The sequence below is a fragment of the Lissotriton vulgaris genome, chromosome 5, assembly GCF_964263255.1.
Source record: "Lissotriton vulgaris chromosome 5, aLisVul1.2, whole genome shotgun sequence".
Taxonomy (NCBI): domain Eukaryota; kingdom Metazoa; phylum Chordata; class Amphibia; order Caudata; family Salamandridae; genus Lissotriton; species Lissotriton vulgaris.
Window position 1 is genome coordinate 251,112,490 of NC_141693.1, and position 144,179 is coordinate 251,256,668.

Below are 144,179 nucleotides of genomic sequence, written 5' to 3' on the forward strand. Positions count from 1 at the left end.
ACCTAATAGACATGGAGTCCCCCCCGGAACCCCCTCCGGGTCCTCCACGCCAACAGACTCAAACCACACTTCATACGTTCGGAACTCAGCCTACTGATGGCAACAGATAGTGGGGCTGAAGTAGACTCCGAGCCTCTCCCTGACCTACTGAGGACCCGTGAGAAGGATGGCTCGGTGGACGGGGTCCGACTCTCCGATGCCTTGACCCCGGAACAACGCCAGGACTGTCGGGCTCTCCTGCTGCAATTTGCAAACCTGTTCTCCCTCACCCTGGGGGTCACCCCCTGGTGCCTCCACGACGTGGACACTGGGGATAGTCCCCCTATCCGACACAGGGCGTACCGAGTACCGGATCGGATGCGCGCCTGCATCCAGGACGAAGTCTCTAAAATGCTCGCACTCGGAGTCATCGAGCCCTCCGACAGCCCCTGGGCCAGCCCAGTCGTACTGGTCCCCAAAGCTGCCGCCCCGGGCACCACCCCCGAGCTCCGTTTCTGTGTGGACTATCGGGGCCTGAACGCTGTCACCCGAACCGACGCTCACCCCATCCCCCGGGCAGATGAACTGGTTGACCGTATGGGGGCTGCCTGAGCATCTTCGATCTGACAGCGGGCTACTGGCAGATCGGCCTCACCCCCAGAGCCCAAGAACGATCCGCTTTCTCTACCCCGGATGGCCACTACCAATTCAAAGTGATGCCATTCGGCATGAAAAACGCTCCAGCCACTTTTCAACGACTCGTGAACCAGGTATTGGCGGGCCTCGAAGAGTTCAGCGCCGCCTACCTGGACGATATCGCTGTATACAGCCGTCACTGGGCAGACCACCTTCACCACCTCCGAGAAGTCCTGCACGCCCTCCAACAGGCCGGCCTTACCATCAAGGCCAGCAAATGCCAGATTGGCCAGGGGTCCGTGACCTACCTCGGACACCAAGTGGGGGAGCGGTCTGGTGGCCCCCCTCCAGCTCAAGATCGCTGCCATCCAGTCCTGGCAGCCACCCGTCACCCAAACCGAGGTCCGAGCCTTCTTGGGACTCACCGGGTACTACCGACGGTTTGTGAGAGACTATGGCAGCATTGTGGGGCCCCTCACAGAACTCACATCCAAGAAAAGCCCCAAAACAGTCAACTGGACCCCGGACTGTCAAGCGGCCTTCGAGAAGCTGAAGGCCGCCATGTGCACCGCCCCTGTGCTCCAGGCCCCCGACTACAGCCGGGAATTCATCGTCCAGACGGACGCCTCAGATCATGGCATTGGGGCAGTCCTCTCCCAACTCAACGCCGAGGGAATCGACCAGCCAGTGGCCTTCATCAGCCGACGCCTGCTAGCTCGAGAACAGCGCTGGAGCACCATCGAGCGGTAGGCCTTCGCAGTAGTGTGGGCCCTCAAGAAGCTCCGGCCCTACCTCTTCGGTACCCATTTCCGGGTACAAACAGATCATAGACCCCTGCAATGGTTGATGCAGATGCGGGGGGAGAACCCAAAACTGTTGCGATGGTCCATCTCCCTGCAGGGGATGGACTTCACTGTGGAGCATCGTCCAGGCCAGGACCACGCCAACGCGGACGGCCTGTCACGCTTTTTCCGCCTCGACGAGGAGAGTACCCAAGAGGATGAGTGACTCTCCCCGCCTTCACCTGGGGGGATGCATGTTGGACAGGCCTCGTGAAGGGCCCGCTCCCTCCCCGCATGACAGGACCCGGACACCGGCTCTCCCGGTGTCACCAGAAGAACTACCCCGGCGACCCACAGAAGCAACCTGCAACCCGTCCCCCACAGGACGCCTGCTCCCGAACATCCCCGCATCGGCTGACCCGGGCCATCGTCAGCACCATTGCCCGGGCCCAGCCGCCATCTTGGACACTGCACCACGAGGCCGCGTGGCCTCAGCTCGACCCCAACCCTGGGCCTGGCCAGGCCCCGACATCGAGGCACCACCATCTACTCAGGAGGTGAAGAGACCACTTGGCAGGTCAATGGGAGAGAGAAGTGTCGATGGCTCTCCCCCGCCAGGTGCCGATCGCCCCCAGCCTCCCCGTGCGCTGGCTCCACCCCCCTGCTGGGTGTCTGGACTCCCTCATCCCGGACCTCCTGACCTCCCAGCGCGAGGGTCCGGACATCAAAGGAGGCCAGACCTATAACTGGGGCAGCTCCAGGGCAGGAAGGCAGTTGTATCCTGGAGTCGAGAGACACCTAGAAGAACTCATCCTTGACGGACTGCTGGCGCTGCCGCAGCCCTGCCTTGTGAACCATCGTCCTGCCTGCTGGCGCTGCCGCGGCCCTCTGCAACCTACATCCTCGTCGGGACCTGCTGGCGCTGCCGCGGCCCTCTGCAACCTACATCCTCGTCGGGACCTGCTGGCGCTGCCGCGGCCCATCCTTGTGTGAACCATCGCCCTCGCCGGCTGGCGCTGCCGCGGCCCTTCTCAAGTGAGACTTATCATCCGAGCCTGCTGGCGCTGCCGCGGCCCGACCTCCCAGAACTACCAGCTCGAGGATTGTGAGCTATTCTTCGTACTACCTCAGTACCGGACCGGTACCAAGACTGTCCCGCTACCCTTTCCCCCTCAGAGACTAGAATTGAGAGGACCCTCGTTTCCCGATCTCACTGTATCGCTGATAACTTTACTTCAAGAATCGTATATAAAGAGTGTTAACCTTATCCTTGTGTGGTGTCCATCTGTGAGGGGGAAGTTACTTGTCTGTACGATCGCTGGAGACGGCCCTTTCCGGAGGCCTCTCCCCTTGTCCTCGGCCGACCCTCCAGGTCCCCGTCTAACATGACACATGACTAAAAAACAGATCAACGTTTGTGCCTGCTTTAGGCCAACTACCACCGAAAGTAAGAGTGTTCGAGCAGGCGGTTTTGAGGGATGTGAAACGGATGGAAACTCGGAATGGTGATAAACCCTTCTTTAACCTGTCAAAAGCTGAGACACAAGCACTACAAAATGTAAGGGATGATTCCACGATAGTTATCAAGCCCGCCGATAAAGGCGGGGCGATCGTGATTCAGGATGGGCACACCTATAACACTGAGTGTCTTTGCGTATTGAATGACAGAAGGAACTATGCTGTCTTGAATGAGGACCCTACTGAAGATCTGAGGGAAGAGACTGGTTCCCTTGTGGAAGAGGCCATCAACAATGGCTGGATTATTCAGAAGGAGGCGGCGTTTCTCTGTAACCGATGACCTACGGTGCCTTACTTTTACACTTTACCGAAAGTGCATAAACCTACCAGTCCACCACCTGGTCATCAGATTGTTTCCGGGACAAACTCTATTCTGGAACCTGTGTCCAAAGTTTGTGACAGTTATTTGCTTCCTTTGGTACAAAATATGCTATCCTACCTTAAGGGTACCCGAGAGGTGCTTAGTTTGATTAAGGATTTGGATTTCGATCTGAGTAGTAACCTAACGATTGGACTCGATATAGAGTTACTGTACACCAATATCCCCCAAACAGAGACCCTGAGGGTGATAGAAAACATACTCTTCTCAGAGGAGTGGGAATACCAAACTCCTAGGGCATTCATTCTCTGCCTCCTAGAAATGGCCCTTACCAAAAACATCTTTAAATATGAGGACAATTTTTATCTACAAATCCATGGAACCTCCATAGGGAGTTCTTGTGCACCAAGTCTTGCCTGTCTTTATGTATCGCAGTTTGAAGAGGAGAACATTTACTTGCCGGTCAATCCATATTCTGACCAGGTAAGTGTTTGGCACAGGTATATGACAATGTCTTCATCATCTGGAGAGGTGATTCAACCTCGGCGGAGGCCTTCCTCGGATGGTTAAATCAAAGGAATCCTTTCCTTTTCTTTACAGGCACTATGACGAATTCATCTTTGCCGTTCTTGGATTTGAATATCAGAGCGGATAACCGGGGCCTGATCAGTAGTGTTTATCATAAACCTACTGACAGGAACAACCTGTTATCTTTTAAGAGTTTCCATCCGCGCTCCCTGAGGGAGAGCCTTCCGTATGGACAGTTCCTGAGTTTACGCAGGAACTGTTCCACCCTAACGCACTACAAAAAGGAGGCCGACACATTGAGAGACAAGCTCAGAAACAGGAATTACCTGGGCATGTCATCAAGAAAGCTCAGAAACGAGACAAAAACTGTTGTAGAGATGCTCTTTTGGAAACAAACGAAAAAGAATCAGTAGATAGGAGTATCTGTATGACAACATACAATACGGCATCAAATTGTATAAAAAGAATAGTGCAAAAGAACTTGCGTATCCTCAATTCTAATGGATTAGACCAACCAGTCCCTCTCTTCTCTTTCAAAAAAAGTGCCAGTATCAAAGATACAATTGTGAACCCTCGCCCGAGGACCCCTAACAATCGCACAACTGAACATGAACAACAATGGCATTTACCACCGGTCATGGCCACTATGCGTTTGGATACTGCAGGGCTTGTCCTACATCACTAAATGGTAAAAGTATAGATATTGGGTTGAGTCGTCCCTGGGAATAGAGGAAACATACGACATGTAAAACTGACAATGCCATTTACTTTCTAAAATGCCCGTACAATATGCAATATGTGGGGATGACAACCTGCAAGGTAAAAACGTGCATATTAGAACATATGTGTAATATACGCTGTGGCAATACTAACACCAAATTGACAGCACATTTTAAAGAGGTGGGACATTCAGAACAAGATTTGAGGTGGACAGTGATAGACAGACCTTTTATTCCACCAAATGTCACGGATGTTTCACATTTTTTATTGTTGAGGGAACAATGTTGGGTGGATAGACTGAAGAGCAGTGCAAGGGGTCTTAATGACTGTATCACCTGGTTCCAACTTTATGGAGTGATAAACAACTAAGGAAGCAGCATTAGGCATCTGGTCTGGTTGATGAGACTATTGTTCTCTCGCCCTGGTACATTGGTCAAATGAGAGAATACAAATGACGTCCATTATAATCTGGCATTCGGGCATTCTGATTTTCTGTCAATTCCACCTGTGTAGATGGGGTTGCTCTCCTGGCTACACTTTAGATGCAGGTTAGTCCTACTTATGAAGAATGACAGTCGCAACTATTGGGCTTAATATGAGACTGGGGATTTGCAGTAGACATTCTGGAGTGAATTGTTACTTGTAGTTTACAGATTTAAATAACCTATGCTCCTAGTAAAGATTATTGGGCATATGCATCAAAATTTGGTAAAACGAGTCCTTATTTGCGAAAAATAAGGAATCGCAAATAAGAACTTGCATTCCGCGATGCATCAACAGATTCGGTATTTAATACCGAATCGCTAAAAATCAGTAAAATATAGCGATAGCGAGAGTTCAAAATAAAGAATAGCAAATACCGAATCGGTATTTGCGATTTCGGTATTAGCGAATTCGCAAAAAAGGTTGCGTTGGAAGCAGGTTGATGACATCACAACCAGGAAGTCTCCCAGCCCATGCTTCATTCAGGGCCCTGAGGAGCTCAGAGGAGGAGGCAGAGCACAGGAGCTGAGGAGAGAAACAGTGATACCACAAACCAGCTATTCCACTGCATTCCTGGATGGAGAAGGATGCACCCCAGAACAAGGACACTCCCAGAAAGAGGAAGAGGAAGTTTTCTGACAAAGAACTTGAACTTCTAATCGAGAGGGTGAGCAGCAAACATGACAGGCTGTTTGGCAAGCTGTCCCTAAAGGTGCCTGAGGCGGAGAAGCGCAAGATCTGGCTGCGCATCAAGGAGAGGGTAAATGCTGTAGGAGTCACCCACCGCAGCATAGACAACCTGAAAAAGAAGTGGTATGACCTCAGGAAAAGGGCGAAGGAGAGGATTGCAGAGAGGGTGAAGAATGCATCTGACACAGGAGGGGGAACATCCAACGTCACACCCAACACAGCCCTCGAGGACCTTGTTGAGGGTACCATTGAGCCTGAAGCAGTTGTAGGGGTCATCCATTCGGACACTTCCGGAGCTGCGGCAGGAGAACAAGGTAAGATGCATGTCAGTGCAGATATACAGCGTGTTGTCTACCCCTGCCCATTCCCCCAGGCCAATCACAGTGCACATGTAGTAGTGCCTAACGCATATACCCTCACCAAAGTGTTGCATCATGGTAGTTGTAGTCATATCATCAAAGTGTGCATGTATGATCCCTAATGTTAATGGAATGAGACCAGCAGCGCAGGGTCAATAGTCAGTCCAAATATGTCATTTATGTAGTTGAAAGTATGCAACACATATACATCCAGACAAAATAATAACAATGCACTGTTTCACACACAGATGCATCACCCCTGGATTCAGATGAAGGCGGACGCCTCATAATCTCAGAAACCCCAGCAGGGACTTGTGCAGAGACTCCGCAGGGACGTCACCCCACGACACCACCAACACCATCACCACCACCACCACCACCGCCACCAGCGCGGACAACACCATCACCACCAAGCCGCAGGGCAAATGTCCCCTCCCTGCAGGTGATGGAGACGGGGCAGAGGCCAGCAGCCACAAATGTTCCACTGCAGTCAGTTGTCAGGTTTTTCAGGTTTCAAGTCTTTATTTCGATTTGATAAATCATAAAAGACACATTGTAACACACTTTAAAAGATATAAGATATAAGTTATTTAAAGAAGAATTTAAAAGGATATTAAACATCTTAGATAAGAAACCTGATACGGTCATGAGAATTGACAATTACATTATAAACAATAACATTTAATAGAACACCATTCCATATATAAAGTGCAAGAAGTGCAGTCGTATGTTTTACAGTAGAAAAGGTGTGCAGCCTTATGGATGGGTATTAGAGGGCTCTATTAAACTTGTCAGATGTTTTGACCTAATAATCCAAGCCCACCCCAGATATTTGGCTAGACTCACTACAAACACCTCAGAGGTGTTAGTCTTTAGTGCCCAAATGGCCTCTGCAGATTTTCTAAAAGGTAGACGCTGGAACAGCGGTTTAGCCATTTGGTTCGCGGCGCCAGGTAGCTAGGGCAGGCAAATAGAAAGTGGCCCTCTGATTCCTTCTGCCCCGAGCAACCTTTGCAGAGATCTGAAACACCAGTGGACCATTTATTTATAAAGGTGTTCAACGGCAAAGCTCCTACCCAGAACTGGTGGTAGAGTTTCTTGTCCAGCGGTTTAGTGATAACGTCCCAGTAAAGCTCACGGGACGGGTCCAACTTAAAGGTGAGGAACCTACCCGTGAGGCTGGTAGAGCTGGAGACTGAAACTCGTATTTTACGGAGCGAAGCCCAATACAATGCTTTAAACTCTTGTTTAGAGGGAAAGGCACTAGTTGAGGGAGCTATCCAAAGTTGTTCTAACCCCATATCCACCAAGATGGTTTTTACTGCTTGGAGCCAAGGAATTTTCCCAGAACCTCCAATTAACCTGACTTCTGCTAATTCTTTAGCAAATAGGGACAGGTCAGGGGAGGTCCATAATCGCCTCCAAAAGGCCACCAATCTGAATCTGGCCATCTCATAGATCGGAGGACATCCCAGATCCAAGCAAAGAGGAATGGATGGAGACGACTGTGGTAGGCCTACCAAGTTCCGTAGGAACTTGCATTGGGTTTTAAACAGATTTAAGAGGTCCATGTGACCCCAGAGATCTGCGCCATATAAGATTGCAGTGCTAATTTTGGCGTCTATAGATCTTGAGAGCTGGGGTAACCCGCTTGATGATGGATCTCTTTTGCTCCTTTATTAAACAGCCAGTTAGCCGTGCAAGCTTGAGATGTTGTGCACCGACTTGATCTTTCCATCTCAGACGGCTGTCTAGGGTAACGCCCAGGTAAGTCATAGTCTCAACTTGCTCTAGGTTGACTCCACTCAAGCTTACAAAGCTCCGGACAGGGTGGTTTCTCGTAAAAACCATGAACTTCGTTTTGCCCACATTCACCGTAAGATTGTTTATGGCACAGAACTCCTCAAAGCGGTCCAGCGCCCGCTGTAACCCGCTACACGTTCTAGAGAGGAGTAAGGTGTCATCGGCAAAGATGAGCATTGGGAACCTTGTCCCGGCCAGCATTGGGGCATCAGTGGGGGTATCCGAGAAAAATTTCACCACTTGATCAATGAACAAGAAGAAGAGTGTTGGTGCCAGGACACACCCCTGACGGTCACCTCTAGTTACGGGAAATGATTCCGTCACTTGTCCCTGGCCTCCCCACCTCACCCTCGCATAATTATCCTCGTGGAATTTAATTATTAGGTCAAGTAGCTCCGTTGGTATTCCCAGATCTCTCATAACTCCCCACAATTTGTCCCTTGGCACAAGATCGAAGGCAGACTTCAGATCGATAAATGCTGCAAAGATGGTACCACCACCGAGCAAGACCACTTTCCAGTAGATCAGACAAAGTCTGAACACCTGGTCGATGGTGCTTATGCCCGATCTGAAGCCCGCCTGCATTGGAGATAATATGCCCTCAGATTCGATCCAGCCCTGAACCCTGCCCAGGACCATACGCGCAATGATTTTTTGTATGGAGTCGATGAGACTAATCGGGCGGTAGTTCCCCGGGTTAGACCTGTCGCCTTTTTTAAATATTGGTATTATCTCGGCCCCCTTCCAAGATTTTGGGATTCTTGCTCCTTTAGCTAATGAGTTAGCAATCTTGGTTATATAGGGCAGCCACAAGGCGGGGTTTGCTTTGAACAGATCAGCGGGGATGAGGTCCATACCAGGTGCTTTCCCTCGCAAGGTCAAGCCTAGTGCGAGCTCAACCTCTGTTTCTGAAAAGATTAGTTTCTCCCTGTAGTTATGTAATGAGGGTGCCTCTCCCAAGGTTTGTAGGGGTTTAGGGTTTTCAACACTGAATTGGGCTGAATAAAAGGTTACCCACTCTTCTGGAGGTACGTGGTTTGCGGGGGTGCGCGAATCAGAATCCTTCCCCCACTTGACTAGATCCCAAAACTTTGTCGGATTGTTCGAGGTGGAAGCATCCAAAAGATCCGACCAGTACTTGTCCTCCCACTCCCGTTTGGCTTCCCACTGTATTTTCCTGTATCGCAGCCTAGCTGCTTTAACTGTACCCATATCTCGGGATTTAATTGCTTTAATAAGATGTGTATGGGCCTCCCTGCATTTTTTGTTATACCATTTCTGGTGGTGGGGGTTAACTTTAGTGGCACCTTTCCGGCATGGGAGAGAGAGTAGAGACTTTAACTGGTCGAAACCGCGAATATGGAGATTAATAACATTTTTAGCCATTTCCGGACTACCCCCCAGCAAATCATTTTTCAACATTTCATTAAACACATTTTTGACCACAGTGTTAACATTATCCCGTAAGGTTTCGTCCTCCGCAATCCTGGACCATTTTAACCTCCTCCTATCGTTAGTTAACAAGACATCCCCTGTCCGTGAAGTGCTAGGCTCCTCCAGTCTCTTTATGCCTTGCAATTTTAGTTGGAGTGACAGAGGGTTATGGTCACTTTCTGGGCGCAGTATTACTTCCATGTCCACTAGTAGGGGCCAATATTCCAACTTTAACAAAATATAGTCAATACGGCTTCGCCTTAGGCCGTTATCAAAGGTACAATTGGCTCCTTTATCCGATCTTGTGCGGCTGTTGCTAGCCCGAAATCCCCGATTTAAGCAAAGAGCCATCCAGTTCACTGCCGCCTCGGTCGCATTGACAGGTTTATCAACCATCAGGTCAGGGATATCCCAAGCAGCGTCCTCAGCTGAACCCCAACTGTCCCCTAAGTCATACAGTGGCTCAAAGGTACAGTTTAAATCACCTGCTAAGAGGATGACATTTCCACTACCCATTTCAGCAAGCTTATGGTCTAATACATTCAACAAGGAAGGGCTGCGGCCGCCAGGTAGACCTCGAGCGTATATATTAAACATGATCAGATCCCGATGTCTGGCCTTGCTCAACTTGATTATAAGAAGATCTGGGTTCTGTACAGGTAGCTCTATGGGGTGGAATCCCAATGACTGCTTTACCCAGATCAGTAAACCCCCTGATGCACACCCTTTGCCCCCTCTGATCACAGGTTTGAAGAAATTAACATAGCCCAACCTGAAGGTTGGATCGGGTGCCCAGGTTTCCTGGAGTAGGATGATGTCAAATTTGTCCACAAACTCCAACCAGTCTTCGGAGAGCATGCGAGCCTTAATCCCAGCAATATTCCAGGATAGTATGTTTAGATTTTCTGAGGCAGAAACCACAGGGGGGGGTAACAGAACTGGAGCTGCAGGAAATACCTGTTCACCCCCACTACCCCTCCTATTCTCCATGATCCTAAAGTTATCCGTGGAGTCCCCACACTTCGTAGCCTCTGTTTCATCTTTGGGTGCTAATATAATGGTCTCCGTTGTGGCTAAGTCCCCCATAATTTCATCTATATTATGCATAGATTGTGGGGTCTCCCTATTCCACCTCACCGACTGATGGCCAGCAATTTCAACAGGGATGGTCAAACAGGATGATATGTGATGTCAATCTATGGCCTCAAGATCAGATAGGGGACCAAAGTGGTTGAAGAGAAATGGACGTTGCTGGGCTTGAGGTGTCATTTCCAAAGGATATCTCCTAGCTGGGGGTTGTCCAAAAATGGGGCTTGGTCGAATAAAACTTTGTCTATGTGGGTAGAAATATGATAGGCCCAATGTTTGGACGTCCCCCTGTCTAGCAAACCTAGCTTCTCTTCGAATAGTGTCCACCACCCATGGATCCTTAAACGAAATTAGGATACAATCTCCCTCCAGATCCTTGGTGCCATGACCCACCCAGTCTACTCTCCTTACAAAAAGTATTTCAGTTGGTGAGGAAGGGGGTACGGGTCGGTTTTTATTTAGCAAAAGATCACCTTGTTACGAAGGTCCCCATACGACTCCTTGCTACCGGGTTTTAAAGGAGCAACACCAGTTAATACTATTGTATAACGTGTTGCCTCCATGGGGAGATCAGCGCGTGGGGTAGTATACCTAGTGTGTTTCTCCACCCTTGGGTTAGTATTACTGCGCTGGCTAGCTATATCTCTGTGAGATGGATGTCGGGAGGGAATGGGACTGGGTTTTACCTGTGGGGGTGGCCTAGTGCTTTGGGGTCTAACAAAGTTATGTTTGTCAGTAGCCTTCGTCTTAGAGGCATGTGGTAGGGAGCTCTCGGTTGTCTTGGTAGATGTGGTTTTTGGCTTCCCCCCCCCTGTAGGCCTATTGGTATCTGCCCCTGTTGATTTGATGTTAGTGGCGTTACTAGTGGGAATCTTGTTTGCACTTGATGTCTTTGGGGCTATCTGTGTGTTAATGGCTCCCACAAAACTGGTGCCGGTTAGTTTTTGTAACATGGCCAGGTTTGTATTCACTACAGCCTCCAGTGTGTCTATTTTTGAGGTCATTAACCTAGTCCGTTCCAAGACGGGTAATAGAAGAGTTTTAATCATAGCCTCCATTTTTACTAACAAAATCTCATCACTATTAAGGCACATTGGACAGGGGTTGGAAGAGCCCAAAGAGGTGAGAGAAGGGCACAAGACATTAGGAAATACAGAGGGAGTGTGTGTATCTAAGGGATGCCCAGCGACCTGGCTTTCATTATCTGCTGTATCTTTTATTTTTGGCATCTTACATTCTCTCCCCCCCCCGAAAGGCTCGAATCTTGCTTTCTCTTTCTAGATGTTATGTCAGTACTTGGGGGATCTGTAGCAACAACGATATTAGGGGCATTAAGAGGTGAGTGACTGGATTTCCGACTAGGTTCAGATTCCACACTAACCTGCGATCCATCCCCCATACTAACTTGGGAGTCGTCTAGGTTGTATGCATCTTCATCCAGTAAACGAACAGGAGGACTCTCCCCCACGCTATCTAGATGAACAATTGCCTCGGTGGTAATGGAGTGTATACAATTGAATGCTGCGTGTGCTACGGGGCTGGTGGTAGTAGCTAGTCCGCCCAGCGAGGAGCGCTTACCGCTAACGAGATCGAGCGAGAGTCTTTTTTCCACCATCGCAATTTCTTTTTCCAATATCCCCGTGGCTCGTGTAATGAAAGCGTCCAGCGGGCCCGAAACAACTCCCTTGGTTGTTTGGATTTGGACTGTGCGTTCTTTGCCTGATCTTAGGGGCATGGTAGGATCTAGGTTGGACCAGCTACAACAACGTGGGTACTACCTTACTGATCCCTGAAATATTTGGGTGGTTTATTGAGCCTCACGGTCAATTAATATTTCTTGTGTCCATACCCACAATACCAAGGGGTTTTAACACTATGTAGTCCGCCTACCTTAGGTGCATCTAAAACGGCCAGGGGGGGTGGGCCCGGGCCGTACTCTGCCGTACTCGAACGGCCTCAAACGGCCCGCTCTTAGCCCGGTCTTCGCCCCGAGCTGCGTCCCGCGCTGCGGGAAGGTGTTCCTATATGTAGTGAGTGAGTGTTATGGGCGGTGGGCGGGCCAACAGGGAGAGCGGACCGGAAGCTGTCACTCGGTCACGCAGGGACTCCTGGGTAATGGAGTCCCTGCAACGCTCGCAGCCCTGCTGCAGCCCTCAGCCCAAGTCCTGCTCAGTTCTGCTCCCAGTAAAGTTCAAAACTTCAGCCCCACTCGGATATCAGCGATGCGGCACCCGCGGAGCGGGTGCGGCAAGGTCCTGGTGCAGGTCAAGGTGTGCTCGTGATGAAGTAAGCGCCTCCAGACAAATGCGCTTCGTTAAGGAATGGTGTCCCAAGGATGCAGGGGAGACAGGAGTTTAAAAAGCCCTCCAGTGGGCGGTGGGTGGTCCAACAGGGAGAGCGGACCGGAAGCTGTCACTCGGTCACGCAGGGACTCCTGGGTAATGGAGTCCCTGCAACGCTCGCAGCCCTGCTGCAGCCCTCAGCCCAAGTCCTGCTCAGTTCTGCTCCCAGTAAAGTTCAAAACTTCAGCCCCACTCGGATATCAGCGATGCGGCACCCGCGGAGCGGAGCGGGTGCGGCGAGGTCCTGGTGCAGGTCAAGGTGTGCTCGTGATGAAGTAAGCGCCTCCAGACAAATGCGCTTCGTTAAGGAATGGTGTCCCCAGTCAGTTGTCACTCCGCCAGCTTAAACACCAGCACGTGTCCGAGTCCGACAGCAGGGCAGGCCCCTGGGAAGAGCTGCAGAGAGATCTGAGGAGCCAACACACGCCTATGGTGTGGTTGAGTCACGGATGCTGTGGGTTCAGCGCCTGCAGTGGAGACACATGGGTGCTATCAACATCAACATGGCAAAATTGGCAAACAAAATGGGCACCATGACAGACGCTGTGCGTGAGATGACCACAGCCGTTGCTGAGGGTAACAGAGACATAAAACTGGGCCTACAGGATCTCACACGTGCCGTCATTGCAGGGCAACAGAGCGAGCGCAGGAGGCATCGCCAGAACTTGCTCCGTTCCAATGCCTCCATTAGGGCCATCACAAACCTCTGCAACAGCACAGCTGTACTGTTACGGAGATCTGTGTCCCTGCAGGTCGACCTGGGCCATTACTGTGGAGATGTGGCAAAGGCCTTGGGCCAAGTGACTACTGCAGTGGAGCATCTGCGTCTGGGACTTTTAGTGCCAGCAGTTTGGGAGTGGAGGAGGGGAGTGAGGCTGCATCAAGCGTCAGCAGCGTTTCTGTGCCGGAGGCCAGCGAGAGGAGGCGCAGTTCGTGCAGCTCCACAGCCACTATGCACATTGTGGTGATGTGGAGGAGTCACGTGACAGGAGGCTGGGGGTACGTGGGAGGCGCAAATAGCCATGCTCCATAGGGTCCTTGGCCATGGTGATGTAACCATGGGCCACCTACACTACTACAAGATACTCCCGTGATGACAATGGACATCTATCCTCACCTATGTTTTTAGTCTGCGTCATGTAGACATTTCATTTACTTTCATCTGACAAGTGCTCATGTGCATTAAACATTTGCACACCAGATTATGTTATGATGGCTCATTCTTACCTGTCTCAGAAGTGATGTTGTGTGATGTATGTCCCCCACCTTTGACCTTCAGCTGTGTTAGGCACGTGTGCCCATTGGTGTTGGGGTGGGGGGGGGGGGGGTTGCTGTGCACGAATGTCGTCATCTCTGTCGACCTCTATTGGTATCTCTGGCAATGTTGTGCAGCATGGCACACACCGCTATTATCCGGCAGCAGGTCACGGGTCATACTGCAAGGCACCTCCTGTCTTGTGTAGGATCCGGAAGCGACTCTTGAGGATGCCAAGGGGTTGCTCTACCACATTCCTGGTACTGATATGTGCTGCGTTGTAGCGCTGCTCCTGAGGTGTTGCTGGGTTGAGGTAGGTAGTGAGGAGATACTCACGCAAGGCGTAGGCACTGTCACCTGCAGGGTGGAGAGCAAAGGGTTAGCAGCATGAATACAATTACATGTGTGAGGATGGAGTTAATGATGAGGCATTAGTATGTACCTAGTAGGTGTCCCTCTCCAAATTCACAGTTGTGCAGACAACTGTGGATGCCACTGTGTCGGAATATGTATGCGTCGTGTGTGCTTCCAGGAAATTGTGCTACAATGTCCGTTATGATGTGCTTGGCATTGCACACGACCTGCACATTAATGGAGTGATATGACTTCCGGTTGCGGAAGATGTATTCGTTGGCTTAGGGGGGACAGATGGGGACATGCGTGCAGTCAACGCATCCTATCACATGGGGAAATTGTGCCACCTGGTAGAAGTCCCGTTTGGTGCGGTTCAACTGCTGTGGGGTTGTGGGGAAGGTGATGTGGTTATGAATCAATGCCAGCATGGCATCTAGGAATTTGTGGAAGAAGCGTGAAAGTGCACTTTGTGACACGCCTCCGGCTTCTGCTATGACCCCCTGGAAGCTTCCAGACACCAGCAGGTGCAGGCTCCATAGGACCTGGACGTGGGCAGGGATGGGGTTGGTCCTACGGGTCTGGTACTGCTGTAGTGGTTTCAGGTCAGCAATGAGGCGCATGATCATTGACCGATTCAGTCTGTACTTGTCATAGATTAGTTCCTCTGTCCGGCCCAGCAATGTGATGCGCAGCCTGAAAACTCTGTCCTGGATCCTCCTTCTGCGATGTGCAGCACCGTTGATTCTCATCCTCCTAACAAGCACGTAGAGGGCAGCCATTTTGAAAAACATACAGGGTCTCCAGAGGCATATTTGAAGGGTTTCTGCTTGTATACACCTGTCTGTTTTTTTTTATTCCTTCCACCAACTTTACCTCCTGGTTCAGATTCCCTTTATTTTGCTCATGCAAAATAGCGATTTGGTGCATTTTCGTTATTCGGTGCATATCGTTGCGACTAGCTAATTTCCGATTCGGTAATTTACCGTGGAGTTATTTTGCGATTCTTTATTTTTTTCGGATTTGGGGGTGATGCATTGGTATTTCAGGTTTTGTGTTCGGTAACGGCCTGTTTTACCGATTCGCTGTTTTACCAGGAGCTATTTTGTTTGATGCATCTGCCAGATACTATTAAAACGCATACTTTAAGCAAGCACCCACATCTAATTTTACACATTCATTCATACAGGCTAAATAAAATTACTATACTTTCAGTATACCAATTTCTCTTTCTCCTTTCCTGTTCACTGTATTTTTAGTTAATGTTCTCATCTAAGCTCCCTTCTATTTTCCCTTCTAGTATAGTCTCTAGCAGGTACACATTTTCTTTCATCTTACATACACTCACAATGTCTTATCTAAATATACTTTTATATACTACAACCTAATTAACATACATGTAAAAGCTCTTTGCTGCTCTCTCTGTTTTATTTCTATGTCTGGTAACATCAGTTTTCATTCCAAATCTCCAGTCAAATCTCCTGCAAACCACCTCCTCTGCATAGTAAAGCATGTACAATTGGGTAGCCCTCGCAATGTGCTCTTACATATGCTGCTCTACTTAACAAATTACAGCATTCCTTTTATCTTTCTTTCTTGCTATACCACTTTTAAATGGTCAGTATTTCTTTAACCCTTTTCATGCTTCCTGCGAAAAAGCCCAATTTAGTTGTTTTTTTTCCCCGCGAATCTGTGTATCACCCAGAACACTCAGCGCGGCCCCCTGATGTAACTTCGCGGCGTGGTTTGCATATTTACATGGGGGGCTGCCCTGAGCACTGCGGCGGCTCAGCAGATATCGCGAGTGACCATAAAAACATTTTTTTTCTACCCCAGTACAAATGCTTGTCCTTCATATTTAACCTATCTAAGGAGTCCGGGAAGCTCTCACCTGACTCCTTCAATTACTATGCAAGCAACATTTCGGCCCCGGGGATAATTTCCCGACATATAAAATGGTGGCTGTAACTTTTCTGTGAAGGTGCGGCCAGCCCATCAGAACCCCGCTTTAGCATGTGAACCTGCATATTCACCCCGGGTGGATCAGTTGAGGGTCTGTGCCCCAGGATATGCAAATTTGGATTTTGTTCTCTAAAACTACTGAATATATTTACACCGAATCACAAAAAGCATGCTTTGTGGACCAAGAGCTAGCTTTCTACCACATTTGGTGTAATTCCGTTCAGCAGTTCGGCCTATTGTCGTGTTCAGAATCCCAATGAAAATGAATATGGGGAAAATGTGTTTAGGGACTACCCCTTTTTCTCGGCCTCACTTGACAGATCATCCGGAAACTTTCAAGACAGCAGCTGATGTGAGCGTCATATTAGTTTTTATAATTTTGTGAAGAATCATCAACCAACGGCAAAGAAATTGGCAAAACAAGAAATGCTTTTCCTATAGAAACATTCTCCTAGCTATAACTACGTACTGGTGGCCGCCAGTAGGTAACATACATATATATATATATATATATATATATATATATATATATATATATATTTTTTTTTTTTTTTTTTTTTTTTTTTTTGGGGTAGTAAGGGAATTTTTAGGGTTTAGGTGGGTATGGGTTTTTTGGTTTAGAGCTGGTATGGGTTTTTGTGTGGCAAGGGAATTTTTAGGATTTAGGGTGGGTATGGGTTTTTGGTTGGTAAGGGAATTTTCAAGGTTTAGGATGGGTACGGGTTTTTGAGTGGCAAGGGTCATTTTAGGGTTTAGGGTGAGTATGGGTTTTTTGGGGGTGAGGGAAATTTTAGGGTGGCAGGGAATTTCTTTGGGCTCAGGGGTTGTGGGTTAATAGGGTAATATATATATATACTATTTATTTAAAATGTATATATATAAATATATAAATTTTAAACGTACTTGTTGCTTTTCTAGAATGCATATGCCATTACCACGGATGTCTTAACCACAACAATGTAAGTGTTTACAAGTAAGTATCAACCCATTACACCCCCTGTCACATATGGTCACTTGGGTTAATATGGGTTGGATGGTAATATTTTACTTTGTTAAGCTTGGACAAGCATCATTGCCACTTTAATATACTAGGTCTTAGGATAGTCAATCAGGCTGCTGCGGCTTTTGGGATGTTCAATTATGCACTTTAAGATACATTTGCACTTTAGCAGAGCTACCTCTATGGTACCTCTATAGTGGTGTGTTTTTTTATGTTTTAGACTAGGTAACTGTCTAAGCTCTTACATACGGCTTCTTGGGAGCCTCCTGGTTGGATGTCCACATGGTACGGGGGAATGGCAGCATCCTAGTTTGTTAAGCACTGATAAGCTTTATTGGCACTTTATCATACCAGCTGCAGGTTATATAACTAGGTTGCCATGGCTATTGGTTTGTTCAGTTATGTGCTTTAGGTGTTAGTTCCCAGATGAAAGAAGACATTGCATGGATAATTTGTAAAGGTTGTAGCAGTAAGTTATTTACTTTATTTCGGGTAACATAAACCATAAAAGCAGTACATACATTAATTATAAAAACATTTAAATAAGCAAAATACGACACACAATACATTTAAAAGACTGCACAAAACATATAAGGAGCAAGTTTCCGTTGAGACATTTGCAATAGTAGCTGGGAAAATAAATCCTTTATTATAAAAATAGCTATAAAAAACTCTACTGCATGCCCGTTCTCCTCCCTGCCAGCTTAGTGTGCAAATTATCTAGGCCCATGTTTAAAACCTAGAGATGGCAAAAAACAATGTATTCCATAGTGTCACTTCTAAGGATTCTGCTCGCTACCTAAAAATGAGATGTACCTAGTAGCTTACAAACAGGAATGTTCCACCTCCTTCGGGGTACAGGGTAAATTGGGCAAAAAAACAGCTGATGTTCATCTGTTTCTGGCATAGTCAGATAAAATGGGCAATTGGAGGATGTAGATCCTTTCTTGTCACATTTGCTGGTGAAGGAGAGCAGAGGCAAAGTGCCAAATCTTAACATCATATGCAAGGTTATGTTGGTGCGTGGAACGGGATTTGGATCCCGTGGGGGCAGGACTTTCACATATCGTAAATTTTTTATAGAACAAGGCAGCTAGTGGTTTGGCCTATAGATCGGTGAACAACTTCCGGTCGGCCATTTCTGCAGGACACACTCACATTGACGGTAAACCGGTGGGTATGCACCCTTTGGTATGCAAACTCCTCAAGGGCATACGGGTAGCAAATCCTCCCAAGCCCAAGTATTCTGGGCTATGGGACGTTTCATTGGTCATCAAGCTCCTCGATAGTTGGCCTGCAAACGACTCGCTTTCCAGAAAACAGTTATCTGCGAAACTGGCCATGCTATTATGTTTGTCAGCTTGCAGAAGATCGTCGGATGTACGCGCCTTGGACGTTACAGGTAGAGTATTTACTCCGGAAGGAGTTTCTTTTACCATTACAGGTCGTACAAAGACCCTGTCTAGATGGGTTGATTATAATGCTTTCCCTACCAATTCCAAATTATGTGTGGTCCAATGCTTAAAAGCTTACAAGGAGTGTACTCGTTCTTTGAGACCGGTTGGTGTCACGCAACTTTTGATTGCTGTTCAAAAGCCATTTAAACCTGTGTCCTCCGCTACTATTGCAAGATGGCTTAAGTTTATCATGAAGGGGGCTGGTGTTGATGTTCAACTGTTTGGGGCGCACTCTGTACGTGGTGCCATGGCCTCGAGGTCGTATTTATTGGGAGTTAACATTCAGGATATCATGCATTGTGCTGATTGGTCGTCTGAATCGACATTTAAACAGTTTTATTATAAGCCGGTGGGAGATATTACATCTGTTGTTGTTGATACAGCGTTAAACTAGCATAATCTGAAGCCTCCGGCCCTGTAATAGAATTAAAAATTAGCTAGCATTTGCGCCAAGAATTTTCAATTCTATTACGGACACAGAGGCGAGGATTATCCCACCCGGCTATGTTCAAATGTATGATCATGCTTACCCACCCGTTTTGATATGCTTACGGCAGTTTTATACAGGAATTACGGGTTGTTATATTTTTCCTTTTCCTATAGGCAAAGACAAGAAGTCCGAATGAAGAATCTTCCGTTGAAGAATGAAGTTGGAACGGTGTTTCCTGTTATTCCCTGTTGGAGAATATTATAGACTTTTGGTTGTTGGACTTATTCTGCAAGTTCGTGCAAAGAAAGAGGACGCTGGAAATGTTACCAGGACTCTTATAGGGCTCATGGAGGCGTGGCTAAGGCTAAGCATCATGGCCTTTGTAGTTTATTTTTACTAAACTGTATGTTTATTGGCTGCTGTGAAAATTACAGTAAAGAAAGAGAAGCATAATCCTCGCCTCCCTGTCCTTAATATAATTGAAAATTCTTGGTGCGAATGCTAGCTAATTTTTGATCCTGGAGTACTTATGAGATCAATGATGCCGTAAAAATGATGCACTTGAAAATGAGGTTGACTCTATGTCGATTGTCATTGAAAGCACAGCTGGTGAGGAATAAAGAAAACTGTAAAAACGTACATGCTCGTAGCCTATATAAAGCCCCATGAGGTCTTCACAGGAGGGGAGAGGCACTTATAGTCAAACACTATGGAAAAAGGAGAAGATTCTGATTATAAATGCGTAAAAATGAAGAAACTGAGTGAAAAGAAGAAGGGATGGATAATCACCTCCTAGGGGCTGCTCTTTGTCCAGGGATTCTGCTATGCCTTACTTACTTTGTCAAAGCTGCTCCCTCACCCATGACCTGCCTGCCTGTAGCTCCGATGAACACTGTCTGAAAAGAAAGCAGCCAGTAAAATACCTGATCACTTCCTGATTGCCTAGCGTGTGTGTGTCAGCGCTAGACAGCCATTTTTTGAAGGTCGGCATTCTAGTGCACGTATTCAAGCTCCAGACATTTGGAAACCACCGGTGAAAGAATCAGGAAGTAGTGTCTCTGCAGGCAGCCATCTTTTTAAGTTAGCGGTCTAGCACTGACATACATGCGCTAGGCAATCAGGAAGTGATCGGATATTCCACTGGTAAAAGAATCAGGAAGTAGTGCCTCTGCAGGCGGCCATTTGTTTAAGTTAGCGGTCTAGCGCTGACACACATGTGCTAGGTAATCTGGAAGTGATCGGATAATAAGAGGTGTCACTGGCTGGTTTCCCATGAAGGGTTCATGGGCAGGCTTCTGAGGAGTTTATGAGTTGTGTGGCAAAGTACAGTGGAAAGGAAGGTGTGGCAAGGAAGAGGCTACAGTAAAATACAAAAAAAAATCCACATACTTAAAGGTTTCTTTTTATCTCATTTCAAGTGTACATTTCTTGGTTTGGATTTTACAGAAATGCCAGAACATGGATTTTATGCTGCAGAAATAGCTTGATTACAAAATACAAGACAGCATAGTATATTAGTTACTATGTTTGAGGGTTATTTGTTAATCAGATTTTTTTTGTTCTTATATTTCTTTTATTGATTTTTGCAATTAAACAACAAACCAAATCATTAACACTCCCCCATCCCCCTAGTTCCCAGATCCAGAAAGAGAAGCATGCCGCCACAAACATATTTCGCTGTTAGCCAGTGCATTGTATCTAGGCTGTGTGAGTAAACTGTTGACAATACATATAGAGGCATTAATATTCAGTCATAGTATACCTCTGTAAACCCCCATAAATATTGATATATCAATCATCTCCAGGACCAACCTCATGTTCTGCAACTGGCTCCTCAAGTTGCTGGTGTAGACGAACCTCCACCAAGTCCCATTCCATTCTGCCCCCTTGATCAGCCCTGCTACACACCTATCTATGTCTCACCCAGCATTCCGCTCGTACCCATCTCGCTAAGTCCCACAACCATTTATTCCTCATAGGTGGTTGATTGGTCATCCAACTTAGCATTATACATTTCTTCGCCATAGTCAAGCCAGCTCTAATACCTTCTCTGCACATTTAGGGGCCTATTTACAAGACCCTATTGCCACCACAACATCACTTTTAAAGACGTTTTGGTGGCGATATGGGCTTTGCCTTATTTACAAGGCAGTGTTAAGCCACTTGAAGTGGCTTCATGCTGCCTTGTAAATAAGGTACAGTTTCACGCTATACTTAGTTGACATCTCTCCTTCAGGAAACAACTCAAGACCTGGCTGTTCGAGCAGTAGCGACCCCAATACCCCCCCCCCCCCCTCAGCGCCTTGAGACTCCTGCGATTGAGTAGCGCGCTATACACATTTTGTTGATTGATTGATTGAAAGGGGAGGCAATGGGTGTTGCTGTAAGCATTCCACAGGAACACCCATTGATTTTGACGCTGCCCCATTTTTACAAGGGTGGTGTAAATATGGGGCAGTGTCAAAATTAAGACCAGGGAAAACCTTGTCTTATGTTATGTTATGATATACAGACTTATGTAGCACACATTTACCCATAGGGGTCTTGGCGCCTGCTGAACATAAACATACTGAGCCGGGAGATTACTAGTTGTTAAATAGCCATGTCTTAAGTTCTTTTTTGAAGGTAAGGAGGGTGGGCATGGCCCTAAGATGTAGTGGAAGAGAGTTCCACAGCCTGGCTGTGCTATTAGTGAAGCTCCGTCCTCCCAAGTTCACTTTTCTGACTCTTGTGGTTGTAATCAGTCTAGCACTAGCTGACCGAAGATGTACGTTTGGAGCATGCCAATTAAAAGCCTTCCATAAAAATTCTCAACCTTCTCTATGGAAGGCCTTTTGGGGAGCAAAGAGTGCTTTAAATGAAATTCGCTGTCGTACCGGGAGCCAGTGTAGTTCCCGAATGCCTGAAGATACTGACTGATATTTGGGAATGTCCACAATCAGTCTGGCTGCTGCATTTTGTACCACCTGGAGATTCCTAAGTAGTTTTTCCTGGAGGTTCATATACAAGTTGTTACGATAATCTAGCTTTGACATGACTAGTGCCGGGACCACAGATTTCCTGGTGTTTCTGGGGATAAAAGGGAACATTTTCCTTAAGGTTTTGATGGTATAGAATGAAGAGGCCACTACCTCAGACACCTGGGCCTCATATCTGTCGGGCCACCAGGCAGGAGACCATGCGGGGGAGAGATTACCAAATAGTATATCCTCAATTTTACTTGAGTTCAACTTTAGGCAATGTCTGCTCATCCAGCTGCTCAGGGCAGTCATACAGTCATGTAATCTTAAAGAGTAGTTGACATCATTGTCCACAGCTGATACAACAAATTGGGTGTCATTAGTATAGGATGTTGGTTTTAGATTAAAACTTTTGATGAAAGAAGCGACTTCCGAGACATAGATATTAAATAGCGTTGAGCTTAATGAGGAGACTTGGGGAGCCCCACATGGTAGAGTGAAAGGTGAAGATTTAAACTGACCAAGATTCAGACTTTGGGGTCTCTACGATAGAAATTATGTTAATAAGGCAGGAGCTTTACCTTTGACTCTTGTGGCGTTCAGAAAGATGACCAATAACCCTTGGTCCAAGGTGTCGAACATTGCGGATAGGTCCAATAGAATAAGAGCTGCTGACCCTCCGCTATCTAGTGCCATTCTTATTTCTTCAGGGGGTTTTATCAGTGCAGTCTCCATACTATTGTTCGCTCTAAACTCAAATTGACTCTGGTCTAAAAGCTGATTTTCGAGAATAAAGTTAGATAGCTCTGCATTGATTATTTTTTCAACCATTTTTGTGGGCAGGGGAAGTCTCGAGATAGGACGATAGTTGGCAGGATCCTTAGTATCAAGAGTTGGTTTTTTGATAAGAGGAAGAATGCAGGCTTGTTTCTAAATGGTAGGAAATGTCCCTTGAAGAAACATTTGATTAAACACTGAGGAAAGATGAGAGGCAATAGGCTGAATTGCAAGCTTTAAAATCTTAGGGGGACATGGGTCATCTGGAGACGCAGATTTAGCATCTTAGAGAAGAGAGGCTACTTGGTTGGGAGAGGTCGGGGTAAAATCTGTGAGTGGAGAGTAGTCAGTCACTTCCTGGTCGTTTACATCCGTAATGTCATTAGATTTATCAACTGGGTCAAAGATTGGGTTGACCTTATTTCTAAAAGTACAGGCAAGTGTGTCACAGAGTCCCTGATTAATCGTGATTGAGTTGTTTTTTGTAACTGAAGTAAGCTTCGTTATAACCTGGAACAGTTCTTTATTGGAGGTGACAGCATTTTCAATTAAGTAGGTGTAATAAGGACTTTTCGTTGATGACCATCATTTTATATTTAGCAAAGGTAACTTTATATCATTGTTTTTCGGATTTCTCCTAATGTTTACGCCAGATCCTCTCTTGCCTCCTGCAGGCTGTTTTTCAAGTCTTAATGCCTTGGAGAACCAGGGAGCCGAAGGTTCTCCTCTGTACGTGGCTGAGATAGTGGGAACGAGTTTTGCAAAAGTAGATTCAAGCCATGAGGTGTAACTCATTGCTGAGGAGTTAACATCCATGCAGAGGTCTGGTTGGCTCTGTGCCAAATGGAGTGTTAGAACTGTAGAATCTATTTTATGCCATGGTCTGCTGGAAACCTTATTTGCCGACTTAGTAACAGTCTGACAGGATAGAGGTAAATTATATTCAAAGATTATTGTTTGGTTTTCAGACCAGGCTAGTGAGTGAGTTTTAAGATTGGTGATGGCAGGATTATTAGAGAAAAGTCCATCCAGAGTGTGACCAGCTTAATGCATGGGGTCATTTACCAATTGTTTGAGACCTATTTCAGATGTCACCTCTAGGGGGGATAGCGTGTCTTTATCAGTAGATGATTCTAAATGAAAATGTACACCTCCAAATGTTGTACAATGGTTAGATTGGAGATCTAGTTCTAGCAGCGAATGAAGGTTAGCCAAGAATTTATTTTTGGGGCTGGGTGGTCGATAAATTAGCATTACAGTGAAAGTCTCTTGATTAAAAATTGTCAATTTAAGAAGAAAAGCCTCACAGTCCATGGTGGGGATCTCTGAGCAGTGGGTATTTATCGCACGGCGGTGAATTAAAGCAAGACCTCCACTTCTTTTTAATGGTCTGTCCAACCTAAAAAGTTCAAAGTCACGGCTACAGCAAAGTCTGGATCAGTTGCCTCCCCACCCCAAGTTTCTGTTATAAAAAGTGCATCTAACTTAGCATTAGTAATGAATGGTATAAAAGATCTCCGCCAAAGAGCCTCTCATAGGGAGCCCGTCAGGTATTGCGTCGCCGACCTGACGAGGAGCAGCCCATATGGTGAAGCATGACACCTTGCCGGGTGTATGAGGGCCCTATATTTCAAGAGGAGGAATCCTCATCCTCCTACACTTCATGACCACATAAAACAAATTTTCTCTTGTATCGATATTAGGAACAGCATACCTTCTTGTATCTTCATAACCCCTGTGTACACATATAACGTATCAACTTCAAACGTGTATTATGGGTCACCCTTATTAATGAGATTTTGTATATCACGTTATAAATGTAGCATATGAAAATACATTATAGAAACTACATAAATAAATGCTAGAAATATAAAACAAAACGAAAATAAACATCTAATAGCAATTTTTACCTACAAACATACATGAATGTAAATTCACTACAAATGTCAGAGGTAGCGGAAATGACATCACACCCCACCTTTGATCCAATGGCATCATAGGAAGTGACATCATGTGATCTTTGACACTGAATCCTTTCAAGAGGTGATCTCACACGAAATTGATCATAAATCCATTACCATAATTGACACTGAGATATTAGGAACCCCTCATGCACACAATAATATAACATAACAGTAACTAACAGAAAATTGTCTATTTTCTATACCACTTCTATAGTAAACAGGGAGATAAAATTTTAGGAATATTGCACATTTCTCTATTTGACTTGCTGAAAAAGTATGAGTTTGATTGAGGAAGAAATAGTGGGAACCTAAATTATACTACAAGCTGTCAGGATTTAGTGGTTCCTCAAGTGTATACTCTTAATAGCCCAAGAACGTAATGTAATGAGAAATTACAGGGAGACGCATACAAAATAGGGGCTTCTCCACTTGTAGTAATTGATGTAGACCATAGCTTGAATGTAAATTATGTTATTACCTTTACTTATTCCTTATCAAAATCAATAAATGTTTGTTATGACCACTTGTACGGAATTTTCACCCATGCCAAGCACAAAGGTGAGGTTTTTATTCAAACACATCTTACATGATTTTTACAGTAATTATAAATCCGAAAAATGTTGTTTGAATTGTATGTCATTCATACTTTTATCAGGAGTGATGTGCACTGCTGATTGTATTTATTTAACTTAACCAAATGTTTAATGTTCCAGGTCGCAGTTGGAGCCGTAGAAAGCAAACAGTGCACATAAGCACACTGTTCACCTTCTGTTATTGGCATTTCCTTAGCAATCACTGAAGCAAGGGGTCCTAAAAGCAGTGGCAGGGGTCCCAAGGGGCAAACATGTGCAACCCCTAGTGAGCCCCCCAAATGACATCCATGCAAACATATTGGCTGGCACTTAAATACACCATCCAGATCGTGTTCCCAGATATGGTGCTTTTGCAAATAGACTAGTAATTTAAAACAACCCTACTGCAGCTGGGAAGTGAGTTTGGCTAGATCTGGGAATTTGTAATAGGTCACAGTTATAAAGTTTGATACTTCTGCATACAATTAGATTTTTCAGTCGACATTTCCTGTGTCTCTTTTGGTACCGGCACCACTGAAGTCTCTTTTTTCACATTAAACGAATATGAAAAATGTTGATGGCGGTGGTGGGGATCGAGTGAGGTGTTAAAAGCAGAGTGAATTGACTCAATTGTCGTATGACATAGAAGCCAGGGATTTGGGGGATCGTGGAAGGTGTGGTGTGGGTCAGTGGACGGTGAGGAGGCATGGGGTTCAAGCAAGGCAGTTAGGAATGGACTGTGATTAGCTTTGTAAATTAGAGTTATGGATTATTATTACTCATGAGGTGATAGTGCATTTCTCAGATACAGCATTGCATGGGTTAAGGATATTTCAGACTGTGATCTGAATTCTGAGCAGGTTAAAATGCAAGTGACAAGATAATTCCAGTCTTGATCATAGTAAGGAATGCCTGCCAAAATTGTTTAAAAAAATTCCAGAGGGTAACATAGTCTCTAAACTAAAGCATCAACTTCTTAATATTTGTCACCAACATAAATTGACTGCGATATGTCTGTTTTATTAGTTTATACTCCTAATCTCTCTTTCTCCACCCACTATCTGCCACATTGGGAAAAATAGGGGTCTATGCATGAACTAAACGACTGGAACAATGGTGCTTTCAGTCAAAAGCTCCCTGTCATGACTTAATACTTAAAGAATTAAATTCAAAGTAATTTTCACCATTTTCCACTGAAATCATGGCAGACACCTTCGCACAGCGCCTAGACACCCTTGGGCATTTGTGCGCTATACAAATTTCACAATCAAATCAAGAAGCGGTGTGCATTGCCATTCTTTGTCAGACAGTATACGGTAGGGGTACTTTTCTGGCTCATCTTGTCACTGTCCGTTTGCCTCCACCGGGGCTCAATCACCAGGCTGCTGCTTGTCACTCGCACTCCATACCATCCTTTCCAGTACCTGGAGTCTTTTCCACCATGCTGGAATTTGATGTATCGCACACCAGGACCATAGCTCTGGAACGTGTGGGTCATCTGCAAATCAAGCAGTGGGAAATGATCAAGTGAGAACGAGTTGAAGAAGTAAACCAAGGACTCTGATATATGTATTTAACCGGATTACTTAAATCTGTTTCTGATGTTCATTAAACCTGCATGTTCTGGGGCCCTTGCATGTTGTGAGTGGGCTCTTATAGACGAGAGAATTAAGGCAATAGGAAAGGATGAGCACAAAATGTGGAATAACCTTTTATTCTTTAATGTTTGACTGTCCAATATTGGTCCACGAGTGCTCAACAATTCCAGATTTTCAGGATCATGACCTACTATTTAATTAATTAGAATATAGATTAATTGCAAGCCAATATATATCAGGTGGATGGTCTGGAAAAAAAATAACTTGGCAAACGCAAGCTTAGACCAACACCAGATGCCTCATAATTTGGAGAAACAACTATAAATATACATTTTAACAGGACATCAGATTTGCTTGACCTAAAGCATTGTGGTCTGAAAAATAAAACGTGTTGATATTTTTTAATTCAAATGAGTGATTAGGTTTAGTTCTTTAAAATCATTACAAATACAAAACATATAGGGGCATATTTACAATTACTGGCGCATCCCTGCAAATTAGCAGGCATACGCCAGTAATTGTGTGCCATGTCTCCGCCACCCATGATGCGCCGCATTTACAATGCAGTGCACCATGGGGCAAATACGGCACAGATGCGTCACGCATCTGTGCCGTAAAGATATCACATTGCTGGAGTTGCGTCGCATGCGCGACGCAGCTTCAGCAATGCTCAGGGGGCCCATTCTACTAATGCTGCGTCAAGCCTTATGCCTGCTTCAAGCAGGTGCAGGGTTTTGACGTAGCATTGGCCTAAAAGTGACTGAGTGAAATCTTGTAGATTTCACTCAGCCATTTTTAGGAGGCGTCCCTGCGCCGGAACGCCCCCCCCCCCTCCCCTGCACCAGAACGCCTCCTTAAGGCGCAAGGCTTCACAACGTGACGCATCTCCCAGATGCGTCACGTTGTAAATAGCCCGCACCATGGCGCATCCTTTGCGCCGCCGCTGCGTCACAAAAGTGACGCAACGGCAGCGCAAAAGAGGCGCAAGGGGCTTGTAAATCTGCCCCATAAAGGTTAAAAACTGCATCTGTCTCAATGACTTATGGAGGCTGCCGTGGTACATCTGAATCAACACAATAAATAACAGAAGATGTATAATAAAGGAAAGGATTGACATGATTAGTCATGGTTTTTTTAATGTAATGCTGTGATGGCACTGGAATGAAGAAGGATCTAATGCTGACCACTTTGTTGGTTGTACATGTTTAACTTCATATGTTTTGTATTTGTAATGCTTACATATGACCATGCCACAAACGTATTCATTAAAATATCTTCATTGGTGAGGATCCACAAACACAGCTGGGCACATGGAACATGCTTTTTTTCTGAAATGTTGACCTTTCTATTGGCCAATGTATTCATGTAGTTGTGCAATTACTTATTTAAATAGCTTTAAAATAAGCATATAACCTTTCAATGCATCTCGCACTCAGTTTACCCGTTTTTAACAAATTTCACCTCACCATAGTTCTTTGACCCCCGAAAGAGAAATACATCAGTTAACTTGTCTGCTAACACCTTCCTTTAGCTGAAGAACCATTGGAGTATGAACATGAGCAAACTCGGAGACCGATTGTTAGGCCCAATCTCTATCATTCACAGGTTTCCTCTGGGTTGAAACTGTGCCCTAGTCTCTGTCAAGAATTAGATGATGTCTCCAATCAGAATACACAACGTATCCACAACTATGCACATTATCCGATTTAGTATGTTTTCCTAGCAACACAGCTATAAGTTCAGCTGGGGCTTGCTTGAGAGCTCCGAACCAATATAAGGATTAGATAATATCAAGTATATGTACTCAATATGTACTCAAATATGTTTAGAGAGCAACATATGCAGATTTTCCAAAGTCACTGCTGTAACAAATATATTGTGCACCACACTTTAAGTCCAAGTACCAATTATCTCATACATTTTTTGTGTGCTTAGATGTGCAAACACAAGCTAAGCCCATGGTTTTTATAAACATATCAAACACAAGGCGATGATGGACTGAGCGCTGAACTTTTCAGACACTCACCCCCAGTCATAGATCTAGGTTGAATCCATCATCATTCTTTTACAAACATATGCCTGGCACAATGCTGAGTACTTTCCCTGCTGCTTCGAGGTAGACAAGGCTACCAGTTGAAAGTTGCAGAAACAAGAATCATCGGGTGAATCAAGAAACTGACATTGAGGAGGATTTGATTATATTGCTACTTTCACAAAGGAAAATGTTGCTGAATACATTTATTCACAATTATAAACAATAATCAAAAGCTAAACTCAGCAACAATTAAGCCTAATATTCAGTTCATGTGGGCTAAATATCAAGCTGTTTAGGTTTCCAAACACTAGGTGTATTAAGAACTCATTATGACATTATGAGGCGTTTGTACGCGAAAGCATGAATAGATACCCTGTAAAATAAAGAGAAGCACAATTTTATCACAAAAAATTCAGAGAGTACCTTAGGAACCAACAAATGTTTGGGACTAGGGAGTTTAGATACATACCATAGGCCAAATCCTAGAAGAAACTTTGATGCTAGCAGACACTCTTGACCATAACTGACTTCTGAGGACCCAGCACTGAATTGTCCATCATAAAACCAGACCTGCACTGCATGAAAAATGTGTTATAAAGCAACAAATGTCCTGTGGGACTAAATTCATTGGGGAACCGCGTGTGTCTATCTAAAGTATCCGATCCAATTGTTCATATAAATTCTGATTCACTAATGAAAACACTAAGTCATTAATACAGTTCACTCTATTTTCTGTTTAAACAATTTCTTATTCAGCCGTATCCAGAGCAAGGTGCGAAACATACACTGTGATCATAGTGCAGATGACTTAGTGCTCAATTTGTGACCATATTTACAAAACGTATCTACCAAGGCACTTTATAAGCCGGAATGATTGAACGTTAACTTACGATAATTTGATACAGAGATAGTGTTTCATTATGTCTACAATATCTCGTGGCAATATATAGCCATTAAGAAACCAAAAGGGTGGGTTGTCCACATATCAACCTGGAATGACTATCAGGATCTCCTAAGGACATTGTCACCTGACCAACACACCACCTTGTCCGTGAGTGCCAGGGTACTTCCTGAATGCATCACCTGAAAGTCCAAAAGGCTAAGCCATATACTCTTGACTTCTGGTTCTCAGGATGCCTTCCATGCTCTGGCAGAGAGGTGTGTGCGACAAGTCAAATCGTCTGTGTATTTACCGAACATCTCCTCTATCCAACACCAACGCCACTACAGCTCAGAAAGTCATCATATGGAAAAAGTAAATTTAAGTCACAAACCTATGTCATGAAATGGATGCTGTGTAGTGTTGACTTTACATAAGCAATATTATATCAGTATCATATATATATATATATATTCACTGAAAAAACCATAGGTTTCAGGGACGTTATACTTACAAATTAGCATTTAAAAAACCTTTGAAATTCACTGAAAAAACCATAGGTTTCAGGGACGTTATAGTTAGTAGGACATTTCACTCATACAAAACCATTGTAATACCGCCCTTATAGTTAGTTGAGCTAACTATAACTCGCGCCCCCGCAATACGGTAAGTATTTGTATTCTTGCATTTGTATTTTTTATCTACTGTTCATTAACGCTCTTTTCGCAAGCTCCACTCCCCCCATCTCCCTTTATTCCTTCTGCTTCCCTTAGTTTCCCGCTGTCTCCTCCTGAGGCCACGCCCGTGCCTTGCAGACACCGCCACCAAATAGCCCTCCACACCTCGTAGATCAGCGGCGGACGGACCTGCCGTCCGCCGCTGGTCCCACCGCAATCCTATGCCATCCTAATCTGGCGGTGGGTGTTTTCTGTGGCCGCGGCGGTGAATCCGCATCCTCCGGGCCGGCGGTGGCTTCCGCCAGACCGGAGGATGCGGATTCACCGCCGTCCTAATGAGGCCCTATGTTTGTATTTGTTCTCGACCTACTCATTATAAAATTCAAACTAGGAATGTAGATGTGTTTTTAAAAATTGAAAAGGAAAACAATGATAAATAGAAAGAATTTGCTGCTTATCTGTTTGTGGAAGGTCATTTTGAGTTACGTACTGTACAATGTATTTGTAAATATTTTTACAATAAATTAGAAGAAAACAAAATGCCAGCTAGAGCTGTCCATAATGACTTCAAATTAGTTGCTATACCTCCTAAACTTACAGATTTAAATACAAAAGAGGACAACCTTATACAATCTGTGCATCCTTTTCAGGCTATAATTCGTATGCAGCCTAAAACAGGTAAGCTGCCTTCAACAGATCAACAAAGAGGTTTAAAAGGAAGAGTTGTGTATTTAACTTTAGATTTTAAATAACATTTTGAAATGTTTGTGTAGAAAGAGAAGATACTGAACCTGTAGTCATTCTTGTTAATGGTGTTCCCACAAATAGTCGGAAAATATGGCAAGAGTTAGTACATGTCACGAAAGTCCAAAAGGCTGTGAGAAGTTGGCCTGATATATGATGTTTCCAATTCTGGAACCACCTTGTATCAGTCCAAACAACCCTTATGATGATCGGTTGTAAGTCAACCTTATAGACCAGTTATCCTAGTGGTAACGTGGACAAAGCAGTCTTAGGCTAAACTCTGAAAGGCATGTGAAGCCAGCTGTATTACCATACACAACCCCCTTGAATACCAAATGAAAGGACACCACACAGATATATATTGAAAATATATATATATTTATTAACTACAAATATCCCCTGAACTCTTTATGAGCACAGAAGCACAAGCGTTAAACAAAACACATTTTAAAATACACAAAAGTTGCACAATATGGATGAGCCCTAGGGGCCACCTAAACCATATACTAAGAAAGTGGTATAAGAGATACCAATCGATAGGGAAACAGGCCTAGGGCCTTGGGAATTGCTGGAGCTGTTCGGGACTAGCAGTGACTAAGTCGGGAAAGGCCCGCGGGACTCGGGTGCAGTGTTTAAAGTGCACGCACTCACCAATACAAAGTCTATGGTGCGTAAAAGTTAGAAAGTTAGCTAGTTCGGAACCTTCCGAGTGACCTAGAAAGCTGAAACTTGAGACACAGGCCCTAGAGGTGTGTACCAGTGTAGGAACACCGGCGTTGCTGATTTACCTCACCCACAGGAAGCGGGTGCATAGGGTCGAAGTAGTGTCAGATTTCGTCACGCTGGTCGATGGTGCTTGGAGCTGAAGATGCTGCAGGTGGCTCAATGTGAAGAGTTCCGGTGGATCCAAGGGTGGATCTGAAGATGTGAAGACCTGAAAGCAGAGGGGACAATGTTCAAATTCACTAGCCAGGGACTACCGTGGATCCAGATTGGAACCAGGCGATGTCGGGTGCAAACAGGCGTTGAGGTGTAGCTTCTCTCTGCAGCCACGTGGACACCGGGGGTCGAGGACATCCAGGAGTCGGTCACGAGCTGTCCCACGTAGGCTTCTCACTGTTGGCAGTGTCGACAACTTGTTTGAAGCAAACAGGCCTTGGCTAATGCAGGCCACGCAGGAGTCGAAAAAGGCTTGTTACTCGGACCAGCAATGTCAGAGTGGGTGCTCCTTTTTACAGGAGCTAGGGCAAGTCTGGAGCAACCAGACCCGCAGTGTAGTTCTTCGGTTTCGTTGCCAAGATGGCCGCTGACTACGTGGCTAGTGGCCGGGATGGCGCTTTGAGTGGCACAATGCAAAAGGGCAATGAGGTTGAGTGCGCTACTGGGGTGTTAGCGCATCCCTGTGGTGGGCACACTTATGTGGTACTGTGTGATACAACAACACAGTAGATTCCGAAAAATGTTCAAATAAAGTTCCAGAATTTTCAGAGTTTTCAAAATTTAATTAAACTTTTTCATCTGTATGTCTCATATTTTCTTCATATGAAATGAATTAACAATCGTTGTTATCATCATTAGGCATGAAAAAAGCTCCAATGCATTTCGGACTGGAACGTCCTTTTTCAAGGAGCGCTGCAACAAAGGATATACGGAAACCCAATCAATGTAAGGGCATTAAAACAACAAATAAACAGCAGGGTAACTGTACATGGATACATGGATCCGTGAAAACAACCTCATGCGCCCTTGTGACAGAGACGAGAAAATGGTTTAATAAAGAAAAAGTCACCCGTTTGTGAATTGGTAAATAGGATGGGAGTGATGTCCGTGCTCCGGACTGGAGGAGAATTCAAAGTGACAAACGCTGGTGCTCGATAACGTGATTACCGGTCTTTAACAAACATGCGGAGTTCAGCGTTCAAAAGTTAAACAGAGTAAAACGAAGTAATAGGCGGCTCATAGAAGCATGCGCGGTTAGAATGAACGGCAAGAATAAGACAGACAGGACTTACTGGGTGAGACACGGGTTAGGAAGCATGACGCTCCGGTTCAGGTTGTAACAGCCTTCGCGGAGTTGAAGTGGAGTTTAACATAACAGGAAGCGAGGTAGTGAAAATAGAAGAGGGGTTAATATGAAAGGTGTGCAAAACGTGGCCATCTTGGAATGGTGCTGTGGTTGAAAACAAGTGGGATAAACAAGAAAGTGTAACCATGCAATTACTACATGCAAACAGCAAAACGGGATGCGGTGCATCAAGGTATGCCCAGCAGGGCATTTATAAATAGCAACTTAGTTCTGTACGGTCATTAAGACCGAAAGGTTTCTGGGATTGTAATCTGTACATCCATGACGTTTCTCTTTGAAGAAGAGTTTTATTATTGTCTCTCCCTTCGGTCTTGGGGACGATCTCCAACACCAGGTATTTGAGCTGTGCCACGTTGTGGTTGGCTTCATTGAAGTGGATGGCGATATTGGATTTGGTGTTTTTGGTTCTGATATTAGACTTGTGTTTGTTAAGTCTTATCTTGATTTTTCGACTGGTTTTTCCCACATAGGTTTTACCACATGGGCACTTTAGGAGATAGATCACATTTGCAGAATCGCATGTGGCGTCAACGTTGAGCTTGATGTTGAACCCTCTCATGGGGTGACTAACAGTGTTCCCTTTGATCACATTATTGCAGTTACTGCAGTGGTGGCACAGTCTTGTGCCAGTGTGATGTATTGCGGTAGATTCAGTGGCACTTCTTGAGAGGATCTCTTTAAAGTTCATTGGTCTGGTGTATGCAAAAATGGGGGGATCTTTAAATAGTTCACCAAAATCAGGTTCAGAAGAAAGTATACGCCAGTGTTTTAAAATAATCCTTTTGTATTTATTACTAGAGGTGGAGTACCTCGAAACCAGTACCATTCTCTCATTTTCGGTTTTTGGTTTATTCTGCAACGCTTCCGTGCGAGGGATTGTTGAAGTTCGATCAATGGCTTCCTTCAGGATTATTTCTGGGTAACCTCTCTCCCGGAATCTAGATGCCATAGACAAGACTTGGTTTGTTCTGATGTCGGGGTCAGACACGATCCTGGTGACTCTTAACATCTGGCTGTAGGGTAGGTGTCTCTTTAAAGAGTTTTGATGAAAGCTGCTAAAGAGCAAAGCATTGTTGCGGTCAGTGCTTTTCCGAAAGAGATCTGTCTGTATTCCCTGAGGGGTTAGTTTGATGAGCACGTCCAAAAACGCAATTTCATGACAGTTGACATTCCATGTAAAGTTGATTCGATCATCCTTAGAATTGAGTTCAGTAAGAGCTAATTCCAGGCTCTCTTCGGTATTCTTCCAAATGAAAAGCAAATCGTCAATGTAACGAACATAAAGTTTAAGGTTATCCGTCCAGGTGTTGGACTGATAGATGTGGTTGTGTTCGAAATTTCCCATGTACAGGTTGGCGTAGGTCGGCGCCGCACAATTGCCAATGGCCATCCCGGACAATTGCAAGTACCATTTCTCCTCAAATTTAAAATAACTATGGTATAAGGTGTATATCATTAATTCAAGGATGAAAGGTTTCAGGGAATCGTCAATTTCTGATTGGAGCAAAGCTTGTTCCACGGCGTTGATACCTCCTTCATGAGGGATAGAAGTGTATAAACTTCTTACATCTGCTGTGCATAAGATAAGTTTCTCATTATCAAGAAGTTGTAGATTTGACAGTTTGTTCAATAGTTCCGTAGTGTCCTTAATGTGACTGGGTAAATTCGAGACCATGGGCTGAAGGTAGCGATCAATGAATTTTCCGGTCGGTTCGTGTATTGAACCTCTGGTGGATACGATCGGACGGAACGGAGGGTCCGTCACATTTTTGTGAATTTTGGGCAGCATGGTGATAGAAGGGCTGCGGGGATGCTCTGTAGTAAGATATCTTTTAGTTCTGTCATCAATAATTCCATCAGTTGTGGCTTTCTCAATTATGAGGAGGAGCTCCCTTTTAAACTCATTGGTCCATGTACAGTTACCCTGCTGTTTATTTGTTGTTTTAATGCCCTTACATTGATTGGGTTTCCGTATATCCTTTGTTGCAGCGCTCCTTGAAAAAGGACGTTCCAGTCCGAAATGCATTGGAGCTTTTTTCATGCCTAATGATGATAACAACGATTGTTAATTCATTTCATATGAAGAAAATATGAGACATACAGATGAAAAAGTTTAATTAAATTTTGAAAACTCTGAAAATTCTGGAACTTTATTTGAACATTTTTCAGAATCTACTGTGTTGTTGTATCACACAATACCACATAAGTGTGCCCACCACAGGGATGCGCTTACACCCCAGTAGCGCACTCAACCTTATTATTCTATTGGACTCGAACAGTTGCGTCACCTGTAAGGAGCACCTTAAATTGATTAACTCTCTTTACCTGTTCTACAAACCTTCAATTTCACCACAAGCTGTGCGCCGTGCTTAACTTCCTTTGCTTACAATGCAAAAGGGCCCCACGCCGATCGTGGAGATGCTGGGGGGCTGATCTTCGGTGCAAGGGCTTCTCGGTGGTGGGGGTTCTCAGTCCCCAAAGCACAACGTCGAGGGTGCCTCTGATGCTGCACAGTCAGCTCTTCGGGTGTCTTCCAAGATGTCCGGTCCCACGTCTCTCGGTGCCTCCACGGGTCCCTTCTTTGCAGGGACTGTGGATCGGGCTGTGATCATTATCTTGAATCCAGTGGCCAAGTGAGCAAGGGACTCACGTCTGAGCATACCCTGCCAACTTAGGGCGAACAAAGCGATACAAAAGGGGATGATGGACGGAGCGTTTGAGCAAATCAAACACTCACCCCCAGTCAACTGATCTGGGTTTAATCCATCACCATTCTTTAGCTCACTCAGCCACCCCAGTTCAGACATGGCCATATGCAAATCAGTCTGACCCTGTGCCTCATGGGAACAGTCCAGCCCGAACTGCCAAGCCATGTCTTCCCTGGACCGGAAACAAGCATTCTGGGACCGGTTTTGGATTCATAATCCTCATCAGCCAGGCTATCTTGAATCCAGTGGCCAAGTGAGCAAGGGACTCACGTCTGAGCATACCCTGCCAACTTAGGGCGAACAAAGCGATACAAAAGGGGATGATGGACGGAGCGTTTAAGCAAATCAAACACTCACCCCCAGTCAACTGATCTGGGTTTAATCCATCACCATTCTTTAGCTCACTCAGCCACCCCAGTTCAGACATGGCCATATGCAAATCAGTCTGACCCTGTGCCTCATGGGAACAGTCCAGCCCGAACTGCCAAGCCATGTCTTCCCTGGATCAGAAACAGACTGATCCAGGCATCTCAGCTGCTGAAGTGTGAGAGTCTCAGCTGACTTACTCGCACCATTTATTAGTCCCACAAGCTGACTCTGAGACCTGCGCAATAATCTCACATACAAAGTTGTCTGCTAGTACTGTGAGAAACTAGCTTTTAAACTAACCCTGGATCTTTTGAGATGTAAACCGAAAAGATATTAAGGGGACCAGAAACCCACAGTTGTTCCGAGTCTGGGCCCGGGCAGCGACCTCTCCAGGGCAGAACTTGTGAGCTACAGCAAGTTCTGTAACACGGCGGCTCCACTAACTGCAAGCAGCTGCCCAAAGGAAATATTTGCAGTTTGTACAATACAAATAATTTAACACATACTGACTCTGGTGGCTGCACTGAACCCCTCTGTCTCACTTACTGCAACTTCACAACAGGTTTCTTCCTTTCTTGCTTGCAATCTGCTATTCACGCAGACCGCAAAGCCGCGCGTTCCTCAATACTTCCCGGACGCTTCCTATCAGCAGGAAGTGACGTCCCCTGCGCCGCAATTAGCAACAACCTGTCTGGTCATTAGATATACTACCTTGAATCTCATGACGGCAGGCTGCCATTCAGCCACACTATGGGGAATCTGAGCTGAATCCATGGTACGTCTGGCATGTAGTTGTTATTACTTTAGCTCTACAAAAGAAAATGCCCGTCTTTTTCCACTATTAGAGTGGCGTCAGGACATGGGGTAGGAAGCACGGGGAGGCGAACGGAAGTTGGAGAGTGGGGGGAGGTGCTTGTTCAAGAAGGCTGAGTCTGCCCTGGGGGCTGCGCTGTTTTTCGAGCACGAGGGGCGTGTTTACAGCTGGGGAGAATGATGTTCAATCATCAGCCTTACGTAGGAGCATCAGCAGGAACTGCTCCACTGTGTGCTCTCAGGCAGTCCCTCCCCAGAGAGGCTGAATGGGCCTCGTAATGAAGCATGCTGCATTCAATTTGAAATATTTTATGGCGTTCACCGGGAAGACCCAAGTAAGTCAACATTGAGTTTAGACCCGGCCCTGAGAAATAAGTGCCGGTGCTAAGCACCGGAAAGCACTGGCACAAATTAAGCACTGCCTCTGGGCGGTGGGAGTGGATAGTGTGCAGCAGCCTGAGCGCAAAGACACCTCCGATCAGTGGGAGTAGATGGGGTGCAGTAGTCTTATTGCGCATTGGCAAACAGAGAATTACGCATGTGCAGTTGTATGTACTCTGCAATTACTAATTCAATACTATCTTTCAGATCACTAAACTTGAGGGTGCACTATGTCCCGGCACGTGGTTGGACACAACGGTGGCACAAAGGTGAGCTACGAAGATTTTATCCAGTGTCAACACTCCCTCTCCATCTGTTCCTTCCTCTCTCACACACTTTCTCTCTTTCACTGTCTCTTCCTCTTTCTCTCATTCTTTCTCTCTCAATTTAGTAGTAGTAAAGTTAGGAGTCCTAACTTTACTACTACTAAATTGAGAAAAATCCCAAATTTTAAGATTTTCGGTATTCACAGAAGGCATTTAGGAGTCCTAAAGTTAGTAGTCTTAACTTTACTACTACTAAATTGAGAAAAATCGTAATTTTAGGACTTTCGGTATTCACAGAAGGCATTTAGGAGTCCTAAAGTTCGGAGTCCTAACTTTACTACACGGCTGTACATAGTTTTATTTGTTGTTGTTTTGTTTTAATAAAATGTTTTATATGTAAATCCATACATGACTAAGATTATTATTTGTCCAACCTCACAAGCATCTTCTTAATATTAATTCACAGAGGAACACATCCGGGCCCAAGAAGTTTGTTGGGGGTATGCTGGTGATGTGGGAAGAGGGTACGTTTCCTCCTAATGTGGGGAGACGCAGCGTGAAAGGGGTATCTCTCACAGAAAGACCACCTGTATATAGCTCGCAGATGTAGAGGCACAGCAGCGTACTAGCTCGCAAAGGTAGAGAGCTGTGTGCCGACGGACTGGCTTCTAAAGGCATAGCTGGGAAGTGGTGATGTTGGGCAGAGGGAGCATGAAAGGGTTATCTTCCTACTGGTGTCCAGGAGTGGAAGTCGTGCTGCCTGGGGCTCACCTGTTTCTCCTTTATTGTTAATAAATCTTAAACCTTCACTGTGTCCATATCATCATACAGAGCTCCGGTATATTAAATTGCCCCCGGGATCTTTCTTTTATATTTCACTCAATGTGAGGCACAAGGTGGCTGCTAAAACTTCCTGCTTTGAAGTGTTAGCAGCCAATCAGAGGACACTTCCTGCTTTGAAGTGTTAGCAGCCAATCAGAGGCAAGCTCGTGCTCGGTAGTTAGACACCGGCCAGGTAAATATATAATTTTTTCCTATAATATCTCTAAAACTACTGAACGGATTTACTACATTTCTTCAAAAGTGCGCTTTCTAGACCAAGACCTTTCTCCCTGCCAAAGTTGCCGTAATTCCGTTCAGCAGTTTAACCGGTAGCCTTGTCTAAAGTTTCCTATGGAAAATGCATTGAGAAAACACGTTTTGGGATCCCCTTTTTTCTCACCTCCCCCTTGCCCAATCACCCCTAAACTTTCAAGGTAGGAGCTGATCAAAAAAAGAGAAGCTTTTTGGAAAATTTCGTAAACATTCGTCAAACGACGCCAAAGTTATAAGCACATGGAGGGCTCCAGGAGAGGGGCCGCACAACACCCCTCCCAACATGAGTGAAGCTCCGGGAGTGTGGGGACCCCAGCGGGCCCCCGCAGCCAAAGCGAGCCCCCGCTATTTTTATTTTTAATTGCCCAGAGACCTAGCCCACCCCGGGGTCTCATTAAAATAAAACACAGGAACCCGTGACCCCAGCGCGCATTGCACCAATTTTTATTTCTTCATAAAAATGCTTTCTTTGGCTCTTGGGGTCCTTCTGAGACCCCCTAAGCATGCCTAGCGGGTCAGGGTGTTTCTACCCTACCCCCTTCTCTTGTTTTATACCTTTGTTTCCCTGTTTCCTGGTGACTCGCTTCTACCGAGTCACAAGATGGCTGCCTACACTTCCTGGTTTTGAGTGTTGGCTGCCAATCACAGTGAAGCTCGTGCACGGGACTTAGGCTCTGCCCAGATTTTGAAACTTTTATTTTTCAAATTTCTCATCAACTACTGAACGGATTTAGACTGTTTTAAAAAAGGTCGCTTTCTGATCCAAGCCCTACCTTTTTGCCAAATTTGGGGTAATTCCGTTCAGTAGTTTCGGCTGTAGCCTTGCACAAACTTTCCTACGGGAAATTGATTTTTTCACTCTAATTTTTTCAATTTCTCTAAAACTACGGAACGGATTTACACCATTTAAAAAAAAGGTCGCTTTCTGAACCAAGCTCTACATTTCTGCCAAATTTGGGGTAATTCCGTTCAGCAGTTCAGGCTGTAGCTCGTCGCAAAATTTCCTATGGAAATTAACATGGGTGAAACGCGTTTTGGGACCCCCCTTTTTTCTCAGCCCCTGCTTGACAAATCTGACTTGGATAGACTTTTTTTGGGAAGAATTTTGCAAAGATTTGTCAAACGACGCCTCAGTTATTAGCAAATCAAAAAATGCTTTTCCTATGGCAACTAGGTTGTAACTATAACTACCTACTGGTGACCGGATGCTGGATGACATCTTTACAGGATGATGTCATCACTGATGTCAGATGAGATGTCATCACTGATGTCATCAGTGATGTCACTGACCATGTCATGAGTGATGTAATAATAATATGTGAGGTCATAAGCAGTGCATTGCGGAGGCGCGAGTTATAATTAACTCGTGTAACTATAACGGCTGAATTTCTCTGGTTTTGTATGAGCAAAATCTGACCCTAACTATAACGTCCCTGTAACCTTTGTTTTTTAGTGAATTTCTAAGGTTTTTTAAATTCTATTTGCTAACTATAACATCCCTGTAACCTTTGTTTTTTTATTTTAGTGAATATATATATACACACACACAAACATACATGCTACAGAGAGGTATAGTGCTACATTATGTCAGAATAATGCATGGGCAGAGTAGGACAGAGGTTTATTGTGAGAGTTCTCAAGATGTTTCAATACTAAGATAAAGTATGCTTCACTGGAGAATAGAGGTAAATTCTGAGAGCTCTTTGATTGCGCTACACTAGACCATGAGTACAACTAGTAAAAAATGATTCAAAATGATGTTCGCCATACTGCCAGATCTTTGGGAGAGATGCCAGACTGCCAGGTGATCTCTGTATTTTGTTTCTGGCCAAGATGGAGAATTGCCAAGATGTGCATCTGAAATATATCCAGCAATATAACTTATTCCAATAGCTGGATAAATTCCAGATGCAAGTCTGGACAATCCCAGTCAGGGCCGAACCTAAAACACAGATCAACTGATAGTTTAGAATACCTCCCAAAAAGCAATTATTTTGTAGAATGTCCTATAGATTCAGTGTTTATTTATGGTCAGCCATAATAGCAACACGGAGATAGGGTTTCAGTTTCCTGCTAGGGACACGGAAGCAAAAAACAAAATTTAAGAGAAATAGAACTCTGACCCTTACATAGCAGACAGTATAAAGTTCTTCAACGAAACCACATATTTCCACATAGCAGAGGACATTGAGTAACCATCTGTTTCTCTTGGTAAAAAAGAAGCCATCTCTGATAGGAGACAGCATCTCAAATGATTGGTGGGAAGAAAACGGTGCTAAATCCTAAAAAAGAAAGCAACCTAGAGAAAGAGTAGAACTTGGAAAGAAATGGAAAAATTACATTTTAGGGATTACAAAAGAACCTTGATCAGTTTTTATGGCTAGTCCTTTCCCTAAATCAAAAATATTTCATATTCCACTTCAGTGTCATTCAAAAGACAATCCGGACATACTGGCAGAGACACAGTTAGGCAACCATCAGTTCAACTTGGTGCCCAATTATAGCAACTCTAGTTTGTCTAATGAGTATGGGACAAGTTTGTTCAATCCAGGAAGAAACTTCCTGCTCCGACAAACAAGCAGGGAGATGAAGACCATAACTGAGTTATGAAGTATCAGGAATCCAACGTAAAGTATCAAGGTGGTGTCCCAAAGGTTGTATGACTTGGATTGGAATGAATAGAATTTAAATTGAAATTGAAACTTTGGAAACTGAAAATTGAGATGTGGCACATATGGTAATATTTGTTTACTCCTTTCAAATCAGGCACCTGTGGTTTCCATAAGACAGGAAATTGTAATGTGAAACAGTAATGGGACTCCTGACACTGAAGGCTCACAAGAAATTAAGAGAGCAATGCGCTTAAATATGTAAACCGCATATTATGAAAATTGAACAGGACATCTTTTTCCCTAAATAAGTCACTGAATGCTTTCAAATATCTTTGATTCCTAAGTGCAACAACTAGGTTTCCTAAAATGTGGTTGTCAAAAACGTGAAGCAGGGTTGGCCCAATGTCAACAGAAAGGTACTGTAAAAACATCATGGGAGAACAAGGGGTTTGAGAGAGAAAGACACAAGCTAGACTTCAGTTTGCAGAGGCATCCACAAGAACCAAATTACGAAGGACTGAGGCTGGCCAGAAGTAGTGGAGAACCGAACTATGAAAGTTAGGCACAAGTTCTAGACTGCTAACCTATGTGTGTACTCTCTTCTGGGTTAAGTACATCGCTTACCGGACAATGTAGGAAGCAGGAGTATTTCAGCTCAGAGTTAGCTTGCTGAAGTTGCCTGACAACGTTCTATATTGGTCGCAAGAAGTGGTCAAAGTGGGCGGAATCGGAGGCACAATCTGCCCATGTTTTTTAAAGTTAAGAATAACAGTTCCTTTCTGTGAAAAGATAACTGCCCCAGGCCGGTTCATTCAGAGAGCTGAAATGCTTCAGCTGCAGTGTAACGCAAGGAGTCTCCTGTGCTGTGAAACCGAAGGCGGACAGCTAAACAAGCCTTCTTGTCAGGGTGCCTGCGGCTCTCCGGTTACTGACCCAGACCTCTGCAGTGCATTAACTAATAGAGATTTTATAAAGTATGATAGAGCATTTTACACTGATTAACTTAACTTGCCTTTATTTTACATGTAATGATTTGTTATTTTATATGTACATAGCTGAAGGTGAAAGACCAACATTTTTTACAGAATATTATTTTTTTAGCCACGCCTTTGACCCCACCCCTACGCTTACTTACCCCACCCCCATTGTGCACAGCATCACAGTTCCCTTACTTTTTTTAATGCACTTCAGGGACACCTTCATGCACAAAATCAATCAATTCAGGCCATTTATTCAGCACACATAGAACAAGCATTTGCAATGCAATAGGTCTTGCATTTGCGAGACTTTGATCTATTGACATTGTAAATGGCAATGCCTTTTATTTATGTTTTGGTTTTTAAAACATAAATAAAAGGCATTGTCATTTACAATGCCAATAGCTTAAACTCTCGCAAAAGCAAGACCTATTGCATAGCAAATGCTTCAAATCAAATCAAATCAAGAATATTTATTTAGAGCACATATTACCCGGAAGTCTCATGGTGCTTGCAGAATGCTCAGGAGTTGGTTTGGACAAGGAGAGTCAGTTAATTGTCAAACAGCCATGTTTTTAGCTCCCAGCGAAAACGATTGTGGTCAGAGATAATACGTAAGTGTAGAGGCCGTTTATTCCAAAGAGCGGGAGCGAAAAGGAAAAAGATCTTCCTTCCTTTCTTATGGCACGAATTTTGAGGGATGTTAGAAGAGATTTGTTGCTGGATCTCAGAGCCCTGCAAGGCAGGTACCAACTGAGCTTCTTTTTCCAGTAATTACGACCACTGCCGGACATGTTCTTATGCGTTAGGCGGAGAATCTTGAAACAAGTCCACTTCCTAACAGGAAGCCAGTGAAGAAGTCTCAAAGATAGGTTTTTTAACAGCGCACACCCCAAAGATGCGCGTTTGATGGTGCGGTCATATGTGATTACACAAATGATGCTTGGTGAAAAAAAAGTGCGCAGGATCACACACATTGGTGAAGCAGGGAAGCCGGGATTAATCTCAGATTTTTGAATTTCACACTGCAATTAAGTCATTTGTCATTTATATTGTGGTTTCACTTCAATACAAGACCATAACAAATAATGTAAAACGTTGTTCTAATTAGCAGTATTAGTATCTATACATCGCTGCCTCAGCAGGAATAATAAATGTTAAAAAGCAGACAATAGTAGCAGAAATCGTCTCCTACACTTTTAAACAGCATTAGGCACACAGCTCGGTAAAGGTAAACCAAATGAGTACGTATTCAGTTTACACCCGAAACGCAAGTCATTAGCAGCGAATGCAGATGCTACAAATGTGGCCTTGCGTGCAGGACTTCTAATCAATTTATTCTGTTTTCAAATAAAGTGTTTCGGCCCATGGCCATCAGTAGATATTAACTGAGTGAGTTCACCGATCTCCCTTCTCGACTCTGTGGTCAAGGTTGTGGGTGGGGTGTTGCTGGAAAGGTTATCCTCCTGGGCTGTAGAGAATGAGATCACCTCCGATATACAATATTGGTCTCGCCCAGGGCGTTCCACCTTGGCCCAATGCCTCAATTTGTACATGATCCTGGGGAAGTATACAATCGCCCACCAAGGTACGATCTACATGGCCTTCATGGATCTTTCCTCCGCTTTTGACTGTGTCAATTGGAGGAAACTGTGCCAATCCATGAGGGCCATGGGGGTGGAGGGAAAATTTGGTTGACTTCCTGGAGGATCTGCATAGGGACACCAAGGCTAACATCAGATACGCCCAGGACCTCCGTGTATCTAAGGATTTTAAAATTGAGAGGGGGATTCGTCAGGGATGTATCCTGGCCCCTTTTTAACTTAATTTATATATCAATGACTTGGATGAAACTCTGGTAAAAACAGGGGTCGATTTCCCATATGTGGGGCGACGTGGTTTGCCCGTTCTGCTATATGTGGACGATGCGTTCCTCATCGCTAGGAAGGCAAGGGGACTTCAGACCCTGCTTGACACCTTTCGGAGCTTTATGGATGCCCGTGACCTGGCTATTAATAATTCGAAATCTTACATTATGCAGGCCGGGATCCGATCGAGGAAGCAGTACTCTTTTAAAGTGGGTAATGAGAAAGCACCAATGCCCTCGATATTCTCTTACCTAGGTGTTTTAATAGATGATCGCTTGAATTGAGGGTACCTTATCCAGAGGAAAAAGGGGGAGGGCATGAGGGTGAATGCTGCAATTTTCAACTTTGCCGCAGAGATGGGTCAGAGCCCAATTGCGGCAATGTTGAAAATATATCAGGCCAAAAGTGTTGCTATAGCCAGTTATGGGAGTGAAATCTGGGGCTATTCAGCAACTGATGCTCTGCAGGTGGCGGAGATTTTTTTTCAAACGTCTACTAGGAGTGACCAGGGGAACATCAAATTTGGAGGTACATGAAGAATTGGGGTTGCCTTTTATATATGATACCTTGGCCATGCGCCCCTTGTTGTTCTGGCTTAACTGTTGGTCAAATAAAGATTTAGCTCTTAACCATCAGATTTTAAGAGAATATATGAGCCTTGATCACATGTTACGCATTCCATAGTTGAAATATATCACGGGCTGTTTTGAAGAGCTGGGCGGCAAGACCTTTTTTTAAAGCCTGATTCTATTACTTTGAAGGATGTGGAATTTGTTAAGAAATCCTTTATTACCCTACAAAAGCTTGGCAGAGATAATTTAGAAATTGAGAAATCTAGCGTTCGTAAATATGTGATGCTTAAAATATTCCCATCCTTAGAGCCTTATCTTTTGTGGCCATTGACAACCCATGAGCGTTTTTTATTGACCAGGTTTTGACTGGACTACTTCCATCAGCTACTTGCTGTCCCAAAAGGGAGTTGTAGAGGCCAGGTGAGTGTCTCCTCAGGATTTGCTACACTTCATTTTTTTGTAAATTTTATGAATTCCCTCGCAGATATTTTTTAACACCTCTCTTAAAGATTAATTTTATCCAGGTCCGCCCAGCTCTTTTTTATTTACAACTGCTGAAACCAGAATGCTTACCTTTTATATTAGGCTTTTTGAAATCCTCCCTGAGATCTAGGATTTGTATGGAGAGTTAGTAAACTCTTAACGTTGGTAGGCACCCCTCATCACCACCCATGAAGATGAATCTCTGGCCAGCGGGCGTTTGTATTCCTCTCTCTATTATTCTTGTATTAGACTATATATTTTTAAGGGGCTATATCCCTCTCTTTTTGTGTCATGAATTGTATGTTTTAAATTGCTACATGTAATTGTGCAACTTTTATGGTTTTATTTTTAAAACCGAATAAAGTATTTTGAAATTGAAATTGAAATTACGTGGCCTTGTAAATATGCCAGGGCACACTGCGCCATCAGAACGTCAAAAAGTGATGTTTCAGCAGTGCAAAAGTGCTCCTAAAAGAGGCCCCATGACTCTTAATGCATGGTGTGATGAGGAGAAGCAATTGTTCATCTTCTGACCAGGAAATCTGAGTAGAGAGTTTTGCTCTGACTGGAGAATGAGGAGTGCAGTCTGGAGAAAAACACAAAATATTTGGAAAACACTGAGCAGAAGCTTCAAAGTTGCTGTTTGAAATTAAAGGCAGATTGTTTGAAGTACAGAGATCAAATACTAAAACTGTCACCTCCTGTTAAATGGGGGCAAGTGATGTTTGATGCCATTGAGGTTCAGTGTATAAAGGCCTCCGGACAGCTAAGTATTTTGCTCACATGCGCTGCACTGAAATGCTACATAAATGTGACAGGGAATCAACAGAAATGATCTTCACCCCAAAGCTGTCAACAGCTAAAGCCACTAGAGCTTTATTATCACCAGATTTTACCCATGTACACACATGGTAATATACAAAAATCTGGACCATTTTTTCTTAGGCCTGAAGTACATATATATGTTATAGATGGATTGTGCAAAGTAAGTGAAAGTAGATTTACAAATAGACATTTAAACGACATTTAAAATATAGAGCCATTTACTAGAATGTTCTTGTCTCTAAACTACATTTTTAATTTTGCATTGCTGGGGGTGTAGATAATGTCCACAACTCTACACGTGAACAGGGCTTGGGAACAACTAGTGTTATTGTGACTGGTTGGCGGGCCATAGTGAGAGGTAAAGCTTGATTCCTATCTAGACACAAAGAGACTGTTTTCCTTTTTTATGAGGTCTTTGAGTGAATTATGTTCGAAAAGTCGGATGTGTCTGTTCATTCCTTCTATGTGACAGGCAGGTAGAGTGGAGACATTACGGAATTAAATACCTCTAAAGATACCGCATACATTTCACCTTGGCAGCATAAGCCATTTGTTTGCAGGAGTTGGGTTGAGGCTGTGTAGAGCTGCTCTAGACAGTTGGAAGGGCCTCATTCACTGTCCCCTTCTATGACTTAAACAGATAAGCACCATAAACATTTGCACCTGCCTTAGAACAACAAGTGGGCTTAAAACTACCCTAAATCTGGTAGCAAATGAGGCAAAAAAGGAATTTACTCATGCTCAAAAGAAATACAGAGAAATTCACTTAAGGCTTTTCCGAACACTGCTTCACGCAAGGAGCAACAAAGAATATTAAGGTGGCCTGTGGTGGCAGAGGGAGAGCCCATCCATTGTTTTGGGAAAACTGAAGGACTAAATGATTAGGATAAGCTACTGTCTTAAGGGGTGTGTTGGACTTGGCCCTTTTTGGCTAAAGTTCCCTAAACTTTTTTCCTTCCCACTAGACCATTTTTCTGACATGGTGTTGCCAACTTAGATGCTTTGGGCACTTTGCCACTGGTGTCAAAGAGCACGTGCTCCCTGTATAAAGTGTAAGGGTAATTGGTTGTCCATAGTTGGTATGTTTGTCTTACTAGAAAAGTCCCTAGTAAAGTGCACTATGTGTGCCAGGGCAGGTAATGCAAATGCTACTAGTGGGCCTGCAGCATAAATTGTGCCACCCACACAAGTAGCCCAAAAAAGAGAACACAGGCCTGCCACTGCAGTGCCTGCGCGCAGTTTGTTAAACTTCCTTGTTGTCCTGACAAGTGCACCCACTTGCCAGGCCTTACTCTTCCCTTTCTATGCACATCAGGCACCCCTATGGTAGGCCTAAGGTGTTCCTTGGCAGGGTGCAGTGTCTGTGAAAGGTAGGACATGTACTGAAGTGTGTACCATGTCCTAACAGTGAAATATTCTCCATTTCGTTTTTCACTGTTGAAAGGCCCCCTTGCCCACAGGACAGAACGGGGAGGCTGTGTAATAGGTTTCCAGCCTATCTTCCCATAAGCGTAAGATGGAGAGGTGAAGTTTAGTGTGCCTAAACTCACAATTTAATAACACATCTTTTTGTGAATGTCGTTTTTGCATTGTGTGTTTAGAAACCACACTTTTAGAAGTGGCTGTTTTTTTGTGTTCTAACAATTCTGTGTGTCTCTGCCTGGTTGTAGATTGACTGTCTGGATTTGAAAGCAATAGGATCTGGGGAATGTCTTGCCCCAGGGGAGGAGGTTAGGCAGCAACAGGCTGACTTGCATTTGGAGTGTAGGCAGGGGGAAGAGTAGCCACTGGAGGTGAAGAATTATGAAACTCATGTGAAGTCCATTTGTGGTGTTACCATTGGGTTACTGAGAGCATGGTTGTAAATACTTTACACATTTGCCTTGGAGAGATGCCTGGCTGCTCGTGCCAAGTTACTGAGGGTGTGAGCAGAGGCTATCTGAGAAGGTGTCCTTCCTTTCCCTGACTTAGAAGCAAGGGTCTCTATATGGACTAAGGTACCTACCTCAACCAACTAGAGACAACTAGTTCTAACAGGATGATTATGAGTTGGCGGCCCATAGGACCGGCAAACCCATGGTGGTGTGGTGGCTACTGCCACACTGGTGGTGCGACCACCCTATTTTGAGTTTAGCTGTCAGACCGCCACAGGCACGCTGCAACCAACGGGAACCACCGTTTCCCGGCAGTGTTGCAGCGGTGTGAGGCAGAAATTTGCTGGTGGTGGTGGTGCAACACTGCCAAGCATATTACGAGTTTCCTCGCTGCTAGCCTTTTCATGGCGGTGAGCTTGCCATGAATATATCAGGTACAAAGAATGGCGGATTTGCTATTGTGACCCGCACATCAACATTAGTTCTCATTAGTCACATTCAGTATCAATGTCAATTCAATTTCACACACAATGAACAATATAGAGTGCAGCTTTGTCGTTAGATGCACATCCACCTAGGGCATCAACTGTCACCACCTGCCCCAACCGCAATCCAGGCCGTAGGTCACCACAAAACAAATAAAACACCAGTGCACATCCAAGATAGTCACTTTTATCGCTTTCGATATTATTGCGTTTTACTGTTAGTCCATGTCCTCGGTCAGAAGCAACTTCCAAAAACCATAAGGTGTAGAAAATTCAAGCTTTTATTTTTCAAATGATATGATCCACAGTCGACGCGTGTTTCGGCCCGTTCGGGCTTTCTCAAGGCTTTTTATGGTGTCATCTCATATACCAGTTTCTGTATTCAAGTGGGGTTTGTGAAAACCACTGGTATATCTTTTTATCCAATTTATCTTGGCCTGCAAACTTGTGGTATTATCAAATAGTTCCATTATCCTTTTCGAACACATATTGTAGTGAATCAATCTTCCCGATAATAGTATTGTTATGGAGCCATGATAAGTTCCAATTTAACCTCAAAATTAACAGAGGTCCGTACTCAACGCCGTCCCTGCAATCTGGCGGGATTGTTAATTTTGAGTTTAAATTGGAACTTATCATGGCTCCATAACAATACTATTATCGGGGAGCTTGCCATGAAAAGGCTGGTGGTGAGGGATCTAAGGGGGCCCTACATGGCCCAGGGCCTCAGGGCCATGCGGATGCATGCATGGGGGCACATGGTGTGCCTCCCTCTCTTCATGCATGCCCAGTTCTTGCACGGCATGGACCTAACAGTCATTGCCATGCAGGAACGTGCTTTGATATTCCCATTGCAGTGGCTTTTTAATAGGCACTGCGGTGGGAACACCAAAGGACCGCCCACCAGACAAAGATGTAACTTGCAGTCTGGCAGGCGGGCGGTGTTGAGCTTTGGTGGTTTCGCATCGGGCAGCGGCATGCCACCCAATCCCACACTGCCAAACTCAGAATCAGGCCCTAAGTGTTATTTTATACTCATATAACTCCTATGTTATTTGTGTAATTACAATTTCCAGCCTGATGACAGTGGATTTTCAAGCGTATAAACCCATGGAAAATCCAATATAGGATGATTGTGGTTTACACATGCCACATTCTGAAAATTGACTCATTTCTGTACAGTCTATGAGAAAGACATTAAGTGCAAGACAACTAGGTCGGTTCAAGAAACATATCATACCTTTATCCACTTGGCATCACTCCACTGTTCAATGATCACTGGCTCTGGTTGGAGCTCCTGCAGAACAGTGTGATCATCTGAGAGCAACTGTACACATAGTTGGTACTTGCACCCGCAGTCATGTCTAGCAGCATACCTGAGTGGTCACAACATTATAGTTAACAAAGCATCACAAATAAACTAAAGTGAGGTCACAGTGTAACATACTGCCTGCAGAGAGGTCTACAAGACTGCTCCAGTGAGAAGAAGTTTAATCTTTAATGTCCATTCACCTGCAGTGATCTTGGCTGTCAGTCACACTAGTGCGGGTATTAAAATTATTACTATGATATCATTGCTTTGGAAAATGGTACTCTAATGAACCCTTCAATCAAATTTATTTTACATGAAATAGCAGCTTCACTTCAGGAACCATCAACATACTATATCAGAATTTAAAAATACAATTTATAGCAATAAAAAAAATACAATGCAATTATGAAAAGCCAATGTGAAGTAATAACACATCTGATTTGCATCCAGATGAAATCTGATGGGAAAAAGACCTAGATTGTAAACACTCTAGAAAGTTGCCATCTTCTGGTGATTGCAAGCCAATGGGTATGTATGAACACATGCATGCACACACTCCCACGCAAACGCACATATACACATGCCCAGCACCTCCAGTATCCTAAGGATGTAAGTCAAGAGGCAAGACAGTGAGCAAGTGTTGCCTATAGATCAAAGAACTTAGGGGCATATCAACAACGAGTGGCGATAATTATCGCCCAGCGTGCCTAGCGCTGATTTCCTGAACGCCGGCTTTCGCTGAATTAAATCGCTGAGTTAGCGTGTTATCATCAATGCATAACTCAAGGGAAAAGCACCTTAACGCCACTTAAACGAAGATAAGCGAGCAGCGTTAAGTGTTCAGCCCACTGATATGGGAGTGTGGATGTAAACATACAATCCTCCTCTCATAGGGAATACTGCTAAGTCCGAATTTCAGCAGACGTTAGATTAGGCGATAATGGGAGTTTAGCGCGATTCACATTATCGCAATGCAGATCTGTGGCTTCCTTGTAAATATGGAGAAGCTGATTATGGGAGGTATCCACATGTATTTAGTTGAGGAACGCCTACTTTGCATTCCATAAGAGATGTGATGCGAGGCGTATTCAAAACGGCGGCTTTCACACGGAAACACACATTAGCGTGTGCTTGATGATAGGGCGATTTTTTAATTCGCCACTTTTCGGCCAAAATTGGACGCTAAAGTGGCGAAATCGGGCTTGATAATATGCCCTGTGGTGACAAAGTGAGCCAGCACATCCACAAGGGCCACAAGAAATAGGAAACTGATCATGAGCTTCACACAGGAACCCAGTCTTAACAGGACCCTGCACTCAGTGGCGTAGCTTGGTCAGTAAGATGGGGGCGGGGGAAGACCTTCAGATTTCCTCACAATCACGCTGGCTTATAACATTAAAATGCATTATACAACAAGCATGAGAGTGGATTAAGGGGCAGCGGAAAAGGAGAGGAATGCAGATTATTATAAGAGTACAAAGAGAGAGAAACACAATATTTTTTAAAAGAATCTACATTTTTTAGGAATTTCAAAACAGAGATGAGAGAGAGAGTACGTGTTTTTGTCAGTGTGTGCATACAAAAATCCCAGATGGAATCCGACAGATACCTTACCATACCCGACTGAAAGCACCCGTACCCAACTATGCCTCAGAAAATAAATTTATTAGGAGGGTGTAACACTGCAAACAGCTTCCCTAAAGCTATTCCTTTCCCTGCCCTTTACTTTTTCCAATAAAAGCTCTACCACTCACCATTCCAAAAGTGTCCTGGCACTCATCAGTCTGATGGAGGCCAAGGCACTCAGTAGTCCCAAGTCAAGAGTCCTTAAACTGCTCTCACTCACAAGCATTCCTGGCACTCACCAGTCTGATGGAGGCCAAGGCACTCAGTAGTCCCAAGTCAAGAGTCCTTAAACTGCTCTCACTCACAAGGATTCCACGCACTCACCAGTCTGATGGAGGCCAAGGCACTCAGTAGTCCCAAGTCAAGAGTCCTCAAACTGCTCTCACTCACAAGGATTCCTGGCACTCATCAGTCTGATGGAGGCCAAGGCACTCAGTAGTCCCAAGTCAAGAGTCCTTAAACTGCTCTCACTCACAAGGATTCCTGGCACTCACCAGTCTGATGGAGGCCAAGGCACTCAGTAGTCCCAAGTCAAGAGTCCTCAAACTGCTCTCACTCACAAGGATTCCACGCACTCACCAGTCTGATGGAGGCCAAGGCACTCAGTAGTCCCAAGTCAAGAGTCCTCAAACTGCTCTCACTCACAAGGATTCCTGGCACTCACCAGTCTGATGGAGGCCAAGGAACTCAGTAGTCCCAAGTCAAGAGTCCTCAAACTGCTCTCACTCACAAGGATTCCTGGCACTCACCAGTCTGATGGAGGCCAAGGCACTCAGTAGTCCCAAGTCAAGAGTCCTCAAACTGCTCTCACTCACAAGGATTCCTGGCACTCACCAGTCTGATGGAGGCCAAGGCACTCAGTAGTCCCAAGTCAAGAGTCCTTAAAGGCTCCCAATCACAAGGATGAACGAGGGCCATCCGCTTCAGCCCTACAAAGCTTCTCCCACTCACCAGTCTGTCACTACGATGTCTGGTTGCACCTCGTTCATCAGCTGCTCCCAGTATCCTTCTTTCCTCAGATCAATGAGCTGGGACTTCAGGCAGTACCTAAAGGGGAATGTGATAGAGGTGAGACAATGTCCCACTCCTGCTCCTGGACACACTCAAAAACACAACCAACGCAGGCAGGGATGCCCACGTCACTACAATCACCTTGTACGTTACCAAAAGATGGGACACAAAATAAAATAAACAATATGCAGCTTTCCATGCTTCACAAAATAATAGATAATACATTATGATGTGCCAATTTATTTCATAATAAAGCACAATTTATAACAGATTAATACAGCCGGTAGTGAAAGGTTATTGAGAAAGAATTTCGTGTTCGTGTAAATCAGGTATTCCTATTAGTGTAAGGGGACTGGTGCTCCTGGCAATCAAGTTTGAGTTGTGATTGAAAGAAAAAGCATATTTTACCAAGTTTATGGGAAGATAAACACACGTTTGTTAAAGACACAAGTTTGTCTCATGCAAAACACTTTTCATGCCAACTCACCAACAGAAGCAGTGGAGAAGTGTGGCTCAATGATTAGAGCGGCAGACCCTGATGCAGAGATCTAGCCGGGGACCAGTGTTCAATTCCACGCCTTGGCGGGTCTTGTGCTCAAAAATTCCACGGACCTGATAATTCTCGCCTCGGTGCCTATTCCAATCATGGAGTCCCACTCTGCAACTCTGGGCAATAGCTTGCTTAATCTCCACAACGGACCCACAACGCTAAGGATGCCTGGCCTTCACCTTGGGGGTGCCCAGGAGTGGATGCCTCACAGGGAAAGCCAGGATGGGTTCCACAGCGGTATTCGTACAAGCGCCTTGAGACCCTTGCGGGTGAGTAGTGCGCTATACAAGTATCAATTTACAATTTATCACAAATAATTCGATCACTTTTTTTGCACTGAAATAAACTGTAAGGTCAACAAATGCAGAATACTCAGGATGTCTTTTTTGGCGCTGCAAACAGCAGACACTCTGTATTTTGCATGAGAAGTCACTTTGCATATAAGGGCATCATCCATCTACTGGGGATCAGTGCTGCGTGGCATTCACTATTCATGGAGCCATTGGCCACCTTCAATTGTCAAAGTGTTCTCAATCACCAAATTAAAGCAAAAATTCAAGAAATGTTAGGTAGAGGCTTTCAAGACAAGTTATCTTAATGTATTTTCTCTCTTCCCCCTCCCTTTTCTTATTTTTCCATTTAATATAATTTGTTTATTTAATGATGACTGTAAACGCCTGGTGGCTGAAAGCAACTAATAAACTTGACGGGGCAGGAGAATATTAGTGTCCATGTCTTTAATAAAACAATAAATTTCTTCCCACAATTTGTGAAAAATCTGAAGTTTGAGGGAAAGACATGTAAAAATGCAAATTCAAAGCCTGGTGATAGACAAAACCAGTGTGCTGAAATACATTTTTTCAAATGTTCCTTCACCACCCCCACCCCCTGAACAACAATTTAAATTATATCATTGCTTACCTGCCATTACTTTGGTCTTAGTACTTGGTTGTACAGTGAATAGTCCCAGGCGCTGTGTCCATCTGAAATCCAGACCCTCATTTTATTAATCTGGCAGACCCAGCATGTTTTCTTATGAAGAGACTCATGTCACATGTCATCTGACAAGTGCTACTCAAAGAATTTGTATATTGCTTCCCAACAGAATGCAGCACTTTTTTAGGACATAGGAATATACCTCAAAGAAGTAATCCATCCTTTTGACATGAATGGCTGCCAGCCCCATCACTCTAGTACCATTTGGTGGCAATTTGTTATAGTAGTGGGGCACAAGCCTTTTCACCCACACCCCAGGAGCAGATTGGCTCCTGGTCCTCCCTGGTAAAGTAAGCAGGGGGAGACCAAACCATATACTAAAGAAGTAGCATGCGAACTACGACCGAAGTCGGGACTTGGCCCAGAAGACTTAGAAGAGCTGGGGATACAAGGAACTACCCGAGGTAAGTACCCAAGAAACTCACAGAGACTGTGTGCAGAGTAGAAACACAGCCGCGCACTCACTGCGAGTCAATGGTAAAGTCACAGTTGCAGTTGTCATGATAAGGACCCTTTCCAGCGGACTGTGATGAAACCCTGTTGAAGACATAAGGTTGGAGTGTCACCCCACCCATGGATACCCATGGAACCAGGATACATACACCAGGCAAGTCGGGTGCATAGGTGTGAACTGATGGTGAAAACCGCCGTAGACCACAATGGTGGACTCCAGAAAAGATGCCGCTGGCAAAGAAGGTGAAAGAGTCCAGTGGAATCCAAAGATGGATTCGTGAAGAGAGGTACCTTCAAGCGGAGGGGACAGAGTCTATGCCACTCAGAAGTGACTAGGAGGCACGGTGCAAGGATGAAAAGGAGAGCACAATAGGTGCCACCTCGGCCCCCAACCGGAGGCCACAGAGGCAAGGGGGCCCTGATATGGGTCCCCATACTCGCTCTCCAACAGGCTTTCCATGTCAGAAAGCCTGACATGGAAAGCCTGTGGGAGACCGAGTATCGTAATCCCAATGGCGGAAAGGCCGCCCTTTGAAATTACGGGCTGGCCTCCGACTGGCCGATGGGCTCCTTGAGCCCATCGGAAGCCAGCCAGAATGACTGGCTGGGTTAATTTCCGACCCCCAGCATTGTAATGTGGAAGTCGGAAATTAAACAGAGATGTGGCCCGGAAAGCCTCCGACCGATGGTCAGAGCCTTTCCGGGCCGCATGGTAATCTGCCCCTACGTAGCAGGAGAATGCACAGCATGTGAAAACACAGTGCAATTCTGTTTACACTCTACCCATGTCACTAGTACATTTCCCTTAGACTCCACCTTACCAAAAGGAAGTGACAAAGTACTTCTGGACGTCTGAGTGTGGAAACAGCTGCCCGTGATCCCCAGGAAGGTCCTCAATTGCCCATTGATCACCTCCATTCTCATCGATTTGCCAGAAATTGAAACTCTCTGAAAGCAAATACAACACAGCATGTTAGAGGACATGTCACAGTGAATGCAAAGGGGGTTTGCAGCAGGAGACAGCAGGAGAGACAGAGCAGCAACATGATATAGCATTACTCTTGGAAGGACACTTGTTTAATATGATTTATAACTCACTCATATTAATGCATGTTACTCGCATGATGTGATTCCCTCAAAAACAAAGATTGCAAAAGCTAGTCACAAGACTCAAACTCCAATCAAGCAGCAAGAATAAAACTAGATATCCTCTGCACTATGCCTAAAAGAGTTTAGTGTCGTGAAGATGGAGGAATAATACAATCCAAAGTATATTTCTATTCAAGGGTAAGTGAAATACATGGAACAAGCTATAGGTTAACATGAGCAGTTTAGGATGGAGATCTTGGCAGATGTTCTAAAGACAGCCAAGGAAACACTTGCAGCTCAAATTTCAGCATATATTTAAAAGCTGCGGTCTGTGCGGGTACCAGGGGTGGGGCACTGGGGCCGCATTGGCGGGATTTCGAGGGACTATGCCACAGGATTTTTTTTTTAAATAATTGATTTTCCCTTTGCATCGTCCTTCGAAATCCCCCCAAAGCGACTGCACCGCTGTCCCCAAAGAACCGGGGCTGATATCCAACACAGAACAAGCTGCCTACTTGCTTAGAATAGAGAGTTATCCTAGCAGTTGAGAATTCATTTTATAGCAAGAAACCAAAGAGAAACAGTTTACACATCGTGTCACAAACAGACGGAAGAGATTTGTCTATTTAAAATGATCCATTATCAAGTGAGCCAAAGGGTTTTCGTCCTTCTACCGGTTAGAATGCTAGTGGGTCTCTAACCACTGGGTTTTGGTCTGCTACATACCTTTGCATGATTTTTTTGTTTAAGGGGAGCAACCACTTTGGTTTCTAAGAAGTCAAGAGGCACCATAAAACTGTTGCCCAGAACCCTTGATACAAACCAACCTCAAACATAGAGAATGCCAGAAAATTACAACCATAAGTAAAGAATTGGGACAGTCAATTATTGAGAATGTGAACAAGAAAAATATCCCTTTAGCATTTTACATTGGCGTAAAATCCTACTTTCTTTCCTCTGCGTATCTCCAGAAATGAATCTCAATCCCACATACCCTTCCTCAGGATAGCCAGGAAAAGCGCCACACGTGTGATGGCAACAACTTGATGGGCAAGATGTTTTTAGCCCATCACAGAGTGTCCCGCATCTAATTAATTCTTTTTCGAATTGCCAAAAAGCTTTGGGGTTGCTACACCGTCACAGTGGGTAAAATAAGGTAACATGACTTTCTCACATGTCCAAGGTTGTACATTGGAATGTAGTGCGCGAATAATACACATGAGGTAATGAAAACATGGAGGTTGAGGTGTGCAGAGCTTAGACACAATGTTAACCTATACATATCATCCTAGTTAAGTATATTAGGGATAGAACTCATGTACATATAACATTTCTTTCAACATATCCAAAGCATCATGAAGTGACAAACGTTTTCATAACCGGAACATTTGTAAAATTAAAATATATCTTATTAACCTAACCGCGAGCAAGGATGTAAGTAGCAGAGATCCTGAAACTCCTTGTGTCTAATTACTCTAATCGAAGACTAGAGTTATAAAAAAGTTGTGTGGCATGGATTAACCACCAGAAGTAGAAATTTACGAATTTGAGACAACCGTACATGACAGAGAAGGACTGTGCCATAATCTCCCAACAATAGTAAGAAGAACAAGCATTGGCAAAGCTAACAGGTCTCGCCTTTGTTGGTCTTTTGGGTTAGCCAATTCCCGTTGCTGATTCTGAACAGCAATGTGAACAACAAATATAAATGAGAAAGCCAATAGGTCTGGGATTAGTGTGATAGTGTACGGAAATAGAATAGTGCATGTTTGTGGCTGCATGCATTAACAAATTAAAGCTAAACGTATTAGCTACGGTGCATGCACACATTCAGAAGTAAGCAGCACATTGTCAGGCCTATAAGTTAAGACCTACAGTATATATGCACAAAAAGACAATATGAAAATAGACACACCCAACAAAGACACATATATATATAGATATATATAGACTACAAATATTGTGCAACCGCAATGAGGCAAAACAGTAATTAAGAGTGGAAGTGAGAGGTAAGAAGAGAAAGGGTGGACAACAGGGTGTATCTATGGGAACTATGGAAGATGAACACACATAAAATATGGAAAAGAAGCAAAAAGAAGAAAAGCTAAAGGATGAAAAAGATGAGGAGGGGGGGAGACGAGAAAAGGGAAAGACTGAAAAAATGCCGCATAGGTAAGATATAGCAAATGCATTTGCCTCCAGAGTATGAAGACACCATTAGCTGAACAAGTATTGATAAAGCCAAGACGGGACACAAAACATAGTGCATTGCATTAATATAGTGCTTCACACCAGTAGTGAGGTGTTGAAGCAGACTGGATGTTAGAATGGACTGGGACTCAGCAAAGTGCTCTGCAAAGAGGAAAAGTTTCTAAAAAAGAGATGGAAAGAAAATGAACAATGCTGTGTGGGTTGAACAATTTAGAGAACAGTGGGTTGTTCCACTTTCCTTTGCTATTGAAATATGCTTACTAGTAGATACCCTTTATTTTATATGGTTAATAAAAACCTGTTTACAAACATACATTTATAAAATTCATATTTTATCAAATCCAATTTGTATAAATAGGCAGTGCTTAACATTTTAAGATTAGAATTTAAAATGAATCGTTCTGTCTTGAACTGTTTAACTTTGAAGTGTATTGTTCTTTCTTTTCAACTGGCCATAAGAGTCCTTGATACACGTGCTTCTGCCATTTTGATGTCTGCCATGGATAAGAACTTCACTAATTAACAGTTCAGCTGCGGGTCGTTGGCATTGAAACACACAAGCACTGCCTGCCGTCGTGTCCGAACCCCGCAGATTTTAAATTCGGATTTAAATAGCCTCGCCCTTTCTTGCTTCAAATGCAAGCAGGTGGAAATCAGGTGGGCCATGTCCTCCGTTCCATTCCTGCATGGACGACAGTCAGTTGAAGCGTGGTCCCCTCTGCCATGGTGGAAGGTATAAGATAGATGGCAGCTTCCCTAGCAGGTGTTTGAGACATTTTTCTTTTATGCACCTTGCATACACCAAACCGAAGTATGTTTCAGGGCTGAGTGTTTTATAGCTATTGATAGTCATCCATGCCTGGGCCCTTATTTATGAGGCCTTGCGTCAGTTTTGCGCCGCCGGTGCGTCGCTTTTTGTGACGCACCAGCGGCGTAAAAAATACGCCTTGTTGCGCCATATTTAAAAAGTGACGCATCTAGGTAGATGCATCACTTTTTAAACCCCTGCGCCACATTATACCTGCGTCAGGGATAATGTATGCAGAGGGGGCGTTCCCCCGCAAAAAGCCTCGTAATAGTGACGCAGTTAAATCTATGAGATTTCACTGCGTCACTTTTAGGATGCTGTTGAGTCAAAATCTTGCGCCTGCCTCACAGCAAGCGTAAGACTGACGCAAGCCCTTTCACATGGGGCTTTCCCCATGTGAAAGGACGCATTGCTGGAGTTGCGCCACTTTTGTGACACACTCCAGCAATGCGTCACTTTTGCGCATACAGATGCATCAGAAATACTGACGTATCTGTAAGTCCTTGCGACATGATGCGTCATACATTAAATATGACGCATCATTGGTGTCGCAAGGAGTGCGCAGTGAAAAGTGACGCATTGCTGTTTTCACAAATGAGGCCCCTGGTTCTGTTTTGCAAATGTGGCTTTATCCTGAAACAGCGAAAGGGCCCTGATTGTTCTTCATACTGCTTTCTTAAAAAGTGTATGCGAGGGTGGTGTCTCCCAGAGCACAGAGAGCCCTGTAGTGGCTAAACTACTTTTTAAATAATTCAAGGCCTGCCGTTGTGAGCTAAGCTGTATCTCATTCCATAGTAGATGGTTTAGGGAGCTCTCAGGGGCATCCATGATTTTATTAGGTTCGGACGGAAAGAGGTTCCTTCCCTCCCCACTACTGCTGCTCGGAAGCCGCTGCCACTGTCCAGAACCTACCAGTATATTAATTTTAGACGCCCAACAGCAAAGAGAGCTGCTTAATTCCTGTGAGAAACCACAGCAGTTCTCAAACTGAGATTTGATCCAGTCTCCATCTGTCCCGAAGCCCCTTCCGATAGAAAGATCCCTGATATTCACGCACAGGCCTGGTCGGCTCTGTTTTGTCCTCAGTTCTATCTGGGAAAAGCAATTTTGGCGATACTCTGGAAACAAGCAACAACTTTATATTTAAGTGTGTGCGTGTCTTCTTGAAAGGCTGCTTGGCAGAAACTCTATTTGCCCCCTGATTGTTTATATGATCCACTGACCCAAAACAGACTTCTGCAGATGCTACGCTGCACCAGAAGTAATGGTCCAGTTACTCACTGACATTTGTTACTGGGGTTTCAAATTTGTAGCAACCACACATTTGTTAAAATAAATAATTACATTAGAGCCAGTGGCACTGATGTACAGCACAAAGGGTCTTCGCTGCAGTCACAGGGTTTTGAAAATTAAACAAAACTTTCTGTGCAGGAGACCGGTTGGGGCGCAGGGTGATGTCAAAGTGGATACACTCTGGCACAGCAGTGCCTGCAGCTCTTGTGCATGCAATGTCTGTGACACAGTGACACCACTATTCTATGGGGAGAGCGATCTACATTCCGCCCTTAAATGCTCTCACTTTGAAGTCAGCCTAAAGCATATTAAACACCAGGCTCTCTCGAAGACACAGACTAACGTTTGACCTCAGTCTTTGAATGCACAGTAAATGTGATGAGATAAGAGCAAGATTTACAGGCCTGTTTACAGATAGGGAGCACTCAGAAGGATACTGTAAATAAGGTTTTAGCATGGAAGGGATGCAATGATCCTGAAGAGCCTAAACCAGCAAATGAAAAAGCAAGAAAACATGAGTTACAAAGTCAATGGCAAGCAACTGGCAGAATGCATTCCGAGGTCAACTCCTGAAACTCCCCAAGACGTCTTTCCATACCACACAGCTGTGTGAATATGAAAGACCTGCTAGATTGATAGATTCCTTTCTGAATCTGAAACGGGCGGGGGCCTCTTCCACACCCCTACCCGATGTGATCCAGAAAAGATCGCAACAGTACTTTTACGATTCAGAAAGAGTTTTCTGAATCATCACAGGACTTTAGTACATAAAGAAAAGCCCTTTTGTGATTGGAAACCCTGTGAGTTTGTGAATCCCAGAGTTTAAGATTAGAAAATTGTTTCTACAGGAGGTCATCAATGATTAATTCAGAAGGCTTGCACTTTAGTCGGAGAGGACAAGAACTGATACATAATAAAGGCCAAATGTCTAATCTATATTTCAGTCTGTGAAATCAAAATGTACAAGTATATACTAAATTGCCCATTATGTGGTCAATCCAGAGAGAGGGAATAGAGAGATTTGCTGTTACATGCATTTTCCAGAACAATCCTAACCAATCAACTGTTAGAAAACTCAAACGAAAGAGAATGGAAGTCTGCAGTCTAATCATCAGTTGGACCACAATATTTGATGATTTTGGTGACTGATATCCCAAGGATTAAACAAACGCACTCCTTTGAAAATGAAGCATTGGCAAAGCCATTAGGTTATGGCTATGCAAGACCTATTGGCTCTGTTATGTTTTTATTTTATTTTATTAACTAGTACAGTGTGGTATGGCCTGTCTCTGTATAGTATGGTATGATATGGCCTATCGTTGTATAGTATGGTATGGCCTGTCATTGTATAGTTTGGTATGTTACTGTATTGTATGGCATGTTACGGTCTGTTATTGTATAGTATGGTATGGCCTTATATTTTATAGTATAGCATGGTATGGGCTGTGATTGCATAGAATGGTATGGCATGTTATGGTATATTATGGCTCATCATTATATAGCATGGTATAGTATGTTATGGTATGGCTAATAATTATATAGTATGGCCTGGCATGTCATTGTATAGAATGGTTTGGTTTGGTATGGGTTATAATTGTATGGTATGGTATCGTATGGTATAATCGGAAATTGTAAGGTATGGTATGGTATGGTATGGCCTGTCAATTTATGGTATGTAAGGCACAAACTACTTTCTGTGGCTTCTGTGTTAGTGTGGACATGAGGCACAGCAGAAAAAACAAACAGTAGCACTTAGTGCGTTAATACAAAAGCCAAACTTGCATATTGAAAATGAAGAAAATGCTTCTCAACATAAAATAATTCAGTGGCTACTCTGTTACCCTGGAGGATATTAAAGCAACATTGTAGTAACAACTGCATTTGGAAAACAAACAGAGTGTATTTTCATGGTGAAAAAACAAGAAATGCTTTTTTGTTTTATTATTTCAAAAGATTTTATTAGAAGAATTTTGTAAGTACAGTACAGATAGAAGGACGCCAACCGATGGTTTAACGTCGAGCTTAAGGCCACCAAACTAAAAGTACGTCGCGCAGAACGGGCTTGGAGGAGAAACTATTGCCCCACTCTTAAACTGGAGTATACCAACATTCTTACCCAATATAAAAAAGCCATCTTGGAGGCCAAAACATCATACTTCTCCTCCAAAATCCTAGCCGCGGAAAACCAGTCCAAGGAGATATTTACAATCGTTCACAGCCTGGCGTTCTCAGACAGAACAACCCTCAAGCCTGCCCCGTCTGAAGAACTCTGTCTTTCCCTTAATAACTATTTTATTAATAAAATTACCACCATCAAGGCCAACATTCCCCCCCTACCCTTCCCTTGTGGACCCCCAATGTCCCCCTCCCAAGGGTGAACTCACCACCCTCCCACCCATCACTAGAGAATGTCTGGCCGCCTTAGTGCCTTTGGTCAAGTCTGGTTCTCCTCTTGACCCCTGCCCGGCCCACATTCTCCGTCATATCTTTGTTAACTGCCCAGATCCCCCCCTTCACCTCCTTAATAGTTCTCTTGCCCAAGGCGTAGTTCCCAACTCCTTGAAATCGGCGGTTATTGTGCCCATTTTGAAAAAACCTGGGGCTGATTCCTCTGTCCCTGCCAATTTCCGCCCCATCTCCCTCTTGCCATTTCTGGCCAAGGTGCTCGAGCGCCATGTCACCCGCGCTCTGAGCTCCTTTGTGGAGACGCATGGAGCCCTTGCCCCCCGCCAGGCCGGCTTCCGCTCCGCACACTCTACGGAGTCCGTTGTCATCTCGGTCTTGGACAACCTCAGGGAGGGTATGGACACCAATCAACACCAGGCCCTTGTGCTCCTCGATCTTTCAGCCGCCTTTGACACGGTAGATCACACCATCTTGTTATCCCGTGTCGAGGCGGCGGGGATCGGGGGGACCGCCCTGGTCTGGTTGTCCTCCTTCCTGAGTGATCGCACCCAGGCTGTCCGTCTGGGTGACTTCACAGCGGACGTCCGGAAAGTTCAGTGCGGGGTCCCCCAAGGCTCTTCCCTCTCCCCCCTCTTGTTCAATCTCTATCTCGCCCCTCTTATCTTTTCCCTTCAACAGATGGAGGTCGCCGTATTTAATTATGCGGATGACCTCCAGCTTGTTTTCAACCTATCTTCTTCTCCCTCTTCTGTGCTAAACTTTCAATCTGTCATGCTCCATATTAGGAACTGGATGAACCACAACCACCTTAAACTCAACCCTGACAAGACCGAGTTGGTGTTGACGGGTGGTTCATCCAGCCCCTGGTCCTCTCTCTTCTGGCCTCCCTCTCTTGGCCCTTCCCCTGCTCCCTCCTCCTCTGTTAAAACCCTAGGCATAAAAATCAATTCTCAACTCACCCTTCACTCCCAGGTTAGCTCTGTGGTATCTTCCTCTTTTCTTTCCCTGCGCACTATTCGCAGAGTGTCTCGCTTCTTCACTTTCTCTGCCCTCAAGCTTATAATCCTGGCCATGGTGGTGTCCCGCCTGGATTACGGCAATGCTTTATATGCCGGCATCCCCGCTTACAGCTTGCGGCGCCTACAACAGATTCAGAACCAGGCGGCCCGCCTGGCCTTCAAACTTCCTAAATTTCACCATTCTACCCCCCTTTTGAAATCTTTACACTGGCTCCCTGTGGGTGCCAGGGTCCAATTCAAGCTTGCAACCATCACCTTTCTGGCCCGACTTGGCTTGGCTCCGGCGTTTATCTCGTCCGAGATTACTCCATACGTTCCCACTAGGGAACTACGCTCGTCCTCTCAATCCCTCCTCACTGTTCCCCGTTTCCGGAGAAAGAAGTGGGGAGGATCTAAATTCGCCACCCTTGCCCGACCCTTTGGAATTCCCTTCCCCTTGAACTTCGTACCATTACTCTGTACCCACAATTCCGTAGACACCTTAAGACTTACTTGTTCAAGAAGTCTTTTGATTAATCTTCCCCCAACCCTCCCTGCCTATTAGCTCTGGATCCGGTTAGAGTTAGCGCCAAGAAACCGCTGGTATACGTGCGCTCTAGAAATAATTTTAAATCAAATTAAATTTTTAAATCAGATATGGTGAAGACAATTTTGGTGTCGGTGTACGCCAGTGAGGTTACAGTAGGCTTCACAATGTCATGCTTGGTCACGCGATCGTTAGATAGACAGTGTCGCGTGCTAGGCGTACTTGCAGTTGGCATTGTTATATATTGCCCTCAAAAGGGGAGGAGGAAAGTAGAAAAAGAGAGAAGGGAAAGAGAGAAGGAGTAGAGGACAGGGTGGAAGGCGCATGTTGTTGGATGCCATACTACTGGAGTCCGCTGTGTGGGGGCTGTTGTGTGGGGGGGGTGCGTGAGGACCCCGAACCTTGTGACTTGCCTATGGCGGTTTGTGTGAGCCCAGATAGTTGTCCAAGGAGTGCCACATCTCGCACTTTTTGGTGGAGTTGGGCGTCTGTTTTGATGTTACGTTGTCTGTCCCTCTTAGGAAGGTGATCCAATTGAACCAGCTTTTGAAGGAAGCTTTCCCTGTGTCTTTCCAGTTTGCCAGGATAGTTTTGACTGCTGCTGTGAGCAGGGGGTCTGTTAGCTCGCTATCGTTCTTAGATTGAATTTCTGGAGTCATGAGGTAGCAACTACACCTAGAAAGTCTGGTTGCAGTGAATACCCCATTACGCTATTTATTAATTCTCTCATTTTGTTCCAGAATGTCTTGACCTTGGGGCAGTAAAAGATAAGTTGGGCTAGGTCTCCTTTGTGTTTGTGGCAGTTCTAGCATAGATCGCTGTCGCGGAGCCCGAAGTCCGCCAGTCGGGCCAGGGTCCAGTACGCTTTGTGGAGGAGCCAGTATTCCGTCTGCGCTAGGATTGGGGTGACTTTGTTTGGGTTTGCTGAGGTCCAAAGGCGAGTTTTTTCCCTTTCGCTGAAGCGTCTGTTGTGTTGGCCTTCCCAGTATTCTAGTGTCTTGGCATTTAGTCTTGTCGATACCGGGCATAGGAGTTTGTATAGGTGCGACGTCTAGGGGCCAACTTTGTTTAGGTTTGCAGAGTACTGCAGAATTGATGGGACCTCCTTGTTAAGATTTGCCCTAGTGAGCGCCGCCCTTATTTTTAGGAAGCTGTAGAATTCTATGTCCGGTAGGTTGTGCAGATGTTTTAGGGTGTCGAATGTGAGCGAGGTGATACGTTTTTCTAGTTGGTTGGGGGTGGAGATGCCCCGTTCGTACCAGGAGTTCATGTTATGTATCTTGCCTTTGTATTTTATTTTAGTGTTGAACCAAATGGATTCCCATCTTGTGTTTTTATGCTACTCTCCATTCTTTTGTCAACTTTGAGAAGGGCGTTCTTGGTGTTTTTAAGTATGGTGTTGTTGACTTCAGGGTGTCTATTAGCTGTGAGTAGGGCTAAGGGGTCGAGACCTTTTAGGATTGCTCTATCTAGCGCCAGCCATGCCGGTGTGTAGTCCTGTCCTGGCGATAGCCACTGTATACCTTGTTTGGCAAGGCATGCCGTCTGGAATGTTTTGAAGTTGGTAAGGTTGAGACCTCCTAAGTTTTTGCTTAGTTTTAGTTTCTATAGACTTATCCTGGGTTTTTTGTCCCTCCAGAGGAATTTGTTTTTCAGGATATCTAGGTTTTTTGTGGAAATCTTCTGTGGTTATGAACAGGAGCATACTGAGCAGGTAGTTAATCATGGGTGCTGTCAACATTTTTATTGTTTACACTCTGCCCCACCAACTGATAAACTTTGGTGACCACGTGTCGTCAAGTTTCTCTTTCACTTTGTTTAGAATTGTCTTTTCGTTGTGGTCAAGTGTTGAGTTTAAATCTCTCTCGAAGTGTAGTCCAAGGTATTTCAGGGAACCCTGAGGTTCCTAATACTGCCCTAGTTGTGTGTACATTTAGAGGTTTCCATTCCGATTTGTCCCTGTTGAGTTTGTAACCCGATACCTGTTCGTATTCCTCAATGGTGGATATTAGGGCTGCTTTCGAGGGGCCCGGAGTCTCTGTTGTAATGAGAATGTCGTCCGCGTATACAGCTAGCTTAACCGTATTCCCCCTGATTTGGATTCCTTTTATTTCAGAGTTGGCCCTGATCATGGATAGCAGTGGTTCTACGGAGAGTAGGAAAAGTGCTGGGGATAATAGGCATCCTTGTCTCGTGCCCCCATTGACTACCACCCTGGCTTTGGTTCGTTGTATAGTGCCATCACCATTCTTCTGTAGTTTTCTCCTATTCCGAACTTTTGCATGCATTGGTCAAGTAAGGACCACGACACTCTATCGAATGCTTTCTCAGCATCGAGAGCGATCATAACTGCTTGTTCGTTGTTGGAGGAGGCGTGGTTTATTAAGTGACATAAGAGTCTCGTATTGTCCTGGGGCATTCTGTTTTTGAGGTAGCCCACCTGGGAGTTATGGATTAGGTTTGGGAGTTGCGCGTTTAGTCTTGCCGCTAGGACCTTAGCATAGATCTTGCAGTATACATTAATTAGGGAGATGGGATGGTAGTTTTGTGGGTGTTGTGGATCTTTGCCTTCTTTTGGGATGACTATTATGTTGGCCTCTGCCATTGAGCTCGTCATTTTCCCCTTATGGATGTATTGTGTGAATACCTCTTCCATTGTGAGCTTGATTAGGCGGAGGAATTGTTTATAGAACCCTGCTGTATACCCATCTGGCCCAGGAGTTTTGTTATCTTTGAGGGCTGCTACTGCTTTCTCTATTTCTGTCCCCGTTATGTCTTGCTCTAGTGCTACTCTTTATATCTCCGTTAGCTTGGGTAGGTTTAATTTGTCTAGGACGCTGGCTCCCTTGTCTGCTTTAAGGTTTTTTTCCTCTTTGTACAGGCATTCATAGAAGTCTTTAAAGACCTTGAGGATATTCTTGTTTGACGTTTGTGATGTCTTGTTACTGTCAGTTATCGCTGCAATTGTGTGTTGTCTCTGTTTGCTCTTAAGGTATGAGGCTAGTGCTTTCCCTGCTCTATTTGCTTTACAAAGGTTTATAGCCTTGTATTTGTTTATCCACTTACCCGCACTCTCACTTAGGATCCTGTTGAGTTTGTATTTCTTCCTGGTTAGTTCTGTCAGGGTGTTTTTGTCTTTTAGGTTGGTACTGTGGCACCTTTCCAGATCTTTAATCTGTACTTCAAGCTTTGTTACTTTTTTATTCCTCTCTTTGTTCATTCTGGACTTGATGCTAAGTATTTTACCCCTGACTGTGGCTTTCAGGGCATCCCAAAGGGTACCTCTGTCGGTGCCTGGGTTGTCGTTGAACTCTAGGTATTCCTTTATGGTTTCCTCTATTTCAGCAAAATTAATCGGGTCTTTGAGTTTGTCGCTGTTGAATCTCCACCTGCGGCTAGCCTGTTCGTTGTGCCTCCCACTGAGTGTTAGACTGATGAGTGAGTGGTCTGATATTGTTCTTGGTGTGATTTCTGTGAAATCTATGAGGTGTGTGTGGGAGGAGGAGATGAGGATGAAGTCAATTCTGCTGTATGAGTTGTGTGGGTGTCAGTAGAAGGAGTAGTCTCTGTCATCTGGGTGTTGTAGTCGCCATGGGTCTCTTAGGTTGAGCTTGGCGCACAGATTTTTCAGGGTGCTTTGCCCTAGCGAGCAGTGGCTGACTCTCTGCGGGTGTCTGTTTGTGGTGTGGTCTAGTACTTGGTTGAGGTCACCTGCTACTATTAGGAGGTTCTCTTGGGGGAGCTTACCCAGTCTGTTCTCAACATTTCCCCAGAATGCATTGTCTTCTGAGTTGGGACCATATATGTTGGCAATGTGGATCATCTCCTCCCCCCTCTTGAGGCTGGTTATTAGGATTCTCCCTTCTTCGTCTGCGTAACTCTCCTGTACTACTAGTCTGGATTTTTTGTTTATAAGTGTAATAACTCCCCTCTTTTTGTGTACCGCTGGCGAGCAGAGCGATTGACCTACCCAGTTTGCCTTTAGTCGTTGTGCGTCCACTGCTGACAATTTAGTTTCTTGGAGCACGCACACGTCGCTTTTCGTGTTGCTTAGGTACTCTATAACTTTCCTTCTCTTGACTGGGTGATTGAGCCCTTTAACATTGAAAGAGACTACCTTAATGGTTGGGAGTGTTTGGTTATGCATGGTTTGTGTCATTCCTTAAATTGGGTGTTGCTTATTGTTGGGATGCCCTTGTGTGTTCCTGGCTGCCCTGCAAGGTGCCCCCTACTCCCTTCGGCTGTTGCTCCCTTGTGGTGTATGCATTGTCGTGTTTGATGGCTCAGTAAATGCTTGTACCTGTCCGTGAAGAAGAGGGAGAAGATAGCGGAAGAGACCTAAAAATGAAAGAAGGAAAGCATAGAAAGCAGAGACAACTGTACTAGGAGACCCCCCTTACCCCCCGCCCCCTCCCACCCCACCCCCCAAATGATTGCATTACGAGCGTGCGACAGCAATGTTCCTCCCCTCCCTCCCCCCGAGGCTTGTATTGAGCTAAGTCCAAGCTTCCTTTAAGGCTGACGTCTATCTGACCCAGGTAGTGAATGGTGTAGGATTCCCTTGTCGCCCATGTCAATAGCTTGACGGTTAGACTGGGTAGCCCAGTTAAGCTTAAAGGATATGTGAGAGATCCTGTTGCGCTGCTGTTCCATCTGGCCGCAGCTCCACGCTTTCTGGTCATATCGTTGAGGTAGATTGCTGTGTCTTGAGGTAGTTCAGTTGCTATTAGTCTGTGCTTGTCTCTTGCGTTGTGGTTCATTATCGATCAAGTTTGGCACTGTGTCCGAGGCCTCGGTTGTGTTAGTTCTCCCTAGCGCCCTCGGCCTCGGTGTTGTCTGACGATGCTCTCCTTTTTCCTGCACCTGGGTTTTAGGCTTACATGTCTTCTGGTGGTGGGCCTTGGAGGTATCTCCTCAGTTCGCTAGGGTCATCAAAGACCTGCGTTCGCAATTTGTCAGTGATTCTTAGTCTCGCTGGCCCCGCAAAGCTAAAGGTGACATTATCTTTCCGCATCCTTTCCCTTAGTGCCAGGAATCCCTTCCTAGTCTCCACTGTTTGCCTTGAGAAGTCTAGCGTAATTATTATTTTATGGCCGTTCCATCTTAGATTAGGGTTTTTCCGTGCTGTCGCAAAGATCGCCTCCGTTTGGTTTGATCTTAGGGGCTTGCAGATGATTGGTCTTGGTCCGCGACCTTGAGGTAGTTTGACGGCTGGCACTCTGTACGCTTTATCTATTTCAAATTGTCTGTCAAATTTGATGCCTGTTAGTAGTGGTATCAGCTTTTCTATTAGCGTTGTTCAGGATCCAGTCCTGTCTTCTTCTCCTTCGGGGATCCCTAGCAGTCTTATGTTCCCTCTTCTGCTACGGTCTTCTTGTTCTGCTAGTGTGGTTGAGGTCTTGGCGATGGATTGCAGGCACTTATTTGATTGCGTGTTACCATCCTCTATGTCACTGATGCGCTTCTCCGTAGTGTCGATCCTGCAGTTTGTTTTATGATGATCCGCCCTTATAGCTGCTAGCTCCAGTTGCAAGTTATCTATTGTCTGTTTAGTTGCTTTACCCAGCTCGTTGCCTTCATTGATTTTTTTGAGAATCATATCCAGGGTTATCTCGTTTTTTTGTTTTAGTGGTGAGTCTGGAGTATCTTTCCTGTATTTCTTAATCTTGTTGGCTAGTTTACTGTCATGACCTACCATTGTTGCAAGACCTCTTCTGGCTTGGTAGCTAACTAGTCTTTCGTCTTTCTGCTGTGTGATGAGGAGTTTGGTTGGCACCTTTTTTAATGCTGGCTCTCTCCTCTCTATGTCTTGGCGGTCCGGTCTGTACCTGCTGTGCTCCCGGATGGTCCTTGTTCTGGTCTTTGCTCCAGCCAGTTCCTCTCTTGTGTCACCACCCTTTGCTTGGTTGATCTCTTGCTTCCCAAGGAGACCGCTGTTAGGAGGCTTAAATGCAAGGACCTTGTTGATTATCCCTATGGGCTTGTTTGCTTCCCAACGCCTGCGTAGAATCACGTGTGGCCTTGCTTGTTTGCTGGTGGCTCGGTGGTTTTGCTGCCCGTACCGGCCTTCTTACAGTTGTTGGCACTCCTCACATGTTGATGAGAGGGTGTGTTCTGCTGCGATGTTAGTAGTACCTCTGTGCAGCTCGTGGCCGTACGTGGAGCACACCGTTTGGGCTATTGCTCTGTGGTATGGGCAGGGTGCTGGATCCCTCTATGGTGACCTCCGTGTCGGCGGGGTTTGCTTCTGGCACGCCGTTGTCGATCGGCGGGGGTGAGATGCTGATCCGATCTAAATGGCGACCCCCAGTAGCATGTCGGGTGTTGCTGACACTTATTGTGGCTAGGCGCAGTCTTTCGCCGGGCCTCTGCTCCTCCCCTGCCTTCGTCTGTCGGATGTCGGGTGGGGTGCAAAATGGCGGCCCCCAGCAATGTGCTTTCAGTTTCGGGTTTGTTCCCTCTTTTTCTAGCAGTTCTGAGCTGGCTTGGCTGTTGCTGGTGTAGCGACGTTTGGCGATTTCATTCCGCCTTGTTCCCTCTACGGGGTGACTGGTTGCTCTGTTGTTCCCAGATTCTAGCGCCGTTCGCGGTTAGGGAGTGCAGGGTATGGTTCCGGCTGAAAATGGCGGCCCCCAGCAGCACTTTCGCTTCCTTCCTAGTTTCGATTTTGCAAGTGCAGTCTCACCCCACTAAATCACTCTTACGGCACTTACTTGGCAAGGGATAAAGTATCCGGGGTGTTTGTGGTTCACCATACACGTCTTGCGGTTCTACTGGGGGCACTCACAGCTTCTATGCGCCACCGTCTACGTCTATGCCGTTGTCCTGTTTGCTTGAGGTGCCATTTTGGTGATACTTCGTCCGTCCATCCTCTGGGAGAATATGTTGGCCAACTTCTGCGGTTTGTTGCTGGCAAGGGTCCTCGTGGGATCAGCGTGTGCCCCAGGTGTTCCAACGTCTTTTGCAGATCTTTTGCTTCAGGACCGAGCTCGTTTCGCTGTATAAATTCGCTGTTGTACGCCTCGGGGTTAAGGAGGTAACGGACCTAGGCGCCCGTCCTCATTGCGGTCCAAGCCACGCCCCAAGAAATGCTTTTAAACATTAAAATAAGTACATAGGTACAGTGTCAACCTGGAAGATCTAAAAGCACAGTTGTTGGGATAAAGATGGCGTTTGGAAAATGATCTACGTGCATTTAAATATTAAATAGGAATGTCGCTGCAGTATCACACTGGAGCTTTCAGCCATTAAATTAACCCTGGCAACAGTGTTAGCAAGGAGAAGAGGCACAGCAGATAAAAAAGCATGCAGTGCCACAAAGGGCTTTCTGCAGCAACAGTGTAAGCCCGGAGAAGAGGCGCAGCAGATAAAAAAGCATGCAGTGCCACAAAGTGCTTTCTGCAGCAACAGTGTTATAACGGAGAAGAGGCGCAGCAGATGAAAAAGCATGCAGTGCCACAAAGTGCTTTCTGCAGCAACAGTGTTATCACGGAGAAGAGGCGCAGCAGATAAAAAAGCATGCAGTGCCACAAAGTGCTTTCTGCAGCAACAGTGTAAGCACGGAGACGAGGCGCAGCAGATACAAAAGCATGCAGTGCCACAAAGTGCTTTCTGCAGCAACATTGTAAGCACGGAGAAGAGGCGCAGCAGATATAAAAGCATGCAGTGCCACAAAGTGCTTTCTGCAGCAACAGTGTTATCACGGAGAAGAGGCGCAGCAGATAAAAAAGCATGCAGTGCCACAAAGTGCTTTCTGCAGCAACAGTGTTAGCACGGAGAAGAGGCGCAGCAGATAAAAAAGCATGCAGTGCCACAAAGTGCTTTCTGCAGCAACAGTGTTAGCAAGGAGAAGAGGCGCAGCAGATAAAAAAGCATGCAGTGCCACAAAGTGCTTTCTGCATCAACAGTGTTATCACGGAGAAGAGGCACAGCAGATAAAAAAGCATGCAGTGCCACAAAGTGCTTTCTGCAGCAACATTGTAAGCACGGAGAAGAGGCGCAGCAGATAAAAAAGCATGCAGTGCCACAAAGTGCTTTCTGCAGCAACAGTGTTATCACGGAGAAGAGGCGCAGCAGATAAAAAAGCATGCAGTGCCACAAAGTGCTTTCTGCAGCAACAGTGTTAGCACTGAGAAGAGGCGCAGCAGATAAAAAAGCATTCAGTGCCACAAAGTGCTTTCTGCAGCAACAGTGTTAGCAAGGAGAAGAGGCGCAGCAGATACAAAAGCATGCAGTGCCACAAAGTGCTTTCTGCAGCAACAGTGTTATCACGGAGAAGAGGCACAGCAGATAAAAAAGCATGCAGTGCCACAAAGTGCTTTATGCAGCAACAGTGTTAGCACGGAGAAGAGGCACAGCAGATAAAAAAGCATGCAGTGCCACAAAGTGCTTTATGCAGCAACAGTGTTAGCAAGGAGAAGAGGCGCAGCAGATAAAAAAGCATGCAGTGCCACAAAGTGCTTTCTGCAGCAACAGTGTTAGCAAGGAGAAGAGGCTCAGCAGATAAAAAAGCATGCAGTGCTACAAAGTGCTTTCTGCATCAACAGTGTTATCACGGAGAAGAGGCACAGCAGATAAAAAAGCATGCAGTGCCACAAAGTGCTTTCTGCAGCAACATTGTAAGCACGGAGAAGAGGCGCAGCAGATAAAAAAGCATGCAGTGCCACAAAGTGCTTTCTGCAGCAACAGTGTTATCACGGAGAAGAGGCGCAGCAGATCAAAAAGCATGCAGTGCCACAAAGTGCTTTCTGCAGCAACAGTGTTAGCACGGAGAAGAGGCGCAGCAGATAAAAAAGCATTCAGTGCCACAAAGTGCTTTCTGCAGCAACAGTGTTAGCAAGGAGAAGAGGCGCAGCAGATAAAAAAGCATGCAGTGCCACAAAGTGCTTTCTGCAGCAACAGTGTTATCACGGAGAAGAGGCACAGCAGATAAAAAAGCATGCAGTGCCACAAAGTGCTTTATGCAGCAACAGTGTTAGCACGGAGAAGAGGCGCAGCAGATAAAAAAGCATGCAGTGACATAAAATGTTTTCTGCAGCAACAGTGTTAGCACGGAGAAGAGGCGCAGCAGATAAAAAAGCATGCAGTGCCATAAAATGTTTTCTGCAGCAACAGTGTTATCACGGAGAAGAGGCACAGCAGATAAAAAAGCATGTAGCGCCACAAAGTGCTTTCTGCACCAACTGTGTTAGCACGGAGAAGAGGCGCAGCAGATAAAAAAGCATGCAGTGCCATAAAATGTTTTCTGCAGCAACAGTGTTAGCACGGAGAAGAGGCGCAGCAGATAAAAAAGCATGCAGTGCCATAAAATGTTTTCTGCAGCAACAGTGTTAGCACGAGAAGAGGCGCAGCAGATAAAAAAGCATGCAGTGCCATAAAATGTTTTCTGCAGCAACAGTGTTAGCACGGAGAAGAGGCGCAGCAGATAAAAAAGCATGCAGTGCCATAAAATGTTTTCTGCAGCAACAGTGTTAGCACGGAGAAGAGGCGCAGCAGATAAAAAAGCATGCAGTGCCATAAAATGCTTACTGGAGCAACAGTGTTAGCACGGAGCAGAGGCGCAGCAGATAAAAAAGCATGCAGTGCCATAAAATGCTTTCTGCAGCAACAGTGTTAGCACGGAGAAGAGGCGCAGCAGATAAAAAAGCATGCAGTGCCATAAAATGCTTTCTGCAGCAACAGTGTTATCACGGAGAAGAGGCGCAGCAAATAAAAAATCATGCAGTGCCACAAAGTGCTTTCTGCAGCAACAGTGTAAGCACGGAGAAGAGGCGCAGCAGATAAAAAAGCATGCAGTGCCATAAAATGTTTTCTGCAGCAACAGTGTTAGTACGGAGAAGAGGCGCAGCAGATAAAAAAGCATGCAGTGCCACAAAGTGCTTTCTGCAGCAACAGTGTTAGCAAGGAGAAGAGGTGCAGCAGATAAAAAAGCATGCAGTGCCACAAAGTGCTTTCTGCATCAACAGTGTTATCACGGAGAAGAGGCGCAGCAGATAAAAAAGCATGCAGTGCCACAAAGTGCTTTCTGCAGCAACATTGTAAGCACGGAGAAGAGGCGCAGCAGATAAAAAAGCATGCAGTGCCACAAAGTGCTTTCTGCAGCAACAGTGTTATCACGGAGAAGAGGCGCAGCAGATAAAAAAGCATGCAGTGCCACAAAGTGCTTTCTGCAGCAACAGTGTTAGCAAGGAGAAGAGGCGCAGCAGATACAAAAGCATGCAGTACCACAAAGTGCTTTCTGCAGCAACAGTGTTATCACGGAGAAGAGGCACAGCAGATAAAAAAGCATGCAGTGCCACAAAGTGCTTTATGCAGCAACAGTGTTAGCACGGAGAAGAGGCACAGCAGATAAAAAAGCATGCAGTGCCACAAAGTGCTTTATGCAGCAACAGTGTTAGCAAGGAGAAGAGGCGCAGCAGATAAAAAAGCATGCAGTGCCACAAAGTGCTTTCTGCAGCAACAGTGTTAGCAAGGAGAAGAGGCGCAGCAGATAAAAAAGCATGCAGTGCCACAAAGTGCTTTCTGCATCAACAGTGTTATCACGGAGAAGAGGCACAGCAGATAAAAAAGCATGCAGTGCCACAAAGTGCTTTCTGCAGCAACATTGTAAGCACGGAGAAGAGGCGCAGCAGATAAAAAAGCATGCAGTGCCACAAAGTGCTTTCTGCAGCAACAGTGTTATCACGGAGAAGAGGCGCAGCAGATAAAAAAGCATGCAGTGCCACAAAGTGCTTTCTGCAGCAACAGTGTTAGCACGGAGAAGAGGCGCAGCAGATAAAAAAGCATTCAGTGCCACAAAGTGCTTTCTGCAGCAACAGTGTTAGCAAGGAGAAGAGGCGCAGCAGATAAAACAGCATGCAGTGCCACAAAGTGCTTTCTGCAGCAACAGTGTTATCACGGAGAAGAGGCACAGCAGATAAAAAAGCATGCAGTGCCACAAAGTGCTTTATGCAGCAACAGTGTTAGCACGGAGAAGAGGCGCAGCAGATAAAAAAGCATGCAGTGCCATAAAATGTTTTCTGCAGCAACAGTTTTAGCACGGAGAAGAGGCGCAGCAGATAAAAAAGCATGCAGTGCCATAAAATGTTTTCTGCAGCAACAGTGTTATCACGGAGAAGAGGCACAGCATAAAAAAGCATGTAGTGCCACAAAGTGCTTTCTGCACCAACTGTGTTAGCACGGAGAAGAGGCGCAGCAGATAAAAAAGCATGCAGTGCCATAAAATGTTTTCTGCAGCAACAGTGTTAGCACGGAGAAGAGGCGCAGCAGATAAAAAAGCATGCAGTGCCATAAAATGTTTTCTGCAGCAACAGTGTTAGCACGGAGAAGAGGCGCAGCAGATAAAAAAGCATGCAGTGCCATAAAATGTTTTCTGCAGCAACAGTGTTAGCACGGAGAAGAGGCGCAGCAGATAAAAAAACATGCAGTGCCATAAAATGCTTACTGGAGCAACAGTGTTAGCACGGAGAAGAGGCGCAGCAGATAAAAAAGCATGCAGTGCCATAAAATGCTTTCTGCAGCAACAGTGTTAGCACGGAGAAGAGGCGCAGCAGATAAAAAAGCATGCAGTGCCATAAAATGCTTTCTGCAGCAACAGTGTTTTCACGGAGAAGAGGCGCAGCAAATAAAAAAGCATGCAGTGCCACAAAGTGCTTTCTGCAGCAACAGTGTAAGCACGGAGACGAGGTGCAGCAGATACAAAAACATGCAGTGCCACAAAGTGCTTTCTGCAGCAACAGTGTAAGCACGGAGAAGAGGCGCAGAAGATAAAAAAGCATGCAGTGCCATAAAATGTTTTCTGCAGCACAAGTGTTAGCAGGGAGAAGAGGCGCAGCAGATAAAAAAGCATGCAGTGCTATAAAATGTTTTCTGTAGCAACAGTGTTAGCACGGAGAAGAAGCGCAGCAGAGAAAAACATTCATTTGCACAAACTGTTTTAATAAAATGGTAAATTCAACATTGAAAAGAATGAAAATGCTTTTAAGCATTAAATATGTCCTTGCTACAGGGTAGCTCTGGAAGCTATAAACGCAACGTTGTACTAAAGAGTGCATCTGGATAACAAACAAAGTGCTTTTAAACATTAAATGAGTCAGTCGCTGCAGTATCTGGAGCTTTTAAAAAAGCATGTCGCTGCAGTGTCAAAGAGCTTCAATCTGAGTCTGAGCAGAGGAAGGACACTAGTAAAGCCATTAATCAGTAGTTGGTCCATGAGCCTTCAAAACGACAAACAAGAAGAGAGAAAGTTAGTGCCATGGTGATTGCAAGGTGCACACTTGGTGAATGAGGGAGTGCAGCGTACAAGTGAGGAGTGAAGGGTGCAAGTGGGTATATCAGGGTGCATGGGGAGAGCGATCAGGATGAAAGAGGGGATGCAGAGTTCAAATTATAGGTGCAAGAGGGAGCAAACTTCCCTTCATGCACAGAACGGTGTAGTACAGGCCGCAATCTTGCATTTTGCTTTTGACAAACTGGTTGTAAGCGGGCTGAGGGAAGCCTATCATTTTTTGCGCTCTTTCCCCTTTGCCTTCCAGCTACATTTTTCAAAATCTTTGCCTTATATTCAGCATGGCCCGTGCAGGTAAGAGCAGTGGGGCCGGGTTGGCTTTTGACAGACAACCACGAGGGAAAATAAAATATTTATTTAATTTTCCCTTGTGGTCGTCTGTCGAATAACCCTCCCCCCCAACCCGGCCCCACCACTTACCTACATGGGCCGCTCCTGCTTGTGTTACTCTTTGTCTCACTTCCTTACCAGGATTTGAACACATTGTCATAAAATATGGCTTGTTGTATTCCTCCTTGGATACCCCGAGTCTGGCTTAGGTTTTTTGGCCAACTTGCTTCCTAATTCTTTTTTAATTGTTCACTAAACTGGTTATATATGTAATGTATCATGTTACACAAGGACATAGTCTGTGTTATAGTAAGTGCAGTGCAATAGACTAACCTCTCATCTTTCTTTGGTCCAAAGTCTTGATGACAACACTTTCTCTTTCTGAAAAGCCACCTTATCTTGATACCCCAAAACCTCAAGCAGAAACCAACACTCAGTCAAAATATAAATTCAAATGATATTTTAGCAAGCCCTCCCTCATCCCATGCTTCTCTGGAGAGACCTGGCCCACTTTAAGGTCACCAACCTTCTCCACAGGGATTCCGTATTAAATTTTTCTTCCGCTTGAAGAGGATGTAAAACTTCTTCCAGTCATCAGTATTCTGTATGGCCCAATTGGGAAAAAAACCCTCCAACTTGCACTTCCTTTTCCAAAGAGTTGATAGGTCAATCATGTCCCTCCAGTTGCAGCAAACCAGTTTGCAGCAACGGATCAGGTCCATGCCGGGGACACGGGACAGCACCTCCATCAGCACATCTTCAGGAAGATCGTTGATACAGGTCATTGTGGTGGCTGCTGGAATATCTCTCACAGGAGTAGTCCTGGAAGCGACTCAGTCTGGAAAATGAAGAAAATTAACAATGTCAGCCCAGGGGACTCCTCTGCGTCCACCGCAGTCCTCTCCTGTTTTCTAAATGTCATCCTTTCATCATTACTTATTGTTCAAGGGACAAAAATGAGCAGAGTTGACGAAACTAGAGTCTAGCCTAGAAGGGACTCCTAAGAGATCTTTTGTATACTACGTTTAAAAACATCGCTGTGATGCTGTCACTAAATATAATCTTTTTTTCTTACAAAAAAGTGCATTAGCACTGGCCACATCATAATGCTTTTTTTAAATAATGATTTGCCCTTCTGCACATCAGCTGCACTGTTGTACAGCATCGCTGCACATCATTGCAGGATCCAATAGCTCTCATAGGCAAGACCTATTGGCTTTGCAAATGCTTGCTTAATATACAAATGGACAGTTTACTCAGAGAGATGCCCTGAGGAGTGGGGTGAGATATGAGGGCTTGCTTTTTTTTAAGGGCCATCATTAACCCCAGTGCAACAGGTGCAGTCACCCTGGAGCCAGGAGTGTGTGGGGGCCGCTGCATCCCATTTATCGCTGTTTTAATACAGAAAAGGGAACTATGGTACAGTTTTTTAGGTCGAGCGGACCTACCCTCAATGCGTGAGCATTGAAGGTGTCAGCTTCAGACCTATTGTGGCCCGTATTTAGGAATGTGGACAGCTACCAGACGCGCGCTTTGACGAGGTCAGATTTCACCTCGGGAGCGAGCGTCTGATAGCTGCGCATGCGCGGTGCAAAGCCCTTGCTCACACACAGACACAGGCATCCCCCACCCCTCTGCATGCACGCACGCACACACACACACAGGCGCGCGCATGCACACGCAGGCATACGGCACACATACAGGCACACTATCCCCTACCTCGCATTCTCTCTCAATCACACACAGTCACGCATGCGCACACACATTCCCTCGCGCACACACGCACACATGCGCGCACACACACTCCCCCCTCCCCCACCCCCCCCAGGCATACACACAGGCACGCACGCACTTCACATCAGCCCTGGGCCCCACTCACCGACTGCGCTCTTCCGGCGGGGCTCCTCACGGCACAGCGCGTCTCCTCATTTAAATCGGAGCTCCCTCAGGTCAGAGGAGCCCCACAACAGGCGCCACACTCCTCCTTCTCCCCGGCCCCCTCCTGGGGACCCGGGCTACCCCGGACGGCAGGGCGCTCCATGCGCCGGCAGCTCGCGGACCTCGGGAGGCGGGACTTCCGGTCGGCCGCGAGCGGATTGGCCAGCCGGCCAAGAGCTTCCGGGTCGCCGCGGGCAGCGCGGCGGCGCCCTATAATATTTTTGTTTTGTTGCTGGCTTGATGTTGTTGGTTACCACTGCCTCTAAGCGTTATACTTTGGAAAATATTGTTTCTAGTCATCAGCACTGGCGTCTTAACTAGAAGAATGTGATTCTGGACACCTTCCTTTTAAACGTGTTTAAAGGTTGTCATTCTGAAATCGAGTTATGTCTGAGTGGCGACTCTTCTGATTTGAATATTCTGAGCATATTTTCTATCATTTGTGATAATATTACATTCCTTCTGACTTCCAAATCTAGTCGTAGGGCTCCTAACCCATCTAAATGGTTTTATGCAAGCGGTTCTAAGGCGCATTGTTAATTGCTGGAAGCCTTGAAATTGATTCCTAGGGATCGTATGAGGATTGCTTCCTGTCATTCTTCATTTAGAAGGGTATTAAAGGAGCGTAAACAAGCCTTGTGGAATGAGCCATGTGACACTGCTACAAACGCCGGATCGCTTTCTGTTTTGCCATGACATGCTGCCAAGGGACAGTCATTGCGACGGTTGTCTCCTGCTATGAAATGGGGACCGGACTGGAAATAAAAACAGACTTATGTGGCGAGTAGAAAGGACCAGCAGAATGCGGCAGCAGTATGGAAGTCTGTGCTCTTTCAAGCATGCAGCGCAGATATTCGGTCCTTTAGTCCTGCGTATTGCACCACCGAAACCTTGCTGTCACATTTCGGCCTTCACATGATTTTTGGGGAGTACCTCGTGGATTTTTTAAAAAAAATTATTCATTTTCGGCCCGGCCACGCAGTCAATGTTTGTTTTTAAAGGGCAGCCATGCCTCACTTTCAGTTTAATGGCGCGGGTGCCGTGAATTATTTGAGGTGTCAGGCGCAGCCCTTCTCTGGCACACGCAATGCTGCGGTTCGCTGTATTTACATTGATAATGTATTTTTTAAAGGGCACCCATGCCACACTTTCGGTTTAACAGCGCGGGTGTTGTGATTGCTTTGCGGTATCATGCGCAGCACTTCTCTTGCACAGGCAATGCTGCGGTTCGCCATATTTACATCGACAATTAATTTTTTTAAAGGGCACCCATGCCCGCTTACAGTTTAAGGACGTGGGTGCCGCAATTGCATAGAGGTGTCATGCGCATCCCTTCACTGGCACGGTTCACCGTATTTACATTAACAATGTTATCAGTTTAAGGGATCAGGTGTTGTGATTGCATAGCAGTGTCATGTGCAGCCCTTCATTGGCCTGCACAATACCACTGTTCGCCGTATTCACATGAACAATTTTAGGTGCTTCCAACCTAACCTGAAGAATTGCACTTTGTTTCATGAGCGTTTATTCTGCTTACCTTTCCGCTGTCAGTTCTTCGAGGTGAGGCTCCCCTGACACTGCATTCTTTTACTGTTTCACTATAATTGATCTCTTGCATGCAGCGGCGGGCACAAGCGCCCGCACACGCACCAGTCCCGGGCTTGTTTTTAAAGGGCACCCATGCCACACTTTCAGTTCAATGGCGCGGGTGCCGTGATTGCTTCGAGGTGTCATGCGCAGCCCTTCTCTGGCACATGCAATGCTGCAGTTTGCTTAATTTAAATTGACAATGTATTTTTTAAAGCGCACTCATGCCGCCCTTTCTTAGGGCCCAAGCATCTCCACTCTGCCTTTTTTTAGTAGCCCCCCTCCACCCCGAAATTTGGCTCTAGTTGCGCCTCTGTGCCCCACTGCACAGCATCCATGCCCCCCTCCTTCGCTGAGTGCCAGTTGTGGTGCTCAGAGAATGGGATTCATGAAAGCTGCATGGGACGCCTGCTCTCCTCGTGGTACTCTGTTTGTCAGTCAAGAAGAGGATGCCTGGCTACAGTATGATGCTGTCAGGAACAGTCACCAGACTCCACAGGAGCGAAGATAAATAACATACACATAATAATGGCACATAATTACACACCACATAATTACACTGCACTCAATGCAACATACACTCCAAATACCACACAGTGCCACATAATTACACACCCCATAATTATACAGCACTCAATGCAACATACACTCCAAATCCCACTCAGTGCCACATAATTACACGCCACATAATTACACAGCACTCGATGCAACATACACTACAAATACCACTCAGTGCCACATAGTTATATGCAACATAATTACACTGTACTCAATGCAATATACACTCCAAATACCACTCAGTGCCACATAATTACACACCACAAAATTGCAGTCTAGTGAATGCAACACACACTACACACAATACCACTCTATCTATCGGCCTCACTCTATCAATCTATCGGCCTCACTCTATCTATCTATCTATCTATCTATCTATCTATCTATCTATCTATCTATCTATCTATCTATCTATCTATCTATCTATCTATCTATCTATCTGCCTCACTCTATCTATCTATCAGCCTCATTCTATCTATCTATCGGCCTCACTCTATCTATCTATCTATCTATCTATCTATCTATCTATCTATCTATCTATCTATCTATCTATCTATCTATCTATCTATCTATCTATCTATCTATCTATCTATCGGCTTCACTCTATCTATCTATCGGCCTCACTCTATCTATCTATCGGCCTCACTCTATCTATCTATCGGCCTCACTCTATCTATCCATCGCCCGCCCACACTCTATCTATCTATCGCCCTCACTCTATCTATCTATGCATCGCCCTCACTCTATCTATCTATGTATCGCCCTCACTCTATCTATCTATGTATCGCCCTCACTCTATCTATGTATCGCCCTCACTCTACCTACCTATGTATCGCCCTCACTCTATCTATCTATCTCCCTCCCTCTATCTATCTATCGCATCACCACAGCATTACTCAGCACCACCACAGCATCACTCAGGGGCACCACAACATCACTCAGGGGCACCACAACATCACTATGCGCTACCACAGCATCACTAAACGCCAAAGCATCACTCATCACCACCACAACATCACTCTGCGCCACCACAGCATCTATCTGTGCAATCATTCAACAACAACTGGTTCAAATATGTTCTCTCAATGTTTTTAGCTTTATTACAAATGTCACAAAAATATGTTAATATTTCACTTCTGTTCTTGGATTTTCTTCATAATAAAATACAATGAACATAATCTTCACAAAAGTTATTTACAAAAGTTTAAGCTATTGCCATTATAAATTACAACAACTTTTTTAAAGTATTCATTATTTAAAAAATTACAAGCCATTGTTATTTGTAATATCAATACATCTAAGTCATGTAAATACAACACATATTACATTACAAATGCTATAGGTGTCACATTTGCGAAAGTTAAAAGTATTGGCATTGTAAATGACAAAACTATTAATTTCGCTATTTTCAAAACCAACACATAAATAAAAAATGTGTCATTTACAATACCAATAGCTCAAACTTTCCTAATGCGAGACCTATTGCATTGCAAATGCTTGTCCTTCCTAGCATTTCAGCAAGGGTCACCCATGCTGTGCAGGGTACAGCGCCTAGGCCATAGGGGGTGAGATGTAGGTCTTTTTTGTCTTTTTTATGGGGAACCCAACCTCCATGGGGCCTCAGGCCTAGGATTGACAGCCCATTGGCGATAGGTAATGGTATGCAAGGTTAGCTACCAGCCTTTTTAATTCAACAGTCCACGCCTAAATAATAGGAATAAGTGTGCCTGTTGATTTTAATCACACTGTATTGTCACCAGCAGTGCCAAAGGGCTCTGCTTTAGCGCACTTTCACTTCATTTGGTTTTGTTTGGACACTTTTCTTGTTTTTGAATGGAATGAAGACCAGGGATGAGAAAAGGGACCCAGTCTGGTGAAAACTCGCCAGTTACCCTGAGGGTGGCGTTCCCGTGAGGTGTCATTCTTTTCGTCACATATTTTGTTGACAGATGATTTTCCTGCTGAATTTGCTTTAACACCTTTGAAATATTTTTGGGATTAGCACTGTACAGACAGAATTTTCAGTCACTGTGTGTTGTTCTGTCCGACTGTCAATAGATGTTAACCAATATACCAAACCTTCTTCCCGTTTTTAAAAAAAAATAAAGTTTTCAATAGTTTTAGGTGTTGAACGCATTGCAATAGATACCCATGTAAATACGATAGATATGAGGGTAATGCCAGGGCAAACACTGATACGAGATTGATCTGTTGCATGGCACACCGACACGATCTGCGTCCATAAGACAGGGTTTCATTGTTATTGATGTCGTTTGAGTGGAGGGCAACCCTGTTCTTTTCCCTCTAAGCTCCTTTTTGTGTAGCCCATTGGAGTAGACAGAGGAGGCGAGGCTGCAGGTATCATTAGTGCAGCGGGTGCAGTGGCACCAGGGTCCAGCGGTTTAAGCTGGCAACTAAGCCCCAATTATGGTTGTATTATTATCCATTCTTGCTTGCATTAGGGCCCAGTGCACCCTTGATGTGCTAGTGGTGCTTTGGACCTCACAGCAATGGACAAAGGGAAGGGCAAACTTAAGAAGAGGAGACACCTTAGCTTGGGCTCAGACAGATGGTGGGGAGGGAGTAGGGCAAGGTAGGGGCCCATGTTTTTAGCACCAACCGGACAGAGCCACTTCACAAGGTAGTAGCTATCACTGGTGAAGCAGGTGCAGTGGCACTGGGGCTCGGGGATGTGAGAGGCCCACTATATCACAGCTATTACTGTCTTAGTTTAACAAGCATTTACAATGCAATGGTCTCGTCTTTGTTAAAGTTAGAGCTTTTGGCATTGCTCATGACATTATTTTTGTTTTTAAAACATATAAATAAATGGCATTGTCATTTACAATGCCAATAGCTTAATCTCTCGCAAATGCGAGACCTATTGCATTTGCACCCACACACACACACACAGCCACGCTCAGAGCCACACGCACCCATCACACACACAGCCACTCACAGAGCCACACGCACCCACCCACACAGAGACCCACACACAGACACAGCCACACACACAGAGAGAACCACACACACACAGACAGAGCCACACACACACAGACAGAGACACACACACACAGACAGAGCCACACACACACACAGACAGAGCCACACACACACACAGAGCCATACACACACTCACAGAGCCACATACACAGAGCCACACACACAAAGACACACACACACACACAGAGCCACACACACACACACACACACACACAGAGCCACACAGAGAACCACACACACACACACAGAGCCACACACACAAAGAGCCACACGCACACACACAGAGCCACACACACACACACACACACACACACACACACGCACACACACAGAGCCACATGCACACACAGAGAGCCAGACACACACACACACAGAGCCACACACACACACAGAGACACACACACACACAGCCACACACACACACACACACAGCCACACACACACACAGAGCTACACACAGGGCCACACACAGAGCCAAACACACAGCCACACACACAGCCACACACACAGCCACAGAGACACACACACCCTCACTCCGGGGACTCTCCTTATTTACAAATGGGTTATTCGAGGCCCCCACCAACTCCCAAAGCTCACCCGTTGCCTTCCTCAGTCCAGGTCAGCCACACGCCCATCTCTGCCCAGTAACACCCCAGGGAACAGAGGCAAGAAAAGCAAGCACAAGAAGGGAGCAGAGGCAAGAAAAAACGAGCACAAGCAGAGAACAGAGGCAAGAAAAAAGGAGCACAAGCAGGGAACAGAGGCAAGAAAAAACAAGTGCAAGCAGGGAACAGAGGCACTAAAAACGATCACAAGCAGGGAACAGAGGCAAGAAAACACAACCACAAGCAGGGAATAGAGGCAAGAAAACACCATCACAAGCAGGGAGCAGAGGCAAGAAAACACGATCACAAGCAGGGAACAGAGGCAAGAAAAAACTATCACAAGCAGCGAACAAAGGCAAGAAAAAACAATCACAAGCAGGGAACAGAGGCAAGAAAAAACTATCACAAGCAGGGAACAGAGGCAAGAACAAGACGTAGTGCACACTTTACACCCTGCAATGAGACTCAGGGCTTTGAAACCCTTTGTCGCAGTAACTAATAATAAACGCAAGCATCGCACAAGGCACTGGATTCGGGGACCCCCAACGAGCCCTTCATCAGAGAGCTACAAAAGCAGTCTGAGGGCAGCACACAGCTACGCTTGTAAAGATCACACGCTGCGGGATGCGGTGACTGAGTCCGGCTTCGGGAGAGCACACACTGTAAACAAGGAGCACATGCACGGGGCTTTGGGTCGTGCAACTTCTCTGTCAGAGCTGTGAGTGTTACACTGCATTCTGGTACTTGCAGTTCAGGGTTTTAGAGGATTATAAATCAAAACTGCCAGTGCCAGGCTCAAAGTAAACTCATCAGCCTCCACAGGTGCGTGGCCAGACTGCTGACATGCTGGGCACTTGGGCCGCTAACTAGTAACCAGACAGCTTTCACACAGGTTGCCACATCCAAGCTTGGGCGGCCCTGCTGGCGCTGCGCGTTGGCAGATGGCCATGCTGCCCTCTGCACAGACTGCAACCATGACACATGAAAAGGCCGCGAAGCGGGCCGCCAGCCCTCCCTCCCTCCCAAGCCTTTCTCGCTGAATCAGGGCGAGCGAGCTTCAAACCACTCCCCCCGCCAGCAGCCGGCCCCTTTCTTCCATGTGAAGCCCGGGCTGCGTTCTCCGAGGCCTGGCGGTGGAGGAGGGAACAGGAGGGCGCGCAGGGGACGTCGGAGGACACCGGCCCGAGAATCCCAGCACCTACCCCCCAGCAGCAGCAGCACCGAGGTGAAGCGCCCACCTACCTGTGCCAAGACATCGCAGGGTCTGCAGAGCGCCCGCGGGGCGCCGATCAGGGAGATCACAGACTGCGGCAGGCTCCGACGGCCTCCAGGGGCCCGCCTTGCCAGACTGGCACGGACACCCGCGTCAGGGCACGGAGAGTGGCTAAAAATAGAGCATTGAGCAAGGGCCGAGCACGAGGCACAGTTTAGCAGAAAGCAGTTTCCGCCATGCAGAAGAGACTCATGGCCGAGGCGCATCGGCTGAGCAGCACCTACTGAGGGAGGGGAGGCACTGTGAGTCAGCACATCTCTGCCCCTCGGGGAGGGCCGACGAGGGGCTCCAGCTCTGATCGGCATGGGCTGGGGCAGCCAGGGTAGGGAAGAGGGAGGGCACCGAGGGGTGAGGAGGTGGGGAGGAGCACAGAAGGGGCAGGGAGAGAGACAGAGGGAAAGAGAAGAGGTGGGAAGAGACGGGGCAGGAGGAGGACACCAGGGGAGGGATTGTGAAGACAAGCGCTCGCCATTTGCATTTAAGCCCCGTCCTTTTCAGACTGGGGGGGCGTGTTTTTTCCTGATGACGTCACAGAGAGAAAGGACAGGAAAAAACACGCCCCTCAATCCGAAACGGACGGGGCTTAAAGTGACAGACACAGCTCTTCTCCAATGCCGGGCCCCGGGGAAAGCAGAGTCGCAGACTAGTCTTTCCCCGGGGTCTTTCGCGCAGGGGATAGGCCAGGTAGGGGAAGGGGAGGAGTTAGGGGGTGGGTACTTAAGCGCGGGGGAGGAAGGGATCTTCCTCTTTTCTGCGCCTGGCACCATCGGGAGGGAGCTCGAAAGGAGTTTAGTTAGTGCGTAGTTGAGGCCTAGTGCTAACTTTGGGACTTTTGCTCGGAGCTGTTCCACTGCAGCTGGGGTTGTTAGTTTTTCCTTGTTGTTCTATTTGGTAGGATGTCTGGTGTGCCTGCGGAACAGGTCCGTGAGGCCTTGTTGCTGCTTGCTAGGGCCGGCCGCGAGGATCTCATTAGGCCTGGGGTCATGGAGCAAGCCTGGGTGGGGGCCACCAGGGGCACCAGAGCTGCCTCGGCCGGGGTCCGGGCGGCGGTTTTCGCCTGTTTGGAGGATGAGTCGGACCAGGAGGGGGGGTCTGGGGTGGGGAGGGGGGAGGTGTGCCCAAGGACACAGCGCGGGGCGGGAAGCGCAGGACTACTTCCGCGCGGCCCTTCCCCCAGCTGGAATTTTTGCCTGGGGCCTCGGGTATGGCCGTGATGGCCGCACCTTCCGCGCTTCCGCTCCGCGGGCCCCTGTCGGTGCCGGCCGGTGCCGTGCAGGGGGAGGGGCAGGCGGGCGACCCGGCCGGGCCTGCCATGGTCGTGGTGGGGTCGCCGGGTGGCGTCAGGGCACCTGGGCCGTTGGTCCGCCTGGAGGATGGCCCAGCGCAGGAGGGTGGGGCTGGGCTTGGGCTTGGGGGGCCGGGCGGGGTGTCAGGGGAGGCCCCAATTGACTTGTCCAGGGGTTCCCGGGCTATCACCCCGGCCGTGGTTAGGCCGCCGGCGCCCGGGTTTTCGGCGGGCCGGAGCTCTTCGCCCGCTCTGATCCCCATTGGTGGCCCGGGTTGGGTGCAGGGTTTTCAGCAGGTGGGGTTTTTTCCCCGGGGGGGCGATTTCTTTGGCTACGGCCCGCCCCCGCCACCGCCGATCTGGGGTTCCGTTTCCTGGGAAGAGAGGTCTCGTGGGGAGCGGATTCTGGAACAAATTCAGGAGGTTAGATGGGCTGAGGAGACGAGGGCCAGAGTAGGTGCAGTTTGGGGCCCTGACATTGAGGGTCCCCCAACCCCCACCTCTGAAGAGGAGAGGGAGGCGGAAAGGCAGGAAGAGGAGGCCAGGAAGGCTAGATTGCAGAAGGCAGGGTCGGCCGCCCGCCCTACTGGGGGCACGGCCGGGACAGGGACGGCCTGCACGGCTTTGAGGCCCGGTGGTGCCGGGGCCCCGCCAGGTTCGAGCGACCTGGGGGGCGGGAAGGGTTCCAAGCCGGCGGCTGTCGGCAGAGCAAAGGGGGGCCTAGCGGGGCGCAACACGGCTCCGAAACGCAGGCCGGAAGAAGTAGGGCAGTCCGCGGCGGCTGTCCCTCCTCCGCGGAATCGGGCAACTTCGGCACGTGGCGCCACCACAATGCGTGGCCGCGGATGTGTGCAGAAGGGTGTGAAGCGTGCTGTGAAAGATGTGGCCTGCGATGACGTGAATCTGGAACCGGTGCTTGAGCTGGTTTACAGTGATGAGAGTGAGGAATTGGAAGAGGGGGAGGTGCGGGATGACCTGGAAGGCGTAGGCCGCGCAGCGGGCGACAACGACCTTGGTGTATTGCAGGTCGAGCCCAGGAGGAAGAAGACGGGATCCATGGCGGTCCGTGGCAAGGAATCGGGTGGAAGGCCCCGGGAGCGGACGGAGGCACTGACAGGTGAGGGTGCTTGGTGGGCGGTTTGGGATGACGCTCCTCGGGGTGGGGATGGCCGTAAGCGCACCTGCAGGTCTGTGGGTGTGGGGGACGGGTCTGTGAGGGAGCGGGGCGCCGTCAGGCGGTCCACCTGAGGATGGTAAGAAGGTGGATGGTAAGTCGGTGACTTTGGGGGTGCAGACGGACAAAGTTGATGGCAAAGATGAGAAAGGGGTGAAGGTCCCTAAGAAAATGCCTTACATGGGGTTGGCGATGCCTTTGGGATCGCATTTGTCGGAGAAAATGAGGGACAAAATTTGGAAACACGAGTTTGTGGATGTATTTAAGTTGCTGCATCGGGAGGTGCAGGCTAAGGAGGGATCCAAGGAGGAGGAGTGGGAGTTGACGAGGCGGCCTAGGGTGCCTATAACTATGGAGAACTGGACGTCGGCCTTTTTGATTTTTGCCAGCGTGTATTGCCAGAAGTTTCTGGACCGGGCGATTGCGCTGTTCAAGTATATGGATATCATTCGCAAGGCCCAGATGCAGTTTGGCGGGTTTGCGTGGTTGAGTTACGACGAGGAGTTTCGTGCTCGGGTTAGCGCCGATCCGGAGAAGAGTTGGGGGGAGGTGGATCAGGAGCTTTGGATGCAGTGGATGGCGTCCTCGCACTCGTCGGCCTCTACACATACGGCCAGTGGTTTGCCGGTTTTGTATCGGTCTTTTCCGACGCGTCCCGCCCAGGGCGGGGCGGGGAGCGGAACTGTGCCCAGCACCATTGTGTCCGGCCAGCCGCCCAAACCCGGAGGGCCCGCTACGGGAGTGTGTTGGAGCTACAGTCGGGGTTTCTGCTCTCGGTACCCTTGCAAATTCAAACACGAGTGCTCGAAGTGCGGCGGGAAACACCCCCTTACGCAGTGTCTCTCGCTCACCACCCCCTCCGAGAAGTGGCGGAACGCGAGGGGTCGGGGACAGCCTGGCCCAAAGGGCGCCTACTCCGGTTAGGGTGGAGGCGATGGCCCCGTGGCTCGCGCGCTATCCTGATCGCGAGGCCGCGGCGCGGCTTTTCTGGGGCTTCACTGAGGGTTTCAGGGTTGGCTACCAGGGTCCCAGGGAGTGTCGTTGGGCGGAGAACTTGAGATCGGTGAGGGAGTTGCCGGGGGTGGTGGCGGCGAAATTGGACAGGGAAGTGGCGGAAGGAAGAGTGGCAGGCCCGTTTACTGACTGGCAGTTGCCGGATCTGATCGTTTCTCCGTTGGGGGTGGTGCCCAAGAAAGAGGAAGGGGAGTTCAGGATGATTCACCACTTGTCGTGGCCGGAGGGGCGGTCTGTGAATGACTTCATCGCGGAAGAGGATTCGAGGGTGCTGTATGCGTCGGTGGACGATGCGGTTTGGATGGTACGGTTGTGTGGTCCCGGCGCGGGGTTGGCGAAGTGTGACATTAAGTCGGCCTTCCGGCTACTGCCTATTCACCCGGCTGATTTTGCGCTCTTGGGCATGCAGTTCGGGGGAGCCATCTATGTGGATAAGGTCCTGCCCATGGGGTGTGCCATCTCCTGTGCGTTGTTTGAGCTTTTCAGCACTTTTCTGCAGTGGGTCATGGTGCGGGTGAGTGGGTGCCGTGAAGTCACCCACTATTTGGACAACTTCTTCTTCCTGGGCAGGGCGGGGTCGGGGGACTGCGGCAGGGCCCTGTCGCGTTTCCAGGCCTTGGCAGTACAGTTTGGGGTCCCGTTGGCGCCCGAGAAGATGGCTGGTCCCAGCTGTTGCCTCACGTTTCTGGGGATCGAACTGGACTCGGTGGAATGGTTGGCGCGCCTGCCGGCAGCTAAGGTGAAGGAGATTCTTGCATGTCTGGAGTGGGCTGTGGGGGAACGGCGGATCCCTTTGCGGGCGGTTCAGAAACTTCTGGGTTTCCTTAACTTTGCGTGCAGGGTGGTGCGGGCAGGGCGGACGTTCTGCAGGCGGCTCGGCATGGCCATGTCGGGGGCAGTGCTTCCGCATCACAGAGTAAGGGTTTCCCTGGGGGTGAGGACGGATTTGAGGACTTGGATTACGTTTCTGCAGGATTTCAACGGGGTGCCTTTGGATTTTGATGTGGAAAGGACGGTCTGGCAATGCCAAATTTTCTCTGACGCGGCTGGGTCAGCGGGGTTTGGTGTTTTCTGGGATGGTCGGTGGTGTGCGGAGAGCTGGCCGGCCTCCTGGATCAAGCAGGGCAGGAGCATTGCCTTTTTGGAGTTCTTCCCGTTGCTGGTGGCACTGGTGGTGTGGGGGGAGGACTTTCGGAACAGGACTGTGCTCTTTCACGTTGACAACATGACGGTGGTGGACCTTGTGAATAACCAGAGGGCGAGGGACCTGCGAGTGTTGTGGCTGTTGCGCAGATTCATGTTGGCGTGCCTGCAGTTGAATGTGGTGTTTCGTGCCAAGCATGTCCCTGGGGCGAATAATGACATTGCGGATGCTTTGTCTCGTTCGCAGTGGCAGCGGTTTCGACACCTGGCGCCGGGAGCGGACGCCTGCAAGACCGAGCTGCCGGCCGGCATCTGGGCCTTGGGGGAGTGAGGGTGATTGGCCTGGTGGAGGGTTCGTTGGCTCCGTCCACGAGGAGGACATATCGTCTGGCATGGTCTGAATTTAGTTCTTTTATGGGCTGGACGGTGGACGGTGTCGTGAGTGGGGAGGCGGCTGTGCTGGAAGGTTTGAGGGGCTATGTGTTGTCCTGTATGGACCGGGGGCTGACTGCTGCTACGATCTCTGGGAAGTTAGCTGGAATTTCCTTTTACTGTGTGTTGTTCTTGGGGTTTGACCCCACCAAGGATGTGGTGTTGGCTCGCATGTTGCGGGGGTGGGGCCGGGAGAGGGGGGCTGGGGGGGGTCGTCTGCGGGAAGCGGTGACGTTTGACTTGTTGGTTCGGCTGGTTCGGGTGTTGCCGGAGTGTTGTTATGACCGTTTTGAGGTGGCCCTGTTCAGGTTGTGTATGGTGTGGATGTTCTTTGGGGCTTTCCGGGTGTCTGAACTATTGGGCACGAGACGTGGGGCGGGGAGACTGTTTGAGGATGTGCGTGTGGATGCGGGGCGTCTGGGGATTTGGCTGGGTCGCTCGAAGACGGATCAGGTCGGCAGGGGCAAGTGGGTGTGGTTGAATGAGTCCGGTGGGGCGGTTTGCCCGGTTCTGGAATGGAGGTCTTTCTGTGGGTCGGCTGGGGTCCGGGGCGGTGAGATTTTCTGCCATGCCTCTGGTGCGAGAGTGTCGGCTGGTCAGTTGCTGGCGGTGTTACGTATGGCGCTGGGACGATTGGGCATTGATGGCGCTGGTTTCGGTACTCATTCCTTTCGCATTGGGGCCGCGACTGCGGCGGCTCGCCTGGGCGGGTCCTGGGATAAGATCAAGGGGATTGGGCGTTGGAAGTCACGCTGTTGTGAGAGGTATGTGAGGAAGTAGTGGGGTCCCAGGCAGGTTGTTGGTGTTGCACTGTTTTGTTTGCCTGTTCTAATATCTTTTTCTTCGTAGGTTGCGTGGGTGGCCCGGGCGGTAGGACGGTGACTTGGATCGTTGGGCACTCATTCGTGCACTGGGCTTCCAAATATGCTGACCAGCAGGTTTACGGACGTAACCTGGGCCTGAAAGGACAATTGCACGAGGTGAAATGGTGGGGAAAGAGCGGAATGCGATGGGGGGCACTACTGCCCTGGCTCGCGAAGATGGTCCCACAGAAGGGATGCCCGGATTTGTTGATCATTCATTTGGGCGAGAACGACCTGGTGCAACTGTCTGGTTTGGCATTATTGCAACTTATGCAAAGGGACTTGGAAGTTTTGAAATCAAGGATGGCGGGGGCCTGCATTGCCTGGACGGAGCTGGTCCCCCGGAAAGTGTGGAGGGGTGCCATGAAACATGGGGCCATTGAGAAGGCCCGGAGGAAACTGAATCGAGCAATGAGACTGTACTGCGTGGGTAGGGATGTTAAAGTGATTTCGCATCCCGGGATTCGTCTGGAGGAGCCTTTAGCTTTTAGGGAGGACGGTGTGCACCTGTCTCGGCTGGGTAATGTGTGGTACATGATGGAGTTGCGGGATGTGGTGAGCAAGTTGTGGAACGAGTCTATATGGTGTCGGCGGGAGTGACTCTGTAGTGACGGACGGACAGCCCTGGGGGGGGGGGGTGGGGCAGTGTACCGCCCTACAGGGGGTCCACTGGTTGGCAGGTTTCGAAGGGACAGGGGGTCAAGAGCGGGCATACCCATCCCTTGGGGGGGGAGTTAGCACAGGACGGACCGAAGTTTGACTGGAAGTTTGCAATGACTGGGGGCTGGAAGACAGTGATTGACGGCCAAGAGAAGGGTGTTTGGGCCACTAGGGCTTAGTGATGACGTGGGGCGAATGAAACGAATAGGGGGGGAAGTGTGAGTGGGGGTTTGCTGTTTACTGTTATTGTTGATTTATTGTTATGTACAGATTCGCAGTTCTGGTCTAATAAATGGCCTTTTACGCTGACACTGCTTGGTCTGTTTATTGCGCGATGCCGGGCCCCGGGGAAAGCAGAGTCGCAGACTAGTCTTTCCCCGAGGTCTTTCGCGCAGGGGATAGGCCAGGTAGGGGAAGGGGAGGAGTTAGGGGGTGGGTACTTAAGCGCGGGGGAGGAAGGGATCTTCCTCTTTTCTGCGCCTGGCACCATCGGGAGGGAGCTCGAAAGGCCGCCCACCCACCCGGCAGTTGGAGGTGGTTCCTGGGTTGGCCGTTAGCGTTGCCAGTTTAGGCCAGAGCTGCTGTTAGGCAGGTTTCGAAGGGACAGGGGGTCAAGAGCGGGCATACCCATCCCTTGGGGGGGGGAGTTAGCACAGGACGGACCGAAGTTTGACTGGAAGTTTGCAATGACTGGGGGCTGGAAGACGGTGATTGACGGCCAAGAGAAGGGTGTTTGGGCCACTAGGGCTTAGTGATGACGTGGGGCGAATGAAACAAATGGGGGGGGGAGTGTGAGTGGGGGTTTGCTGTTTACTGTTATTGTTGATTTATTGTTATGTACAGATTCGCAGTTCTGGTCTAATAAATGGCCTTTTACGCTGACACTGCGTGGTCTGTTTATTGCGCGATAGCTGGCAGCCGTTTAGGAAGCCAGCCAATGGAGAAGAGCTAGCTCGTTTACCTCCGTACTAGAAAACATAAAATCTCGCCAGCGAGACTGCACAAGCACAGCCTACGCAAGCCGAGACCTAAAAATGGGGCATTTAGTGTAATTTTCTTTGCTAGCATTAGGGCAGGAGGGGCCCTTGCTGTACAGAGGGGGGCAACATGTGGCAGCTAATTAATTTTTGGAAGGGACAGAGCACCGGTTTCAAGATTGGCGTCATGATAACCACGAATGGTGGGGAAAGGGCCACAGCCGTCACTAGCGAAACAGGTGCAGCTGCATTGGGAACCAGGAGTGTGAGGGGCTCACATTCACGGGGAAGTATTTTTATTGTCAGTTTCCCACATTTAATATGGATTATTTATGAACTACTAAAAAGCACCCTTGAAATGATCTCAAACTCCACCCCTTACACTCAGCCCTGCCAATACCACTCCCGCAATCCTTGCCATAAAGTTTTTGAAGTTGGCCCAACTTCAAAACATTTTGCTTAGAGGGGTTCAGAGCAAAACGCTTTAACGAAGTCTGCTCTAAAGGGTGCAGGAAGTAATCAGCAGCACTGATTCGATGTCCCTAGACCCCGAAATCGCTCTATTCCGGAAAATTACAGAGAATTTCCGTATTTGCATGAAATGCCCTAGGGCTGCCCATTGCCAACGTTGAAATATGAGTACAGAAAGGCAGCCTGACCTGTCTCCCCTGCTGCGGCTATCTCCCGCTGCCTCCGGTTCCTGTCTGTGTGTGGCTTCTCCGCAGCACTGAAACATCCTTGTACGCTCACATGACAGACTGTGTGTCAGAGATGGCGCTGCCAATGTAAACACCAGGGTTTCACAAATGCAGTCTTTCTACAATTTCAGTTGGCCGCCTATGCAGTAGTGTTGTGTTTGTTATTTTAAATACCTTCTCTCTCGTTGGCACCCAAAGACTGCTGTAGCCACTCGTAATACATATGTCTACCGAAACAGGCAGCACTGCCAAATATGAGTACAGTCTGCCACCTACCGGCAAACTGGGGTTTCTTTTTCTATAAAGTCTGTGCAATCAGCGTTGACTCAGTAATGCAGCAGGTGCAGTGATCTCGAAGCATAGGGAGGATCTGAGGGGCCCCCTGGATCCACAGTATAGTTGTTTTATTTAACAAACAGGGGATTTTCTGGGGAACCAGTTGAGGGGATTTGCTTGCATTAGGGCCCATGGTCCCATGATACGCCATTGTTTTAAGCGCCCTCTCATAGACAGCTGTTACTTCAGCATAAACAGACCGAAAGAGCATTGGGCGAACAAAGTTGGAGCTGAAGACAACAACACCACAGTTGAATTATAATTTAAGTTTAATTTGCATGTATGTTTTAGCGCCTACTACCCCTGATGGGGAATTGAAGCGCTTGACGGGCAGAGGACTGACTACCCAGGAGTTATTGGTCAGTCCATTAGTTATTGCGGTTAGTTTTGCTAAATGAAGGAGACATCTCAATGCATCAGTTTCTTTGTGATAATTAGTGACTTAGTTGCGATTATTTGAGTTGGCTATGTCAGAAACAAATGATTGCTTGAATCAATAGATATTGTTACGAATTCCAAAAAGATTTTAAAACAGACATGCATGCGATTTACAACAGCAGAGGCAGATAGATGGGAACCGAAGGTGCATTAAAAAAGCATAAGGGGTGGAAGTTAATTAAAAGTTTCATGGAATGTGAATTTTTCATGCAGGATTTTAAGAAATATTGCAGGTAGAGATTTTTTACATAAATCTATGAATGTAAACCTGTAGAAACAAATGTAAATGTAGATTTTCCTAGTTGTTATGATGGAAAGTCTTAATTTTATTAAATACACGGAGGCGAGTATTATGCTTTCTTATCTTGCATTTTATTCAATAGCAGCCAAGATAAGTGTAAGAAACTACAGTTCCCAGAGGGCCAGGCAACAACTGGGCCATGGGAATGAGAAAAAACGAGAGTATAGTAACCAATCAGCAGTCACATTATAGATAAGAGAACACACTGACTGCGCAGCTTCCTCTTTTCGCTGAGAGCCAGTCAGATAACAATAGAAAAATAAAGGAAATATAGTCATAACCAGAAGGAACGCCAAAGTCCAGGAGCAGAAATCCTTAATCACTGGGATCCAGAGCCAAAGTCCAACGAAAGGTTCAGAAGAAGGAGCTGGAAGGACCGGAGGGGAAATCCAAGCAGGAGATGAACGGAGCCGTTGGAGAGTAGATCTTCTATGATGAGGCAGGCGGCAAGGCCGGATTCGCTGTTGGGAGGGAGAACACATGTTAATAGTGTAGCGGCGGGATAATACTCGCCTCCGTGTCTATAATAAAATTAAGACTTTCCGTCATAACAACTAGGAAAATCTACATTTTATGGCAAGACCGGAGGCTCCTATTATGCTTGTTCAAAGCAAATCAATAACATCAGAAGCAACAGAATGAATAGGCTTACAGTAAAACATGCGGAAAATACTGTCATTGGACCAATCTGCTGATCTCAGTATGTCCTCTAAACGGGAGCCAGCCCAAAAGGCCTTAGAAGCCATGGCTCCTCTAGCCGAGTGTGCTCCGAAAACAGAGACATCAATACCGTCAAGGGACATAACCCAGCGAACCCACCTGGCAAGGGTAGGGGAGGAAACCGGGAGGTGGGGTTTACGAAAGGAAATTAGGAGTTGGGAACAAGAGGGCGTTCTGAGATCAGCGGTCCTTTGTTCATACATTTTCAAACATTGACCCACACAAAGTTGGGGTTGATCGGGAAAGTAGGGATAAAAAACAGAGTCTAAATTAGTCTTCGTGCGTCTGTGAATCTGGAACAGTACCCCTGTAGGGGAAAATTGGCGAGAAGAGACATCCAAGGCTCTAACATCAGAAACTCTTTTGATAGATACCAAGCAAAGTAACATAGTAAGTTTGGCCGATAACATTTTGAGAGACAAAGCAGAATTACAGGGCCAATTCAAAAACAGTTTAAGTACAACAGAAACATCCCATAAAGAGGTATACTTAGCCAACGGTGGTTTTGAGCATCGAACACCTTTGAGGAGGCGACAAATTAGAGGATGAGCGCCTACAGGTTTCCCGTCAATTTGTATGTGATTGAGGGAAATAGCCGAACGATAGAGGTTCACAGTGCGATAGGCTTTCCCAGCGCTGGCTTGAGAAGCCAGGAAGTTGATAACAAAACCTAGAGGGGCTGAAAAGGGATTGAGAGACCTTTCCAGACACCAGCTTGCCCAAAGAGACCAGGCGGATTTGTAGGCTTTGGAAGTGCCTGGAGCCCAGGCTTGGCTGATAAAGTGAGCAGCCTCTTGTGACATGAGGACGTTAGAAGGGGGAGGCCGGAAACTTTCCAAGCCGACAGAGTGAGGGAGTTGTCCAAGATCAGACTGTGATGCTCGCCCCGATTGTTGAGAAGAAGATCGTCGAAGGACGGCAGCAGTACAGGAAAATCCATTGCTATCTCCAGAAGAACAGGGAACCAGATCTGAGCTTGCCAGAAGGGAGCTATTCGTACTAGAGAGGTTTCCTGACGGCGGACTTGCGCCAGCACTCTGTTGATCATTATGAAAGGAGGAAAGGCATAATTGAGTTGACGAGACCAATCCTGAAGAAAAGCATCCGTGGCTAGAGCTAGGGGGTCTGGACGCCAGCTGAAAAACTGGGGCAAATGTGAATTGAGGCGAGAAGCAAAGAGATTGATGGAAAAGGGACCCCATAGAAGAGAAAGGGAATGAAAGACGGAGGGACAAAGCCTCCAGTCGCTGGAGTCGCGTAGGAACCTGGAATGCCAATCTGCCACAGAATTGAGGTCGCCTGGAAGGTACTCAGCTGTCAAGGAAAGATGATGAGCTAGGCAATATTCCCATAGGCTTTTTGCTAAATCTGCTAGAGGCTTGGACTTGGTGCCGCCGAGATGATTTATGTAGCGAACCGCAGAAACATTGTCCATGCGTAAGAGTATGGAACAGCGGATCCTGTCTTTGGAAAGACTTTTGATCGCAAAGGAACCAGCAAGCATCTCTAAACAATTTATGTGCAGTCTGGACTCCTCTTTTGACCATGCTCCTCCAGTTGAGATTGGACCACAGCGGGCGCCCCAACCCGATAGACTGGCATCGGATTCTAACACAAGATCTGGGGATGTGGCGAAGATAGTGCGCTCGTTCCACGCATCTAAATGGTCTATCCACCATTGCAGTTCTGTGCGGGACTCCTGGTCTAGAGCGATGACGTCTGAATAAGCTAGACCTTGGCGAAGGTGTCTGATCTTTAAGCGTTGAAGGGCCCGATAGTGTAGGGGGCCCGGAAATATCGCCTGAATAGAGGAGGAAAGAAGACCGACAATCCTGGCCAGAGATCTGAGGGAAATGACAGAAAGATGGAGCACAGAGGCGATCTCCGCCTTGATTTTGGAAATTTTGGAAAGGGGAAGGCGTAGAGACGCCGCTACCGAGTCCACAAGGAAGCCCAGAAATTCCATGTTCTGAGAGGGGACCAGAGAAGATTTCTCGAGGTTCACAAGGAAACCCAAGTCCTGAAGAAGACACTGAGTGGTTTGGAGATCTGCAAGGAGACCCTGTTTGTCCAGATTCAGGATAAGAATATCGTCTAAGTAGATTATGAGTCTGATACCAAGGGAGCGAAGAAAAGCGACCACCGGCTTCAGAAGTTTTGTGAAGCACCATGGTGCAGAAGAGAGACCAAAGGGAAGAGAGGTGAAACGATAGGTCACTCCTGACCACTGGAATTGAAGGAATTTCCAATAAGACTGGTGGATAGGAACCATAAGATAGGCATCCTGAAGATCCAAGCGGGCCATCCAATCGTTCGGCCGAAGGGTATCCCTCAGATGAAGGATTGTCTCCATTTTGAAATGACGATACACCACAAAGTGGTTGAACCATTTTAAGTTTATGACAGTGCGTAATTTCTTGTTTTTCTTTTGAACTAGAAAAATGGAGCTTAAAAAGCCTGTAGAGTCGTAGGGAAAAACTCGGATGGCTTGTTTCTGTAAAAGGGACTGCATCTCGGTTGAGATGAGGTTTGTCATGTGGGAAGAGAACACCAGAGGAGGAGGGAAAGAGGTCTGGACAGGAGGAGAGTAAAATTCTATAAGATAGCCTTGAACTGTGTTGAGGACCCACGGGTCTACACTTATGGACTGCCATTTTGGAAGAAACAGTTTTAATCGACCCCGACAGGAGGGAAAGAAGAAAGGCTTACCTTGTGGATTGGAGTGGGTGTTGCGATAACCTTTGCGCCCTCTGCCGTGGAAACCACGTCCTCTTTGTGGATAAAACTGCGGCTTGTATTCTTGGGAGTTGTCGAAAGAACCTTTGGAGCCTTGGTTGTAGGGACGGCCGGAAGAGCGACCCCTGCCTCGTCCGGCCCGTCCAAAAACCCGAGGGGCAAAAGTCTTTTTTATGGATTGTTGAGCCTTGTCAAGAGAGGCAAAGGTAGAGACATAGCGACTAATGTCGCGAACCAAATTCTCCCCAAAGAGGAGGCCATTTGCCTTAGAGCCGGGGTCCATAGGAGCAAGGTTAGCTAGCTTGGGGTCCAACTTGATCAAAAGACCCTTACGTCTTTCGTGGGTAATGGCCGCGTTGGCATTGCCCAAAAGGCAAAAGGCACGTTGAACCCACATGGAGATGTCATCAGCTGAAAGGTCTGAGCCATCAAGATGGGCAGACTCTGCCATGTCGAAGATACGGGCCAAGGGACCAACAATGTCCAGGATTTTGTCTTGGCATGTGGACCATGCTTTATCAACCCCGCGTCGAGGGTCTTTACCAAATTTAGAAAAGAAGGTAAGGAGAGGTTGGTCAATGGAAGGGACAAGGGTGATTTTATCAGGGAGGGCAGGTTTGGGACATTCAGACTTTAATCTTGAACGGACAGAAGCTTCCAGAGGGAGACGAAGACGGGCAGAAATGTATTCCCCAACGTGATGTGATGGAAACCATTCAGTTGAGTTGGGATGACGGATGGTGGACGGGTCAAACATAGGGAGACCGTCCGAGTCATAAACAGGGTCAAAGTTAAAGGAATCACTTTTGGCAATTTTGGGTGGAGGGGGGTCAGTGACATCAAAAATATCGCACAAGTCGTCAGCATCAGGCATATCATCATCCGTGTCCAAGATGGTGGAAATTACTAATTTCTTAGTAGGAGACTCTGTGTGCTTGGATTTCTGTTTTCTCTTGCCCTCTGTACCGACAAACCCCTCCTTAGAAGGAGGCCTGGGAGGCACTTCGTCCTCGTCCATAGGCGAGTAGGACTCGCTAACCAATGCTGACGCCTATTTAGGTTTTTGCACAGAAGAAGAGTGATCCACCTTGCGTTTTCTGCTATCCCCCGCAGATTGGGCCAAAATCTTGGACAACATGCTGACCATAGAGTTCTCCATGTTCTTTGACATCCTTTTCATGGAGACTTCAACTGCCTGTTCGACAGAATTATTAATAAACTTGTGAAGGTCCTGTTTAAGAGACCCATTGTCCATGTTAGAGGGATTCTCCTCAGAAGAACTCTCATTCTCCATGATAATGAAATGTGGTAGGTAAGGGTTAAATTTGTGAGGAAAGTGAGGGAGGCGTGTAAATGGGGCGTGAAAAGGGGGTGGGACGGCTGCAGGACACGGCAGAGAGGAGACCGGAGGAAGACAGGTTGAATAAAGGGAGCTCCGGAGTGTAGAAGCAACCGCGGAGAAAAACGGCAAATGAAGCACCGGAGAACAGCTCCAGAAGCGGTGAGAGGCAACGCGAGGAGCGCGAGGGCCGCGGAGCAGGAAAAGAAAGGGCGGGACGTGGGGGAGAGAGAAGCCGGTAACCAGAAACCGGACAAAAGGAAGCGCGCGAGTAGCGCGAACCCAGAGGCGCAAAAGCGCTAAACAAGGCAGAAGAGCAATACAACAATAAGCATCAACAACAAGTTAAAATAAACAATTATCAATAATTAAATTGCGAGCATAGATAAGGGAACACTTATCTGACTGCGAGCAGCAAGAAAAGAGGAAGCTGCGCAGTCAGTGTGTTCTCTTATCTATAATGTGACTGCTGATTGGTTACTATACTCTCGTTTTTTCTCATTCCCATGGCCCAGTTGTTGCCTGGCCCTCTGGGAACTGTAGTTTCTTACACTTATCTTGGCTGCTATTGAATAAAATGCAAGATAAGAAAGCATAATAGGAGCCTCCGGTCTTGCCATAAAATTATGCTCTAAAGGAATGTAGCTTTTAGCATCGTTCTAGAGGTACTTAGGAGCAGGGACATCTTAAGGATTTTTGGGGGCCCTGGGCCAAACATATATATTGAGGACCCCAATTCAGAGAAGCTTAGAATTTATGATGGAATGTGAGCTCTTTCATGCCCTCTTTGGCCAAGTCACTGTGCACAGGCTCACTCGTCCAAATTCTAAATGTGTTTACATCTGATATTCACGGATAGTGACATGATTGAATTTTTTTAACACAGTAGCAGCTTCATAATTTTACCGCAAATAATCTCTGGTACACCCTCTCATTACGCATATGTGAAGTCCTGTTTCGATCGAAATGAACGTTTTTTTATGGATGTTACATGAAACATAATCACAACCTTGCTCTACAAAATGTTTATAATACACTCTCACACATTACCCACATTAAAAATAATTTACATGTAAATGATATTTAAAACAATCCTATTAAGAATTATACAGGGTTTTCAGGGCTAGACTCTCTGCAGAACAGAACTGATTCTATCAGGGGCCCCCCTGAAAGGGTGGGTTCCTAGGCCAGAGCCCACTTTGCCCATGCCTTTAAGCGTCTCTGCTTAGGTGATGTCACACATACTTCCAGTACTGAAAAAAGGAAGCCCAGTGCTTGTTGAGACCCATTTCCAAGTGACTGTCAAGCAGTGTAACATTTGAACACATCCTTTACCCATGATTACAATTTGATAACACCACCATCGCCCTACTGTATGCAACACAAGCAATACTTTCAAACCCAGAAAGACCCTTATTTGTACCTACTACAGCAGTATATTCAATAACATAAAATATTATTCTTGTTTAAGCAAATAATTTGCACTATACATAATCTACACATATAATATGAAAACATATGTTATGTAAACACCCACCGAATAAAAATATATCAAGGAAATTGATCACCACATTGCAGCAATCATTAGTAAATTCAGTGCATGTTTGTGACCCATTCAATACCTGGTTCGTAAGGTGCTGTACCCTGCGCCCAACTGATGAGCACCCCCACGGAACAGACACCCCATCCTGCAGAAGGGCAGGGCCTGAGTTCACCTTGACACTCTAGCATTAGTGAGTTGTAAATCTCTTAAAGTACGTTTACCCTTTTTGTGAATCAGGATCTATAGTGTATACATGCCAAGATGTTTACATTTAAATGGAAATAACACTCTCTTTTCAGTACATGTGGCACTTGGTGACCACAAGATATATTATTCTTTCATTGATTAGTCCCTTCAATATATTTTTTTAAACTGACTTGGGCATAAATCCCTCAGATTTTCTTGGGTAAGGACAGACAGGATGCACTTCAGTTTTGAAAATCACCACCCCCCTTAACTCTCGAGAAACTGAAAGTCAATACCACATTGTATCCATTGACAAAGGTGTTATCAGCTGGACTGTACAAGGTCAAAGACAGGAAGGCATAAGGAGACTTTACAGTGCAGCCAGGATGTTGATGGTGGAGATAGATTCTTTGAATAAGAGTTGGCTTTAACCCACTTTAATATTTCTTGTAACAGTCCACTTTAGTCAAAATGAATAATTGTCAGTGTCTCTGTGTACCAAATGCTAAAGGAGAAATTGCCCATGTTTTATTGGATTGTTTTTTATATCTCTTTGCAAAATTTGTTTGTGTCAGTTTTTACGTTACTCAGTTTTTAGGTCTCGCCTAAGCTTTCGTGTAAGCGATACTCTGGCGAAATATTAAGTAGGGGCCTCTGAAAGTGCTCCCAAAGTCTGCAGGCAGATCGGGTACAGTGCATGACCGCCGGGCGCGCGCACCATTTGTCAGCCTGCGTGATCACTTTCGCGGCCGCTTTGATGTTCTCAGAGAGCCAAGCGGCCACTGAGAACATCAAAGGGGCCGCGAAAGTGATCACCATTTGCCACCACTCACTTTCCGACAAACGCACGCAGACTCTCACAAAAACAAAAGGCAGCCGCTTGATTTTTTCAAGTCCGGTATGAATCTGTAAAGTATTGCCTAACTGTTCTTGCGCATTAACAATCTATAAAGTGTGTCAACAGCACCACCATGAGGCTGTACTTTAAACTTCAGCTAGTGCTAGGAAAGTGTGAGACAACTCTGAAGTCACTGCCCTCCCAGAGATCCTTCCCTGCCTGCCGACAGGACCGACCTGTCGTCGTAGCCTGACTTCAGCTCAGCTGGTAGAACAGACTTGTGTAGCGATCCAGATGTTCAGAGCAGTCTCATAAGTCTTGCGCTGTAGTTGTCTTATTAAATGCTGGGAATGTTCTGCAGAGGCTGGTGCGAGGTTGCAGAGGTCTGTCCATTGCAGTCAGCCCGTTCACTCTTGCATCTTGCCAGAACCCACACCTAGGCACGTGTTCATTCTGTTTTGTAACTGACTGGTGCTAATACTCTTGTCGAGGAGTGAGGCACTTAGACTCGAACCAATAGGACCAAAAACGCTGTGCAGCACTGGACTCCTTTATCAAAGGACCTTTCCGACTCTCTGCCTGTGCACTTTCCATGCAGTGAACACGCTCAGTGAATGTTCATCATAACCTTTGGGGCTGATATATTCTGCTATACCTAACTCAGTTTTTTCACTTCAAATGACAGAAGGAAATATCAAGAGGACACAAGCCGGTGTACAGAAAGTGTACCCAGAGACCGGAAGTCACACAAGGCCACAAAAATAGTCAAAATGTGTGATGCAAACCGTTGTTACATGGCAGAGTTACGGCAGTCATTACCGTGAAAACAGATCTGTACATCAGCAGCAGCTCTTGGTACTGAGCACAACCTTCAGTTCTATTCCACCGTTGATCTCCAAGTGCAGTCCGTAGGGATCTCAACTTGATCAAATATAGTATTTTGTGATCTACTTGCAAGCTTCTAATGTCCCTGCCACACTGCTTTAGGATGGGACTCTCAATGAGTGACCGAAATCCCCAACATCTGCCGCTGCCTGTGAAACCAGCTACCTTCGCACCCTCCAAGGATACTACGCTCCAATTTCTCTGCAGACTTTGGATAGGAGCCACCTGGTACACCCCTCACGATTTATGCAAACCTGATGTGCTGCGCACACGCGCCTTAATGGCCTGTTTACCAGGGCCCTTCTCCAAGTGTTTGTCATCTTAGAAAACAAATCACTCAACTGGTGAGTTGATTGTCCATGCCATTGTTTTTATTTCACATATCTGTGGTCGCAATTCTGCACTGTAGAATTTCCAAAGGAACGTTTTACTATATATTGGCCATACCGTTTGGGTCTTTTGTGGCAAAATGGAATCTGAGCACACCTGCTAATAAACAGCTATTTCATGTTTATTTTACATGAAACCGCAAATGAGATTGACGTGCCCTCCAGTCCCCACCCCAGATGTTCAGACCACTTGTCTTTTTATATGTAAGGTATTTCAGCAGCCTAGGAAATTGTACTCCTACATGGGAGGGTGGCAAAACTGGCAACTGATGCTTCATTAAAAAAAAAAATAATAATCACACACTGTCTTTTGCAAATCAAACACGATGACGTTAAGAATTCCCCTGTACCCGATTTTTTTAAATGACCACAGTAAAAAGACACATTTTATACCATATACGAGAGCAGGGTGAGGCTTTGTATTGTACACCTGTAGAAGGTATTTAATGTTGTTCTTTTGCTTCAAATTATAAAAAACATTATTTATCCTCCACAATGATTTATTCCTTTTGTGGATGATTGATCTTTGTGGAGGTGAAATCCATGTTTTTAAGACATTACTACACATAGAAACATGAAAAAACGTGCCTTTTCTAGTGTTTGCATTCTTAACTCCAAAGAAAACGAGCCCGCTTTTGGCCATATACACCCTCACTTTGGTCCTTGGAGTTGATCACCTTCAAGAAGTGCAGGCCTGCAGAATGTTCCAAGTGTTTTAGCTCCCATTGTTGGCTTGTTTGGATAAGATCCAAGATGAAATCTGCTTATAATGGCGTAGATGGACCTCATAATGGGGGAACATTTTTCATCACTTTGCAAAATTTTGGAAAGTCATGAAGATGAATGGTAAGAAAGCAGTAATGCCAACGGCACCTGTTTTACACCATTTGCATTGTTAACTTTGCTAGTTAGACGCTTATCTGCTCCCATCAGCATCTCGATCCAGGTTCCAGTGTATGGTGCATCAAAGAGTTCACGACCACCAACCGGTATTTGGAGGGCTGCTGGTTTATGCCACAAAGTTAGCAATCAGATACACCAGTTCTGATGCATAGACAATTGAGGCGTTGCTAATTGGCTGCATTTTCAAAATTTTTTTATTTCCAGTGCCACCTAAAGTACTGTAATAAGTCAGGAAGTCTACTTTGCTTGGTAAGCAGACTGTTCGATGGGAAACAAGTTGTTTTGCTCCACACACTGTTGCAGATGCTCCAGTGCTGCATTAGCAAACATCTGTCCACCAGCGTCTAGGCTAGCTAATTACCTCTACAGTACTTGGTGTCCTTAAAGGAACCCTTACACAGAGGAATAGAGATAATACCAGTCCAAGAGGGCGGGACACCTTCTGTATTAGAAAAAGCATTAGAGAGGACCCCAATATTTTCAACTTACTGTGGACTCTGTTTAAGCACATGAATTGGTAAGCACATCAATTGGTAATCCGCCTGGGCCCTTTGCATTTGCACTCCTAGCTTTCTGTAGGAAGGACGCCGTTTCTCAGGAGATGGTGGACTGCACTCAAACTTGGGAAACTGGCCATAATCTATCACAACTTCAAGGACCAATTATTTGTGGCTTAAAGTTCTGTATCATGAAGCACCCAGTTCTCTCATGTGATTGTAAAATATGTTTTTTTAACCCTGACACACTTACCAGCAGGTGCCAGAATATATATGACCTTTGTCCTTTAGTTAACTAAGCCCAGGCTTATGCTTCCCTTTGCTGTGTTTTTCAAAAAAAGCTTTTTTTTTCCTGGAGCTTTTACCAGGGCAAGGGACTAAAAATATGAATGAATATGTCTGCCTAGAATTCTTTCTTCTGGTGCTATTGTCACAGTAAATATACTAACATTTTGAATGCCTGGCGGCCTAGAGGAACTGACAAGCTCCAGCAACGGCTAACATCCTTTACCCCGCATGCTTTTCTCTGCATGCCATTACCCCACTTTTTTACTCTGCTAAAACTTTTACAATGCAGGGCTTTAAACCGCAAACTGTTAGAAAGCATTCCCCAAAGTAACAACCCCAACCCCCCCTGGAGTTAGAATATTAATTACGTTGGAATGGGTAACGCGTTGTAACGGATTGCGTTGTAAAGCCCTGTGTTGTAAAAGTTTTTGCAGAGTACAAAGGGCCCGATTCATAGAATGAACTTAAGACTCAATCCTAAACTTACTACTGTTTTGGTATTCACAGATTGCACTTACTACTTTTGGTATTCACAGAATGAACTTACTACTTTTGGCATTCACAGAATGCACTTACTACTTTTGGTATTCACAGAATGAACTTACTCATTTCGGTATTCACAGAAGTTAGGACTCCTAACTTTAGGACTCCTAAATGCCTTCTGTGAATACCGAAAGTCCTAAAATTAGGATTTTTTCTCAATTTAGTAGTAGTAAAGTTAGGACTCCTAACTTTAGGACTCCTAAATGCCTTCTGTGAATACCGAAAGTCCTAAAATTAGGATTTTTCTCAATTTAGTAGTAGTAAAGCTAGGACTCCTAACTTTACTACTACTAAATTAAGAAAAATCCTAATTTTAGGACTTTCGGTATCCACAGAAGGCATTTAGGAGTCCTAAAGTTAGGAGTCCTAACTTCTGTGAATACCGAAATGAGTAAGTTCATTCTGTGAATACCAAAAGTAGTAAGTGCATTCTGTGAATGCCAAAAGTAGTAAATTCTTTCTGTGAATACCAAAAGTAGTAAATGCAATCTGTGAATACCAAAACAGTAGTAAATTTAGGATTGAGTCTTAAATTCATTCTGTGAATCGGGCCCAAAATGCGGGGTAAAGTGTCCTATTCCAGCCACCTCTTCAAAATGTTGAGTAGCTGTAGTATGCACTCTCCATGATTGGAAATTACCTGACAGTATCTCTTCCAAGAGATTAGTCCCTACCATTTTATTTAACGTTGGCAAGTAATTCCTCTTCCTATTTCCGCGTGCTAGCACTTTCCCTGCTTCCAGGTTCCAAGAGTCCCCCTCTTGTTTAGATAACTAAGTAGTTCACACATCTCTATTATGGTCACTCAGTTGGAGATATACAATCCCCTTTTACAAACATAATAGGCTGCAAAATCAGATTACATAATCCCTCGTAAAGCAGGTCTTCTTTCCTCTCCGTGACCGAGCAGCTAAATACCCTCCTCAACTATCCCTTTTAGTATCCCAGCATGCTGGTTCAAAGACCCTGCAGAAGGAATCTGCCTCCTATCTGCTTAGCCAGGCATAAGTTGAAGCTCTGGCATACTCCATGATCTCTGCAATTCCTCTTTTAAGAATATTTCACAAAGCAGTGCTGAACTTTAGTTAAAATAACCAATAAACTCTGGAGTAGCTTCAGATTCACTAATCTCCTATTTTATGGAAGTCTCATTTAACCTCATGTGTTGCACATATACATTTAAACAGCAACACTGGCACTACGATTTAGCCTTATTGTGCATCTGAGATATCTTGAGTTTATCACCTTATGGTAAGTATACACCTGCATTGAGCAGTATCGACAGGCCCCTCTTCTTTTCGACCTGACAGCGATTTTTTTTATCTGAGGTGGGAGACATAAAATCCAGGTAAATACTAATTCTCCAATGCCGGTTTCCTTTTGAAATTTGATAGTCCAGTCCTCTGAGATTCTAACTCTTGCAGATTTTCTAGGCTCAGTGCGTTCCAGGATGCTGCCCGGAATTGAGGGATGAAATCCCCTTTGCTTTTCATCTGCTTCAATCTACTACTTAAAGTCTCAGGGAGCCCGAGCCAGGCATTCCCTACTAACTATGACCTTTTCTGGTGCAGTAAGCCGAGGGGTTGGAATATTCTTCCCAGGGTTCCTCAATCTTCCAGAGCGAGCTTTTGCCCCAAATCCAATTGGTGGTGGGAACCCCAAACTGGTGAATGACAGCAGACTACTCCTATTTATGACGTTTTAGGAGGAATCCTAGATGATTCGATTGCTCTCACATGAAGGAAATTACAGTTAATCAGTAACAAGTTCTCTATTGCCGGCTTAAAGAATTCCACCTGGGTACTGTGCTCCTTCACTGTTGAGCAGCTGTACGAAGGTTGGAAGTTGAAATACGCTGCAAGCGCAGGGTGAAGAACTACACATTGTAATGGAAGACTGAGTGCCCTGGAGATGACTAGGAAGTTAGGGCTCTGAGTTTTTGGCACATGGTCTGTTTTCTAATTCCAAAACATCCAGATTAAGGGAAAAATAATCGTGCAATATCAAGATTTTGTAACATTGTATTTCTGTTAACTCAGATGTTGCCCTCGGATTCCTTATCTTGGGACTCTTACAAGAGAAATAAAAGACCCATCATCAATTTGATTTCACCCCTCCCCACCCCCCACACACACACATCCTTTGAGAAAAGGCACTAAAACCTGAGCTTTAGTGACTGTGAACTCAAACCTGCAAGGCCCCATGGTTAAAAAAAAAACATACACTCTGTTAGTATTAATAATGACAATAGCAAGAGGTCGGTTCCTACTAATCCATCTTTATTTACTGCCAGCCTTGAAAGAGCCGGTTGTATTGGAAACTATCCTTTGTTACATGAAATCAGTCCTCCACCAATTACAAACTGTGTTATGTTATGTTATGTTATATGGGTATTTATTACGCGCACGACTACTCTTGAGTATCCTGGCGCGAAGCATAACCACAGAGAAGTCACCGAAGAAAAGCACAGCATTATTTTATTAAGCTTGATTGAAGAGGTGAGTTTTAAGAAGCTTTTTGAAGCAGCTCAGGTCTCTGGTGTCCCTAAGAGTGAACGGAAGGGCATTCCAGAGGGTGGCTGCTTTGACAGAAAAGATTGGCCGCCCAGCCTAGTGCGCCTAAAGCGGGGAGTTACCAGCCGGCATTGGGCAGCCGACCTGAGGAGGCGACTGGGAACGTGGAGCGTCACTCTTACCTTAAGATAAGCCGGGCCAGTATCGTGCAGGGCTCGAAGAGTGAGAACCAGAGCCTTGAATTGCACTCTTTGGGCCACCGGCAGCCAGTGGAGTGTGGCCAGTTGTGATCTTATGCTGATGCGTCTGGGGATGCCCAGCAAAAGTCTTGCCGCCGCATTTTGGATGAGCTGCAGATTGTTTAACAAAAAAGAGGGTGAGCCCAGATAGAGAGTGTTAGCGTAATCTAGGCGGGACAATATGAGGGCTCTAGCGACCGTTTCTTTGGCCGGCTGGGGCAGTAGAAGGAAGAATCTGCCTAGGGATTTAAGGGTCCCAAAGCAGGCGCCCGTCAGTCTTTTTATCTGTTCTGAGAATCTTAGATCTTCATTGAACCATATGCCCAGATTCTTGGCAGGGCCCCCCTCAGAGAGGGGACGGGGAAAATCGGGAGGCCAAACCAATTCAGTAAATTGGTTTGGAAAGTGACCATATAGTATAATCTCTGATTTTCCCTCGTTGCATTTAAGCCTGGCCTGTGCCAACCATGTGAATACGGTCGCCAGGCATCTTTGTGCTGCAGCCGTTTCTAATTGTGATTTACCCCAGGTAGACAGGAGCTGGGTATCGTCGGCATAGGCCATCATTTTTGCACCCAGCTTGTCCACTATAATAACGGGATTTCAACAAAAATAGACTGCCTGGAGCCATTTCCGACAACAGTAGTCAAAACGTGGCTCTGCATTGTCCTTCTCCAATTTTCAAATGATCATAGTTTTCTAGGTCACGCCTAGCTATCGCGTAAGCGATGCAATGCAAGATATGTAGTAAGGGGCTTTTGAAAGTGCTCCCAAAGTCTGCAGGCGGATCGGGTACGGTGCATGTGTGCCGGGCACACGCACCATTTGTCAGCCTGCGTGATCACTATCGCGGCCGCTTTGATGTTCTCAGTAAAGCTGCGTGGCCACTGAGAACATCAAAGCAGCCGCAAAAGTGTTCATCATTTGCCATCTGAAGGATTCTGTAAGTTGCAGAACCACTCGCCTTAATTATCATTACATTCTGCTCCTTCGAGGTGTGTTGCTCGTTCTCTGCACACGTGTTTCTCCCGGCACTGTAATGTACTCGTCCTTGTGTGCTTTTCCCCTACTTTGTTTTCTTGCCTGTATGCTTCTCCTCCAAGCTCTACATTGCTCTCTCTCCTACATCTGCTGCCCTGTTCATAAAACCTTTAGCCAATTGCTTCCCCCAAGCTACTGGGTTTTTTTCGCCTAAAAAAATTACAAAAAATAAACACTTTAGCTTCTTTTTTCTTTAGCAATACAACTGGGATCGGTTGCAGATAAAAACACAACTGTCATGTTGTCAGCACACACATGGACGATGTTTCAGTCACTACTGGTAAATATTTGAGTGCGTAGATTTTTACAGCTTCCAACATGCAAAAGAAGCGGCATGATGCGAGGGGCCATCTTGTAGCTAAAACATTTTATTTGTTTTTACAAACCGCACACCGTGCTGTTCCTTAACATTACGAGCTTGTTTTTATTAAAAACATTTTATTTTACCCAGAACTCATACCGCGCTTTATTTAAAACACAGACGCACACTTTCAACAGAAGCGTGGGTAAACAAACTTATAGAACCGCATTGCCTTTCTTTTCTTTTGCGTGGTGCAGCACGTTCATTGCAGCTGTTTTTGCGCCCCCCCCCTGCTTCGCATTATAAGCCCGCCCCTATCCTCTGAGCAAAAACTGAGCCTTTCTCAATCAAACGGCAACGCTTCCTCATTCCTCCTCCCACAGCCATTCCCCGCTCTGCCCGACCTCCTCTCTCTCTCCCAACACCCCTATGCATAGGTCTCAAGAGCGCATACAAGTACAGGCTTCACAGCAGCACACACACAACCACAACCACACACACAACCACATCCAACCACAGACACAAACACACACACAACCACACACAACCACAAATACAAACACACCCAACCTAACACACAAACACACCCAACCACACACACACAAGCACACACAAGCACACACACACACAACAACACACACACAACGACCCAAAACCACACCCAACCACACATACACACAACCACACAACCACACACACCACCACACAACCACACACATACACAGACACAACCACAGACACAACCACACACACAGCAACACATGTAACCACACACACACACACACACAACAACACACACAACCACACACAACCACACATACACACAACCACACCCAACCACACACACAACCGCACAGCCACACACAATCACAGACACAAAACCACACACAACCACACATACAACCACACACACGCACAACCAAACACAAACACACACAACCACACATACACAAACACACACAACCACACACACACACACACACACACAGCCACACACACAGCCACAAACACACACACACAACCACAACCACACACACAACCACACACACACACAACCACACACACACACACACATAACCACAACCACACACACAACCACACACACACACAACCACACACACAACCACAAACACAACACAACACACACAAACACAAACACACACACAACCACAACCACTCACACACAACCACACACACACAACCACACACAACCACACACACAACCACCACAACCACACACACAACCACACACACACACAACCACACACACACACAACCACACACACAACCACAATCACACACCCAACCACACACAAGCACACATACAACCACACATACAGCCACATACACAACCACACACACACACAAACAACCACACCATCAGTGCACACTTTCACCAGACACAGACACCATCAGTCGTCAGTGCACGCTTTCACCGGGCACAAACACCACCAGCCGTCAGTGCACGCTTTGACCGGGCACACACCAACAGACGTCAGTGCACGCTTTCACCAGGCACACACACACCACCTGCCGCCAGTGCATGCTTCCACCAGGCACACACACACCACCAGCTATCAGTGCACGCTTGGCACACACTACCAGCCGTCAGAGCACGCTTTCACCAGGCATACACACCACCAGCCATCAGTGCACACTTCCACCAGGCACACACACCACCAGTCGGCAGTGCACACTTCCACCAGGTACACACACCACCAGCCATCAGAGCACAATTTCTACAGGCACACACACCACGAGCCATCAGTGCACACATCAATTGTTAACGCATCCACAATTAACTATTGTAGCAATATGGCGCACTTTACCTTTAAACATATTCATCTAAAGCGCAGCATGCCACAATTGCTTCAATAATAAATACACATTTATTTGGCCTACAATTTATAGACTTTTTTTGCAATTGGTGTTGCAATATTTAGCAATGCCAATAGCTCAAACTTAATTAATGCGAGACCTATTGCATTGCAAATGCTTGTTTAATCAGGCAGAGGCAATACATTTTTAACAGTTGCTAATGCCACATTTTTTATAATGTTAAAGTAATTGTATCAACAATTGTCATTTTTATTATGTATGTAATTGCATAAAGCTGTATATTATATCTTTTTAAACTGAAACTGATAGCCAATATCAATTTGTATCTACTGATACAGGAGTTATCATCTACTGTACAAGTTTTAAGACAGGACGTCAATAAGTTAAGAAAACAGACTTTGCAGTATTGGCAGCTCCTGAATTTTTGACTACACCTCCACTTGCTATCAGTCACAAAATATTGCGAACGAAGAATACAACATATTAGCGCCAATCAGAAAATGTATAAGACAGTCAGATATGGTAAAAATTGCAGAAAGATTTATGAACCAATAAGATGACTTGTCCAGTATTTAGGACATGGAAAAGTAGGCAAAGCATATTCTTAGGTGAGTAACACCTTGGGGTCTCTTCCACCGATAGATGTATGACCCACATCCATCAGAGTACCAGGACAACAAGATGATACAAGTCAAGGATGCCAAAGAGGTTGCTGTATCTGATAGAGACATCTAGCAGCAGATGCCTTATCTTAGAAACCTCCCCAGGCGTCACGCCGGATCCAGAAACTTTTCCAGCAGTACCCTTGCACTTCAGTAGAGGGCGTCGAGAGACTGCAGCAACATCGTCGAGTCCATGGAATCCCTCCCCCAACATGCTAACGTCAGTTCCCTCTTTTCCATGCTAACACGTGGATCTGCACTACAGTTCGTCCTGCTATTTTCGGCCTTCTAGCTGTTTTTTCATCAACGGATGCCTTTCTTCATGTCCTTTGGGTTCATGCCTGTGGGTCCTGTGGTTTACATTTAGCCACCATAGATCAACACGCAATTTGCATGTAGTGTCTGGGTGAGCACCATGACTCTGACGACTGTGACTCTTGTCAACAGCTCCGACCGAAAGCACACCTGGAACATTGCATGAAGCTTCTGAAAGCACTGATGTCACAGCCTTCAAAGTCTCCTCGGCCTTGGTCCCCTAAGCATTCTAGGCACTAACAACAGCACATCTGTTCTAGGAGCCGTTGATGCAGGCATCATTCATCTTCAACATCCGAAGGTAAGTCTTTGTTTCTGTGGTCGAAGTCACGGCGAAACCCGCCTTCGTCGCCTACCGCTGTTCCCTGCTCTTCTGTTGAAGTGCCGAGGCATGAGTCCGCTTGCATCTCCCCACCTATCCTGCGGCGGGGGCGTCTCTCACCCAGATGAGATAATATTCTTAATCTCTTCTTTCTGTTCTTGGGTAGTCACCTTCCTCTGGAGTGCCCTTGGGCACCACAGAAGTGCATGAGGTTGTGCCTGTGACTTTGCTGATGGGTTCTCCCTCAGGTCAGCCTCTGGTGTCTGCCACCTCAGTGACACCGGTGCACAGCCCACTGCAGCTCCCGCTTCTGGTCTACCGAATCCAATGTCGGCATCAGGCTCTTGTCTGCCAGCTCTGATTGTGGTGCTGTTGATGCCGATCAGCGGTCCATCCGCCATCGCCTTGCCGGAGTTGACCGATTTTGGTGACGGCGTTGAATAGAACGTCAATGGAGACAATCATCTCAGACTCCCTTCCTGTTTTTTCCTTCTGAGTGCCATGGTTGTGGAAGTACTATGGACGGTGGTGGGTGTCCTCCTCTAATTCAGGACATAATACCACCCCCATACCATCTGGATGATTAATTGACTTGGATGACGCAAGTGGCTTGGAAACTTCACCAGCCTCCTGGCTCCTCCTGGTTTGGCTACGGAGGAGAGTTCTGTGCTGGGGGGCATTCTCAATCGAGTTTTGATTGCCCTAGATTTACACCTTCGGAGGAGAAATTGTCAACAGACCCCTTAACTGGTGTTCTACACCCTCCCCAGTCTAATATCGAGCCTGAACTCTCTTATAGTGACTGCCTTTTCGACATCCTGTTGGGTGCTTGGACTAAACCCAAAACAGGGCTCCCTGTGGATCACTCAATTTCTCACAGGCATCACCCGGCCCTGGAGGATCCCTCATATCTACTTATACATCCCTCTACTAAAAGCTTTGTGGTTCAGGCTGCTTTAGCCATGCAGATTTATTTTTTTCCCTGTCATTTCGGAGACGGAGGCCAGACAATTTGATGCTTCTGATAGCTGCATTTCCTCTTTTAGCACTGCCCTGCGCTCTCTGAACACTTCTTGTGAGCTCGCCTTCTTCTCCGAAGCCTTGTGGGACTCTGTGGAGCACCTCTTGCCCTCCCTTCCGAAGGAAGCCCGGAATGCTCTTGTTCCCCTGGTACAAGATGGGCAGCAACGGCCACTCTAAGCATCTGCTGCGGTATGGATACTACCGATTCTGTTGGTTGGGCTATGGCCTTTCCCATTGCTCTATGTCGGTGCCCATGGTTGTGTACTTCCAGTATTTCAGAGGATCTGCAGGTAGCTTTAATCAACAGGCTTTCGATGGCACCTTCATTTTTGGTGCGCATGCCTACTCTGCTTAATCCCGGTTCAGGAATAGTCATGGTGATACAGTCGTAACTCTGTTGTTGTACTAAGCCATTGTTGACAGTTGTTTCCCCTTGTTTTTACTCTTTGCCGCATTCCTAGGGCAGAGTTCTTCTCTCTCTTCCAGGGATACACCCAGTGTGGTGTGCCTGCTTTCTGCAGGTACTTTTTGTCTTGTTTATGCTGTCGGCAACAGGTTTTGTTTCCAGCAATCTGGAACTTCTCTTGTTTTGCGTTCTCCTGAAGTCTGCTCTTTGGCTTCTTTTCCTACCCGAGTACTTACTATGTGGCGGGTATTTTGTTTATGTTGTGCAGTTGCACTGTAGCCTTGTTCCCTGTTTTGGGCAAACTTATACTGCATGCCTTGGAGGCCTGGTTGTGAGCTACTTATGCACTTTGTATCCCTTATAGGGACAGCACCTTCCTCTTTTCTCTGCCCTTGTCCATATGGGCTATGCTGGTGCTGCAGGCAGGAAACCTCTTTGGCCTGATTTGCTTTCATTTTAATCTCCAACCCTTTTCGGTGTGGCCCTTTTCTTTGCTTTGTTTTACTCTCTGCAGCGGATGGTTTTCTCATGTTACGTTCCTATCGGTTCAGGACTGGGTGCACAACTCCAGTCTTCTCGTGCTCCTGGGACTGTTCGTCTCCAGCAGTCTGGTATCCTTGTGCCTGTTTTATACATATCTGCCGTTGCCCTGTGAGGTGTCGGCTGTTCTTGTTGGTCCTCTTCATATGGGGCACTGGTCCTCTTGATTGTTGGATCCTTGCCTGCTATTCTTCTTTCACAAAAGACTGGTTTTCCCTTTCTTTCCTGTATCTTTGCTCCCTCCTCTTCCGCCTTCGTGGTGTTCCTTTTCTTATGGGAAGGGATACATTTCACCCCCTTTTTTAGGTGGGGGTATTTCATTACTTTTTTTTGGGCATATCCTATCTTTTCTCACATTTCCAAGAAGCATTTGTCAGGTTTCTTACCTGTTCCTCCTGCTTCCGTAAATTGGACATTGTGTGCTTGTCATATCCAACTATCTGTTGTCCTTAGTTGTTGTCTGCCAGCCCTTTGTTTCATCCTGACAGTCTTCTTCTCTTTTCCTTCATGGTGGATGTTCCACATGCTGTCATTCTTTACTTCTACTGTTACCGCCTGCTGACAGCCTTCCTCAGTCGATGACGTTGATTCCTGGGTGGTTGCCCTTTTATCCTACAGTGGGCACTGCCTTCCACTTCCTATTTAGTATTATGTAGTTGTAATTGTAGTTAAATTTATAAAGGGCATTATCACCCAGGGGTCTCTAAGCACTGTATGGAGGGTGCACGTAAGCCCGGAGGGGTAGGCGGGTGGCTGCTTAAATTTTGCCCAAGCCTCTGAGATAAGCAGCGTCTTCAGCTTCTTCCTGAAAGGAAGGAGGTTAGCTTCCTTGCGAAGGATTGCTGTGAGGCTATTCCACGCTTGGGGGATAGAAGTCGAGAACGCTCTCCCTCCCATAGAGGACAAGTTGAAGCGGGGGCATACCAGTAGGTTGGCTTCTGCTGACCGAAGCGACCTCCTGGGGACATAGTTGGTTAGGCGGTCCTTGATGTACCTTGGGTCTTGACCATACAGGGTTTTATGAGTGATACAGAGCCCCTTAAACTTGATTCTCTGTGTGACCGGACGCCAGTGTAGGTCGCGTAGTAGAGGCGTGGCATGTGCCCGTCTTGGTTTTTTAAAGATCAATCTGGCTATGTCATTCATGACAACCTGTAGTCTGGCCAGTAGTTGTTGTGAGATGCCAGAGTACAGAGAGTTGCTATAGTCCATGTTGCTGTTTCCCAGTCGTGTCTTTCTATCTCCATCTCTGCTACTGTTGTGAACTCTTCTTTTACAACGGTAGGATGTGTTGTCTCTGTCCTTTATTTGGTTTCCTCTATACTTGGAGTATCCTTCTTCCCCCCGCTTCTCGTCCACCCTCTAACTGGCAGTGGATGTGGGTTACTTTCGGAGGAGTGGATATACTTTTGCTGTACCCTGTATAACTTGTGTGTCTACTGGGATATCTAAGTTTTTTATATGTATAAATACTTATCTGCATTTATCCTTGTATGCATCGGCATTCATGTACCCATCTCTAGAATGGATCTCTTGTGGATGTCTTTTCCTTCAGTTATTTATACGTGTGTGTTTGCACATATATTCGTCTGGCCTTCTGTGTGGTGTGTATCGCTGCATTTTACCTCCATCCTTCTTGCTGCCCTGGTTCAACTTTCTAGGCTGTACTTGTGAGCGTCTCGGTTACATTACCTGGAAGGTGTTTTCTTACCTTCGAGGTTCTCTGTTTAAGAGCGGGTTCTTACCGTTCTTGTGGTTTTTGTAGTGATGCTTTTACTCCTGTTCATGCTGAGCAGTTTGTTTTCAGCTCAACTTCTGTTTTTCCAGTATACCCTCTGTGTGTATCAGAGTGAAGACAATATTGCCCTGTTCCTTTCAGCGATGTGACCCATGCTGGTCCTAGAAAAGAGAGGAACCTGAAAGTCTATCCAGGCATTTAAATATCGCAAATGGGTTTTTCTTAGTATGGATTGGACCCAAAAAAGGGTTCATAGAGATGACAGAAAAATCAACATTAAATAACTGGGTATAAATAAATAATAGGAAAGGAGAAAGCAAGGAGGACTGGCCTTCCCTGATTTTCTAGTTTATTATGCTTTTCAATTTAAGAACTTTAGGCTCCTGAGTATTGAAGTAGATAAATGGGTTCAGCAGCAGGAGCCACTGGATAGAGTCTAACCATGGTGAGGGGACCTCAAATGGTCCATTTTGGGAAAAATACGACCTCAAATGGGGAGCGATGCGGCAAGCACGTGTAGAAAAAGGGAAGTATTTTGGTTCAATACTCTCAACACCAAAGACAAAGGACTTAATGAGAGTCTACTGTGGGAGAATGTCATCTTATAAGCTTGACGGGCTTCTCACCCTATCGTCCCCTGTTATGTTATCTGCGGGTTCTGTGCAGCCTTATTACTAGACTTTGGGCCCTTTGATTCTGAGCCTGCCAATGCATCCTAGCGCCTTCTAGCGCTCCTGGACTGGGATTGGGGGTGAGACTGTGTTTTTACCTAGTCAGACCGTGGTGATCAGTCAAAATTCCTACCCTCGGTCGGTTAACCTCTTCAAACCATTTTCTTTCGCCTTTTTCTTCACCTCAGTAATCTCTCTAGGAGAGCAGATCAGGACGAGGTAATGAGCCAAGGACCTTAACGTATTCTAAACTCTAAACAAAGTACAGAGTCAAAGCATCTAACGACAACTACACTCCCAGCACTAAAATCAGTTACATTATCGATATTTGAGCTCCAATACTAAAGGTCCAAAGACACGGGTTAAGTGAGAAGCCCCGTGCTAGACCTTGCCAATAAAAAGGACCTTTTGCCACCGACAGCCAACGCCCCTATTACAAGTCCAATTATGGCTCATCAGCAGCCATTGAGATCATCGACCCCACCAAAGGTATCACAGCTATTCCCACAGCTCTAATCGCTCCCTACATTAAAGCCACCATCAAAGGACCATCACGACCTCATAACTATTGAAGGAATGCCAGTGAGGAAAAAGGTATGCACCCATCAACCAAAGATATATACTAAGTTGTCCTTTTTAAAAGACCCTGGAAACAGCCATTTACTCCAAGACTGGGAACATAAAAGAACTGTATACACCGCTCCTATCAAGCAAACCCGATTGTAGTCGTACCCACAGGAATCTAGCGGATTCACCATGGCTCCCCGGGGGTCTTAATCATGCCATCACTAAGGTAACATCTGTAGCATTAACATCGCCCGTAACCAGAAGAGAGGTTGAATCCACCTACTTAGCAGGTCAAGGAGCTAATAACCATAACAGCCAAAGCAGTGATAACTTAGACACGGCACGCTCCAGAAAAAAGATCGCTGACGATACCTCACGGAGTCCACCGAAGACATATTAGTCAGCCGAGATAGCGATCCATTCATATCCAGCCAGTCAGGCTGAGACACACACTAGCCAAGCAAGCACATCGCATTTAGAAAACCGAGACTTATCAGTCAAAATCAAGGCTCAGATTCACAATGGTGGAAAAGGACAAGACTTACTTCTTCCCCAACTGTTTAGTAGTTCGCCAAATTTAATGAAGACAATCGGAGTAATACAGACAGAACAACCAACAATGATTAAAGAGCATGAATGCAGGGATGAAAAAACGCAATTCTTCCAATCAACAAACAGCCTACCTATTCAAACTAAGACATCTCAAACATTCTCAAATGGCACCCGGGAACAAACAGCAACAAATAGCAGATCAGCAGCGCAAACGTCATCTGTATGTCACACTTTATTACCATATAATGACTCCCAATCCACAAACAATTCTTTAAACAATGACATGACCTTTATAGCAACGCAGGAATGGGAAGAACTAGTTGCTTCTTATAACTTTAAACCAGTCCACGCTAACTCACCCAACGAAGCAAACAATTCCCCAAGACTGGACAAAAGCAACAATATTGGAAACTCGTTCCCCGAATCTGTATGGACAACAATTCTAAATACCTTGTAAAACTCAGCCACAGGTCTAGAATTTCAATCACATAAAATGGACTTGCAGCTTTCAGTCTTACAGACAATGGCCGACTCTATTTCAGGAATTAACTGGAAAATCTCAGAATTAAATGGTCTCATAAGGAGGGGCCAAGATGCGGTTTATACAGCTCAAACAATACCACCACCATGCCCCTGCGAACCGATCTTAGACAAACTATCAACTCTACCATCTATGTTAGAAGACCTGATATGCGATCTAAAATCAGCAGTCCCACAAATTTCAGATCTTAGCATAGAACACCCTGCAACACAAGCAATATTAGTGACCGAGCCGCCAGCCGAACAGACTGTAACTACCAATCCACCCTTAGGTGGTAGAGAAGTTTTACTATCATTGTCAGGGGACACGGAAACTGAACCTACGAAATACACTGCAATTTCAGTTGAATCGGCACCAGTCAACGCTCAGGCCCCCAGCAAGACTCGTAGAAAGAAAAAGAGGAAAGGAAGAAACCGGTTCTTAACTGATGCAAGACCCTGCACAGAAATACAACTAAATTCACCCTCAGTAGTAACGACTTGTGGTCGGAAACCCAAAGACATGGAACAACTTCTACTCTTATCCTTGCACGAGGACCTAGAGAGTCTTCCACCACCACCTCCAGCAGTTTTGACAAAATCAACGGCAGTGCCATCCAGAAATCGCTACCGAGCAAAAGCAAGCAAAAGCTTCTCCAAGTAAAAACAACCCAACCAGCATACAATATTGAGATAACAACGCCTGAACACATTCTAACAATAGAAACTCAGGACAATGCTACGACTAACAACACAGAGCTATCCCAGCAACCAATACGAAGATCGAATAGCAATACAAGAGTACTGAGGACAGATCCCCATCAAAGTGAGCAACCAATTTGCCTACACATTGGCAGCCCAAGCCGTCCCCCCCAGACCGGCCACCATGGCCATGAGGGACCATCAACAAAGCCAACAATAGTCCACCATCAGGACAGTTCGACAATCATCCTCTTCACTCCTGAATACACGTCCCAAGGCAGGGACGACATACTGAACAGGGGAAACATATTAAGACTTCTACACTCAGTTATAAGCCTAGAAAACATCAGCTTCTCTGACCTTCTTCAAATAGACTTTCTGTCAAGTAACGATGCACAACGCTCAGAAACAACAAAAGCAACCTGGAACTCTATCGAGACAGCTAAGAAAATCTTGGAAAAAGAAGCAACGTTCCAACAATGGGGGATAAATTTGAGACTTGAAAAGCAACCTCGCTATCCGACACCCTTTTTACCCCTTATCAGGCCATCGGTGCGAAAAAACACCAACTCAGTACTAAAGGGAGCTAGGAGCAATTCTCCAAGGACCTACTCCCAAGATACAAAAACATTCTTTTCTGGACAAGAACCAAGGCATTGTGGTCACGTTTCAGTAGTCACTCTAATTAATTGGAAGTCAATTCAACGAACAATCAATACAACTAATGACACAAATTGACAAAGGGGAAAAAACTTTGACAATCCCTCAGAAAAGACCAGGGAAATCAGCGCGTGCTTTTGGAACATCAATGGCCTAGCCAGCAAAAGCAACAATCCAGAGTTCCTACAATATCTAAATTCATTTGACCTGCTACTGCTCCAAGAAACCTGGGAGGAAAAGGCATTTGAGATGCAAGAGTTCACATCTTGTTGCCTTCCAGTAAACAAAAATTCCACCTTTGGTCGCAGATCGGGGGGCCTGATGATTTTTGCCTCAATAGCAACAATAGGCAAGATTATGACAATAGAATCTCATATACCTCCTCCTAGTGCAATGCAGGTGGTGAAGATTTCACTTCGGTTACATAAACAGCCTCAAGATGTAATAATAATCAATACTTATATCCACCCTAAACAGAACAAAAAGCGGGCAACGATCTGATGAAAGCCTTGGAAAAAATAATGGAAGAAGAGGACTCCGATTTAATCATCCTGGCAGGAGACTTCAACATGTTCCTTGTTTGTTCAGATGACGATCTTAACCAAGACCTGAAAGCTGCATGGGTCGTGCCAAGACAAGGCTCCGCAAAAATTAACAAACTAACAAAGTGCTCAAAAAATTTACTTCGACAACTAGAACATCTTAATCTAAGAGCCTTGAACGGGCGCTATGTCGAAGACGATCCACCTGTTACAACTTTTCATTCCAACAAACAATCCTCCCACCTGGACTACACGTTCACATCTTTAAATATGTTTGGCTGGGTAACAGCGTTCAAAATAGGGACGAGCGACCTTAGTGATCACCTGCCCCAAGAAGTCACAATAAAAGTCAACTCGCAACCGGAAACTGACCCACACACAGGTATTGACATTGAAGTGACTTCAAATCTAAGGCGGTTTCGGTGTAATGCCCATAACATTGACTCCATAAGCCTTGCAGCGAAAACTCTTTTCACTCAAACGGCAAACTCCACAACTAGGGGCCAGATGTAGTTAAGTATATTTTACCGACTCATAAATACCGAACTTTACCGATTCGGTATTTATGAATCTGTAAGATTGAAGGAGGGAGATTTAGGTAAATTCGGTAATTGAATTACCGAATCTGTAAAAATCGGTATTTACTGAATCGGTAAATACCGATTCGTTAATGCCCATTGATTCCTATGGGCCTTGAAGCCCATAGGAATCAATGGGCCTTACCGAATCGGTATTTACCGATTCGGTAAATACCGAATCCTGCAAGGGTGCAGGGGGTGTCACTTTGACACCCTCTAGCACCCCAAATACAGGCATGTGTGCCATGTGGCACACAGACATGCCCTAAGGGCATGTCTGTCTGTCACATGGCATAGGTGTGCATTCACACATGTGCATGCACACCTGGATTCGGTATTTTACCACCCAATTGGATTGGGTGGTAAAATACCGAATCTGTAAGGCCTTTGGGACTCAGAAGAGTCCCACCTACATCAGGAAGTTACAGATTCGGTAAAAATACCGATTCGGTATTTTACCGATTCGGTAAATTTACAGATTCGGTAAATTTACCGAATCAGTAAAATAGGGCCCCTACATCACAAATACCCATTTACCGGTCGGTAACGGCCGAAATCGGCCGTTACCGGTCGGTAAATGGCCTCCTACATCTGGCCCTAAGTTGTCAGAAGCTTGGCAAAATTTCATTCAAAACTTCAGTGAGAAATTGTTAAAAAGTTTGTCAAATTGTTTACACCAAAGAAAGGAAACTTCAAACAAGCTGCAATCTACCCCAGAAATGAAAACGCAAAACAGTTAATAAACCGAACATTGAGGCTGATGCGAAAGGATCCAACAAATCGTGACTTGCAAACTGTCTTATGGAAAGCGAAAAAACAGTTAAAACGGAAGAACAGGGAAAAACAGAAACAAAAAAATGACGACCTATGGGCGAAACTTGTTTATGAAGTGAAACGGAAAAATAGCTCAAGGTTCTGGGAAATGATTAAAAGAATAAAGAACCCAGAACATTTCAGCCTAAATTCAAACATATCAGAGGAAGCATGGACAAAATATCTATTCAAGCACTTTAACAATGAGGACAGCCTTGAAGAGGTGGTGACAAAAAAACTCAGTAAAGAAGCTCTGAGGGAAAAAACAGACAATTGCTACACGGCGACTAGGACCCAAGAAACACGCTTGAATGGGGCCATGCTCACACCTAGAACGGATAAACTAATGCCTGAACCAAGCTCTCCTTTCCACACCGAGTTTGGACTACTGACGACTGTGCCAGCCGACGTCAAAAGGCAAATAGCAAGGGGCAGACCGACCGGAGCCCCCGGGCCAAACGGCATTCCACCAATGCTGTATAAATCAGACGCGGAATTTTGGAGTGCAGCACTAACACCAATATTTAGCAGCATAAAGAACATCCAGACTCTTCCTGAATCCTGGCATGGGTCAGTTATCAGCCCAATTTTTAAGCATGGTAACAAGAAACACCCAAACAATTATCGGCTTATTGCCCTCATAGACGTGAGGCCAAGTATTTTGCAGGAACCATACAGGAGGAGTTAATGTCAAGGGCATCTGAAAACTCAGTAATCCTGATCAACCAAACAAGGTTCTGCAGGGGCCAAGGGACCACAACCAACATCATGGCACTGACCCTGCTGATGGAAGCAGCAAAAGAGATAAAAAAAACCCTATACCTCTCCTTCATTGACTACACTGCTGCATTCGACCACGTGGATCACAACATACTTTGGCAGAAATTGGATATCTGGGGAATACCTAAATATCTCCTAAACGTGCTGATACTACTCCACTCAAACACCTGGATTAAAGTTAAATTAGGAGCGGGCACACACCTCTCTAAACCCATTCCGACAACAAAAGGGTTAAAACAGGGGTGTGTGCTAGCACCAATTTTATTCAATCTCTTCCTTGCTGACCTACCAGGGGAACTTGATAAATGTCTTAGTAATGCACCTAAACTAGGGAAAATTCCCCTGTCCAATCTGCTATATGCGGACGACTTGGTGCTGATAAGTCGGACACCTATGGGCCTCCAGCATCTCCTGAATGTAGCCCACTCCTTTTCAGTAAAGAATGCCCTGCAAATAAACTTCAACAAATCGAAGGTCATGGCTGTGAATTACACAAAAAAAGGAAAATTAATTGCCACTTAAATGGAGAAGGACTGGACCCAAACCTATAAGTATTTGGGTGTAATTCTGGACTCCAAGAACATGTTTAAACCTCAATTGGATTCCTTACGAGGAAAGGGTACCGTGCCCTACCTGGCTATAAAATCTTTAAAGGCCAAACTCCCTGATTTAACGCTCAACCCTCTCCTTCAGATCCTGCGCGCAAAGTTACAGCCGACTCTCACATATGGGAGTGAATCCCTTCAAGGGAAGGATGCCGCATTACTGGACTTAGTTATAGCCAACTCATACAGGGCTATCTTTATCCTGCCAAGATACGTCTCGCCTGCTCAGATCTGGCAAGAATTCGGTATTCTTAAACAAACACTAGAAAGGCAGAGTGCGTATGTTACCAGCTGGCATAAGATTCGCACTGCTGAGGTTGGCTCTTTAAATTCCAACGTATGGGAAGAGCTGCTTCGACATCATAAATCCTCGCTCAGAGACTACCTATTTGACTCACTTCAAGTCCTAGGTCTGTCTGATGTCTGGGACACCCCAACAGACCTCTTGTCTTTCAAAACAGTTGCAAAAAAATCAGCACGTACTATCTCATCTATTGAGGACAAGGAGGCATTAACAAAAAGAGCGCATGGCTGGATCACGCTCAGTGACTATGGAAGAACGCAACCACAAGCATACCTCAATATTGGTTTGAACCTAAAAACGAAAGAAGTTTTTAAAATTACGCCTCGGCTTAATTCCAGTAATCCCACATTTACCACCATGGGTAAGAAAAAACTTCTCACAGCAGTGCCGCCTGTGTAAAGCTGACAAGGAAGACATTGTCCATGTGATTTGTATTTGCCCCAAACTAAAGGATTTGAGGTACAATTTATTACGGTTCTCTTTTAAATTATACGGCGTTCGGACATGCAGGCAGGTTGTCAAACTGTGTTTTAACCGCAGCAATACCAAATTAAACTGCTAGGTCATAAAGTTTTTTGATTTAGCAGAAAAAAGATATAAGAGCGCTTGATGACCATTGAAAGATTTTATGGACAATCATGAACTGATATTAAACAAACTTTCAATTTGAGGAGATTGCACACAAATGAACTTTCTAAATAATTTTTAGTAATGTTTTTATAGTTTTGTAAAGATTTTAATTAATCATGTACAAATAAAAAAATGAAACTGTCTCTATTCCCAGCTTCACGTGGATCAAGCCTCACTGATATTTTTCCTGATCTTACTAGCAAGGAAGGACATTTGTAAGATAAATCGGACCACACAACTGCAGAGGAATGGCTTAGCTCTGTTCATGATGTGTGCGAATTAGAGATAAGCTGTAAATTGACTACTGCTAAAGAAAGATGGAGCCCCTATCTAGCCTGGTGAGATAAATGGTGAATGTGCGATGATTACACCTTAGTCCTTCACTGAGCACAAGGGCTGTTCATTCGCTCTCTGTTACGGTGGAGGGTAAAGAGATATTCAGCAACTGGTTACACCAGGCTCGTTGAGTGGAGGTGTCATAGCCTTTGACTACAGAGGCTGGGTGGTGATCTGAGGTCCAAAATAATTAATGTAATAAAAAAGCAAGGAGAAAGTGGTGTCAGAAGAATTATACAATCCATGAGTGGTATTCATGTCTATGAAAACATGTTTATTATTTCTTGATAATGGGGGAATGATTGGCCCGTTTGGCCAGATCATTCCATCTTAGGTGTATTTTCAGAGGATTCATTTAAAGTAGGCTTCTTCTCAAAGAATTGTACTTCCAGAAAGGAGGAGTGTTTTCAATCCGAGATGTTCCATACCACCAGAGACTTTATGTGCAAGATGCTCTGTCATGTAGCATCGTACAGGTATTTTTACACAATATACCAGGGGGAACAAATGCAACAAGGAAAGAATTCGAGTCATGGGGTATAACATTTTGGTACAGATATGTGGCCAGCTGTCAAGGTGAACACGTACTTCAGGGATGATAAACAACCTTTTGAAAGTCGTGTTAGCAGGGCATTTTTTCATGTATTCAATCAAGGGTGCACAAACGCCAACCTCTTTTTTTATAATATCCTCAAAACGGGATTTGGTATTACTCTTGACAAAACTGAGAGCAGACTGTTTCAAAAGTGTATTTATTAAAAATAAAACCCATAACAAAATTTTGTTTAGACATTAAATAAAGTGCCTTAATATTGCTAAGAATAAATTATTTATAATCGACAGGACCTAAGTATTTAATCATAGGTCTAAAACAGTAATAATAAAAATATTTATAAAAATGTTGCATTTCAGCCAACATGGTTTCTACCGAATTTGTTTTCTACTTGTTTTCCTTTTTCATGGGCAGATCAGTTTGCTACAGGGTGAAGTCAAGAGTCTCTGTTTTTGTCCTCCCAAGGCTCATTTGCATGTGACAGGCTTCTCTAAATTCGATGGTTGATAGCTGACAAAAAAAGGTTTCCAGATGACCAAATGCCAGGAGAAATTATACTGCTTTGGGCTTAGATGTGTATGCTAATGAGACGTAATGTTCCTTTTCTGTGCTTTCCTTTTCCAAATCATTGTTTTCAAGGGTGCAAATCCCTTTGGATTACTTGAAGTAAACCAGGACTATAGCAAGGCCCCTGGAGTTCAGCAGCAGAGGTGGACTGAAGTCTGCTGCAGGGTTGACTACGTTCTGATGCAAGAAAAGTTCAATTATATGGCGTTATGCAGCAAATTGTGGCATAATATTACTTCATTATTCTGTTATTTCTACTCAAGTTAACAATGCATGGGCAATGGTTTCATGTCATTAGCACCAGTTGAGCATCCAAAGACATAACTAAGAAACTGAAAGTTGACCTCCAAAGTGTGACAATATTGATCTAGAAACAAAACAACGTGTTAAAATCTTCAATTATGCAACAGATGATTATGTGGCAAACGCAGCAAATCCATAATTATGAGAAAGACGCTGCTGCCGCAAAATTGCATGAATCCAGTGGACCTGAATTTCAATTGCTTTTCAAAATAAAGCCCAGGACTTGAAAGTGATATCCTTGATGACACAGAGTCTTCTGGGGAACTCCAGTCACGGAGTCTCATATTTAAATATGCAAGGGGGTGGACCCCTGCAATGTCTAAGAAGGGACAGAGGGAGGAGGGCAGGAATATGATGCATGTGTTTGTCCTTCCACTTAACAGGTGTTCTGGAGAAACTATGGTCACAGCAGCTCTTTCAGAGGTCTCAATCCTTGCAACTAGCTGGCATAGAACCTGCAGTAGGATGAGAAGAATGTATGGCCACTACCAGTGGCGTCACTAGGGTTGGTGTCACCCGGTGCGGGTAACTCATGGTGTCACCCCCTCACAACTTACCGGATGGACCATCTCACCCTCTGCCTGCACCATGTCCCCTCTGCCTGCACCATCTCCCCTCCGCCTGCACCATCTCTCCCTCTGCCTGCACCATCTCCCCTCCACCTGCACCATATCTCCCTCTGCCTGCACCATCTCTCCTTCAGCCTGCGCAATCTCTCCCTCTGCCTGCACCATCTCCCCCCTGCCTGCACCATCTCTCCCTCTGCCTGCGCCATCTACCCTCTGCCTGCACCATCTTTCCCACGGTCGGCTCCATCTCCCCTCTGCCTGCACCATCTCTCCCTCTGTCCGCATCATCTCCCCTCCGCCTGCACCATCTCTCCCCTCTGCCTGCACCATCTCCCTTCTTCCTCCAACAATCCCCCCTATGCCTGCACCATCTCACCCTCTGCCAGCACCATCTCCCCTCTGCCTGAACCATTTCACCCTCTGCCTGAACCATCTCACCCTCTGCCTGCACCATCTCACCCTCGGCCTGCACCATCTCACCCTCTGCCTGCACCATCTCCCTCTCTGCCTGCACCATCCCTCCCTCTGCCTGCACCATCTCACCCTCTGCCTGCACCATCCATGCACCATCCCTCCCCCTGCCTGCACCATCCCTCCCCCTGCCTGCACCATATCACCCTCTGCCTGCACCATCCCTCCCTCTGCCTGCACCATCTCACCCTCTGCCTGCACCATCTCCCCTCCGCCTGCACCATTTCACCCTCTGCCTGCACCATCCATGCACCATCCCTCCCCCTGCCTGCACCATCTCTCCCTCTGCCTGCACCATCTCACCTTCTGCCTGCACCATCTCTCCCCTTCGCCTGCACCATCTCCCTCTCTGCCTGCACCATCCTTCCCCATCCACCTGCACCTCCCCTCCCCCGCCTGAAGCTCTTTTAACCCTTTCCTCGCCGCCTTCTCTCCCCCCTCCCCCCCATGTTTCCCCCCTCACAGTTCTCGGCTCTTCACAAAGTGACTGAAATAAACTCATTAAATGTGCTTTTGCATTCGTGCAGTGGCATTACAACAATATGACCGCACCGGGTGACACCCTCACAGACCAGAATTTAGATTTCAGCAGAAGAGTTACTCCGTTACAACGGTGACTAATATCCTGCCTGCTAAATTATAAATCCCATAATATCCTATAGGATTTAAATTTCAGTGGACGGGCTATCCGTAACCTGCCTACCCAAATCTTACTCAGGCCCTAAGACACAATGGCAGTCGCAGCCCGCATGACTTGCGGGGGTGTGGGCAGGAAGGAGGGTCACGCGGGGATGTGGGGTGTTAATTTATATTTTAAAAAAATGATTTAAACGTACCTACGTCTTCGTTCCCGCGTCTCCTCTCTCTGCTCTGAGTCCCAAGCAGCAGGCAGCCTCCCTCACCAAACAGTCAGCGCCCACAACAGTGGGCAATCCACTCATCTCCTGCCCTGCAGCAAGGATAGTATACCAACCAACACCCTTCAACCAAACCCTTCAGCTTTCTCGCAGTGTGAGAAGCAGAAACATAAAATGGTATTCATAATACCATTTTATGTTTCTGCTTCTCGAACTGCGAGAAAGCAGTGGGGCGATGCTCCTCCGCCCCATGACAATTGAGTATGCGTCTGAAAGGGAGGAGGAATCTGGGTTTGCTGCCCCAATGGGAAAATCCACTCATCTGGATCACTTCACGCGTCTACTCTGGTTATGAGCACACAAGTGTGCTGTTTACATTATGTGAAGCAAAGGGATTTTACAGAGGGGTACAGGACTGTGTTTAAGATTATGCTTATCGACGCTAAGTATGCAATCCAGGAGACCCCTGTTTCTTGCCGCCATGTATCGGTTATAAGGCACATAATAATCCACTTACTGACACAATATTGTGTGACAAGATTGATAAAGCTGGTTCGTTGAGTTCAAGAGCCCTTATACTTAAATCAGGTGGTGGTTAAACTTGAGCTGAGCCTAAACAGACCTTTCAATTCTTTTTCTGCAAAGCCTTAAAGCTGTCAAAAGGTGCTCAAGGAGGACCATGCAATCCCCAGACCATGCCCTCCGCCCAACTATAGAGCTAAGATGCCTGCACTTTAAAGCCCATAATAACTACCACAAACGGTACACCATCTGTGGAACATCAGATCTGCCAAAAGTCAAAGAAAAGCATAGGAGAAAGTGAAAGATGCACTATTCAATTAGGCAAACCTTACCCGGAAACATGAAATTCCGTAAGGAAATTCAAGACTTCTACAAACAGTTCCCCTTGGACATGCTCAATATGCCACTGATCTTATGGAGGCCAATGTAAGTCTTATTCCCATTTCCAATGGCGTAAGGTTTGTGGGGTCGAGATCATCTAAAAGAAATCTCCTCTGTGAAGACCCTTCAGCAAGCTCAATAGTAATGTTGCTCCTCCATGTGCTGTGCCACTGCGCCATGAGATCTATTGAAAATGAGGAGCCTGAAGGACTAGGGTCCACTTTTGGGGTGCTCATCCTGTAGTTCTCCAACACACTGTTTGAGTCAATACCCGCTAAAGGGACCGTATCCTGACACTCTATCATGTCACATCCATCAGTCCTCCTTATGTTGTGAATAATTAGTAGTAGAATAGTTTTATTACTTAGCATGAAGCGGACCTTGAACGGACTGGAATGCCATCCCACTGTCACCCTTGTTTTGTGTTGAATGAATATTTGACGTTCATATGATTTTGACACACAGGTAATGGGTAGAGTGAATTTTTGACCTATCACCAAAAGTGATTTGCACTGAAGACTTCCAATACTGGCAGTTCATTCCACAGTGCCACTACAGGCTCCTTCTTACAGCCGGGAGCACCGCATGTTGCCTCTGATGTGGACAATGTTAACAAAGCAGGAGCTTGTTAAAGAAGCTTCGGACACTTCAGGAGATGAGTTGGGAAGATTTATTTGAAGAGCAGAACTCAAAGCATACACAACGCCCGCTGACCAAACCACCAACTGACTCCCATAGTACATAAGAATAGAACCAAGAATACACGCAGGTATTCTGCAAGGGTGAAAGAGAGGAAACATAAAGAAAGGCAATCTAACAGAGTGGCCATGTTGTGAGAAGTAACAGCACACCTTCCTCCTTTATGGAAAAAAGAAAAATCATCAATAAAAAGATGCAAAGTAATAAAAAACATGCAAAGGCAATATAACTTAGAGTAACCAAGTTGCGAGAAGTAACAATATACAACACACACCTTCCTCCTTAATGGGAAAAAGAAAACAAATTATTTGTTAACAACAATAATCATTTAAGTAAGCTGGTGGTCTACGACATCTTGAATTTCTGGTGCCCACAGCCAAAGGAGTATCATGAAAGTTAAGAGAGTTGTGGGAAGCATTGCTTGAGTCACATGCATGTGAGTTGTGAGAAGCATCGCTCAAGTCACAAGCATCACAACCTCCAACACTACCTCTACTAACAGGCATAGAAAATGAAGAGACGTCTTCCATAGTAGACAACAGGTAACCACTGTTTCCAGAAGAAACAGGAGTGCCTTGACCAACCATATCATTAGAAACAGGTGAAGTTCTTTCATCGAGAGCAACTCTGCGAAGGAACCATTTTTCACTATTGCTTAAAACAACATAATGAGGGAACACTTCTTTGACTCTGAAAGGACCTTTAAACTTAGAGAGAACTTTGGATATTCTTCCAGGTTTCACTTTGACTAACTCACCTTTGGAAATGTGAGAATTTGATGCACTTTTGGGACAAATCATAGGTGTTGAATCAACATATTCACCTTTGGCAGCCCATTCTTTAATCCAGGAAGGATTTAGTTTGGTACTAGGAAGTCTGCCACGCATGAATTCAAAAGGTGACGTAGCATTAGAACCATGTACTGTAGTACGATACGCCCAGACCATGTCTTGAACCATATCATGAGCAAAAGTACCTCTGGAGCAAGCCATCTGGATTATACCTTTAACCATTCTGTTAGCCCTTTCACATAAATCATTACCTTGTAGGTTATACAAAGATGTGCAATGGTGTGTAACACCACAACTAGATAAGAATGAACACATGTTGTGGGAACCAAGTTGTGTACCATTATCAGTGATAAGAATGGTAGGATTACCTTCTTGAAAAAGATTTTTCAGAAAATAAATTGTACTTTCAGTGGTAACGTATTTGACAAAACTAACTGTAAGCCATTTGGAGAAAACATCGATAGTCACAATGGCAAAACGTTGACTAATAGGTAACTCCTACATTGGTTCAATAAAATCAAGGCATATGCTGTGCCAGGGACCACTAGGACTAGTTAACCGACCCATAGTTGAACCAATAGCGACCTTAAGTCTTTTCTCACCCACTTTACATGCTGAACATTTGTGAATCCATGCCAGGCCACCAACAATTGGCTTTAAGCCTACGCTGGGTCAAAGTTTGTCCCAAATGCCCTTCATGGGCAATGTTAAGTAATTTTGATCTTAAGTTAGAGGGAGGAATGCATTTATCACCATGCATAAGAATATGATCTCCACAAGTTGATAACTCATCCAGTACTTTTAGGAAAGGACAAGCAGAGATGTGTACATAGCTCTCTCGTTTGGAACCCAATTTAATAAGAAGAATAACCTCTTTAAGCACATGGTCATTGGCCATAGCTTTGCACCATTCATCATGTGTAAAAGTGCCTTCACTGACAGCTAGACCATCTTGAACGAAAGAAACAGCCTCCTCTTCATTTTCCAAATTAAGAGAAACATCATGAATATCCTCCAACTTGATAGAAAGTCTAGATAGACAATCAGCTTGAAAATTGCGCCAACCTTGGACATGAGAGATCTCCTATTGATATTCTTGGAGTTTGACAGCTAACCTAGCTAACCTGGGAGAACCCTTACCAGCACCACCCGGAGACAAAATGCGAACTAAGGGTTTGTAATCAGTTTTGAGTTGAAATTTGGTGCCCCACAGATAAGTGCGGAAATACTGAACACCCAGAAGTAGCCGCAAGCGCCTCTTTCTCAATAACAGAATAGATCTGTTCTGAGGATGGGAGGGTACGAGAGGCAAAAGCAATTGCTCCCTCACCTTCGGTGTATTTCTGTAAAAGAACAGCACCTAAACCAGTGGCACTTGCATCAACCATAACCACAGAAGTACGTTTTGTGTCAAATGGAGATAAAATATTGGCTTCACAAATTTCACTTTGGATGCGATTAAAAAAAACATCTTGGTCATTGCCCCACACACATTTTGCACCTTTTTTAAACAGAAGTCTCAACTGTAAAGTTTTGTCAGAGAAGTTCTTCACAAATTTGGTGTAGTATTCTATCAACCTCATGAGCAACCTGAGCAGGTCCTTATCAGTAGGCCATGGAGCCAATTGAATTGCTTCCAAAAGATTCTTTTTGGGTTTGACTCCCAGAGCTGATATTTTGTAACCAAGATACTCAATTTGTTGCACAAGAAAGGAACACTTCTCCTTACGAAGAGTAAGGCCGGCTTCCAAAATTCTGTGCAAAACCTTTTTGAGTACAAGGTTATGATCAGCAATAGAGTCCCCAAACACAAGAATATCATCCTAGAAGAACACTGCCTTTTGAATTCCTTTGAAGATTTCTGTAACCATTTGCCCAAAAGGAAGTCGCGTGAACTGAAATGTACCTTCGGTAGTTATGAATGCAGTGAGATGTTTAGAATCATTATGGAGTCTTATCTGATGGTACGCACTCTTAAGGTCTAATTTCGAGAAGAATTTGGCTCCTTGCAAGGTAGATACCAATTCTCTAATATTTGGTAGAGGAAAGCTATTGGCGATAACACATTTGTTTAGTGATCTTAAGTCCACACAGAACCTCAATTTTCCGTCCAATTTCTTTGTAATAACAACCGGAGACACACAAGAGGATGCTTCAACAGGTTCAATTAATTCACTTTGCAACATTTTATTCAACAAAGATTGAACATCATCTCTAACTGATAAAGGTATTCTCCCTAATTTATGTTGAATGGGCAAACTATTCTTCTTTAATATGTGAATAGCCTTTCAATTCATCTAACTTGTTTCAGAATACAGCTTTAGTTTCTTGAAGTAGGTCATCTAAGGAACGGTCCTCCACAACCATGACCTGAGAGGGTACCCTTGGATTTATGATTATGTGGAGGTCATATTGATGAACCCCTCCCAGAATAGGAGGCCCATCAACAGAGACATACATTTTACCATTGATAGATCTGTTTTTGAAAATAATGTCAGATTCAAAAAACCTAAAATATCAATGGTGTCACCTTGATACTCAGTTGGAGAAATATCACTTTTACATAGAGATTTGATTCCCCATTGACTTTCCAGTAAGGACTGTGGAATGATGGTATATCTGGAACCTGTGTCAACCAACACAAACACTTCCCGATTATCTATTAGAAAAAGAGCTTTTGGCCTATTTTGTCTCTTGTCATCATCAGACACTACATCAATGTCATCCACTGCTAATAATCTGTCTCTCTCTTTTGTGATTTCTCCCATAGAATCTTGGATGGCTGTTATCTTTGGCCGACTTTTCGTTTTATACATTTTAGAGAAATGTTCCAGTTGGCCACATCTTAAGCATTCTTTGTTCGAAGCAAAGCAGAATCTAGATTCAGACATGTCGAGCAACAAAATCATCAATCGATTCTTCACTCCGTTGCGATGGGTGTAAAATTTATATTGATTAACCACTACGTATTCCTCCTTGGAAAATCTTACTTCTAGTCTACATATGGCTTCCTTGTATTCATCCGGCATGGGTTGCCCATTGGCTTGTAGTGCCTGATGAAGAAATCTGAAAATGTGCTGTCCTTCTTTGCCAAGAGTGCTTAGAAGCAATGCTTTTTTACATTTTCCGTTTTCCTGAGAATTCCTGACCATCTAAAGCATCTAGGTAATTATGAACTATGATAATCCAATCTTCCCACGGTTTGGATGGAGTACCAGGTTAATTTAAAAATGGAGGTGGAGGGGGCGTGGCCAAGCAGCATGGCCGACAGGACGTGAGCTTCACCAGCTCCGTCCGAGGACCCACTAATCCTGCCTACAAGATCCTTGCTGGACCCTCCAAAGGGGAGCTGACGGTCCGGATCCTCACCTGCCACGCTGGGGACCCCCACATTGCCGAGAGAGCCTCCGGTGCCCCGGAAAACACCGCCGGAGATCGAAGCGGCGCTCTGAGGGCTCCGCCTGGTTCTACGCGAGTCCGCGGACTGGGCCTGCGTGTGAGACTGGCGGTGAAGGCGATTTCCTGCTCCGGGGCTGACCGCGTCCGCTGCTGGCCCCTCGATTGCTGGAGATGGTGGCGAGCGCCCGGGGCGACTAATGGAAGGCTGATCTGGGGTCCGGTGATCTCCGCTGACCCGTGTGAGGGGTTGCAGCACCCGCCCCTCCCCCCTCCGATCCTCTGCTGTACCGGAGCTCCCGGCTGTGGAGCGCAGCCCCGGGTGAGTGCTTCCCTGGTCCCTGGGGCTCTGCAGGACTGTTGGAGGGCTGAGGCGGTGCGGCCACCAAGGGCTTCTCACTGATATTGCCGCATCTGTTGGCCTTTGGAGCCCGTCCCCGCACTGAGTGCCGGTGCGACCTGCACAGGCTGCCCCTCCTGGTTTTGCTGCAGCTGTGGGGATTGCGGCCTCCGTCCCTTCCCCGGGACAGTGAACTACGGCGGCCCTTCCACGTGGAGCCTGTGGTGGCGCTGGGACCTGCGGCGGCCTGAGGGGTTGGGCTCCGGGGGACGTGGGTGGCTTGGAGCCCCCCTGGTATACACGACATTGCCTGAGAGCCGGGGCGTCTTCCTTCCTACGCAGCAGCGGGATACAGACTGTGATACCCCCGGCCCACGTTGCGCCTTGCCCCTAGAGGCTTGAAGATTGTTCTGTTGCTCCTGGATGGTGAGGGGGCTCGTCCCGGGTGCACTAGTTGGCGGGGGAACTGATTGGTTGGCTGCCCTCGATCGGATTGCCCGGTACGCCCTGCTGCATTGTCCTCTCCGCCGGTCCTCCCGCCTTCGCCCTGCTGTTGGGACCTGTGCCTACCCGGTGGGACCGGGTGAATCCTAGCTGAGGCGCCCCGTGGGGGCTCCCGATCTGCCCCCCAGGATGACGACCCGCAAGGACAGGAATGCGAAATCCTCCCAACCCAACACCATCGTGCAGTATACCACCCCAAGACTGCCATCGCAGAGGATCACGCGGCAGACGGGACCGGACGATGGGGGCGATGGACCGCATGAACCTTCCCGGGCAGAGATCCTGAAGGCGATCCAGGGATCCCATTCTGCCTTGGAGAGGCAGATCGAGACGGTGTCGATAGACGTAAATCTCCTCCGGACGGACCTCCGTAAGGTGGCAGACAAGGTCTCAGACGCGGAGGGCAATATTGCCCAACTGCAAACGGAAGTGGCCTCCCTGCAGAAATCGGTCGCGCACCTGACGTCCACTACCCGTGCACTGGAGAGGAGGGCGGAGGATGCGGAAGGCAGGGCCCGTCGGAGCAACATCAGGGTCCTAGGCGTGCCGGAGCGCCTTGAGGCGGGCAACGCTGAACGCTTCTTGGAGACGTGGATCCGTACCCAGCTATGCCCGACCGGACTGTCCAGTGTCTTTGTTGTTGAGAGGGCACACAGGGCCCTGGTTCCCCCTCCACGCCCGGGCGAGTCACCTAGAGCCATCATTGCAAAGATTCTAAATTATAAAGATCGCGATTGTATTCTACGGGCCGCGAGAGAAATGGAGTCCATCACCATTGAAAATAGTCGTGTTTCCATCTACCCCGACTATACTCAGCAGGTGCAGGAGCAACGGAAGTCCTACCTGGGCGTCAAGCAGAAACTTCGGGACATGAAGCTACAATATATGCTCCTGTACCCGGCCAAACTCAAGGTGCTCTCCCAAGGGCGCGCTCACTTCTTTGAGTCACCGGCGGAAGTGTGGGAGTGGCTCGAGATACGGGGAGACGACCTACCTCCTGGTGAACGGGGTGGCCCCCGCGAGACCTGGGGGACCCGGCCCCAGAGACGTCGACGAGGCAGAGGGAGACGTAGATCTGGATCCCGGGGTTCTCCCGAGCCCCGGATTACTGTAGGCGAGGATGGGGCGCTCCACGTGAGACCATCAACGGCGGGGGCCGATCCGGAGTCACCTGAGGCCCCTACACCTGGTGCGATCCTGGTCCCAAAATATTGATTTAAGAGAAACTGCAAATTATGGAAAAAAGTTGGTATATGATGGAGAAAAGGTTAAGACTTGAAGAAAACATGCACGCCAGGGGCGGCATGATGCTGTGCAATTGGTTCTTTGGGGCTAGATGTAGTCCCATTCCTTAGAAGCTCATTGTAACTTGATGGCAGTGGGGCAGGCCTAATGACCTTTCTGCACGCAAACAGAACAAAGAAAAGAAAAAAAACACGGGACAAAATAAGAAATATGATAAAAAGGTGTGCATCCCTTTACCTTTAAAGAAATTCATAACTGGCGCTCCACGTGAGACCATCAACGGCGGGGGCCGATCCGGAGTCACCTGAGGCCCCTACACCTGGTGCGATCCTGGTCCCAGATACCCTGCAGGAAACCTTGCTGGAGATACACTCTGCGCCCCCGGTGATACCGGAAACCGCCCTCTCCGACACACGGCCTGAGTGAACTCTGATATGAGGTACTGTCTTGTTAAAATGTTGTTGCCCTGGGAGGTTGGGAGGGTCGCCTCTCCTGGTTTATACCTGCCCGGTGATGTCTCTGCCTGGTGCTGGGAGCCCTGGTTGGTGGGCTGAACAGAGGCTGGACACCATGTTGGCCGAGGCGTTGTGGTGCGAGGTCCGAGAGTTTATGGCGTACCGTCGCCCAGCATTGGAATTGACTTTCATGAACGTTCCCGGAGACTGTCCTGGAACATGGGGTCCTCGGGGAGTTGGGGGGGAGGGTGGGTGGTTTTGTTTGGTTGTGTGTGAGTGTGGGGTGCGTGTGGTGTATGGGGTGGCTGTGCACGTCCTGGCACTGGCAGGGGAAGGGCAGGGTAGCGTTTTTGGTTGTTGCTGTCCTTTTGCTCGCGGGTGGGGGGGGGGGGACTGGTTCTGATGGGGTGTTGGGTCACATTGTTTTTGAATGGCGCTGGTGTGGGATGACCGGGATGGTGTGTTTTCCGGTTGAGTCATTCCTCCTTATGAGCGGGGGAGGGGGGGGGGTTGTTTTTGGGGTTGGGTGGTTGCGGGTACTGTGGGGTTGGGGGGAGTTGTGGGGGGTATTTGTTTTTGACATGGTGTGTACTACTGTTCGTGCCCCTAGGAGGCTGTTTGCAGAAGTTAAACTTGGATGCCCGGATGGGCAAGACCAACGCTTATGGGATTCAAATTTTTAACTTGGAACGTGCGTGGCCTGGGTACTTGCTCCAAGCGGTATAGGGTGCTATCCTTCCTTCGTCGGCATGGAGTGTCAGTGGCGTGCCTACAGGAAACGCATTTGAATGAGGAGGGTGCTCTTAAATTGGCAAGGAAATGGAGGGGTCAGGTGTTCCATTCCTCCTTCTCTACCTATGCTAGGGGGGTCCTGATCTGGGTGGCTCCGGGGGTACCCCTAGCGGTCCAGTATGTTGAGGCTGATGTAGAGGGCAGATATGTTCTTATACGTGTGAAACTGGATGGGAGGGACTTCCTGCTGGTGAACTCTTATGCACCTAACATAGATGACCCGAGTTTCTTTACTGGCCTGCAGGAGCTTATAGCGACGGACCTGGATGCCCCCCTCCTCTGGTTTGGAGATTTTAATTGTGTACTGGATCCACTGCTGGACAGGCATCCCCCCCGGGCGGGTACAAAACCTCGGATGACGACACGGCTCCGGGAGGTAATGGAGAATCTGGGTGCTGTGGATGTCTGGCGACTCGGCAATCCGGGCCTGAAGCTTTACACTTGCTATACCCCCACACATAACACACATAGCAGGCTCGACAGGGTCCTCGCGGCCAACATTGGCGCATCCCTTGTTTTATCGGTCACACATCAGGCCCGGTTCTTATCCGACCATTCGCCCGTGACATGCACGGTACAGTGGGTGGACCGCTCCTCCCGCCCACGGACCTGGCGGATGCCAGGGGATCTTCTGCAGGATCCGGTGGGACGGGAACACGTGGAGACGTCCCTGCGTACTTATCTGGAACTGAACTGGGAAGTGGGTGATATCCCTTTTGCGACCAAGTGGGATGCCCTTAAGGCAGTCGTGCGGGGCGCTTGCATGGGGCTGACATATGGAGTTCGCAAACAGCTGCTCCGTGACCTCGCGAGTGCTGAGGAGCGCCTCAGCCACTATCAGTCCTTACCGGACCCGGATGGGTCGAACGCGGACTCTGAGCGGACAGCCCGAGAAGGCGTCCATGATATCCTAGACCGGCTAGATAGATTCACTCTCGGTCGATATCGCCAACGCCTTCACCGTGAGGGGGACAAGTCGGGCCGATTGCTGGCCTGGATTCTCCGAAGGGAATCGGCCCGTGCGCGGATTGTTGCGTTGAGAAATCCCGCTGGGGTCCTAGTGCACTCGGAACGGGACCTTCTTGCGGTGCGCCGCACACATCTGCAGAAGGTCTATACTGCTGACCCCCTGGTGACAGAGGCGTCCTATCAGTCATACCTCCGGGATTTGCCCCTTCAGACCCTCTCTGAAGAGGATGCTGAGGACATGGATACCCCAGTGACGCTCCAAGAGGTCAGGGTGGCGGTGGCCGCCCTGCCGAAGGCTAAGTCGCCGGGAGGAGACGGTTTTCCCCCAGAGTTTTACCAGGCGTTTGTTGAAACCCTCGCGCCCCATCTCTTGCAGGTATACCATGAAGCGATGGTGCGAGCCGCGCTCCCGCCCACCATGCAGCAGGGTGAGGTCTGCATGCTCCTGAAACCGGGTGGGGATGACTGTGATCCTGCGGCCTACCGGCCGATCACTTTAATCAATACCGACGCCAAAATTCTTACTAAGATTTTGGCCACCCGGCTGGCCCCACATATGACGCACCTGGTTCACCATGATCAGTGCGGGTTCATTCCGGGCCGCAACACCGCCATGAATCTTCGGCGTCTGAACCACGTTCTACATGAGGTGCGCGATAGGGAGGGTCCTCAGGTCCTGGTCTCGATAGACCTGGCTAAAGCCTTCGATACAGTTAGCTGGGGGTACTTGTTGGAGGTGCTTCGGTTAGCGGGGATGGGACCCCTTTTCTGCAAATGGATTCGTATCCTTTACAGTGCGCCTACGGCCAGGGTCAGGCTCGGAGCGGCCCGCTCGGAGGAGTGGCGGTTGGGCAGGGGCACCCGTCAGGGGTGCCCCCTGACACCGCTCCTGTTCGCTCTGGCGATTGAGCCCCTTGCAGTGACACTGCGCACGGAGATGGCGCCCTGGGGAATACGAGTGGGGGATGTGGTACACCTGGTTTCGCTTTATGCGGACGATGCGTTGTTCTACCTGACCTCCCCGCGGGAGTCGCTGCCGATCCTGCTACACCACTTGGAACGCTTCGGCGCAGCTTCTGGGCTGCGTCTTAATCCTGAGAAGTCCCTGATCTTTCCCCTTGCGGGATGCGGTGAAGACCCTCGTGTGGGTTTCCCGCCCCTGGGGCTGCGGTGGGAGATGGAGGCCTTCCGCTATTTGGGCATTCAGGTGGCTGTCTCGGATGAACAATTGCTGGCCCGCAACGCCGACCGTGTGCTCAGTTCAATACAACAATCTGTATCCTTTTGGAATACGCTGCCACTCTCACTCATGGGACGATTGGCCGTCTCAAAGATGGTGATGCTGCCTAGAATATTGTATATCCTACAGAATACCCTCTGTCCTCTACCTCCTCGAATTTTCAACAAGCTTAATACGATGCTTACCTCCCTGCTCTGGGCAGGCAGACGCAGCAGAGTTGCGCTGCGTACGATGGTCAGACGCTGGGAGGAGGGGGGCTTGGAGGCCCCACGCTTTGATCTCTACTACTACGCGGCCCAACTTATACCGGCTGCGCGCTGGTTCGCGGGCGCGGACAATTGGGAATTGCGACTCTTGGCCGGGTGCGCAGATGAGAGGGCGTTGCAATTGGCTCTGATGCGTGGCAGAGGAGCGGATGGCAACCTGCCGTACATTGTTCGGCATACTGCAGGGATCTGGCAGCGAGTGGTGGAGAGAGTGCTGAGACGGGCCCCTTTTCATAGGGAGCTGCCGATATGGATATTGGCACCGGTCACTCTAATGGAGGAGCACATGTCGTTTCGGGAATGGCGTGAGGGCGGCTGCGACACATTGGAAGACTTATACCCGGACGAGTCCTTTGTGACCCTGGAGAGAGCCATCGAGGCCTTCAGTCTTACTGGGGGCCAATACCTTCACTATGGAGGCCTGCGGGACATGGCGAGAGCGACGTGGCCACAGTTCCCTGAGGCACCCCGGGTGTCCCATACTTTGAATATCGTGCTATCGTGCGGCGCGGGACGGCGATTGATAACGCTTTTATATACAGCGATGAGAAGCGACTCGGCGCCTCCGGTGTCTCCGTCCTGGGCGGCGTGGGAGGCAGACTTAGGGGTTGCCTTGGACCCGGGACAGCGGGGGCGGATAGGGACGCTCACCAAGAAGGTTTCGTGTAACGCACGTTTCAAATTAATCCATTTTAATTTCATGCACCGCACTTACGTAACCCCAGTTGCTCTGCGCCGCATTGCGCCGGACAAATCGGATGCCTGTCCTCGGTGTGGTTCAGTAGGAGCCGGATTTCTCCACTTAGCTTGGGAGTGCCCACTAGTCGGGGACTTCTGGAGGGTTGTGGTAGCCTACATCCGGAGAGTCACGGGATTGCGTCTTGACCTGTCCCCGACCCATTGCTTGTTAGCCCTAGTCCCCAAACCTAAGAAGAGGAACCTATCATATAAAATGCTGCAGCTGCTCTTAGTCCTGGCTCGACGGCGGGTGGCTATAACCTGGATGGGACAAAGGGCACCAGATATGACGTTATGGCTTCGGGATGTGGGGGAATGGACATTGGCTGAAGAAACGCACATGCAACATACGCGTAGGGATGAGCGGCTACAGGAGGACTTACTTGCATGGCGTATGATGTGTGCGGGGGGGTCGACTGCCAGCGACTCTGATGCTACTAGTGCTGCATTGTTCTCGTCCGAGGAATCGGAACCTGAGGAAGGAGTGGCGGGGGATGGGGAGGGTGAGTAGGGGCTGGGGTACTGCCCTGATGACTACGCACATGTTCCTTATGTCAGTTTTTCTGTACTTGCACTGTATCCAATGGATCTGATTCTTGCATCTCCTGTTTTATCTGCAACTGTTGAAGCCGTGCTGGGGGTGTGAACTGCGTACACATGTTTTTTCTATACCTTGATGCCAATGTTGGGGGGGGAAAGTATTGTTTATTCTGCTGAAAAAATAAAGTTTTTTATTTTTTTCACCCTTAAAAAAAAAAAAAAATGGAGGTGGAACAGTGACAGTTATCTGTTAAGCCATGACGGTAGATAAATGTTGTGTACTTGTTATTAACAAAGTTGCGAATGTATATATATATAGTGGAAACCGAAATGCTGTTGTAGTATGAGTAAACACTAGCAGGTGTTAAGAAATGTGTCAAAGTCAGGATGTGCGTATCATCGTTTGATAAGCACTACACAAATATATATATGGTACCTAGCAAATGAATTGAAGGTTGGCAGGAACAAGCTCAAGGTGTGCATATCACCGAAATCGGTAAAACAGGTGTGCGCATCACCGCTGATAAATCGTGTGTCACGCTGAAATATGCAGGATGATGTAACGTTAAACGCTAGTGCTAGACATCATGAAAAGCGATCTTCGTGGTTGCATTAGCAACAGGGTGAAGTGTACACTTTACACTTTAAAATGTCTGCCTTACGTTGTGATGGTGTGCGCTGCGTGAAGAAAAGGAGACGTGAAACGCACAAGTCAGTTTCTTAGAAAATGGCCGCTAACTGACGCTGCATTTGTCACATAGCAACAGTGAAGTGACGCTTACAGTAACCAAGGAGATGTGCTTGGATAATGAGGCGTACAGTAGGGAATACACGCGCACACAGAGTAGGACTCACAGTTTAGTTGAATGGCATCAGCAAGATTTCCCAACAAGGATTTCCTGTTAATTCTTTGGACTTTTCCGGCGCTTTCTTCTAGTTTCTTTATTTCCGCTCATGGAAGTTACTCGACTGATGGATGATGAGCCGATTTTCGTGGGTTCGTTTGGCGAAGTGTTGCTTGAAGCTGTGGCTGAGTTCTCGATGTCCTTCTTGTGATCGGGTCAGCTGTAGTTACTTGAGATCGTCGCCAAATTGTTAAAGAAGCTTCAGACACTTCAGGAGATGAGTTGGTAAGATTTATTTGAAGAGCACAACTCAAAGCATACACAACGGCCGCTGATCAAACCACCAACTAACTCCCATAGAACATAAAAATAGAACCAAGAATACACACAGGTATTCTGGAAGGGTGAGAGAGAGGAAACATAAAGAAAGGCAATACAACTTAGAATAGCCATGTTGTGAGAAGTAACAATATACAATAGAGCTTCCTCTGGGGGCCCTTTTCAATTCATGGTTTTCTCTGTGGTTAGTTTGTGGGTGCTGGTTATTGCAGGCAGTCTTACTTACTTTTAGGTTTGGGGCAGAGGCCATCACACATGCAACTCATAGCTCTCTAAGTAAGGATGAATTCACCCATAAGTTGGAGTTAAAGTACTTCACATTAGCTCCCTCCTCGTGCCTGATCCTCTACTTCCTCGAAAAGGCACATAGTGAAAGAATTGTGTGCGTTGATGACAGTCGTATATCCCCAGATACAATGCAACACCATCTCCTCACTGGTAAAGAGACCACTTCAGAAGAGTTGTTAGCAACTAATAATTTTGGACTGAACGCAGAGGTGGAAATGGAATTATAAAGATGACAGTGGGTGACACAGCATTCTGGAATTTCAGTTGATGAGAAGGAGCCCAAGTTACTCTCATGCCTTTCAGGCACTGCTTTCAGGTTGCCTTTCCGTCTTTTGGATCTTGCTCTGGGTCATTTGAGTAGCAGGCAAAAGTGAAGTGTGTGAAAGAACACATATTTATAGATGTGCAACAGTGAATAACCAATATTTTTCAATGAGGGGTGCTAATGACACCAATTAGACAATGAGCGAAGTTCAACTTGTCCATGATGTCACTCAGAGCCCAGAGGTGAAAAACATTAATTATCCACATTTTACCCTTCTATAATTTGTATGATGTATATATAGTTCCCAGAATCATCTGCCCAAGATTTCAACTGCTAGACAGAGGAGTAATAGGCCATCATTTATAAAATGGCCTTTCATCCCTTCTTAAATGCAACTTATCACCTCCCCCCTAAACGTTGTGCCTTCTCACCCCCTCCTCTCTGAAGCTGAGCAGAGCAGAGAGCCAGCGCAGCGATGACGGGCTCTACTAGAGCCCTGAAAGAGCAGCCAGGAATTTCATATGACGTATCAATAATGGAAAACGTTCCCACTGTTGCTATGTCATAGCAATGAAGAACCAGCTTTGGAATCGATTATTCACAGCAGTGGCACTTGTGACAGCCATACATAACAAGCAGATTCATGCTGCAAAAATGTTCCTACAGTGAAAGTCCTGACCCATATGAAAAACACTGTGTGGATTATTGCCATAATTAAACCACTACACAGTTTGTTACTGCAACAGCAATTGTGTAGTTTTGAGGTAACAACTGAATATGTTTTTTGTCTTTTTTTACTTTTTATTGGCATTTTGAATCAACATAAGCATAATTGGCAAATCTCAGTTGATTTTCCACACCACCAAGCACCCCCCCGCCCCCCCAGCCCCCATCCACCCCAACAGTATCACAAACAGCAATTCAACAGTGTCCATCCCCGGTCCACCGAGCACCAGGTCACCACATGTTCTCGTCTTCCAAGGGGGCTTCGCAAGTCCCAGCCTCTTGACTAACAGGCCATGATCAAGGGGCAACATCCCAATCAGCGTGGTTATGAGCATGTCAGTCATTCCCCAGGCCCACATCAAAGCCATGGTACTTTCTCCATTTCCGCCATACCTTGCGAAACTTTCGAGGACAGCCCCTAGCTTTGTAAGTCACTCTCTCAGCCGCCATGTACAAATCCATTCCCCTCCTCCAGTCTCCCACCTTAGGGGGTA

General features: G+C 46.4%; 2 protein-coding genes across 2 annotated transcripts; both read right to left on the reverse strand.

Annotated features, from left to right (window-relative positions):
• Window positions 1-20,687: 20,687 nt before the first annotated feature.
• Window positions 20,688-94,085, reverse strand: LOC147710625 (F-box only protein 44-like). Its single transcript, XM_086921301.1, has 6 exons — window positions 93,846-94,085; window positions 77,201-77,512; window positions 55,528-55,654; window positions 52,648-52,743; window positions 49,999-50,134; window positions 20,688-26,908 (listed from the first exon to the last, which is right to left on the reverse strand). The coding sequence occupies exons 2-6, from the start codon at window positions 77,457-77,459 to the stop codon at window positions 26,678-26,680; spliced, it is 849 nt and encodes a 282-aa protein (XP_086777427.1). The 5' UTR covers window positions 77,460-77,512; window positions 93,846-94,085; the 3' UTR covers window positions 20,688-26,677.
• Window positions 94,086-97,434: 3,349 nt separating this feature from the next.
• Window positions 97,435-99,433, reverse strand: LOC147710626 (uncharacterized). Its single transcript, XM_086919369.1, has 2 exons — window positions 98,389-99,433; window positions 97,435-97,523 (listed from the first exon to the last, which is right to left on the reverse strand). Exons 1-2 carry the CDS (start codon window positions 99,431-99,433, stop codon window positions 97,435-97,437), a joined length of 1,134 nt encoding a protein of 377 aa, XP_086775495.1.
• Between the last annotated feature and the right edge of the window lie 44,746 nt (window positions 99,434-144,179).

What these genes read in the sequence shown, in the direction of transcription:
- LOC147710625 (XM_086921301.1), bottom strand. Translation starts at nt 77,459, where the DNA reads ATGACCTGTATCAACGATCTTCCTGAAGATGTGCTGATGGAGGTGCTG. An exon ending in ACGGAATCCCTGTGGAGAAG is followed by an intron (nt 55,655 to 77,200) that starts GTTGGTGACCTT and finishes ATTTGCTTTCAG; the next exon opens with AGAGTTTCAATTTCTGGCAA. An exon ending in GACATCGTAGTGACAGACTG is followed by an intron (nt 50,135 to 52,647) that starts GTGAGTGGGAGA and finishes GTGACCACTCAG; the next exon opens with GTATGCTGCTAGACATGACT.
- LOC147710626 (XM_086919369.1), bottom strand. Translation starts at nt 99,433, where the DNA reads ATGGACGAGGACGAAGTGCCTCCCAGGCCTCCTTCTAAGGAGGGGTTT. An exon ending in CACCCACTCCAATCCACAAG is followed by an intron (nt 97,524 to 98,388) that starts GTAAGCCTTTCT and finishes CATTTCCCTCAG; the next exon opens with ATCTCTGGCCAGGATTGTCG.